This window comes from Ammospiza caudacuta, chromosome 22 (genome assembly GCF_027887145.1).
Source record: "Ammospiza caudacuta isolate bAmmCau1 chromosome 22, bAmmCau1.pri, whole genome shotgun sequence".
NCBI lineage: Eukaryota > Metazoa > Chordata > Aves > Passeriformes > Passerellidae > Ammospiza > Ammospiza caudacuta.
Window position 1 is genome coordinate 5,522,073 of NC_080614.1, and position 137,495 is coordinate 5,659,567.

The following is a 137,495-nucleotide window of genomic DNA, read 5'->3' on the forward strand; positions in this document are numbered from 1 at the left end:
AAATATTGCCCTCCAAATTCAATCCTGTAGCCCATTATTCATGAGGTCATTACTCTTTAATTTAATCACCAAATGTCAGCTGAATCCCATTTATTCTGCCAGCCCGCTGGAGATTTACCTATTTATTTTACATTTCAAATGAATTGCTCGTTATTTTGTCATTCTGGGATTCTATTCTGTAATTTATTTCGTGAGCCCTGACAAGTTGAAAATGAACCCTGGTTCTCCCTTGTCTTGCATATTAATTGTCAGGTCCGTGGCTCAAGTGTTTGCTTACAGGACCAAGGGACCTGACCCTATATCCAGGGAGGAAGGGGAGCCAGGATTTGTAACCCCATAGATGCTGCTGGTGATTTAGCTGTGAGAAAAAGGAAATGCTTTTTCTCTTTCCTCCCTACCACACTTCTTGGGCCAATGTCAAAGGACAAGTTATCCTGTGCAACTTGCCCCTGAAATACATCAGAGCAAATCAGAGGTGTGTGGGTGTGTGGCTGAAGTCCTTGGAGAAAACTGTAAAAATAAATGTTGGAGAGAAAACAAAATTTGGGGTTATTATAAATACCAGGACAAGTTGCCCTGTGCAACTCGCCCCTGAAATACATCACAGCAAATAAGAGATGTGTGGTGCCCCTTATGGTGTGTGGTTGAAGTCCTTAGAGAAAGCTGTAAAAATAAATGTTGGAGAGAAAACAAAATTTGGGGTTATTATAAATACCAATCCTCCTTTAATGAGGCTGGGGTGAAATGTTCCTCAGTGAGGGATAGTGCATACAGCAGCTATTTCTAGCTGCAGATTTTGTTCTTTGCTCTTGTTTTTGGCTGTTGGAGGTGCTGCAGAAGACAGAGCAGTGCTCTGTTCCAGCCTGGTCCTGTGGTGTCCCTTCTGGTCTGGTTTTCTCTAATAGATTCAGGAATCCTGTCCAGAACTGAGCTCACATATCAGCTCCTTGCAGACAAATTGTGCTTGTGTATTTGACATATATATCATGGTATATACCATGATTACTGTGTGCAATCTCAGCCCCATCCAGCCTCTCTCACTTCCCTTTTGCAGAATGCACAATGTTATGGAAAACTGATTTCTGTCAAGTTGTGCTTGTGTGTTTGACATATATATCATGGTATACACCAGGATTGCTGTGTACAATCTCAGCCCCATCCAGCCTCTTTCGCTTTCCTTTTGCAGAATGCACAATGTTATGGAAAACCGATTTTCTGTCAGGATTAGTTCCTTATCTGCCAACTGAGTGATCTGTGCTTTTTTCCAGTTGCCCTCTAAGCTGCTGGGACCTAAGGGCCCTGCAATTCACTCTTGTTATTATCCAGGTCTTCTGTGCTGGAGAGGAGACTTGTTAAGGAAATTCACACAAGGCCAGACACTGGCAAGCGCCAGAAAGAGCAAGAGGAGGAATTGGGAGAATATGAAGAGGCACTTCAATCTTCAGGCTCATTTCTTGGTGGGATATAAACTGAGAACCATCTCAGCTCGATTTGAGCAAATAGCTGAGAAAAAAAAGTAAAAATCTTCATTTTATGGTTTCCCCGTCGCTGACACAAATCCCAAGCACCTCATTGATTTTCTGCTTTGCCCAGCCTGAGATCAGTGACATTGCTCCTGTTTGCTGGGCTGAGTTTGTTGTGAGAGCTGTATGATGTAAAAACCTGGTTGATTCTTCTTCTGGGATCTTCTTGGGCACAGCATTTTCCCACCCTGCTCAGCCTGGGCAATCATGGACATGTTTTGGAAGTCAGCATTTACAGGACTGGGAAAAGCTTTCTTGCATCTGCCTCACTGTCTTGGTGAAGTAAGCCAGTAATTCTGTATTGTATCTGCTGAGAAATGTCTCAAAGAAGGCAGGAATGATGAATCTGAATCCATGTTCTCAGAAGGCTAATTTATCATTTTATGATACTATATTATATTAAAGAATACTATATTAAAATATACTACAGAATACAGAAAGAATACTTACAGAATGCTAAAAATATAATAATGAAAAACTCGTGACTCTTTCCAGAGTCCCAACACAGCTTGGCCCTGATTGGCCAAAGAGTGAAAACAACTCACAGCAGAATGCAATGGAACAATCACCTGTGGATAAACAATCTCCAAACACATTCCACATGTGAGCACAACACAGGAGAAGCAAATGAGCTAAGAATTGTTTTCCTTTTTCTCTGAGGCTTTTCAGCTTCCCAGGAGAAAATCCTGGGCGAAGGGATTTTTCAGAAAAGTGAAAGTTGCTAACAGTGGGTTGTTGCCAGCTCTTTCACAGGAACTCTTTCTTCTAAGCAGATGGAAAACCCATAACCCCCTCTGCTGGCAGTTATCTCCTACTGAAATATCATTTCAAGCAAATACAAAATTCATTCACATCATCAGTGCGAAATGAAAAGGCAAGGGGTTTCCTTGGTTTTCCCATTAATAATAAACCTGCCCTCCGAGACAGCCTTAAATAAATCTCCCTGTGTGAAGGGGGATCATTGCCTGCTCTGCATGATGAGCCATGCTGGCTCAGCACCATCCTGCCCTGTTGTTCCTGCTGCTGTAGGGTTGCTGCTACTCCCTCCTGTCACATTTGTATTTTCTGGAAAAATCCCTTCACCCAGGATTTTCCCCTGGGAAGCTGCGAAGCCTCAGAGAAAAAGGAAAACAATTCTTATCTCACTTGCTTCTCCTGTGTTGTGCTCATGTGGAATGTGTTTGGAGATTGTTTACCCACAGGTGATTGTTCCATTGCATTCTGCTGTGAGTTGTTTTCACTGTTTGGCCAATCAGGGCCAAGCTGTGTTGGGACTCTGGAAAGAGTCACAAGTTTTCATTATTATCTTTTTAGCATTCTGTAAGTATCCTTTCTGTATTCTTTAGTATAGTTGACTACACTATTCTTAATTATAATATAGTATCATAAAGTAATAAATTAGCCTTCTGAGAACATGGAGTCAGATTGATAATTCCTTCCTTCATTGGGGCACCCCACAAATACATTTCCCTCCCTGGGGCTGGCACTATTTCAGCCCTGCTGCTGACATTGGGAGTTTTGTGTGGCTGGGCCGGGCAGATGGTGCAGATGAGACTTCTGAAATAAATTTTTTTGTTGTTGTTGTTTCAATGAATAAAGTTCTGCTGATTTAACTCAGGGGTCTGAGGGCTGTGGGTCAGATTAATTTGTGCATTAGCTGAGGGATCTGACAGAGGAGCACCTGCATGGGACAAGCTGCAGGACAGTAAAACATTTCTCATCCATCTCCTCTGCACTGTGAAGAGTTTGGGATTGCAATGTAGGGTTCTTTTGAGAGAAACTTCTGTATCTTTGAGTTTATTTAAAATAACTTATTCCTGAGTATTATTTTTAGTATGCTGTGGCAGTGAGAAGAAAGCATCTTCCAAGTTTGTAAACAAGACACTGTGGAAACTGGATAATATCCTGAGCTGGCACTGCTTGGCTGTAAAACACTCTACTCTGACATGGCCAGGATTGTGAAGGAGGATGATGCATGTTTATAGCCCAGTTGTGTTGCTGACCTAGTAACTAAGAGGTTTGTTTAGTGGGGGATTTTTTGTTGTTGTTAAAGGATGGAATTGGTCCAGTTTGGGCTGTACAAAGCAGCTTTTTTAAGCTGGTCCTTCTGTGTGAGTTGAAAAAGTGTTGAAATTAAAAGAAGCCTTAATAAGGAGGAGATCTTGGAGACTTTATCCTAATTGTATGGATGCCTTCTGCATTAAAGCATTACCATAATGAAAATGTGTGTCAAAGGCTTTGCTGGAAAAGCCATTAAAACAGATTAGTGCTTCTATCTGCACTATAAAAAGGTCTTTTTAGCAGGTCTGCCCATAATTCCAGCTGTCACCAAATGAGAGACCCCTGAAGTGCCCTGTGAGCAGCTATTAAAACTGGACAAGACTCAGCCACACCATCTTGCTTTGATTTCAGTGCAAAAAGCGCTTTGACCTTTGGGCTGTCATTGCTGCGGAACATCTGCCTGGAGGAATTAATGAACCCCCATTAGATGAGGATAATTGTCCCCTCCCGGAGCCAGCTGGGGAGGAGGGTGAGGGCAGCACGGTGGGGTTGCTGTCACAAGGGGCTGTCCCTGGTCCCCTGACCTGTCCCCACCTCCCTGAATGCAAATGGGAGCTGGTCAGACAAAGGATGGTGTGACCCAGAGCCTGAGGGGGGAAAGATCCAGCAAAGCTGGGGAGAAGGAGCTTGCAGAAATCCAAATTTAGTCAGGGACACTGCTAAAGATGGAATGAAAAATTCTGGGGCAATAACAATCAGAACACAATATTTTCACTGGAACAACTTTGATGTGTATCCACATCCCCACCTCTAACAAATCTGTGTTTTGTAAAAATAAAATCCTTACTTGTGATGGTGTTCACTGGGGTCTGAGGATGAGGGAAGAGACGAGGATCTGACTCCGTGTTTCAGAAGGCTGATTTATTATTTTATGATATATATTACATTAAAACTATACTAAAAGAATAGAAGAAAGGATTTCATCAGAAGGCTAGCTAAGAATAGAATAGGAAAGAATGAATAACAAAGGTTTGTGGCTTGTACTCTCTGTCCGAGCCAGCTGACTGTGATTGGCCATTAATTACAAACAACCCCATGAGACCAATCACAGATGCACCTGTTGCATTCCACAGCAGCAGATAATCACTGTTTACATTTTGTTCCTGAGGCCTCTCAGCTTCTCAGGAGGAAAAATCCTAAGGAAAGGATTTTCCATAAAAGATATCTGCGACAGAACACGATCTTTTCACTGGAACAACTTTGATGTCTATCCACATCCTCACCTCTAACAAATTTGTGTTTTGTAAAAATAAAATCCTTACTCACCTCTGAGGCTTTGGCTTAGGTGAAGTTACATTTTCACAGGAAAAATATGGTGAAGAGGAATATTTTGCCTTGCTGACCATGGTTTCTCCCTCATCCCAAATGAAATAATGGGGATTTAAGGAGAGATGCACAGGGCTGAAGGAGTTGGGGAGTATCTGGGGGACTAGAGGTAGAATATATATATATATATATATATATGTGTGTGTGTGTGTGTGCGTGCATGTATATATATGTGTGTGTGTCTATGTATGGATATGTATATATATGTGTATTTTATATATATATATATATATATATATTAGCATCAATGCATTTGAGTTTCTGTCCTAGTAACAATGCAGACACACCAGTCCCCAGATCCTTGTTTTGATCATTTTGAGCTGGGAATATAAAAGGGATGCTCTTCCATATTCAAGAGATGCATCTGGAGAAGGAACAAAAGGGGAGAGAAAGTGCCAGATCCTTTAACTTTGAGAAACTTATTTTAAGGAGGCAGGGTGAAGGAAATTAACAATTTTTAAAATACAAGAAAGAGAGAGAGGGCAGGAAAATCATAATTTTAACCTGTAACTGCCCTCTGTGTTCCTTTCCTTTGCTGAAAGCCTCAGGTTGTGGGTCAGATAAAGGTATTTGGGATTATGTCTGTCTCTCCATCCTTTAACAGAGGTTTATGTCATCTGAAAAATACACATTGCAGTCCCAAGCAGATAGCCATGGCTTTTGATGGGTGAGGAGGGACAACTGTGCATCTGTGAACTTGTGATAATGGTGGCTGCTCTAGCAGTGACAGTACATTTTTCTTCAGTGGTTTGGTTGTACATATAACTTATAGTCCAGTTTTCTCCATCCAGATTTGTTGGGGAATTCTGGTTTTGTTTATCAGTTTTTTAATGACAGTGTAGGAGGGTGAGTAGCCACATGCAGCTGTGGAAGTGGCCACTTGGCAATTTCAGGGTTTGCAAGGGGTCAGGTTGTTTTAGCAGAGATGCAAATTACTGTTCCTGTGTTGAATCCTGAAGCAGGTGGAATCCTTCCTCGAGAGAAAATGCCAGGAAAAGTCACATCATGGCTTTACTGTTACTGCAGAGCACTGAGCAGTGGCTGCAAAGTGCTGCTGCATTTTATTTTCTCCCATTTACAGCCAGTTGACTGACCTGCACTGTCCAGGAACAGCCGTGGGATTAAAGCTTAATTAGCTGGTGGCAAGGGGGGCAGAGACAGGTGTCTCCTCCAAGCATGGCTGAAAGGCCCTTTTATGTGCCTTATGAATTATGTTAAAATCAATGCTTATGATCTGTTTGTGCTCCTTGGCACTGCCTGGCATTCTATACTTTTCTTTTGGTTCCAATACATTATATACTTTTCTTTGCTGAGCATCTTCATACAGTAGAACCAATCTATACCTTAACTATTCTCTATAGCCCCTCATAACTACTATAATTACCATATTCTTGTTACTATTCTCCAATCACTAGAAGTTAGTACATTACATCAAAAGTTATTTTAAGCTAGAAGTTGTTTTTCAGTTTTCTTGCAGTGGAAAATTCTGAGACCTTCTTTCCACTTGCAGCATTTGCTGACTTGTTTGCCTGTGCTCTCTTGGCAGAAAGATTTTTGAATGTAGAGTCTGATGAAGGAATAGAGATGGAAGAAAGTTTTGATAAAGAAGAAAAGAGTTGCTGAGCCAGTCTTACTGGATAACCAAGGAGGCAAAGGGTGTGTTAGTTAGAAGGGGTTTTTATGGCTTAGAGCAAAGGACAAACCCACCTCAAACAAGATTTTTTTACCAAGCAGAAAGATTCCACAGGCAAACAAGCCTGCCAATGTGGCAAGTAGGAAGGTGAGTTATTCCTTAAGCTCTTTTAACTTACTACTGTGCATTGTATGTAGTTAAATCACTTTTATTATCGCTTTTGAAAGAAGCCAAGCAACTCAAAGAACATCCTGCCATTAATCCTAAAGAATACCCAGAGGATTTTTCCATTCTGCACCTGAGCTTGGATTTACATGATGGATTCATTACACCTCATTGAGGGAAGGATGGTGCATTTTTAAGCACACTTATAAATATGTATTCATCTGATAGACTGGAGGAACTAATCTGGGTTTGAGAAGGTCCACAGTGATGAATTTACAAGCTCTTCCCTAATTGCCTCTAAGGGATGGGGTATGGATGGAAGAAAGGAGGAGCAGCTGGAGCTCCAGGGATTTTGTGCACATTAGTGATGCTTCAGAACTCAGCAGCTCAGTGGAAGCACCCAGTTTTCAGAGAGTGTGGAAAAAAACAGCCAAAGCACAGGAAAATGGGAATCAGGCTGATAACTTGGCACAGAGGCAATCCACACACACACAAGGGGTACGAATAATCTGAGTTTCCAAGGCTGTTCTCTTCCTTTCCTCAGCATCTCTGAGCAATGCCACCTTCTCTTAGAAAAGACAGGAACAAAACCACAGCCTGCTAAACAAGCCACACAATTAGCAGAAATTTGCTGTACTTCTGGGTCTTCTTGTCCTCATTTGTTTTTATTAGAGATTCTGCTGCTGGTAGGTGACAGCAGACTGACCATCATGTGAGAAAGAGCAGTTATACCTAAAAATACTCCAAATTTCTCCCACCATTACCCCCTTTTTGAAGGGGAGGAGATTTTGGCTCAGAGATCAGACTGATCCCTTTCCTCCTTGGAGCACATCCCTCTATCTTCCCTTTCCTCCTTGGAGCATGCACCTCTATCTTCATCACCTGAAAGCAGCAGAAGTTGGGGAAATCCTCTGGACAAGGGGCAGCTGCACCTCTGGTGCACTTCATGCTCCCTGCACAGACCCTCAGGATCATGCATTTAAAAATTTCATGCATTTAAAAGTTTCTGCAGAAACTACATCGCCCTTCCATTTGGTTTATTCTTTACATTTCTGCACCTCAGTCAAACCCAGATTTTATTCCCTTCCTGATTTCCCTGAGATGCTGGAGTTTCTAATTAACCAGAAAGGCTTTTTATTCCTTAAAACTCTCCAGTTATGAATAATTATACTAGCTCATAGATGAAAATTGTCTCTCTGCTTAAATTCTGTAATTCTTTGGGGGAACATGGGGGCAAAAAGGCAAGCATGAAGCAGTGGCCCTTAGGTCATTTGCAACTTATTAATTTCAAGCAGGGCTCTTAGCTAGCTTATTAACACTGACTACACTGCAGTGGAATTTAATGGCCAGGATATTAATTACCTTGCAGGCTGTCAAGTATAGAAAATGGTTTGTTTTTATTCTATGTTACAAAGCGGCTGCACCGATGGGGATCATTCAGCACTCTCAGGTCTGGGCTGTGCTGAACAAGTCTGGTTCTATCCAGGGTGACATGGGGATGCTCTGAGCCCTCAGCCTGGCAGCTCCACCCTTCACAAACGAAGCTGGAAAGGGCATAAACCACATTTGATATGTCTGTGACAAAGCCCTTTGCCCCTGGAATAGTTCCTCTTGAGAGGAACAGTGGATTTGTCTTTACAAACCAGCTGTGGGTCAGCTGGTAGATAAAACCAGCACGGGGAGAAAAAAGAAACCATGGGAAGGACTCCACTGATTGATGAATGGAAAAAGATATTTGCTTTTACAAATAAACTTTGGGTTTGCTGATAAATGAAAATAATTACATTGAAAGATGAAAGAAACAATGGTGTCGCCCTGATTTTTTAAGATTTTCTAAGCCTTCTGATGTTGACATTCTTGTAGTGAACTTTCTCACACACTTTCTGTAAATAACTCATTGTTTTGCATTCCTTTATGGAGGAGAAGAAAGTTGATGGACTGTTGGTTTGTCCAGTGTCATTGGAGAGGTGGCACTGTCACCCTCCAATGCACTGTCACTCTTAGAAAACTATAAATGTTAGAGTCAGAAAATGAACTTCCCTTTTTCTTCACCTTCAGAACAGCAGTGTGCACTTGTGTTCTTTCGTGTCCTATAGCAACACAATGGGGAAGAAAAACCCCTGAATTCCATAAAAATTAAAAATGAAAAGGGAGGGTTATACATTACAGGGAAATCTTTGGGATCAGGCATTTTGGGAAGTCCAAACCTCTCAAGTACCTCAGAAATGGGGAAAGAGAGAAGGGAAATGTGGCTGGGAAATTGGGATAAAAAGGGAGGCTGCATCCTCCAAAAATTGGAGAGACCCCAGGGGATGCCCCATGGCCTCTCCCTTTATTGGAATAAAGCCAAAGGACTCCTCTGTCTCCTTTTTGGACACAAACCTCTGGTGTTTGTGGGTTAATTTTCCTAACAAAACCAAACTCCATATTGCTGAACTTCAACAACTCTGCAATGCAGAACTTGCTGCACAGGGAAAAAGAGGTTTTGTTTTTATTATTATTTCCTACCTTTTTTTTCCCCTCTCTAACAAGAAATAACTCACTTTTCAGCTGTTGGAGAAGGGAGTAATTGATCTAGAGCTTTGCAGTTTGCCTTCCGGAATGGTTTTATTCTTGATGTAGGAATAAAATTCTGTTAGGTCAAATACACAGCAATAAATACAAGAAGCACATTAACTTTAATATATTGGATTATTCCACTTGCTGGTGACAGGGAAAAAAACAAGATTTAATTCCCCTGGCAATGCAGGCAAAGAAAATCACTTTCCCTGCCCATGTTTTTTCTGTTAAGCCATTTTTGTCTGTCAGTGCTGGCGCTGCAGGCTTTGGTGGGGTTTAATTTTACTTTTTTATTTTAACCTGGTGTGAAAGTAGGAAGTATTTTCTCCAAGTAGATTGTTCACAAATTCTCTCCATGTCTCTCATTCTAGCTGTTGCAGGCTCCTTCCCTAATGAGCTGTGTGGAGCTCTTAGCACTGTCAGAAAAAGGGGATTTTCAGTGTTTTACCTTCACTCTGCCATAGGAGTGGGGCAGTGTTGTTCTCCTTTTTCCAGGTGTGCTGGTGTTGGTTTCTCTTCCTACTTTGAAGCTTCTCAGCTAAAACCAGGATTTGTTTTTCCATGCCAATTATTTTTGTGAAATGCCACACCTGCTGCACCTTTCCTTGTGTCCCACACCCCATTGATGTCTTAGGGCTCCCATGCAGTGGTGAATGTACATTAATGACTCCCAAGTGATGCTCCTTGCAGTGCTGAAGCCTTTTCAATCCTCGTGCTGAGTCTTCCCTCGTTTTTCTGGGAGAGCAGTGATATTCAAAACTTTTCCCACAGTCCTTGCCTTTTCACGGATTTCTGGTTTATATTGGAAAAATGGCAGATGAGGAGAGGCAGGAGTTACTTCTCTGCTTGTCATCATGGCAGACAGGTGGAAGATGGTTCTGCTATGGAGCAGGCAAATAGCAGAAAGACTGCAGCAGGGATTTTGGGTGAGAGAGGAAACATTTCAGCATGGTGGAGGAGTGTGACAAAGGATTTGCAAGGGTAAAGCCTTTCTAGACAGAAAACTTTGAAAAAAGACTGGAAAAATCTGTGTCAGGAGAGATGTTCAGATGGAAAGGGATCTGAGTTAGACAGGAGGAGGGGACTTGGAGCAGGCAAGCTTGGGTTGTAGAGTTGGAAGTTTGTGTGCTGGTTCCAAAGCATCTCCTGTGTGCAAGTCAGCAGGAGAGGCTGGGGAAAAGCAAGGAGGGAATGTCTGTGGGAACCCAGAGCATCCCTCTGTCTGTCCAGGATGGCCAGGACCCCTGCCAGGGGGCTCAGAGACCCTGGCACAGAGCCCAGGATGCCTGTGGGTTTGATCATGACCCGTGGAGCAAATTACCAACCTTAGATGAAAATCTGCAAGCCACAACAGTTTAAGGAGAATATTAGTGCAGTTATCACAGGGTGCAAAAGTAGGTTTTAGGGTTTCTGGTATGGGGGTTCAGGAGGCAAGATGGAGGGATCTGGGCATGTCCAGCCTTTCTCCTTCTTCTTCTTGGCCTCTGTCTTCTGCTGTGATGGTGGCACTGACAGATTGGTTTAGAGTAGGAGCTCACTGTCTAACATAGGTGATAGGTACTGGGAATTAATTGTAAATATTGTATGTGTAGTTTTTAGTATAAACACATAACACCACCCTGGGGCAGGCAGAGTGCCTCAGTCTGTCCTGCTGGATGGACCTCAGCAGGGCAGGAGAAAGAATTTTATAGATAAGAAACGATAAACAACCTTGAGACCGAGAAATGAAGAGCTCTGACTCCTTCAAGTGCCAGGCTGGGAAAAGAGACCTTCCAGCTTTTCTTGGGGTCACTCTGAGCAGCTAGAGACCCCGACAAGTGTCTGTGTGGGTAACTGAGTCTTTGTGGTGTTTTCATCTGTCCAGGCAGAGTTACCAATAAACCAATCTCCTGCACCAGCACACAGACTCTGTCTGATTGTATTTGTCTGAGAGAAGAAAGACTCCACGATAATCCTGCTGACAATTAATTGGCTTTTGTTCAGCAAGAGTGAGCAAGATCTCATCTTAATCTGTTTCATTATTCCTCCTTGTATAGCACAGACAACACAAGATTAGGTTTAATTTTCAAGCAAAATGCAAAGTCATTACTCATATCTGGATCAGGATTTTATCTGCTTCATTTTGCAGTGCTTGGTGTGTCAATATTAACAAGAGGAGCTGCATTATGTGTGGTGAGGTAGAAATATCACTGCTTGACTTCAGGACCTTCTGCAAGGATTGCAAGGAGCAGAGCTCTGATACCATCCTTTCTCTACTCTCAGCTCTTCAAAAAAATCTTCATGCTCAGGGAAACCTGGAGATAGATAGATATAGATATAGATGTAGATGTATATATATTAAATAGATATAGATATAGATTACATAGGTATAGATATAGATATCGATATAGAGGTATAGATATAGATTATATACATATAGATAGATATAGATATATAGATAGATATAGATAAGATTATATACATATATAGATATAGATTGCATAGGTATAGATATAGATAGATTAGATAGATTAGATACATATAAATAGATTAGATAGATATAGATATAGATATACTTTTATAGATAGATATAGATGTTATAGATTATATAGATATAGATATAGATATAGATTTATAGATATATAGATATATAGATATATAGATATAGATATATAGATGTAGATGTAGATATATTTTATAGATACAGATATAGGTATAGATATAGGTATAGATATAGATTTATAGATAGATTTATAGATATAGATATAGGTGGATATGTATATAGATGTAGATTTATAGATATAGATATAGAGATAGATTTATAGATAGATATAGATATAGAGATAGATTTATAGATAGATATAGATAAAATTATATAGATATATAGATATGGATTGTATAGGTATAGATATAGATTTACAGATAGATATAGATTATATAGATATAGATATAGATATAGATATAGATATAGATATAGATATAGATATAGATATATAGATATAGATATAGAGATAGAGATAGAGATATATAGAGATATAGATAGATGTAGATGTAGATGTAGATGTAGATGTAGATATCCCACTGCATTTCAGTGCTTCTGAGCGTGGTACATCTGCAGTGTGCTCTGTGGGAGGAATGTCTCTGCCAAAGCTTTTTCCTCTCCCTCTCAGTGCCCAGCCAATGTCACCCTGTTCTTCTAAGCCTTCTGATATCTACATTTTTGTAATGGAGTTCTCACACACTTTTATGTAAATAATGATTGGTTTTGCATCCTTTTCTGGAGGAGGAGAAATTTGATGGACTGTTGGTTTGACCAGTGTCATTGGAGGGGTGGCAATTGTCACCATGATATTTTATGAAAAATCCCTTTGCCAGGATTTTTTCTCCTGGGAAGCTGGGAAGCTTCAGCTTCTCCCCGTTGTGCTACTTTGGAATGAGATTTGGAGAATTGTTTATCCTAACATGTGAATTGTTTTTACTTAATGACCAATCCCAGTCCAGCTGTGTCAGACTCTGAGTCAGTCACGAGTTTTTATTATTTATTCTTTTCTAGCCTTCTGTCTGAATCCTTTCTCTATAGTTTAGTATAGTTTTAATATAGAATAGAATAGAATAGAATAGAATAGAATAGAATAGAATAGAATAGAACAAAATAGAATAGAATAGAATAGAATAGAATAGAATAGAATAGAATAGAATAGAATAGAATAGAACAAAATAGAATAGAATAGAATAGAATAGAATAGAATAGAATAGAATAGAATAGAATAGAAATCAGCCTTCTGAGAATGTGGAGTCAAATTCTCATCTCCCACCTCGTCCTGGGCACCCCAACAACACACCAGGCAATTTCATCCTCCAATCCAAGGTCACTTTTGGAATTCTATGTATATCAAGGTCAAGAAATAAACTTCCCTTTTTTACCTTGGAGGTTCCAGCATGCGTGTTGTTCTATTTTGAGTCCTATTGCAACAAGCCCCTGCTCCTGCTGCAGTGAGATGTGTTTCCCCAGCATCCATCAGCCCAAAGAGAGCTCTTGTGGCTTTATTGCAGCCTCTCTGGGAGCACTGATTGCACTGTGCTTAATGGCTCTGCACAGATCCAGCTCCAGATGAGTTGCTCTGAGTGCCTGCAGGGGAGGTCAGCCAAGGGCATGGGTGATGGATCTGGGACTCCTGCCTGCCTGGGCAGGGCTGCAGAGCTCTGCATGCAGAGGGGATGGGAGAACCTGGGCATGGTGAGACACAGACAGCCCTGCAGCCCTGTTGTATTTGTGGGGTGCCCCAGTGAAAGGAGGAATGATGAATCTGACTCCATGCTCTCAGGAGGCTGATTTATTATTCTATGACACTATATTATATTAAAGAATACTATATTAAAGAATACTATATTAAAGAATACTATACTAAAGAATACAGAAAGGATACTTACAGAAGGCTAAAAGATAATAATGAAAACTCCTGACTCTTTCCAGAGTCCCAACACAGCTTGGCCCCGATTGGCCAATAAATCAAAATAATTCACAGCAGAATCCAATGGAACAATCATCTGTGGGTAAACAATATCCAAACACATTCCATATGAGCACAACACAGGAGAAGCAAATGAGATAAGAATTGTTTTCCTTTTCTCTGAGGCTTCTCAGCTTCCCAGGAGAAAAATCCTGGCAAAGGGATTTTTCAGAAAATATGACAGTGACAAGACTCTTGTGGACTGCATTAAGGTTAGAATATACTCTGCAAGGAAAGGCACATTACTAATTTGAGTGATACTTCAGTGCTCTAGGATAGTGTTGAGCAACTTGTGCTGTTTCCACTTGAATTTGAAAGGCCTTGGTTTATGTCCAGGCAGTTTTCACTGCTCAGATTACTCATTGCAGTTTAAAAGGCTGCCTGCATCCAATAGAGGTGTGTTGTGTCTGCTGCCCAAGAGGCAGCAATCCTTCCAAAATGTGTACAGATGTCCTGCATGGCAGGGATAAGCATTAGGGTCTGTGCAGCAAAGGCTGCACTGCAAACCAGGCCAGCAGGCACTGCAAGAGAATGAGAAGAAAACATTCACACTAAGCTGCAGCCAGAAAAAACAAGGTGCAGGGCTCAGGAGCAGACCCAAAGGCAGCATCCAGAGCAGTGTGATTAATTACATCTCTTGTGTGTGGCTCGGCATGGAGAGAGCCAGCAGTGGCTCCTGCTGCAGCCTGAGTGCCCTCTGCTGTCACCACCCAGGGACCCAGCTTGAGGAGTGATTTGCAGAAGATTTCACAACTTTTGTGAAATTTGTAAAGCCGGTGTGCTTATTACAGCGCCGGACGCATTTAAAGGATTGGTCCCCTTAAATGACATGAATACCTCTGGGAACTCCAGATCCTTTTTAATCTTCCTCCCTAATCCATATGCATGCAATTTCACAATAGGTTCATACATATTCATTCTACTGATTTCATGTTATATTTGCCGCTAGTTTTTTTTTTTTAATCAGAAAGAACTCCTGGGTCATCCTGCTCTGTCTCCTGCAGCCTCTCTGTGTCTGTTTCAAATTTCAAGGGGCTCTCCCTTGTCACTATAGGACACGAAATAACAAAATGCTGCTCTTTTCAAGGTAAAAAAGGACTCTTTAATTTCTGACTCCAACATTTATAGATTTCCAAAAGTGACAGTGGATTGGAGGGTGACAGTGCCACCTCTCCAATGGCACTGGACAAACCAACAGTCCATCAAATTTCTCCTCCTCCAGAAAAGAATGCAAAACAATAAGTTGTCTGTGAACCTTTGCTTCACACACTGCTGTGTGAGGAGCTCAGCTCTCCGAGCAATCCTTGTGCTCACCAGGGTCTGTGAGACTTCCCAGCTGAACTCACTGTAGCTGTTCTCTCTGCAATTCCAAAGTGTGTCCCCAGTGTGGCATTCACATTCTCTGAAAAATCCCTTCAACCCAGGATTTTTCTCCTGGGAAGCTGAGAAGCCTCAGAGAAAAGGAAAACAATTCTTATCTCATTTGCTTCTCCTGTGTTGTGCTCACGTGTGGAATGTGTTTGGAGATTGTTTACCCACAGGTGATTGTTTCATTGGATTCTGCTGGGAGTCGTTTTCACTCTTTGGCCAATCAGTGGGGACTTTGGAAAGAGTCACAAGTTTTCATTATTACCTTTTTAGCATTCTGTAAGTATCCTTTCTGTATTCTATAAAAGCTGCACTAAAGGCTAAGGGTGGGTAAAGCAGCACTGCATGGCAGTGTGTGCAGGGGTAAGGGAAGGGAAAGAATTACATTCTGAACAGATTTTGGTGCCTCCTGGGTCAGAACTGATGTTGAACTCACAGCAGGGCTAGTGACAAATGACCTGGGAGGTGTGCAGCAGGGCTGGGCTCTGCAGAAGCCTTCCTGTACCTTCAATGAATTCCCACTATGTTTGAAATGCACTTGTGCTTGCTGTTACACTGCCCACTAAATGCTTCCCATGGGTGCAGGGTGCTGGGAAACAGAGCACATTCCTCTTTCAGGGACACCATGGAATTACACACAATGACTCCTGCTTTAGGAGAGAACTGGCTGACATGCTCCACATAAACAGAAGATGGATACTTGAGCACAGGGGACAAATACCCAGACCAAAGAGGAAATCCACACAGAATTGAGTCACTTTATTGTGTTTGCCTGGACTCTGAGGTGTGTGTGGCACCCAGGAGCAGCTGTGCAGAAAGCCTGAGGATGCAGCATGCACAGGGTCCAGGTGGGAGCCTCTTCCTTTGCCTGCAGGCAGCAGCAGCCACTACTTGTGTAAAGGGCACTTAAATGGCAGCCCAGGGAGGGAAGGCAGACACATGGACACAAAAATATACTTTCTTTAGGCAACACCAGCTCTGTTAGGGGATGCTCTTCTGAGTGGAATAACTAGCAGTGTCACCCTGTTCTTCTAAGTTCTTCTAAGCCTTCTGACATTTACATTTTTGTAATGAACTTTCTCACACACTTTTCTGTAGATAATTATTGTTTTGCATTCTTTTCTGAAGGAGGAGAAATTTGATGCACTGTTGGTTTGCCCATTGTCATTAGAGAGGTGGCCCTGTCATCCTCCAATCCACTGTCACACTTTTGAAAATCTATAAATGTTGGAGTCAGAAATTAAACACCCTTCTTTTTACCCTGGAGATTCCAGTGTGCGCGTAGTTTTATTTTGTGTCTTATAGTGACCCTAGCAGGGACAGTCTTGGTTCAGGAAAGCTTAGGGGTCTGTTCAGGATGGGGCACACAGCCCTGAGGGTTGTCAAGAAGCTCAAGTGGGAGGCTGGAGTGCTGTCTTGTCAGCAAGCACAGGGCAGAGGCAGATGTGTTTTCTTGCAGACATGGCCAGCAGAGGTGAAACGAGGCCAAGAGCTGTCTCTGTCCTGCCAGCAGAGTCACACTAGATGACCAGGAAGGGCTAAATGAGTTTATTTTCATTTGTTTCTGGATCCTATTTCAAATTTTTTCTAACCCAGTACTCTAAATTGTTGTAATCTCTTTCTCTGTCCACCAGCAATTCCTCTCAGATGCCGTGTCTCTGAGGGAGCCAAATGAAGCCCCAGGGCTGGACATCAGACTTGTTTCTCTTCCCAACACTTCCCTTGATAAAAAGATGCTGGGAACAGTGTAAGAGAAAAGGATTCAACCTCTCTTGCTTTGCATTATCACTAAAAATTAAACTAACAGTATTGACAGCCAAGCTAGAGCCTCTCTGTGGTAAACAATGGTATCTTTTTATAAATGGAAGAAGCCAAGGTTCTCACTGCAGGTCATGGAAACAGCTGAGCACAGGGCTCTGGGTTTCCCTGGTATGTTTTGAGACACAGGGTATGTGGTTTTCTTTATTCTTTTCTTTCCACTCTAACTTCCAGAAAATATACTTAAGGAATCCCTTCAAGTTAAGGAGTGCCCAAGTCAGGGGAGCAGGTAGGAGAGATGACTCAGGCTGGGTGCTAGGCATTAGAGACTAACAGAGGAGCTCTGCAGGGTTTTTAGGTGATCTCCTGTCTGTCAGAGAACACCAGTGCAAGTGGTGAGGTGCATTCCCAAATTCATTCACATTATTGCACAGCCCTCTTGAGGTGGTGGCTCCTGGCACCTTGCACACACATTCCTGTGCAGGAAGGCCGAACGCTCTACAGCCAGCAGCAGCACCATGCAGAAACCATCCAAAGGCAGGGGGATGGATGCCCTGAGGGAGGTGAACTGCAGCATGCAGGTCCTGCTGAGCAGGGCTATGGCTCCAGGGTCACACTGCTGCCGGTGACGCGGGCGCCGTACCAGCCCTGCCAGAACAGCGTGTCCTGCCCGCCGTGCTCAAAGCGCACAAAGCGCACCCCGGGCCCGTAGCTGCAGAACGTGTGAGAGATCTGTGGGACAAGGGACAAAATGGTTGTTAGGAAGTGTCAGACCACCACAAACCGATCATTGTTCAGTGCACAGAGCCCTCAGCCCCACTGGGCACAGGCAGACCTGGGTAACAGTGGGGGTATTTACAGTGGGAGAAGCTTTGATCCCATTGTTCACTCCCAGTTGGACATTGTGTGTCCAGTTCTGGCCCCCCAGTTTAGGAAAGACATTGAGATGCTTGATCACATCCAGACTGGAGAGGTCTGGGAACACAAACCCTGTGAGGAACCACTGAGGGAGCTGGGGGTGCTCAGCCTGGAGAAAAGGAGACTCAGGGGTGACCTTGTCACTCTGCACAGCTCCTGAAAGGTGCCTGTGCTCAGCTGGGGTGGGCTCTGTCTCCAGACAAAGACAGAACCAGAGGACACAGCCTCAAGCTGCTTCAATGGAAATTTAGGTTGGATGTTAGGAAAAAGTTTTTCATGGAAATAGCAGTAAAGTTCTGGAATGGCTGCCTGGGGAGGTGGTCGAGTCCCCATCCCTGGGTGTGTTTAACAAAGCCTGGATGGGGCACTGGATGCCAAGGTTTAGTTGAGGAGTCAGGGAACACGTTGGACTCAATGATCTTGAAGGTCTCTTCCAGTCTGGTGATTCTGTGACATCTCCTGCACCTTACACCTGCTAGTGGTGACTCAGCAAGTTTCCTGTAAAGCAACCTCCCTTTTCCTTTTCCAATCACAGGGTCAGGCTCCAGAGAACACATGACAGAGCCTTCTCCTCCCCTTGGAAAATTCTGCTTTAAAATATTCCTGATTCATGTAGGTGGGGTGCCACCTGCTGAGCCCATACCTGTAACTCACCTCAGTCCAGCTGCCATCATTTCCCTCTGGGATGGTGACAGTGTCACTTTTGTACTCAGCCAGCACATCCTCATTCTCAGAGAGCAGCTTCACACACAGCTCATAGAGGCAGCCAGCATCACTACGTCCTGCATACCTGCAGGGAGAGCCCAAGGTGTTGGCATTACCTGTAAGAGCTCTGCAAAGGCTCCACCACGCTCACCAGGTCACTGCAGCCTTGCTTTGAGATGGAAATCTGCAATGGTTCTGAGCCCAGCCCACCACCTCCCCTCACTGACCACAGGAACCTGAGCTTGGGAGTTCATGTGCTCCAACAGTTTAAAGGCTGTGGGAGCTGCCTCTGAGCCCCTGTCCCACATCCAGTGTCCTGGGAGCTGAGGTTTTATGGCCAGATATATATATTTATTTCTATTATTTTTATATAATTTATATTATATATATATTTATAAAATTTTACATATATAATATAGTTATGTATTTATGTATATTTATATTTTAATATTTTATATCTATTTTACATATAGTTTTATGTATTCTAATATATTTTTATATATTTATATATAAAATGTATTTTTTATTTTTAAGTATTTTAATATACTTTAATCTATTTTTAATAATTTTTCTATTTATTGATTTATATATACCATATATATATTTATATAATTATATATATAATTTATATATATTTATATAATTTTACATATATATAATATAGTTATATATTTATGTGTATTTATATTTTTATATCTATTTTATATACAGTTTTATATCTATTTTATATATATATAAAATGTATTTTTTATATTTTAACTATTTTATATTTTTAAAATTTTTATATTTATAGATTTATATATTTATTCATTTATATAATTTTATATATATTTATATAATTTTACATATATATAATATAGTTATATATTTATGTGTATTTATGTTTTCATATCTATTTTATACATAGTTTTATATTTTTTATGTATAGTTTTATATATATTTTATGCCTTTATATATAAATTTTTTTTTTATATTTTTAAATATTTGTAATATTTTTTATCTCTTTTTTATATTTCTTATTTATAGATTTAGATGGATAGATGGATAGATAGTCTATGCCCTCCCTCTCTTCTTTATCTTTCTTAACCCTTTGCCTGTCCTCGGAGCCTTCCTCAATACTTACCAGTCTCTTACCATGATTTTAGGCTGGCTTGTATCCATCAGCTCTTCCCAGTAGCCCTCAGCCCTAAGGTCAATCACCTGAGCCTTTCGACACCACCTGAAACACAAAATGCCAATTGGGGTCACATTCCCTCCTGGGAAAACCAAAAATGCCCCCCTTCCTGAGGGAGAGAAGAAAGCAGCCTTACTCATAAGATGTGACAAAGTATTTATGGACTTCTTCACTAGGAAATTCTTTTCCAAAGTCCCCTGGGAGCTCTTCAATTTTCCAGCCGTCACCTCCGTTCTCTACCTCTCCCCAGTGCTCCAAGCCTTCTGCAAATGGCAGAAAAGAGACTTGGATGAGTCCTGTGGATGTGGGGAACCTGACCATCTCCCACTAGAACCTTCCTCTGGCTTGTGAAAGTTTGATATTAGACACAGCACTGATTTTATATGTAGACTATGGAGATGTTTGTTAAATAGAAGTTAGGCAAAAACATTTAGTTTGACTAATCACACCTAACTTTAACATGCCCAAAAAGTGGCTGTGTATGTGTGGGTCTGAGAAAGTACTCCAGGGAAAGAATTTAGGTATTCTGAATAGTGTCACAGCACACAAGGACTCTAGGGACAGATGCTGATTGCTTTGTTTCCAGGTTTTCTAAAGCACTAAGTGGTATTTTCTGAAGCAGTAAGACCTTAAACATCAGGGTTTTCAAAAGGGAAACCTGGATGCTGGAAAAGCTTGCAGAAGGCCACTTGTAAACAAAACAGGGAAGCTGTGTTGGTGCTGCTTTGGTCTGTGATGTGTGAAATTGTTGCTGCTTGGGTTGTGAGGCTTGGTTACTGCTGTTTATTGCCAAGCAGCTTATAGCTCTAGCAAGTTAAGGTCACAGATTGAGAATGATGGCACACGGGGTGTGTGCCCAGTCTCTAACCTGGGCTGAGGTGAGGAGGGAAAAAGCATGATTGGCCTGAGCTGCTCCAAGGAGAGAAGCCTGAAGGGCTTGGTGAGCTGAGGGCAGACTCACCCCTGAGCTGGGAAAGGCTTCATCTCTCCTGTCATGGCTTGGCAAGGAGCAATGGAGAAACAAATGCCACAGCCATTGCTGTGTTGGATGGTTTCTACAAAGGACATCTCTGTGTCTCAAACATGATTTAGATCCTTGCAGAGGTTAGATAAAGTGAATGTTATGTAAAAGCCCTTTGCAAAGGCTGATTGTCAAGGGGTTTTGTGCTCATTAAATGATTTGGCTGCACAGATTGAGTGACTTGACTCTTGGCAAGGAGAAAATTCTGCAACCTGACAGGAACTAAGATATATTTTCAAAGACTAGATAAACACAATTCTCAGTGACTGGTCATCTCTCTGACACCTTGAAGCTAGTTGTGATGTCTCTCAAGGGCTGATTATCAAGGGCCTTTGTTCTCATTAAATGATTTGGCTGCACAGATTGAGTGACTTGACTCTTGGCAAGGAGAAAATTCTGCAACCTGACAGCAACCAAGATCTATTTTCAAAGACTAGATAAACACAATTCTCAGTGACTGGTCACCTCTCTGACACCTTGGAGCTTGTGATGTCCCTTACCTTCACCACATGGGTTCTTGATGAGATTCCTCCTTTTCTTACTGAGGAAGTAGAAGCTTTGCCAGTTCTCCACATCTGACTCTGCTCTGGTGAGGCCTTCCTGCTGACACTTCAGGATCCACAGGGCAGCTCCATCCACCAGGTTCCTCCACTGGCAGCAGACCAGGCGGCACACCAGCACCAGCTCCACGGCGGGGAGGGAGGCCAGGATCCGGACCAGGACTGCCTCAGGGAGGGACTCCATCCCTGGGGCAGCTGGGCACAGCTGTCTGAGACAGGGTGGAAAGCAAGGGTGAGGGTTTCCCACCCTCAGCAATGCCAGACACTGATGCAGTGGAAAAAAAGGGGAAATTAATATGTTATCTGTCACAGACATATTTTATAAAAAATCCTTTTGTTAAGATCTTTTCTCCTGAGAAGCTTCAGAGGAAAAGAAAAACAACAATTATCTGCTGCTGTGGGATGCAACAGGTGCATCTCTGATTGGTCCATGCTGGTTGTTTCTAATTAATGGCCAATAACAGTCAGCTGGCTCAGACTCTCTGAGAGTCACGAGCTTTTGTTGTTCATTCTTTTCTATTTTTAGCTAGCCTTCTGATGAAATCCTTTCTTTTATTCTTTAGTATAGTTTTAGTATATCCTTTTCTTTTAATATAATATATATCATCAAATAATAAATCAGCCTTCTGAAATATGGAATGAAGATTCTCATTTCTTCCCTCATCCTAGGACCTTTGTGAACACCACCACAGTTATCTGAAGGCAGGATTTTTGATTCCTAGCCTCAAGGTCTCCTGTTCCTCATTACGTTAATAGCCTGAAGCAGATTACTATTTGTATATACTAAGTAAAAGCCCTGAATTAAATCTGCCCACAAAATGTATGTATTTGACCACTGAGTTTGTTCATTTTCCAGGCTGGACTCAGTCCTTCCAGAATCTCTGCTGCTACAAAAATCAGCTTCCTAGTAATGATTTCTTCTGCAGAGGAAGGCACTTGTTCTGCCTTTAAGAACATCCCTGATAACAAATGCTGCAAAGCAGTACTCAAATATCAGTGTTAAGCTTCTTGCCAGCCACCTTTGCAGTGGTTCATTCCATATCTGACATTCTTTTCCCTCAGAGTGCTGGCACTTAATCAGGAGCCTGTATAAAGTAAAGGTCTGAGCATAACTGAAAATAACTCAGCTGGTATTCTCTAATATTCTAATGTCTATGGCCTCATTATTGGAGGAATAAAGTCAGAAGTGTTTGCTCTAACTCCATGTGCTAATTCTGAACTCCAAGCAGCTCTCTGCTGCCCTGAGGCCCAGGTGCAGGTGCTGCAGGACTGTGGCAAGATGAGTGTGCAGATTCAGAGCCCATGGCATCTGTGAGGCATGCACTGTGACACTGCTTTGATGTCAGCTGAGTCCTGGTGCTGGGAAACGGCTGAGATTGCAGCAAACTGCATGGATGCTGCCAAACTCCTCAGGAATGACTCATTAAACCTGGGAGAGCACAAAGAACAGAGGTGAAATACCCTGGCATGCAGCTAAACAAAATACAGCAGTGCCGAACCTGGTAAGGAAGGGAAGAAACTGGAAGCCACTGCTGTAGCAGCATCCTACATCTAGACGTTCAGATGTGTCCTCTATCTGCACTGCACCCAGCAGGGGCAAACTGTAATTTAAAACTCCCGGACAGCATTAGTGATTTCTTATTCTCCCCACACTTCCAACCCTCAACCACAGTCCCGACGGCCAAAACGTAATTTTTTAGAAGCAGGCGGGAGGGATCATGCTGGTTTCATCTCGTACAGGAATTTCAGAAGCCCCTCCTGCTCCCTGCGTGCTGATAGAGCACTGTTAGCCAGGCTTCCTCCCGCACTCAGGAGAGAGACAGAGGTGCCTTTTCTTTCCTTTTTCCTTACCTTTCCTTTTCTTTTTCCTTTCCTTTTTCCTATCCTTTCCTTTTTTCTTTTTCCTTTCCTTTTTTATTTTCCTTTTCCACCCCAGCTAAGCACCCAAACCGGCAAGACTTTACATTACGGACACGCTCCGGGCAGCGCGCATCCCCTGATGGGTTCGGGGCACTCGCGTGTCCCTCCTCTTTCCCCAGCCCGGGAAACCCGCGGAGGCTCAGGGGGGACACCGAGCGCTCTTACCTGAGCCGCAGGGGCCGCTCCGAGCTGGGCTACACCGAGCACGGCTCACGGGGCTGGGGCGCCGGTCAGAGAGAACCGGGACTGGGCAGAGAGAATGGGACCGGTCAGAGAGAACCAGGACGCGGCCCCGCCCTGCTCTGCCCGGGTCTGGTCAGAGAGAACCGGGACCGGTTAGAGAGAACGGGGACCGGTTAGAGAGAACGGGGACTTCCCCCGCGGCCCCGCCCTGTTCCGCCCAAACGTGGTTCCGCCCCGCCCCAAGCCGGCGGCCCCGCCCCAAAGCGGCCCCGCCCTAAAGCAGCTCCGCCCTAAAGCAGCCCCGCCCCAAAGCAGCCCCGCCCCAAAGCAGCCCCGCCCTAAAGCAGCTCTGCCCTAAAGCAGCTCCGCCCTAAAGCAGCCCCGCCCCAAAGCAGCCCCGCCCCAAAGAAGCCCCGCCCTAAAGCAGCCCCGCCCCAAAGCAGCCCCGCCCCAAAGCGGCCCCGCCAAAGCAGCCCCGCCCTAAAGCAGCCCCGCCCTAAAGCAGCCCCGCCCTAAAGCAGCCCCGCCCTAAAGCAGCCCCGCCCAAACGCAGCTCTGCCCTAAAGCAGCTCGGCCCCAAAGCGGCCCCGCCCCAAAGCAGCTCTGCCCTAAAGCAGCTCTGCCCTAAAGCAGCTCCGCCCCAAAGCAGCTCTGCCCTAAAGCAGCCCCGCCAAAGCAGCCCCGCCCCAAAGCAGCTCCGCCCCAAAGCGGCCCCGCCCTAAAGCAGCTCTGCCCTAAAGCAGCTCCGCCCTAAAGCAGCCCCGCCCCAAAGCGGCCCCGCCCCAAAGCGGCCCCGCCCCAAAGCAGCCCCGCCCTAAAGCAGCTCCGCCCTAAAGCAGCCCCGCCCCAAAGCGGCCCCGCCCCAAAGCGGCTCCGCCCTAAAGCAGCCCCGCCCTAAAGCTGCTCCGCCCTAAAGCAGCCCCGCCCCAAAGCGGCTCCGCCCTAAAGCAGCTCCGCCCTAAAGCAGCCCCGCCCTAAAGCAGCTCTGCCCTAAAGCAGCCCCTCCCAAACGCGGCCCCGCCCCCTGGCCCCGCACATCCGCGTCCGGAGGCGCCGATGGGCGGAGCCAGGTGGGACCGAGCACCGGGGAGCGGGCCCGGGGGTGGCGGCGGGAGCGGGCCGGGGGCCGGGCGGGCTCTCCGCGGTGCTGTTACTCACGAGAGGAAACTGCCTTCCCCTCCGGCAGCTCGGCCCGTCGCGCCGCGGATCTGCCCTCGCCCTCCCGCGGGCCGCGGCCTGCCATGACCAGCATCGGGGACCTGCCCGAGGACGTGCTGGTGGAGCTGCTGTCGCTGCTGCCCGCCCGGGAGCTGCTCCGCACCTGCCGCCTGGTGTGCTCGCAGTGGCGCTACGTGGTGGACCTGAACACGCTGTGGAAGCGCAAGTGCCAGCGCGACGGGTTTTATCGTCAGAGCTACGACAGGATCATCTCGGACTGGAAGATCTTCTATATGCTCTGCCACATGAAGAAAAACTTACTCAAAAACCCTCGTGCTGAAGGTTGGTTTCGTTATTTATAATAAAGGACTGAGAGTTTCTGAGCAGTCTAAATGAGTCATGCCTCAACTTCTGCTTGTGCTGTGGGACTGTCCAGCTATTGGGTGTAGCTCTGCTAAGTCAGATTTATAGCTCAGCTCCTGCAGTAAAACTGCTGTAGATAGATACATAGATATGTATTTACCAATACTTTGTGGTTTTAGCCAGAAAAATCTGAAGTCATAAGACCCCAGTACAACAGGCAGTGACAATTAATTTGCACTGCAAGTACAATGTGGTAGTGAAACGATCAGGGATTGGGATTAAACATTTGGGCAGCTGGAGAACTTTTGTGAGCAGACTTGACTAATATAACTACAGTATTCCTACTTTATTGCTGCTGATGATTTTCTGATGAGGTCAGAAATCTGCTGCCTGCTGTCCTGGATGCTGACAGCCACAAAAAGGTAATGGCACCATAATGACAGGAGTCACTTACAGCTGTAGGAAAAATACAGTGAATTTGAAAACATCAAGTAGCTTTCAAGTATTCTCCTGTTGCTGATTCTAACAAAAGCTGAGATGCTGCTGTTAGCTGAAGTGAGGTCCTAACCCTCACCTTGGACACCTGTGTTTTTAGAGAACTTCCAGCACTGGACAATTGATGCCAATGAAGGAGATAAGTGGAAAATTGAGGATCTGCCTGGAGCTCATGGAAGTCATATGTCAGACCCCAGAGTACAAAAATACTTTGTCACTTCATATGGGTAAGAACTGGATTCCAGTAATGTGGAACTGGGAAACCTGCTTCCTCCCACCTGCCTGAAAAGGCACCATGGTTAGAAGGCTGGTGGCAGGTCCTGAACCTTAGATCACCTGTGGGAAAAGGAAAAAGCTTCATAAACCCTTTATACCAATTAATCTAAAGAGGTGGGTCCTGCTGAGAGATTTGATCACAGCAGGTGATAAATTTCTCTGCCTAGCAGGAACTTCCTGTAATTTTTATAGTTAGGATAATCCACATGGGATCCCTGCTTCTCCTCTCCCAAAGGTGGTAGAGAAAGATTGATTGAGAAACTCAGTCAACTGTACTTACATGACAAGGTCAAAGCTCTGTAAGCTTCAGGAGTGGTGGGTGTGTCACACAAACAACTTGTAATAAAAGCTGTCACCAGAGGAGGATCAACAGCTTTTACAAGCACTAGGCACTGGTTTCCTGTTACCAGTACATCAATACAGAGACTCCTCTTAATCCAGCTTGTAGGTAACTATTCTTTTTATCTTGGGGTGAAGCTAATTCAGTTAATTTTCTTGTCAGGTTATGGATAAAGCAGGGTTTAGCCAGGTCAGCTTTGTGGGCCTTCAGGATCTGGGTGGGTATTAAAGCTGTCGGGGAAAGGACAGCAAGAGAGAAGTGTTCTGTACAACTGGGAGTATTTCTATGTCTGTTTCAGGCCATGCTTCAAGTCTCAAATCATTACCCTGGATAAAGAAGGCTACTGGAATCAGCTGATGGATGAGATACGGCCTGAAATTACAGTCAAGGACTGGTGAGTGGAAGCCCTGAAAATTAGAATTTCTAGCATTGGTCTAGAGGTAAGCTAGGCTTCTGGAGCTTTTCATGCCATAAAATCAGTTCTTTATTCTTTGGGAGTTATTAAGTGAAGAAGAAGCTAAATCTAAATTTACTTAATGGACTACACAGTGGCAGTCCTGTGAAGGGTGGGATAGCTGTAACTTCCACAACTTCTCTATAGCTATGGGGATGACACTCCTTTACTCCTTTTCCTCTGCAGACAGGGATCCCCTTGGAGACTGCTTTTGACAAATAAAGGCCACTGAATGCTGTGTATACAGCCCTGCTCCTTGATTCCTCCTGCCCCTCCAGGTACGCTGCCAGGTTTGACTGCGGGTGCCGCTACGAGCTCACCGTGAGGCTGCTCTCCAAGGACTGGATCTGCCTGCAGGAATTCCATCCTGAGCCAGTGGTCATTGAGCAGTGGAGTGATGCCCAGTGGAGAGAGGTGAGCAGCAGCCAGGGTGGCTGGAGCTTTACTGCAGTCTTGTGACACTGGTGTGTTGCAAGTCTTACTTGGCCGAAAGTGCCAGTGGACTTTCTCTGCTCTTCAGCCTCCTCTGGTCTTGCTGTTGATGATGCTGAAGAAGCAGTGGTGTCCTGAATGAGACAGCTAATATTTTTAGGTGCCCAGCATTTTCTATAGAGTATCCTGTGGGCTTCTGTGTTGTTTTAATGCAGTCTTTTTATTGTTTCTTGGTTTTATGTAAGATTCTGTTGAAATAATTAAATAACAAGAGCAGATTTCAGGGCTTTTTTGATCAAAAAACTGCTATTTAAAAATAGCCAAGTATTGCAGACTTAACTTTTCTTAAACTGTTACAGGTGTTTACCTGGCTTGATTTGCTGTACATTCTGCATTAGATGTTACTTATAGATGCACTTAAAAATCAAGCTTAATGTTAGTGTTACAGTTTGACGCTGGCACAATGTCAGTGCTCTGAAATTAAGGTTTATCTTTTATAGATGGGATAGCTTAGTTAGCTTAGCACAGATAGGATTTTGGGGAGAAGACTGAGTGAGAAAAACTTCTTTCCTCCTCCTGCCACCCCCTCCTCCCCCAAAAAACTAGGGTTTCAATGAAAGCTATCTAGGCTCAAGAAGAGCTCACTCTAAGACTCGCACACTGTAGTTTTCTGAGCTTCTAGGTGAACGCTGATTTATTTAGGCAAATTAAGAGGAATTCTCTTTTCTGTGCAGATTTCCCACACCTTCCAGAATTACCCAGCAGGAGTTCGTCACATCTGGTTCCAGCACGGAGGCCAGGACACCCAGTACTGGGCAGGCTGGTATGGGGTGCGTGTGACAAACAGCAGCATCACCATTGGGCCCCCCAGCTCACTGTGAGGCACTCTGGAAGGGTTTGCTTTTACCTCAGGACTGGAACCAAGTGGCCTCAGGTGCACTGTCTGCCTGTTCTGTCTGGGTGTGTCCTAGCTTTGTCTTGCAGTTCATATTCACAGTAGAATTCAGCAGGGCCAGCCTTTTGGGAGGGTGTTCTGTCTTCATCTTCCATTCTCTTCTACCATGGATGCTACTCCAGTTACTGGTGCCCTTCCAGAGAAGAACTGGGACAATTAAATATGAGATCTATCTTTTCTAGTTAATACATTATTATGCTAACACACAGAGACTTAAAGACACTTTCATGTTTATGGAATATAGGAAAGATAAGGCTAAAATGCTTAATTTCAGATTATAAATGGTATCTACAAGGACTCTGCCACAGCTTGTCTTGTATGGTATTTTCTCTCCTGTTTCAGTGTTAAGATTTATGATCTGCATTAGACCTTTCATAGCATCAGGAAACTGTCACCCCTTGTCCCTAAGTGCTGTGTCACTGGTAGTGAATTCCTTACCCTTTCTCTAAGTGTGTATGATCAAAATGATCCAAAACAGTTGCTTGGTGTTTGAATAAACAGGTAGAGAAAGAGGAGGTAAGAAGTCCCTTCAGGCAGCTGCCTAACAACACAAGTGCCTTTTGATTGTGCTGGGCTTTTCCCACATCACCTTTGGTTTATACTGAGCAGTGTAACCCAATATAAAATGTTAAAGCAGTGCCCAGACTTATCTATAATGTTCCTACACTTGTTGCTTGGAGGAAGCAGGAGGTGCTGGACAGGCTAGCATACTAAATTCTCTGACAGACAAGCTCAGCTTGTTTCAACTGTGTCTCCCACCCTTATATACCCAGAGCTGATGTAAAGAACATGTTCCATCTCCTCTGACAGGTGTAGCATTATAAGTGCTTTCCTTGCTTATTCTCAGGTGGAGTAGGATACTTGGCAGGTGTCCTTGCTGGACAGACAAATTCCACATTGCTAATGCCACCTCTGAGTGAGAGGGGAGAGACCAAGGTTGTACAGCCTTTCATAGGAACTGACAGAGTCCACATACAGGCCAGAAAAGAAAATAAAAATACTTCTTTGCTGAAGAAGGGAGACTGGTTTTGACAGAACTCAGCCCAGTTCAACTGGGGTAAAACTTGTTATTTATTGAAGACTGCTTGGGATGGTCACAGTGAACAGACACTACATAAGGCCTCACTCCCCCTTAGCACAAGTGTTGCTCTCGTGGACTGTGTGACAGCTCCTAGCTGTCTGTCACTGCCTGTGTGCAATGGAGCTGCCCTTTCCAGGTGAGAACTGGACTGGTAATAAAGCACTGACTCCCCAGGGATGCACTGTATCAACACCTGTGCTCTCACACAAGTCAGGATGGGAGCAGGCTCTGGCTCCCCATTCCAAGTCAGTTCTTTATACAGTGGTAAGAGCACTTGAAATAAAGAGGCAGCAGCTGCTCTACATTCACCCAGAAGGCCAGCTGAAGAGATGGTTATCAAGATACAGTTTGTGACAGATCTTACTCCACTGGAAGATCAGATGAAGCTTGAAGGCAAGGAAGATTTGAAATCAGGTGCCTTTGTGAGCTCGCTCTTCTACGTAGAGCTGCATCTGGAAAGAGAAATAAGGAACAGTCCTGTTGGTACACAGGTAGGTGAATGGGGAAAAAAAAGTCTGCAACAGGCTGAATAGTAAGTGCTCATACCTTCCCCCATAACCAAGTTTCCTATTTTACTATGAGGAGTCTTGCCCTGCTTTGATTACTGGCACAGACATCTGCAAGACTAAGCTACAGCTCAGCAGTATGTTTTAAAGTTGTTACACCACAGAAAACTGCAGAGCTGATGTCAGAGCACTCACAGTTCAGAACCACAGCAGGTTCAGCACCTCTTGGTCAGCATGCCCTGCTCACCTTTAAGATGTCAGATGTCATGGTTTTCAGGGGAATGAGCCGGGGGTCGTGCATGTGCACGTCCTGCTCGTCAGCGAGGATCCAGGGGAAATCCTGGGGGCAGGAACACAAGGAGGTGTCACTGGCAGAACCCAGCAGTGCTGGAAGGGGAGCTCCTCCTCAGCACTTAAGTTGAAAGAGGGACAAGAGTGGCTGAGGGAAGGAACAGGTAATTCAAACCTTCCCCAACAACAAAACTTAACATTTACACACTTGTCCCTGATGCTCAGCATAATTGTCTTCAGTTACAGCATCAAACTGTGAGGTGAACCCACTGCATTTACTGCAAAGGTGACATCTCACTTCTTTAAAAGATACACTCTCTGCTGTCCTGAGCTACCATGCCCACTTCATTGCACCATGATTTGACTGCAACTCCAGAATGCTTAGGGCATGGGTTTCCATCCTGCCCTGCAAGTCTAAAGGTGGGTCTACTACACCACAAGTTTCCATTACTAAGCAGTGCAGAACAGACTTTCATTTTGAAACAATTTTATACTTTGCTAGCTTTATTTGTTGTGCCTTAGGACAGCTAAAATAACTTGACTCAGGAAAAAAGTTTCCCTGTGTCTAAGCAAAGATTCTTTGAAAATAATCTTCCTTTAGAAAGTGTAAGATACCGTGTATTTGTGCCCCCAAACCTACTCATTACTTTAACCTTAGTCTTTCTTGCTCTTTATACAAAAGTGGATGGTGGGTGAGGGCTGCTTTTCCGCTTGATTTAATTAAAGCACTTATTCTACATGCCTGAGTATTTCTAAGTGTCTGAGCAAGCAGGGGACAGTGAGCATTGTTACAATCTATTTCAAGACTTGAAGCTGTATTGTTACAATCTATTTCAATTGAAGTTGTCTGCAGTGGTGGCTGTGTGTGGAAAATGTGTTGTCAGCTCACCAGCATTTACAATTTCACCTCATTTCAAGTACAGTTATGATGTGCCTCATGTGACACCAACCTACATGTTCAAAATATCTCTCAGCCTTAACCTTAAAGATGCCAAAAACTCTGCAGTGCCAAGTCTTTGCTGTGCAGCTTCTCACACACAATCAGGTGCCCAAGGATATCACTCACCTTTATCACCTGGATCTTTTCCATGTTGCGTGTGGCCGCCTCCCGTGTGTGAACCAGAACTGTGAAAGTGCAACCTAAAGGAAGTGTCAGGTTCCAGCTCAGGGCACAGCTCCCAGAGGATCAGCCAAGCCAAGCAATGCCAGGCATGAGGCTGTCTGCATCCAGGTGACATTTACCTGGGGGGTTGTTGTCCAGCACAGCATCACACACGCTGATTTTCAGGATGAAGGCACGCAGTAACTGCTCCACGTGGGACAGCAGGGACTCAGAACTGTGGAGGAGACAGAACTTGTTACTGGCATGCAGCAAAGGCCTGAAGTTGCTCCCAGAATGTCTCCCAGGGCTGGGTGTTGGATGCCAGGGGCAAACAGGAGTGGAAAGCTCACCTAATGGAAAGAAGAGGGGGCTGGGTGATCTCAAAGACAAATCTCTCCACGGGGTGGTGCTCTTTATCCAGAATTACAACCACGACTTTCTCCACATCGTTCTGCAAGAACCAAGACAGAAAAATCCCTCAATACGAGCTGTCTGCTGCCCACAGTGTGCTTTACATTCTTTGATGCAGTGGAGTACACTCAGTTGTTTGGGCTCAGCACAAGCCCTTATCCAAAACCTGACTTCAGATTATTCTTAGCAATCAGGAAAAAAAAAATGCTTTTGCCAAGCCATTTCTTGCTGGGTGTTAAGCTGCCAGCTTGTGGCTAAGGCTGAGGGAGATGAAGTGTGCTAAATTGTATGTTCCTCTAGGTCCTGTTTTGGAACAAAGGAGGAAATGCACAGCCTGATTGACAGTGATGGAGTTAAGACCATTGTCCAAACAGAGCAGCTTTGTACAACCCCAATTTAGAACAGACCTAATTCTATTTTCTGCATGTGCATTAAAATCTTCTGTAAGAGCAAGGCATACAAAACCTGCCAGCAGCCTCCTGGAATGTTTCATTGGTCACACTCTTCTCTCACAAAACCTGGAGTCCAGGCCTACCTTTGCTTCCTGATTCTCAGCAAAGCATTCAAACTGTTCTGCCACAACAGGTGCTTCAACTCAGATGGATTGTAAAGCAGAATGCTGGGTAATATAACTGGAAATATACAGACATGTGTCCTTGTGTGCTATATGAGACAAGGCAGGGTCTTGTCAGGAAAGTTATGATGTTTTTAGTTTTGTTAGGAGCTTTTATCAGCTAGTATATTGTGTACGGTAAATTTGTAAACAAATGTTGCAGTTAAGATAATATTTATGTTCTCTCACTTTCTATTAAATCCACTTGCAGTACTTTTGCCCAGGTCCCCAGTCTGAGCTCACCTTCTCCAGCAGAGGCTTCACACAGTGCAGCGTGTCCTGGATGTACTGGTTCAGCTCAGGGTGGCAGGACATCTGCAGCAAACACAGGAAGAGTCAGAGCTGTGTTGGACATGAGCCAGGACAATGCTAAAATGTAAGATTTAAACAGAAGCACCAGTGTGTACAAGGAACTCAAGTCATGCTCCAAATAGTGCTGGAAAATGCTGAGTTGCCCATTCAAAGCAGCAATTCTTTCAGGGAAGGGTTAACCAGCTGGGGCAGATCACTGCACCCATGCAGTTGTTGTGTATCTGGAATGGATACCCAGAACAGCTTGTTGGGAATAGCATATTCCAACCAGCCCTAATTCCTAGTGAACATCATCCTGTTACCTCACTGCACAGAGCTGGGGCAGCCTTCACTACTGTTATCTACGACCTGCTTGTCCCATGAGCACTTTTTATATCCTCTCTTATGACAGAAACTAAGCTCTCCTCAAAAATAAATCCATTAAACAATCACTTTGCAAAGTGTAAGTTTTTTGTGCTGAGTGTTGATTGATCCTTGCTATTTTGCTTGTCCACGTGGCTGTCAGCTTCCAGGAAAATCTCCTACCTGGACAGGTACATTGTATTTTTTCCTCTTCTGAAAGATCCCAATAGGGTAAACTTCTCTGACATACAAGATGAGGTGAACAGCCACTTCCAGGAATTCTGAAAGAACATCTGCAACAACTGAAAAACAGAAGTAAAGGATGCTGGAATAGGGTGTGGGAAAGTAGAGCAATACCAGAGACTCAGGGGACCTTTTTTACAGGTTATTTTTTTCTGCATAAATTTCATATGCCTCCTCTCAGCTGCAGAAAATTTAGGGACAGAGCAATCCTACAACACTCTCCCAAGCTCAGTACCCAAGAGGAGCCTCACAAGGACACCAGGTGCAGCTTGGTACAACACATTACCTTGCCCAAAGTTAAGGTCCTGCCGTGTGAGAGTGGTCATCTTCCCCAGACCCTGGAAATAAGCACAAAAGGAATGGTTATCCTCTGGCTCCTGTATTGTTCATCTAGTCAGATCATGGAGCTAAACCCTATAAACCCAGCACATCCTCAGGGATTACCAGCAGTGCACAAACCAGTGCTCCCAGCTCAGGATGAGAAATTATCCATAATTTAATTCCTGGGGTTTTCAGTCTCCCTTTCTGGCACACAGGAAAGTTCAGACAAATACTTTTTAGTAACACAAGAAACATTGTTCTTTTAAAGCTTCATAGTACTTGCCTTTTGTAAGCCCTATCTCTTACTGTAACACAAGTACTTCTTGGGGTTTTGGGTTTATTCTAACACCACCACCAACCATTTCTTGTCCAAGCTTGGGGCTACATCTTCCACTGACACACCATCAACAACTTCTGAGTTTCTCTCTCCAGTTCCAAGGAACCCAAACCCTGCAGAGCTGCATAATTAAGTCAACTTTGTGACACAGGATTATGGAATTCCTCAGGATAAGGATCATGGAGTTCAACTCCCTGCTCCTCACAGGACCACCAAAAACTAAACTAGGTGATTTAGAGCATCATCCAGCTGCTCCTTGAACTCTCACAGGCTTGGGCTGTGACTGCATCCCTTGGGCTGGGATTCTGAAATTTGTGAGCAACAAAGGGCAGCACATTATTGTGACAAACTGACAATCAAACAGCAGATGCTGAAGTTCAGCCTCCCAACAGCTTTCCCTGCATAGGAGCTGACTCCATGCCTTACATAATTTATGTCACATTGTGTACATAATTATCTATTAGAAACTTTATTTTGTTTAATTATTTTGTCTCTTCAAGCCAACAAATTGTAACCACTAACAGCAGCACCATTCATGAACTGCAGAGATCTTTAAATGCCTCTGGAGCACTCTGGCTCCACCAGTAACTCAAGTGTTCTACAAAGACTTTTGACAAAGCACAGATGTTCCAATAAGCTCTACAGACATTCATTTTCAAGCTGTTTCAGCTGCAATAAAATGTTTTCAGACCTACAAAGAATTGGTTCAACTTGCACAAAATAGGGAGCTACTTTCAGCCCCAGTTTTTAAAACAGAGTTATACCCCTATATACAAGGACTTGCTGGAATATTAGTGATCTGCTACACTAAATACAATTAAGATAGTTAAGAATCTCTCTGGCACCCCAGCCACAGTGGCTCTCAAATTAGTGCAAAAGATCTACAGAGTATCATAAACAATCTGTGTTTTTAGAGGTTCAGCCACAGGACACTTAAATCTTTCAGAGAAAGAGAATTTATTGCTCCCTTATCAGAAGAAACGAACTTCTTCCTGCCTCATTCAGCCCTGAAGATGCTGTCAGGATTCAAAGGAAGAAGCTGACACTGCCCAGACAGAATCCTGTGTTTGAATGGAATTTCTGCATCATGGATGAGGTGTATGAATATGCAACAGGCTGTTGCTTTTAAGGGTTAATCCTCTGTTAACGTGGTTCCTTTTTTGGGCTTATTTTGCCCAGAAAAAGGTACCTGGACTGTCCATAACACTTTGTTCCTATTATCTCATATCATCCTAAATCCTAATTGTCCAACTTTTTACTACTCTATTTATATTACTATTTTTATACCCATTTTATTACTATTAAACTTTTAAAATTTTAAAAACAAGTGATTGGCGGTTTTCAAACCCTGCCAGCGGCAGGGCCACCCTCCATATCCCAGGCTGGTACCAACTCCATCCAACCTTGGACATTCCGGGGATGGGGAATATCATGTAAGTATAACCCAGCGCCCTCCCCGTGCCTATCACGGGAGCTCCGCACCAGCCCAGAGCAGCGCGCACAGGCCGACCCAGCAGCCCGGACGCTCCCGGGCCCGGGCTCCGGTCACTATCGCTGCCGAGCCCGGGCTCCCCTCACCCGAGCTCCCGTTACCGCCGAGCCCGAGCTCCCCTCACCCGGGCTCCCGTCACCGCCGCTCCCTCACCCACTCCGGTGTCTCAACCGCGCTAGCAGAAAGGAGGGCGGACGGAGACAGCGCCCCGGTCTCACCCACCGCACGGCACCGCCTTTCCTCAGCCTGGGAACCGAGCCTGGCAACCGCCCGTCCGCCGCTGCTCCCTCCTGAAACGGGGCTCCTCGCGCGGCTCCACTGCCGCCCAGCACCCCGCCTCAGCACGGCCACCTTCCCCCGCGTGTCCCCGTGTCCGCCCGGTGCTGCTCTCCGCCCCGCTGTCCCCCTCCCGCTGTTCCCGCTCCGTACCGGGCCCGCCGCCCCTCACGGCGCCCAGCGCGGGAAGCGGCGGCGGCAGCGCCTGCGGATGACGCCATGGCGGGGGCGGCAGCAGCGCCCCCCGGCGGGCGGGAGGAGCGGGCGCGGGCCGGTCCCGCTGCCCCGCGGGGTCCCGGCACCGCCACAGCTCCCCGGGCACGGCGGGGCCGGGGCTCGGTGCAGGGAGCAAGGCACGCTCAGCCACCAGCGGCTCTCCCTCCCCGGGACCTTAACGCGGGGAAAGCCCGCGGGAGAGCGCAGCCCGCCGCACCGCGCAGGTGAGCGGGGCTCACCGGCTCCCCGCCTCCCCGGGCTGCCACGCCTTTGTCTCCGGTCTTTGTCTGTCCCGTCCGTGCCCGGGGCAGGGAGCGCTGCTGCCACCAGCGCCCTGCGCTGTCGCACCCACCTCCTCCGTAGCACTCTGCCCCGGCATGGCCCGCACTCCTCCTGTGCCCCCCGCACGCCCAGAGCCCCTCCGCCCCTCGCAGCCCCACCTCCTCCCGCACCGTGCACCCCAGTCCCCCGGGATTCTCCATGTCCCCGATTCCTCTCCACATTCCCCCACTGCCTTCCCCCTGTCTCCTCCTCCTCTTCCTCCTCCTCCTCTCCTTTCGGGTTTGAACACCCCCTGCCCCCCGCAGACCTGCCTCCCCTCCGCCGCTCGCACAGCTCTGCCCTGCCCTGCCCTGCCCTGCCCGCCAGGCTCTCCGGACCGGCACCTCCGGACAGGTAAGCAGCGCTGCCCGCGCCGGTGGATGCTCCGCCGAGCTGAATCCCCTCCGCTATCTCAGGGGCTGGGGAGGAGTGGGGAGCACCTTCCCACTTTCCGTGCGCCCCGGAGCAGACAAAGACACGGGGGCTGGCGGGGATGCCCGGTCCTGCCTCCGCCGGGATGCGCGGAGCTCCGGTTACGGCGGCATCGCTCCGCTCGGACAGCGCCGGGGCCGGGGCGCGGTGCCTTCGGCCGGACCTATTGTCACCCGTGCTGGGGAGCGCGCTCCGGACTTTGCGGGTTTTACCACACGGGTCGGCTCCGTGCCCGGTGCCTCGCAGGGATGGGTGCGCGGTTCGGGCTCTGGGACACGCGTCCCACCGCCCCGCTGTGGGTCACTCCTGCCAGATTCCTCCCCACATCACTCTGGGAGGCAAAGTCTCCTCGGACAGAGGCACCGTCCCTCTTTCAGGGCTTGAGCCCCTCGCACACACCCCAAAGGAACGTCCCGGCTCCGAGCCAGCGATGCCGAGGGGAGATCCAAGCTTTTCCCACCGAGTCATTGTGTTTACAGAGCCCCCGCGTACCCGCGGCTTGCTGTCTGTTCTTCCTCTGTTGAGAAAAGTGAGGTCTCGTTTCTAAATTAAATCAACTTGGCATCAGTTAATGGCTTATTGCAACTAGTAATTAATCACGCAGAATTTAAGTGGCGCTTATCCAATTCGCACCTGAAGTTTTCTGTCAGCTGGAGGGTTTAGTGGAAGTGGTTTTGTATTGCCGTGTCCTCTCCCTTGAGGAAGGAGGCATTAATTCTATATACATGGTTCAAAGTGAGAATGTCATGCAAGGAGGGATGTTGAAAGGACAGGGATGTGTCTCTCTCTGTTTTGCCAGTCGAGACACTTCCCTGTCTCCCTCCCAGCAAAGATCAGGGCAAATCTGCCCCATTCTTCCCTCTAACACCAGCGAGTACTTTCCAGCTGGGTGAGCAGTGACCTCTCCTATTGATTGTGTCCCATTTGTCGCCTGGCATTGGGCACAAAACCGAACAGTCTTCTCTGCCATGCTGACAGCAAACAACCCTATCTTGGGTGTGAATCTGAGGCTCACTGCTGTTTTAGTCTCTTTATTGGGTAGAGCAGGCTGTGTTTGATGGCAGGTCGCCTGTGATGCTGTGATGAAGTCCCAGAGGGAAGCAGAGCAGAGGGTTCTGCATATTCATTCACGGGCCCCCCTTGCCCTTCAAGGCAGTGGCTTGCTGGGCTGACCAGTCCCTGGCAGATGTTGTGCTGGGAAGCTCTCAGGGCAGCAGACAGAGTGGCTCAGCTGTGCCTAGGGGCATGTATTGACTCGAAGGGGTCCAGTGTCAGCCAAAACCGGGGTGCTGGAGCTCAGCAGGGATTCAGGCAGCTCACAAGCCTGGGCTGCAGCACAGGGAGCTCCCTGGGCTGTGCTGTGAGAACAGATGAGTTCTGTGCTCACCAGGATAGCAGAGCACAGGCTGTCAGTGGAGATGATGGGTGAGGGGAGTCCCAGCTCCAGCCCTGCAACTAATGGTGAGTGAATCAAGTTTCAAGTGGTCACTGGATACAGGGAGAGGCTTTGTGAAGGCACAGGGGTAGCTACAGCTACTTCTTAATGCCTTGCAAGCCTGAACCCTTATTTATTTATCTATTTCCCTTACTAATACATGAACCCTACAAAGACAATGAATTCTGGGCTTTGTTGTAACATGTGTTTGTTTATAGCAATTTAGGAAAGGCAGCTCCTTACAATCCTTATGTCCTGTCTCTCCTGCCACTAATGCAATTGGTATGTTACTGAATTTGGCCCTTTCTATTCTGGAGTGCCAAAGTGAGAGAAAACAGCACAGGTAAAGGAACCAGGTGTTTCAAAGGGCAAAGTGGAGGGGGTGCTCAGGTAGCCTGAATATCTGCAGAGAGGAAATGTCTTGCATCACAGTCAGGAGGGACAAAGAAACTTTGGGGTCCAGTAAGTATGAAAGGCAAGATAGGGAGGAATGGTGATGATGGAAGCAAGAAACCTAAAAAGCAGGGCAGCTCTGAAAAGGAACACAAAAGGACTGAAGATCTGTGAGCAGGGAGCTGTTCTGTCATCCCAAGGATGTCTGGGACAACTGCAAAAACAATTCTTTACAAATTCTTTACAATTCTTGTGTGCAGGAGATGTTGGAAAGAATAAAAATCTTAGTACTTTTGTCCTGGAAATGAAAAGAGAAGGGCAAATATTACCTGCCTGCTTTGGGAGACCCCACAAAGCTGGGATTGAGCTTTTAGAAATGGGAAAGTCTCTTGGCAGATTGTCTGTGAACCTTCCCAGCGTTTGCCTCCAGAAACAGAAAAACAGATGGAAAGAGACCCAGCAGGGAAGTCAAATCTCATTTATCTGCACAATGCCATCCTCATGGCTCCAGCCAGCTCTCTGCATGTCAGCCACCACAGAGCCCACCCCATCCATTCTGCTCCAGGCCTTCTCAAGCCCATCCATCACCCCATGGCTCCTCATTTGCAGGGAGCCTGGCACACAGAGCTGGGTTTATTGTCTGCCATCCCTGCCACACAGGCACACACACACAACACCCATGCAGATGCCCACACATTTTGTGTGTTGCTGCAGATTGGGGTTGTCTGGAGTCCAGGAAATCTTTACACATGTCTGCCAAAGTCTGAGCTTATCAGAGCCAAAAACAAATCTAGCCCAGCACACGTGCTTGGGTCCAGCTTGGTTCAGCCCTTGAGCATAATAAATGCATCAAAGATCTTGACAGTCTCTCAGTTCAAGGGTTTTGTTGCCCTTGGGTGTGACATGAAGAAATGTGCAAAGTTAAGGCTAGGACTGTCAGATGTCATGTTTTAAGCGAGACACGTGAATGGATGTAGATGATCTAATGTTCCTGTTTTGTCAAATCCAAACCGAATACACCAGGAACGTTTTCAGAGTCTATTTCAGAGCCAAGGTGACACAACTGTATTTATAGCAGAAAAACATGAGAGAATTTCCATGTACCTGCTCAATCCTTGCAGGATTATGAGCAGAGAGCAGAAAAACAGCAATTATATTAGTGAGTCCAGAGAAGACTTCCCACAGGGAAAATTATCCAAGATGCAACCCCCCACCCCCCCTCAATTTCACTTAGGGGGCTGTAAACATCCACTGATGTCTTAACCCAAAATGGATCAGAAATTGTGGCTGGAAAACAGCACTGTAACTCACTGCCCAGCCCTGAGTCCACACTCTGGGCAGCTCTTTGCTGTACTTGTGTTCATGTGAGAGGCAGATTTGCTGTCTCAGGTGCTTTGTAATCTCGAGGATCTAAAAGGCAGTGCAGGAAGAGGGGTGGAGCAATAAAGATGTAGGTCTGGTGTTGTGAAGAACCACAGGGGCAGCTTAACGTGGCAAATACTCCATCTATTTCCCTTACTAATATATGAACCCTAAGAAGACAATGAATTCTGGGCTTGTTGAAATTGTGTGTTTGTTTATAGCAATTTAGAAAAGGCAGCTCCTTACAAGGCCAGACTTCTTTCTGCCTGGTGTGTGTCTCAGGCAGAATTTCATCCTTTGCAGGCTGCATCAGCAGGGTGAGAACCTTGCTGTCATCAATGAGCCCAGGGCTAGCATGGAATTTTTTTGTGGACTGTGGTCCTGCTAGAAAAGAGGGTGAAGTTTATTTTGGTGTTCAACTTGTATGGCATTCACATTCTCTGAAAAAATCCCTTCACCCAGGGTTTTTCTCCTGGGAAGTTAAGAAGCCTCAGAGAAAAGGAAAACAATTCTTATCTCATTTGCTTCTCCTGTGTTTTGCTCCTTTGGAATGTGTTTGGAGATTGTTTACCCACAGGTGATTGTTTCATTGCATTCTGCTGTGAGTTATTTTCACTCTTTGGCCAATCAGGGCCAAGCTGTGTTGGGGCTCTGGAAAGAGTCCCAAGTTTTCATTATTATCTTTTTAGCCTTCTGTAAGTATCCATTCTGTATTCTTTAGTATAGTATAGTATAGTATAGTATAGTATAGTATAGTATAGTATAGTATAGTATAGTATAGTATAGTATACTAAAGGATGTATATACTATATTCTTCAATATAATAGAGTATCATAAAACAATAAATTAGCCTTCTGAGAACATAGAGCCAAATTCATCATTGCTGCCTTCATCTGAACATTCCCAGCAAATACAAAAAACCTGAGCACTGAGAACTAGGGATGCTGTTGTGTTATCTAGCTGTCTTTTGTAAGTGTGAATTCTACAGGGTAAGAAAAATGAAGGAGGTATGAAGAGTTTTCTGGAATTAAAGGTAGATCAGGACATGGAAACAAGTGGTTAGGAGAAGGCTGGGACTGCTTTGCCTCTAGCACAGCAGTGTTGTATTATCCCAAAACTTGTCCGTGCACAGGTTTGGTGTAGCAAACAGCTCAGATTTCCCTGACAACAGCATAGAACAGGTTGTCAGCTAATGCAGGTACATTATTAATGCAAGATTCCCAGTGACAGTACCACAGTGACATTAACCTGCCAGTGCAGAGATGAGGCAATCTGTGTTCCTACCTGCATTTTCACCCTGGCTTGTGCCAACAAGACAGCTGGGCTGCTTAAATAAACACCCCCTGTGCTTTGAAGCAGACCTTCTGTTTAAGTGCCCTGCAGCATTTAGCTGCCTCCCAGCTCCCACTGAAAATCAGAATGTGTCTGTCAGATTCCCCATCAAAGGGACACGTCTGTGAGAGTGAGATTGGAGACACCCTTGCGTTCTCTTTGCACTTGTTCTCTCCTCTTGGTATTTTGCCTACAGATGAAAAGGTAAGATGCTCTTTATAGCTCTTTGAGTTGTTCTGAGTGATGTCTTAATCCAGCTGGTTCTTAAAGAGAAAATCCTAGGAAAAAAAGCAAAGACCGCATGGTCTGGGGAAAAAAAGCAAATGGCCCCATGCAGAGCTGTGTGTTGATATTTGTTCTAGCAGTTTGGAAGAAGATCTTAAAATTTTTAAAATAGATTTAGCTGTCAGTCTGGTTTTCCTTTGTTCTAGGTAGCTGCCAATAAAATAGCATTTCTAGTGTTATGCCTTTGCAAGTGTGCTTCCCAGTGCCTCCTAAATCAGTCCTCAAGGAACAGTTTATTGTCTTTTATGGCCAGTAGAAATACCTGCTTTTTGAAAACTGCATGAAAAGAAGGCCCCTGTGCTGCCTGCCTCTCTGCAGAACTGAAAACACATTCCCAGGCTATGAACAGCAGCAGAGAGGAATCCTGGAAAGGCAGGATTGGCTGGGGAGTGCATGAGCAGGGTTTATTCAATTAACAGGATGAAGGCATCCCTCTCTTAACTCCAGGATGCTGCTGTGATGGCAAAGTTTTCACTGACTCAAAATTCTCCATATCTGTCTCTCAGGCTGAAAGAAAAGGGGAAAGGAAGAGCCCAAGCTCCTCCTAGTGTATCTTTTGTCAGGTCCACAAAAACTGGAGTCAGAATTGGCCTGAAAGAAAAAAAAATTACCTGGTGCCCTTCACAGGTTGCAGTGGCTGGTGTCATGGTTTGACACTGGCCAAACTCCAGGCACACACAAAAGTTGTTTGTTCACCCTCTTATGCTATTAGTTGGGCAGAAGAGAGGGGAAAAAAATTAACAAATTTAATTGAGATTGAGATAAGGGCTGGCAGGAAAATACTCTAAAGGCAAAACAGGTTCAAATTTAAGGTATAAGTTAAATTTATTATTAACAGAGTCAGGGGAGGATAATGAGAAGTAAAAGAAACCTTTAAAACACCTTTTCCCCTCCCCAGCCCTTCCCTCTTTTCCCCAACAGCACAGGCAGACAGGGCAGGGGGGTTTTGGTCAGTTTATCACTCAAGGTCTTGTTCTGTTCACTCAGGGAGAGGAATCTCCTCTGCTCTGCCTTGGGTTCCCTCCTGCAGGCAAGAACCACCCCAGAACTGCTGTGGTGTGGGTCACTCATCCACAGGGTGCACTCCTCAAAGGACAGGCTGCTCTAGCTTGGGAGCAGGGCCCCAAACTCTCTGTCTCTATCTCTATCTCTATCTCTATCTCTGTCTCTGTCTCTATCTCTATCTCTATCTCTATCTCTATCTCTGGAAGCAGGGGCCCTCTCTCTGTTTGGGTCTCCTGCTGGATCCCAGCTTTCTCTGCCATCCCCCCTCTCCACCATGAGCACTTTTCCCAGGGCTGTGAGTGGATCTCTGCGTGCCCCATGGATTTCATGCATCACAAGGACACAGTTTGTTTTACCAGGCTCATCACCACAGCTTGCAGAGGAATCTCTGCTCCGAATGCCTGGAGCACCTGTTGGGAAAATTAATCCACAAACACCAGAGGTTTATGTCCAAAAAGGAGGCAGAGGAGTCCCTTTCTGGCTTTATTCCAATAAAGGGAGAGGCCATGGGGCATCCCCTGGGGTCTCTCCAATTTTTGGAGCACCCAGCCTCCTTTTCATCCCAATTTCCCAGCCACATTTCCCTTCTCTCTTTCCCCATTTCTGAGGTACTTGAGAGGTTCAGACTTCCCAAAATGCCTGATTCCAAAGATTTCCCTCTAATGTACAACCCTCCCTTTTAATTTTTAATTTTTATGGAATTCAGGGGTTCTTCTTCCCCATTGCTTCTTTCATCTTTCCATGTCTAATTTCATTTATCAGCAAATTGAAATTTTATTTGTAAAAGCAAATATCTTTTTCTATTCATCAATCAGTGGAATCCTTCCCATTTCTTTTACCTCCCAGTGCCAGTTTTATCTACCAGCAGCCCCACAGCTGGTTTGCAAAGACAATTCCATTATTCCTCTCCCACCTCCTTCCCTTCCCTTTGGCTCTGTTGGACATGGCGATGCTTCTAGCAGCTTCTTACCCCTGTGGCCCCCTCTCTGCTACCAAAAACCAGGCTGTGCCAAATCAACAGGCTGGCCAAGCAGCAAATCACCTGGAGGAGGGAGTATGAGCCCCTGTGATTAAGCAGCAAAGTGGTTCTTCTGGTGAACAGATGGAAAACAGGTGCAGCATGAAGACTGAGATGGGGTTGAGTGGAAAGCTGTGGCTGTAACTCTGTCAGAGTTCCTCAAACATTAGCACTGGCCTGGTTTTGTGGCAGCCAGAATCCCAGGGAACTCTGGTTTTAAGCATGTCTTCATGCTGTCTAGAGAGAGAGGGACAGTCTGGAAAAGCTGCACTAGAAATGCTGCAAATTCCTTCCCCCATTTTGTGGAAAAGGACAGGGGAGAATGACTGAATAACTTAATTAGAGAATGCTCTGACTTGCACAGAGCACGAAGCCACAACGTCCCAAAGCCATGTCTTGTGACACAAACAAAAGGATGAAAGAAGACCCTCAAAGACATGGCAGTGAAGCAGAATGAATGAGAACAGTCTGCAGCCACTGTGCTGGTGGACTCAGTGAAACTTGGTCTCGATGTTCTTGGGACTCAAATTCCCCTTCCAGTGACAGCCTTGCCTGGTGACCTGTGCAGGACCAAGGAAGGAGAGTGGGACAAGCTCAGGAAACCTCAGCCTGCCTTTGCCCTTTGGTGCTTTAGACCAGCATCCCCTGCTCTGCTGACAGCCTTTTTATTTCCCTGCCATGCCATGGGGTATCAGCACAAAATCTCCAGTGTTTTTTTCTTTCTTTGACCAATTTCCACCACCCTGAAGCTGCGTGCAAGCACGTGTGGAAGTCTCTTGTCTTGAGCTGCTCAGGGCTGTTAGTGGTCCTGCGTGGCCACCATCTGCCTCCAGTTCTGTTCATTTTGACATCTCCATTGCAAGAAAACCAGCTGTGAGGAGGGGCCGGTGCCCCCAGCCCAGGATGCCAGCCTGGCAGCTGGTATTGTGCCAGGCTTCCGAGCTGTGGGCAGCAGCCAGCCCCCCCAGCCCCTCAGATGGTGGCTGTGAATAGCAGGGTAGGGGGGCTGGTGGGGAATCAAAGGCAAGTGTCCTGCTGATTGATGACCTCATTTGCACATGAAACTGGGACCTCTCAGCCCTGCAGGCCCTGCACATGTGTCTCAGCTGCTCTAACCAGGGACAAGAGGAGATAAGCAAAGAGGGAATAACTTGCTTCCACCTCAGGACACCATAATGGTTTTTATCTAAGTGTCACCATAATGGTTTTTATCTAAGTGTCCTAGGACTGAATCTTGATGGTCTTTACAGTTCCTAAGTGTTGGTTGCTTTTTTTTACCCCCCTTTTTTTAATTGCAGGTGAGCCAGAGCACCCACGATTATGGAGACTTCTTCCACCTTCTCTTCTTTCCTTTTCCTGTGCGTGCTGCTTCTTTCAGACATCAGCCTTGCAATCTCCCTGAACCCTGGCACAAAGCTCAAAAATGCCCCAGGGAGCAACCACCACCTCCAAAACCAAGAGATGTGGCTGCAGCAGCCCAGAACTGGGCGCCACCACAGGCAAGGCTTGGCCAAGAAGGAGAAGATGCCTTCAAGAGGGCAGCTGGCTGGGGAAGAGAGCCTCAGGATGGGCAGTGGAGCTTCAGCTGTGGAAGAGCTGGGGGCAGAGGGACAGCCAGCAGCCCTGAAGCAGAATAAGGATGTTTTCCTGGGGTTCGAATCGTATCCTGAGAGGGAAAACCAGTCGCCAGGCTCTGAGAAAGGAAAGAAGCAGAACCGAGAGCATCGTCGGCACAGCCGCAGGGACAGGCTCAAACATCACCGAGGTATTGGAGCCCCAAGGGGAGCTGGTGGCACTGGGAATGAGCATCTCCAAGAGGAGGCAGCTGTGGGGGAGCCACATGTGTGTGTGCAGGGTGTGGAGTGTGTGTGTTTGCCTGCTCTGGGGGGAAATGTGCCAAACAAAAGAGGCGCAAGAAAAAAGGGGAACTGCAGAAGCAGAATTTAGTGCTGGCTGCAATTTTGTGAAAATGACCTAGTTTTTCTAACATGGGGAGCTCTGAGAGACCCTAAGACTTGAGGGACTGTTTTAGGGTGGTCTGTTTTGTTTTTATTTTCCTTTTTAGCAAGTGGTCCAAATTAGGAACAAATATGTCTGAGCCATGCTCAATCTCTCCATTGACTTCAAAACAATAATGAGAATTAGAAAAAACACAACCCCCTTATTTTGTTTTGAAGAGCAGTTTCTTCTCACCAGAGCTTGTACCCTTCTATGTTTATGCTGAACAACAACAACAACAACAAAAATTCAGATTTTGCATATGTGAAATTGCAGTGATAACTTTAAAATGTTGCTTGATTTTGACTGGGACTGCTTTCCTTTGCAGGTCAGGTTGTGGGTGGGTGTTTCTGTGGTAAACCTTGAGTTCTGTTAAAACGAGGCAATTTGTGTCAATCTACACTGTGTGACAAGCTGGGTGTCACGTCCTTGGGTTCCATCCTTCACTCCTCCCTGCCTCAGTAAGAAGAGCTCTATTGTTTTTTTCAGAGGGCTGACTAAACAGCTTGTGTTAGCAATATGAAAGAACATGCAACAAAACTGGTTTGAAGCAATATTTGCAGACTACAAACAGGGCTTATTTCTTGAGGTTAACTTAAGGTCTGTATTTAAATTAATACTTATGAAGAAGATGGACATATCTGTGAAGGTAATTTCAAGGTAGGTAAGTCCTGGCTTGAGCTACATTGAAATAACTCACTACTAAAATCAAATAAGAATGTATTCACAGGTATTTGCAATAGCTTAATCCATTGGTTTAAAAATGGTTAAACAGGTACATTTTGTACTTCTGAGACCACAAAAAAACATGTTTTTCTTCTTAAACAAGAGACATCTTGAGGGAGGTGTGATTTTGTATGTCTTAAGCTTGTAAAAATCAAGCTGCATATACTCTGGAGCTGATTTATCACTGTAATAGCTTATTACTCTGTTATACTGTGGTTAAAATAGCAGCTCAGGATCATGGAAGAGTGGTTGGCAACTGGATGAAACATGAATTCTTTTGATTCAAATTTGTCACTCAGAGAAAAGGGATGAGAAAGGTAATGCCACTGTACCTGTTGCCCTCTGCAGGGAAGACTGCTGGTGCTGGGCCAAGCTCCCTGTACAAGAAACCCAAAAGCTCTGAAGAACAGTTTCAAAATCTTCAGGCAGAGGAAGCTCCAAGTCTGACTCCCAGCCCACTGCTCACTGCTGCACTGGACACAGCTGTTTCCACAGAGGAGCCTCCTGTTCTTCCAGCCACCTCGCCACGGTCACAGGTAAGGAGACAGCTGGGAGCTGTTCTGTACCTCCAAGCCTTGCCTCTCCCTCAGCTATCCAGATCCACTGAGTTTCAAGGACCACAGAGACAGTAGAAGCACTTGACTGAAGTGCCAGCACGTCCCAGTGCATGTTGCTCACCTTTTGTTGTCACACAGAAGCAGTGGAAACTTCCCTCTTGCCCTCAGCCTCAACGAGGGAAAGGATTTTGCTTTTGAAAATGAGATGCCAGGAATCCCCAGTGGATAAGACAGGAGTGGAGGAGGGGAGAGGCAATAAAGACTTTTTAATGTAAAAGCACCATGAAAATTTGCAAAGACTTCAGTGTCTCTACAGAAGTGCAATCCATTGTCTATCTGGTTTATTTTTTTGTGGTTTGCAGGCTCGCCTCAGGCAAGATGGGGATGTGATGCCCACCTTGGATATGGCACTCTTTGACTGGACTGATTATGAGGATCTCAAACCAGAAATGTGGCCATCTGCTAAAAAGAAAGGTGCTAAACCTCCCTTCCTCTTTCCCAAAAGTCATCCTGTAAGGCTTGTCTATGGTTGTATTCATAGATGTGCTGAAGAACAGGAGATCACAGAGGTGGGGGAAGAGAGAAGCAGCATAATGCTGATTGAGTTTTGTGTTTAGTTTCAGAATGCTTCTCATTTTGGATATTTGGAGGGCAGAATAAAAATTATAAATGGGGAGAGGAATAGACTATGAAGGTTTAGAGTTCAAACTCTAAATTTGAGGCTGTTTTTACCCTGGAAAAATATCTTCTCCAAAATGAAAACACTAGCGCAAAATTTTCTATCAGAATCTTTTTTTTTTTACACAGAAAAACGCCGCAGTAAGAGCCCCAACAGTGGAAATGAAACCACAACAGCTGAAGGAGAGCCATGTGATCACCACCTTGACTGCCCCCCAGGTCAGCATCAGCCTGGCAGAGCCATTTCTCCAAACGTGGGGTGTTTGAAATCCAGCTCAGGTTTTCAGACATGCATTCCATTCACTCTACTAGTGATAGGAAGTGGTGTGCAAGGGAAGAGCAGAGGCTCTCTAGGTGTGTGGTGGGGACCAGATAATGTCTGTACAATGTCATGGGTGTTTATTTGTAAAATAAGGCTGTCATGGGTGTCAGTAGCCCTGCAGGTAAGGGCACACCTGAGCTGTGCTGACCCCTGCTCCTGTGTTGCAGGCTCTTGCTGTGACCTACGTGAACACCTCTGCAAGCCACACAATCGAGGCCTTAACAACAAGTGCTATGATGACTGTATGTGCACTGAAGGTGAGTGCAGCTCTTTGCTCCCTGTCTTGCTTTAAAAGACAGCTGTCTGCCAGGGAAGGCAGGAACCTCCCTTGGAATGGAAAATGTGAACCCCTTCCCTCCAAATTATTATAGCTTTGAAATTACAGGGCTTTCTGGCAAAGATATGAGGAAAGGAATAACAGTTCTTTAATATCTATCTATCTATCTATCTATCTATCTATCTATCTATCTATCTATCTATCTATCTTTTTATCTTTATATCTATAGCTGTAGCAGGCACAGGGCCTGCAAGGCCTCCATGGAGTTCAGCAGCCTAAGACAGAAAATGCCAAGTCATGATGACTGGACCTAAGCCCCTTTTTCCACCTTTAGACCCTTGCTTATCTCTCTTAAGACTATAAGTTACTTTCCTTTTGACCCTTACTGTTGGACAATTTCTAAAACTCTTGTACTCTATATAAAGAGCTACTTTTGCCCAGCTTGGGAGAAGAGCTGTTCCTGAGACTTTCACAGAGGCTGCAAATAAATCCATCCCCATGGAACTTCACACAGACTTCTCCTCTGTCTCCTTGTGTCTGCCTAAGGCACTTAGCAAGCTAAAGAGCTGAAATCACAGAATGAGCTGATAATCACAGAGCTGAGCTTGCTAAGGTAGCCTGGAGCTGGGAATTGCCTGGGAGCCCAGGGAAGCTGTGCTGAACAAGGCTGTGGTGGTGTTCACAGGGGTCCCAGGACGAGGGAAGAGATGAGGATCTGACTCCATGTTTCAGAAGGTTGATTTATTATTTTATGATATACATTATATTAAAGGAAAATTATATATTAAAATTATACTAAAAGAATAGAGAAAGGATTCATCAGAAGGCTAGAAAGGGATAGAAAGGAATGATAAAATCTTGTGATTGACCAGAGAGCCCAAGACAGCTGGACTGTGATTGACCATTAATTAAAAACAACTACATGAGACCAATCAAAGATGCACCTGTTGCATTCCACAGCAGCAGATAATTATTGTTTACATTTCATTTCTGAGGCCTCTCAGCTTCTCAGGAGAAAAGATCCTAACAAAAGGATTTTTCATAAAACCTGTCTGTGACACAAGGCTGCACTATGTGGAGCAGCAATGGCCAGCTGGGGATACCCTTGTGCCTAACATGACTTCCACAAGTTAATTTCAACTGAGCTTGTAGCAATTTAGTAGATTTAGTAGAGTCTGGGACAGACTCAAGCTTCTGTTTCTCAAAACTATTTCTGAAGCATCCACATCAGCCTTTACCAGGCAGGTGCATTATGAAAGTGTTAAAAGGCACTCCCTCTTCTAGTCTGAACATGTTCAGGATCAGCTCCAGGCACTGAGTCTTGCCTGCCAGAAAAACTGTTTGCCAAGCTTTGTGACCTGCATTAGGTACCTAGTGATTTGACCAGGCTGTTTGCCTACTTTTCACCCAGTTCAATGGGCAGCTTTCCTGGAGTTGCAATGTTAAATGATAGTCTTCACCCTGGGTGTGTTGTGTAACACCACAAGGTCCCAATCAGAGATGACCTTCTGATAGATTAGCCTAGAAACAGAACTGTGTTTCTGCAATCCTTAATGAAGCTGCCCCAGGCCCTGCTTTGTCCTTAAGCTAGTTATCAGTTGATAGGAAATATGCATCCTGTGTAGCATAAAAAAGATCCCCAGAGAGTGGAGATCCAGGTAAGACAGACAAGAGGCTTAGATAAGAGTAGAGCTCTGATCTTGCATGCTCCCCTTTTAGGAGGCCAGTTTGCCCTGGGGTGATTGTTAATGAGGGGCACAAACCCAGCTTTTTAAGGAAGCTGGTCTCAATGTAGCCCAGGGACATAATTCCCAAGGACTGCTGTGTGACATCATCTGGATCTCCAGTGTACAACCAAGGAAAGTTTTGAGCTGTCTCATTACAAAAGCTAGAAATCCTCTGCTGCCTGCCCTAGAAGTGAAAAGAGCTGCAGTTTCTAGAATGATCAAATCAGCTCCTGGCAAGCCCAGTGACAAGATCCTGCACTACTGAAAAGCAGGGTTTTCATGAGAATTATTTCCCCAAAGGCTATCCACCCTGTTTGGCCCAACTAGTTACACATTCTGGTGTAACACAGTCAGACAAGAAACAGCATAAAATCAACCTCTTGGAGGCAGAAACCAAATAGTTACCACGACCAGAGGCTCACATTACCTTCCACTGCCATGGGAGAATATGTACTCATGGTTTTTACAAATAAATTCCTTTTTTCCCCTTCATACTCACCCATGCTATATTAGCTAGCTTCCTTCAGACCGTGCACATTGAGCATCTAAAACAGAGAAATTAAAGGAGATGAGCAGTGGGTTTTGGATCAGACCTCCCAGTAATAACACTTCAAAGCCTCTTCCCTTCTCTCTTGAAGCTTCAGAGAAATAAATAGCAAGGGGAGGTCCCTAGTCATTGCTGCTGCACATTAAGTCTGTAGTAATTTCCCAGTGGAGAGATTACTTAGACAGTAATGGGAAGTAATAGGAGGAAACCAAGCAGGGCTTCCATAAAATCACTGGAAACAATTGGAATAATTCATTGGCATTTCAAGAATCCAGGGAAACCTGACTGAACAATGAATCCCAAACCAGAACAGTGAGCCAAACAGAATGGCAGTGCCCAGAGAGCAATAGGCCTTGAATGTGAGGCATTTCTCTCCCACCCTATTTGACACAGCACCAGGACTGTCCCCAGTGCAGCAGTATCTGAGGCAGAGAAATAGTTGGTGTTACTGCTGTAGTGAGCCCTGGTCCCTCCTCACTTCTGCACATTGTGAAAAATGCCAATCACTTGGTTTTAGAATTTTAAAAGTGCAATAGTAATGAAATGGTTATAAAAATAGCAATATAATTAGAGTAATAAAAATTTGAACAATTGGGATTATGACAATACGAGACAATAAAAACAAAGAGTTACAGACAGTCTGGGTACCTCTTTCTGGGCAAAATAAGCCCAAAAAAGGACCCACACTAACAGAGGATTAACCCTTAAAAGCAACAGCCTGTTGCATATTTATACAGCTCATACATGATGCATAAATTCCATCAAACACAGGATTCTGTCTGGGCAGTGTCAGCTTCTTCCTCTGAATCCTGACGGGGTCTTCAGGGCTGAGCAAGGCAGGAAGAAGTTTGTTCTGATAAGGGAGCAATAAATTCTTTCTCTGAAAGATTTAGGTGTCCTGTGGCTGCTGTCTTGGTGGGAGTATCTCACCCCTGTCTTTAAAAAAAGTATCTTACATAGCATAGTTTCTATTTTAACATTTTGTTATAACCCAAAACTATATTTAACACACTACTTAAGAAAATTAACACAGCATAACTTTCTAACACAACACATATAACATTCACTTTAATATTTGCAAAAAGCCAGTGATAAATTACACATTTTTGACAACGTCTTTTCCATAGGGCTGCGCTGTTACGCCAAATTCCACCGGAACCGGAGAGTGACCCGGAGGAAGGGGCGCTGTGTGGAGCCCGACTCAGCCAACGGAGAGCAGGGATCTTTCATTAATGTTTAGGAGGGTGGGACTCCTGCCTGCATGGTCAGGAGCTGGGCTCAAACTCTTTATACCTAGCAGTGGGAATTAGAGGGAAAAGCTGAGCAAATGAGGGAAGCTGCAGGCTCTGAACGTGCCAGGTCCCAGCTAGACTGAAATTGGTGTTCATTATAAATACAGTGGCATCAGCCTTTTCCACAGCAGGACTGCACTCCCTGTCCCTCCCTTCAGCACATTCCTGCCACTGAATTGAGTCCCCCCCCTCCTAGTTAGTGAGCAATGATCATTACTCCCATTCTGATGGTCCTGGCAGGGAAAGGTTCTGCAGTTTCATCTTCTCTCAAGACAGGCAAGATGTGGAAGATCCTTCAGGGCCAAGGAGATATGAGCTTAAGCTTTACCCCTTAATTATTGCTTGGGAATAAAGGTAGACAGATCCTCCTTAAGGACTGGAAGTTCCTAGAGGAGAGGAAATTTGTAGCATCCAGGTGGAATCAAAGATGGGAGATTGATCAGCTGCCTGCCCAGGTGAGAGAGGGCCCTCTGGCAGACCTCTTGCTCTCTCCTTTTTTCACTGCTCCAGACATATTCCTTAGCTGTTCCACACTACCACTGCATCCTGGGACCAGTCATCTTTGGGACCATCCAATCCCGCTCCATCCCTCCCTTCTTGCTTTCAGAGAACCACCTGGTTTCTGCAAGGATGTGGCAACACATCCCAGCCTGTAGCTCTCACTCATTTTTCTATCCTGCCAGGTCTGTTATTTTTAATTACTATTTTTAGGAGCTTTCTGGGGAAGTGATAGTTTTCCTAGTGAGCCAAAAATAATTTTTTTGGTAACAAGAGATAGGGACAGGCTGTTCCATTGTAGTAAAACCTGTGACATGTTGCATGTGTGTTTCTGTGATATGTAAATAAAGATATGATGGATATCCTTTGTGCAACTCTTCTGCTTTTTGACTGCACCCAAGGATGTGGAGGAGGCAGAAAAGCCTATAGGGAAGTTGGTCAGCAGGTAACACTGATGACTTGAGGTAATCACACAGAACAATTGTGCCACTGGTAGAAAAATTTCTCCGCCCAAGGTTGCCTGTACTCTCACTCAAATTGGAGATAATTGTTTCTACCTAGTGTAGCCAGCCAGATGTTTTAAACTTCTTTATATTAATACCTAATTGCTGGCTTCAGTGGAGCAATAAAGGCTTTGTGTGTTAATTTGGAGTAGTGGTAGCTGGTAAAATGTTCTTTTTTACTGCTAACATCCCAATACCCTGACTTCTGCAGGGAGGCAGCTATGGAGCTTTTTATATCCCAGAGCCTGGAGATGGATAGCACTTTCTTTAGGAACAGAAATATTAATTGTGGTGCTGTGGGCAGAATCCTCTTTACACAGCTTCCCTAAACCCCCTATGTTCCATTTAGTTATTCAAAACTCCAATTTGCAATCTTGTTTATGCTACAGTGCCACTTTGCATTGTGTATTCACTCAAAGACTGTGAGAGTTACACTTTACATCTATAATTTGAGTGCCCACTCATAGCCACGGAGAAACGCTGTGAATGTCACAATGTCACTTCTGACCTGTGCACACCTGCTAAAGGAGGAATTTGTATGGGAGCACTTAGGCAAAACCTACCACAGAGCTGGATGCAGCTGTTTCAATTTCTGTTTACAGCATGACAGTCTCAGCACAAAAGAAATAAAGAAAGGTGATTTGCCTTCAGCTCGATGCCACAGCAGCAAGAATTCAGTTTATTAACCCAGGGAGAGCAATGCAGCCCCTCCTTCAGCCCAGATGTGAATAGTGGGTGGTGCTGCCTGAGCCATTGTCAGTGGAAGCATAAAGGGAAAAAAGGCTCCTAATTGATCACATTCAATTGCAGAGCTCTCAGCCTCTGGTCTGTGTGACACTGATGAGAACCACATGCACAGGCACTATCAAAACCAGGTTTGATATCACACTGCTTTTTAGTGTGGGAGCCAAGGTCTGGGGGGAACAGTGCAGCTGAAAGCAAGAAGGAAATTTTGCAGGGGTCTTTATCTTTGGTGATGAGGTATTCCTTGCCTCTTACACTGCAAATGGGATCCTTGTAGGATCATGGACAGTGTTTTAGGCAAGACTGTTGCATATCATGAAATACAAGCAAGTCTGAATTTTGTCAGAGCTTTTAGACTCTAAAAGGAGACTTAATCCTTCAGCCCTTGCTTTTTCAGCCTTCAGTCTGCTATTAACTCTGAATATAAAGAAAACATTATTCTTAATTGGTGGGATTAGTTAAGGTCAGTGAAAATTCAGTTAACTATTATCAGTCAAGTTTACTGATACAATTTACAGATTACTGGATTGATTGCTCACATTGGGTTTTCAGAAGAAGAGCCTGTGACCAAGTGTCATTGCTGCTGAGTCAAGCTGTGGTGTGGCAGAGGTGGAGCAGGGAGGGTGAGCAGTGGTACAGCACATGCTGCACAGCCACAGCAGTGTGAAAAGAATCAGCATGAAATATGGGTCAGCCAGATCAACTCCTGACCTCACAATTGCAGTGCAAAGGAAAGCTGTTGAGTAAATAATGTGCAAAGGTGTGGAATGCAAGAGCAGCCTGTGATATAAAACCCCAGGGCAGCATTTGCCCAAGCCCAATCCACTTGTGAGCTCAGCAAAGCTCTTAGTGCCACTCTGTGCTGTCTCACAGGCATGACAGCAGCTGCAGAGCATCACCATCATGGGTTATTTTTAGCAGCTTTCCCCTTTCTCCCCAGTATCTCATAGTCACAGTGCTGTCAGTAACAGTTTTGCCTTTGGGGGCATTAGGTCTGAACAAGAGAGAGACACAAATGTCAAGCAAGGCTTGATTTAGATGTTCTTCTCAACTGATTGTTTAAGAAACTCAAATTAAGAATTCACACAAGCTCAGCTTCTCTGCTGCCCCCAGAGAATTTAAGTCAGAGCTCTTGCAAGATTGTCTATTGTCTTGAAAGGACTTTGGACCAGCCCCAAACCAGCCAGAGCAGGACTCTGTGCAATAATTTCTAAAGTTAATCACAGAGCATGCATGCAAGAAAGGTGAGTGACACAGTCCCACCTAAAGTCCTGTTCTACAGCTACTGCTGTTAGTGGCCTCTGAGAGTCCAAAGGTTATGCATCACCTTAAACTGCTCTCCAAGGCTGAGAATCATTAAACATGGAAAAGAGAGAACAGCATGCTGATTTGACATAATCATTTCAGCCGCCTGCTCTACAATGCTGTTGAATCTCAGGGATGTTGCTGGTAGTTGCCAAAATTATGACTGCAAGACAGGCAAGGAGTGGAAGCACAAATTAAAACACTTGGGAATCGTTCTGTCTCAGGTCTGTAATAGTCTGCATTCATTTTTGCTTGGAGGTGTTTTATTGAAACTCTTTCTCTTCCCTCCCTCCCCCAGTAATTACCTTGTTGTAAATCCACAGTGTGTGAAAGTGCTTCAATTTGAAACCCATGCTGCACCAAATTGTTCACATCCATGCCAGTCATTCTCTGCTACATGAAGCCTGGAAAAAACATTGCTTTCATATTTTTTATCAAAAGAACCCGAGGGCTGTTGTTTTCTTGGAATGTTCTGAGTGAGCATATGCACTCCATAAAACCACTTCTGGTGTGTCAGTTCATTTTCTGGAGTGCCAGTGAACCTTGAAGAGTGGTCTGTTAATGATATCTCAAAGCTTTAGTTAGATTTTAGAAAATCAGAGGAGCAGCTCATTGCTGCTGAGATGGGAAGGATTTCCAAGTGCATTTGTCAGGACACCACATTAATGTGACCCTCTCCACTCCCCAGATCACCTTGTCAGTGAAATTGCAGTGAAATTGCAGAAGGAGGCTTTCCATCAGCATTACAAAGTGCCTTCAGTTTCCCCTCCAATCCAGATAATGATTCTGTTTGCTGATTTCCCACTGGGATTTAAAAGGGAGTTTGTAGAGCCAGGCAACTTCTATATGCCCTTCCTCACTGCTTATTCAGAAAGGCTCTGTGGCTGATATATATAAATTTGTGCTGAGGTGGTGCCTTCACTGCTCTCAGCTCCATAGCCAGGGGCAAAACTCAGAGACACTGGTGTCAGCTGCAGCCTTCAGTTGTCTTCAGACTGAACCCCTAGAGAGGGGAAGGAGGGCAGAACTATGAGGGGGGAGCTTGTGTGCACCTCCAAGGACCAGCAGGAGCAATTGTATTAACCCTGTGGAATTACCCCTATGGAATTGCTATCATAGGGTACAGTGTCCTGAAAATGCCAAGGAAAGCATTTGTGCCTTATTAGCCTCACTTTTATGCTATCAGGAGGGGATCCAGGCTTTTACTCAGTCTGCACAAGGCAAACCAATAGATTTTTTAAAACACCAGATTTTGCATAAAGCAGCTAATTGCTGGGTATTGGTTGCAGTGAGCTGAACTCACTTGAAGCAGTCTTCTAGTCACAAAAATCTCTGTATCCAGTCTCCTGGGTAACCTGCTTCTCCCTGCAGGCCTTCTTTAACTTGCTGCTTATCTTCCTCACCATGTTGTGTTGCTTTATCAAACCTGGGGAAGGGAAGAGACACAGTGGGTTACACAGAGAGGCAATTTACAAGGTACACCAGCACAAAGTAGAAATAAAAAACAAGCAACCCCCAGATCAGACAGGTGTGAGAGACATATAAATGCATAATGTCAGTCATAGCTTTCATTGTTTCATATCCATGAGATAATTCCTAAGTCCCTTGAGCCCATGACAAGCAAGCCCAGGATATAATAAGCAGGGATGAATTAGCTGCCTGATACATTGATGAACAAAATGAAATAAAGTGCTTTTATTGTACAAGGGGAAATGCTTTGCATTAAACAGAGGATACATCAATTCAAATTATGGCTCATGCTGCATAAATGATAATGAGACTGTCTCAGGCTGCGTGAGAATGCTGAAGGGACCAGAGACACCCACATTGTCACTATAGGACACAAAATAAAATGACATGGACAAACAAGGTAAAAAAGAGAGAAGTTTAATTTCTGACTCCAACATTTATAGATTTCCAAAAGTGACAGTGGGTTGGAGGGTGACAGTGTCACCTCTCCAATGACACTGGACAAACCAACAGCCCATCAAATTTCTCCTCCTCCAGAAAAGAATGCAAAACAATTAGTTATTTACATGAAGTGCGTGAGAAAGTTCATTACAATAATATAAACATCAGAAGGCTTAGAAAATCTTAAAATAAACAGGGTGACACCCACATGATGCTGCATCCTAACAGTGCTTATCATTCACCTGGGATAATGGGATTTATCTTGATAACAAACAGCTCTCCTTTGATAGATTCCTGTCTTGGCAGAAGGGCATCCTAGTGCACTTCACACACAGCTCTGAGCCAGCAATATGGCTGTTCAGTCTCTCTGTCTTTCCCCCCATCCCAAGTGTCCTATATCTGTGTTATTTACATTGAAATCCAGTCATTCCTTGACTGTGGTATTATGTGGGTCCCCAGGATGAAGGAGGAATTGAGAATCTGACTCCATGTTCTTAGAAGACTAATTTATTATTTTATGATCTTATATTAAAGAATACTATACTAAAACTATACTAAAAATAAAGAAAGGATATTTACAGAAGGCTACAAAGAATGATAATGAAAACTCTGCTTCCAGAGTCCTGACACAGCTGGACCATGATTGGTCATTAAGTTCAAACAATTCACATGAAACTAATGGAACAACCACCTGTTGGATAAACAATCTCCAAACACATTCCAAAGCAGCAAAACACAGGAGAAGCAATCGGATAATTATTATTTTCATTTTTCTCTGAGGCTTCTCAGCTTCCCAGCAGAAGAATCTTGGGCAAAGGGATTTTTCAGAAAATATGACAGTGACACTTGACATTACTGGAACCACAAGCATTGATCTCATTTGATACCACGACTTCTGTAGATAAAGACAGAACTTCCCTGCAAGACACAATAATGGAGGTGAAGGCACAGCTCATGTGTCATGTGGCAATAGATGAGTTATATTTCAATCTTTCATTTGAAAGTGACATATTCAGAGATTCCTGAGGGAACTTCACAGCCTTTTTGGGTTTTTTTACTGTTGTTCTGAGCTATGCAGCCAGTCAGTTTTATTTTGATGCTTCCTAGCATTTTCTAGGTAATTTCATTTTGGCATTTAATGCTTTGCCTTGGGAAATCTTGAAGTGTGCTGCTGTAAGCAGTCAATAGCACTCAGGGCACGGTCAAGGACAGGCTGGATTGCACTACATTTGTGGCTTGTTTGAGAATGTCTGACAGCAAGTTCAGCACTGCACAATTCTCACTGCTTGAACTGGAAATGAGGCTGAGGGGTGACTCATGCATTTCCACATCCAACTTCTGCAATGAACCTCTGACCCAGCTACTTTCTTAGAGGCCCCATCTTTTCTCTAAGAGGGAATAATGACAAGAAAGGAACTAACCTTGTAAGACATTGCAGCCTTACACTGCAGACAGCACGCATTAGGCAAGGATGGGAGGGTTTGAGAAATGTCATCCTGACCTCTGGGTTCTGCTGTTTCATTTGCTAGACCTGCAGAGAAGGCTGCTGGTATGAACTGGACAGGAAATGGTTATAGCTGAACTGTGTGGGGTTGAATTGGTCACTTATCAACTTCCCTAGCTCTGAAATGGAAACAGGTCTCTTTCGGAATAAGAAATGAAGAACTTGTTATTTGTACCAGGTTTTTAGGCAAAGGGTTCAGTCATCTTGTTCTAGGGAAAAATCCAGGGCCAAAGGAAGCAACTAAGTACCTGCCAGCCATGTTAGCTACCTGGTTCAACCCCTGAGACTGACCTTAACTGGACTTAGCTGTTGAGTGACATAGCTGAGCACAGTTAGCACCTTAAAATAACCTTTTTATTGGTGTCTATCAACAGTTTCTTTGTCACTCCTTACACTTTGGCCACACCACTGACATATGCACAAAAATTCTCTTCCTGCAGAAAGCTGTTAAGTCCTTTGCACACATTAGCTTACCCAGACACTGATTACAATCAAAGTATAATGTCCAACCTTGTCTCACTGCATTGCATGTGCAAACAGATGGAAGAGTTTGGCTGGGTTTTTGGAGCCAACAAACTGATCTGTGCACACTTTGGCTGGGTGTTTGCAGCCAAGAAACTGATATATGCATATTTTTAACTTAATGGTGGCTTTTGAAACAAAATCACAGGATTGTTAGGGTTGGAAGGGGCCTCTGGAGATCATCTAGTCCAGGTCCCTGCCACTGGGTCATCTGGAGCAGGTGACACAGGAACGTGTCCAGCTGTGTTTCAGTTGTGTTTGGAATGTCTCCAGAGAGACTCCATGCCCTTCTAGGGCAGCCTGTCCCAGTGCTCGGCCACCCTCAACGTAAAGAAGTTCTTTCTCATGTTTAGCTGGAACTTCTGGTGTTTTAGTTTATGCCCACCATCCTGTGACTGGGTACCACAGAGAAGAGTCTGGCACTATCCTCATGGCACCCACCTTCGAGGCATTAATGAGATTAGAAGCTGTGAGGTTCACATCAGTCAGGCAGAGCAGCTGGGCTGCCTCCTCTGCTGGAGCACCTCTAACCAGCTGCAACTCAGCGAACCCCAGCAAGGGTCCCCTGTGTAGCCACATTTCTCTTCACAGAGAAAAGCAAGGCACAATTCTTCCCAAGAAAATTTCTGGGTTCCACATTCTCTGAACCTCAGAGAAAGGAAAAACAATTCTTATCATTTGCTGTGCCTGTGCTTGTGCCAAAGTAGAACGCAATATGGAGCTTGTTTACCCAAAGTGCCGGTGTTCTGTTTCCTTGGCCTGTCAGGGGGTGTGTGTGTCGGGACTGTCGGCTGACAGTCACGAGATTGAGTGCAGTGGAGTGCTTGGCAGATTCAGTTTAGATGTAATGTAATACAGTATAAAATAATATAGTATAATAAAGTAATTAATTAGCCTTCTGATAAGATGGAGTCAGATGCATCATTCTCCCCTCATGGGGGGTTCCATACAAATTCCATACCCCGGTGCGCCCCGGAGCCGCCGCGCACCGCCCGCCGTGTCCGGGCCGGGGCCGGGCGGGGCCGGGGGCGGTGTCCCGGCTCCTCCCGCCCTTCTCCGTCCCCGAGCCCGGCCCTGCCGGCGGTCCCGGGGCTGCTGCCATGGAGCTACCGGCCGTCAGCCTCAAGGTAGGGGCTTCCCCTGCCCCGGGGCTCGGGAGCGGGGCCGGGGGAGCGGGAGGGCGGCTGGGGGCGGCTGCGGCGGGCTGAGCCCCCCGGGCGCTCGATCGGATCGGCCCTCCCTGTACCCTGCTCCTCTCGCATGTTCTCCGGCCGAGTGCCTGCTCCAGATCCTGGCTGAGGCCCTGCTGGAGCTGTAGAGCCCTCCGAAGGGGAAAAACCTCTGAGGAGGAAAACCAGAGCCCTCTGAGGAGGAAAACCGGAGCCCTCTGAGGGGGAAAAACCGGAGCCCTCCGAGGAGGAAAACCAGAGCCCTGCGAGGGGGAAAACGGAGCCCTCTGAGGAGGAAAACCAGAGCCCTCTGAGGGGGAAAACCGGAGCCCTCTGAGGGGGAAAACCGGAGCCCTCTGAGGGGGAAGAACTGAAGTTTCTGCTTTTTTTTATCACGTGGGCAAAGGCTGCAGAAGTTCTGAAGGCCATGAATCTGAGTCAGGGGGAGGTTTAGGTTGGCTGTCAGGAAAATGTTTTCTCCACAGGGTGATCAGACAGCATCGAGCCTGTCTGAGTTCAAGGAGCATTTAGACAATGCTGTCAAGCAGAAGCTGGAATTCTTGGGGTGTCCTGTGCAGGGCCTGGAGTTGGTAACCCTGATGGGTCCCTTCCAACTCAGTGTATTCTATGATTCTTGATTAAACCTACCAGGTGATGACTCCAAAGTTTGCCCCTACTTCAGGGATATTGCTGAAGTCATTAACTAGTGTCCATGGAGGTTTCTGGATCAGCTGACTAGAGCTAAGCCAAGATAAACACTGCACAAGATCCTGAGGAGACAAAGCTTTTGCTTGTCAGGCAAAGTGTCTTAGAAAAATAAGCCCACTTACTTGAGGCTTATCATCTCATACATAACTGCAATTGCTTCTCTGCTGGGTAGGGCAGGCTCCACCTCTGGGCACTTTGGAAATTTCGGTGAATATCTGATAGCCACAGAAAGGAAATATAAGAGACCTAAACAGTAACATAGCATTTTTCACTTTTGGAAGAAGCACTTCTTGCTTCTGGCCAGTGGATGTTAAAATCACACTGTTAGCTTTTGATGTTGTTTGATTCAGATGTCTTCTGTGCTACCAGACATGTGACATTTTCCTCTATTTTTTTTTGTCTTTCACATTTTCAGAGCCCTGAGATTTCTAGGTGTTTGTGTCCTTTCCCAGCTTCACTACTTTGTGATTTTATTTAATACAGCTTGGTTTGGATGCTTTCTTTGGTTAAAGGTTTCCCTAGTGACTGAAAGCATCACAGATCACATCAGGGCTTTTTTTGCTGATTTGTTAAGCTGTGAGCAGTGGCCTTGGACCAGGCTACCTATGGGTTGGATGGGAGAATAGTATTATCTCAGCTTTATTATTAATTCAGCTTTGTACAGGACAGCTTTCATGTGGCTGTATTAAAGAAAAGATTGGTGTTCATATAATGATGAATACCCCTCTTACTAGTTCACCAAGAAAAGCAACTTCCCTCATTAGAGGCAAGTAAGCAAATGGATTTTTCAAGGCCCAGCTTGTGGATGGATTATATTACATTCTGGAAACTAGCTGATACTTTGCTCTGACAAGTTTGGACTGCTGTGTGATTCCCAGGGCACTAGGAAGATTAAAAGATCTTGCTTTGTTTTTTAGCTTGATTTGATTATTTTTTCCCATGCTAAAACAACAGTGAAAACTAAAGACATTTAATTTAAAAGTTTGCCAACACGAAATACGTGTTCTGCCATGGGAAATGGAGATAGGTGAGCTGAAAACCACAGACTTTTCAATGAATGAGTCACAAAGACTACAAAACTAAAATGTTGCCTTTCTTCCTTGTTTCAGACAACCATTCCCCAATCTCTTGCTAGATAAGTGTGAGCTTGTCCTGGGCAAACTGTTTTCAGCATTAAGAAATTCCTTGTTGTCAAGTCTGCCACTTCTGCTCTGAGCTGCAAAGACAGGAATTGGGAGTTAATAGTTGTACCTACACTTTATTCTGTTCCTGAGTTAGGGCCTGACTCCCTGTAAAATACCACAAAAGTGGGGAAGATTCTTACTCAGAAGGGGCCTGGAAATATCACACACTGCTACTATTCATTGGCATGATCTGCTTACTGGTTCTGTGAGACTGTAAAGATGAGCCTTGTGATAGAAGTGGTTCCAAGAAAGCTGCATGACTGAGCTGTGTTTGTGCCAGAATGTAGCAGTACCTTAGCCTTGGGGTAGCTCTGAGCTCCTTGCAGAGCTGTAAAATTAAGGTGGCAGGCTTTGCCCTGCAGTGGGTGGGGAATGCTCATTGAACAGGTTCTATGGCTCAGTTCTAACAGCCATGCCTGGCAAAACACGGGGGAAGCAGCACAGCCATGCTTTGCCATGACAGCTTGACACCAGTGATTATTGAAATAATCATGCAGAGCCTCGAAATGCAATGTTTGACTTTGATCAAGCCTGGACAATGCCCTACCATTCATGTGCCTGGAAACATACATTTTGTGCTTAGGCATTTTTAAATGCTCAGTCACAGAAGCAAGGAATAATAGAGATGTCTGCAAGGCATGTGATTAAACCTCCTACTCAAAGCAAGGCAAACTGCAAAGTTAGATCAAATAGCTCAAGTCAAAAATCAGCTGAGTTTTAAAATAAGAACAGAGCCATGTCAGCCCCATTGGACAGCCTGTCCCACTGCTTAAGCACTCTCATTATTATCACTCTGTTGTAATAATGAGGAGCATCCTCACAGGTGGCCACTCAGATACTTATTTTGGTTTTGTGTGTTCTCTGGTGAATGTCACTCACAGAGTAGGTGAGCTCACTGGAAAATAGAAATTTAGATACAACAAGAAAATAATTGTAATTTAGAACTGTTTCATATTTAACTTGGTCAAAATGCAATCTTGTGCTGAAGCATGTTTAAAGGAGTTCCTGTTCCAAAGAGTTTCCCATCTAATGAGACCCTGGCAGACCTAGGCTCTTTTTATGCTTGGCAATTAGTTCCATCTCATGCTGGGATTTGCAGAGGAGGTGGGAATTCTCCTGAGTTCTCCCCAGTTTCCAATGGGGTGCTTTTAATTACACAGCCATCCCTTTTCCCAGAAGAGATGGAGACAAAGGACCCACCTTTCTTATTTTCTGCTCTCACCACTAGTTCATCAATAACTTTGGAGTTATTTTCTCAAAAGAAGAAATGTATGTCTGTCTTAGCTACAGACTTAAGTCCTTGGATAGATGGAAACATTTTAAATTCTTCTGCTGTTTTATCAGGAGACTGCCTGCAAATTAACTAATCTCAAATAGTAATTTGTAGTTTTTCATTAACACTATATTTTCTATGTTAAAGCATACCAACACCACCAGCCAATTCCATACTGTGCTGAAGAACTGTCAGGTAAATTGGACTAATAACTAAAAAGGGAATATCTTGGTTTTATTTCAGCAGTCATTCACAGCATCAGCCCTTTATGCTGATGATTAAACATACTTCATAATTTAGTAACTGCAGTATTGATCTAGACAGCTTTTAAAAAAACCCACCCTGCCTAATCATGTTAACTGGTGAGCTTTGAGGGGTCTTGAGGGTATGTAACATGCAATTAAATACTACCTAATTAAGAATTTTCCTGATGTTGTGATAGTCTCTTGAGTAAATGCTATTTGCATGTCTCCATTCTCATACCCAGGAATATCTTGTATTTTACTGATTAGCAGTTTTTCCAGTGTGTCTGTGGTACAATTTGGGAGAAGGGGAAGCACAAGGGGTGCTGAAGCATTTTGTAAGCTTTCATGAACAAGTAAAGAAATTAATCAGTAAAAATCTGTCTAAGCAGTGTTGGAAGTTACAGCAAAGTCTGTGAGTGCTCAGCAGCTGTGATGGGGCAGTGCAGTGAAGGAAGAGCAGGAAATCATTTGCATTGTGGTGTCCTGGCAGAGCAGTGTGAGCCCAGCAGCTGGGCCACCCCTGTGCTGTCCTGACTGTGCTGCACTTATGTCACAGCTTCACAGCTTCACTCTCTTCTCCAGCAACTAGTTTTGTTTTCAGTTAGAGCACAGAGAGATGTTAGATCTTAAATTTTTGTTGTTTTGCAATGCTCCTATCTGCATACAGCTTTCCTATGTCCACTGAGTAACTTAGGCTTTTGTTGTGTACTCATTTCCCAATTTTCTTTTTTTTTCCTTTGGTGGCGGGGAGTGTGCTTGAGAGGGGTTTTGGTAATGTGGGTTTGGTTTTTTTAATACCAAGGGCAGCAGAAATGCCAATTTGAAGCCTTTCTCTCAGCTAAGAAAAAATGAAAGTGCACCTGTATCCCATGGATCCTCTGATATGTCCAGGCTTCAGCCTCTCTTTGGTGAGGCTGTTAATAGAGCCTGTCTTCCAAATTCCTGCTTTCACAAATGTTTAGAGAGCAAATATGAGTGATCTCCCTTTGCTGGAGTGACCAGCAGGCTGTAGATGGAGAAAAAGCCTGAAGTGATATATTTTTGTTCCTATTTTTTCTCTGAATAAACATGTAGGGTATGTTTCCTTGGTTACAAAAATGGCAAGTGGTGGTGAAGAGAATCCTTGTAGCACTTATTACAGTATGAGCCCTTTTTTCTTGGATTTGTTCCATTACATACAAGGACCAGGATCATTAAGGACACCTGCAAAGTACAGAATTTGTGACAGCATTACCTTACTGCTGCTCAGGGCACTGTTGGCAGTGGGACCTTGTGGCTTCAGTGGGAGAGAAAAGCTGTGTGCTCTGGCAGGATCAGGTTCCCAGAGTGCTGGAAGAAGCCTTCAGGTCTGTTTATACTGCAGTGAGATTGAACAGACTGGAAGGAGGTAAAAGAAGGATTTGCTGAGGACTGGAGGGAAATTCTTGGAGCTGCAGGCATGGCTGTCTATGGGTCTTTTGGTGATGGGATGCCAGACTGGTCATGTATAAACTGTGCTAGCACAGTGTTAATCAGATTGCCTGGCTTTCTGTGCAAACCCTTCTGGAGTTCCAAAATTAATAACCCATTTGGAAAAGGCTAAGTGGTCCCTGAATCAGATGTTGACAGAGATGACAAGAAGAGTGAATGACTGCACTGTAGCACCACAGGACATACTCAGCAACAGATGTGCAGAAAAATAGCTTTGTCTTCACTGTCCCAATTGCTTCACCATCTTTCTGCACTGGTTCATGGGTCCAAGCCACTCTTGCACCCATCCCTTGGGAACAAGATGGTGCCATTTCATGTTGACCCTCCCAGATTTCTCCCAACATGCTAACCTGTCTTCCTGTTTGTTGTTCTTTTTTCATAGGCTATCATTCTGGTACATTGGCTGCTCACAGTGTGGTGAGTGATTAGTGTCTGGCCTGGGGGAGAAGAGGGTATTCCTTCCAACCAGGAATGGCATATTCCCTGGGAATCATCAATCCCTGTTTGCAAGAAAATCCTAAATCTGAGTGAGGTGTTTGTATGGGAACAGGGAAGAATCCAAACTGTTGCAGGCTTATTGTGAATGTGAGCTGGATTTTTTTGTCTCATTTGGCAGGGGATGCATGAATTACATGTTGCCTGTCTCCTATGCCTGGGGAAATTTCAGTGTCCTTGCAGTGGGGATCTGGGCCATTGTGCAGCGAGATTCCCTTGATGCCATAACGATGGTGAGTGTAAAAGTGCTGCTGGAAGAGGGTGGAGGGCAGAGTCCTTGAGCTGGTGATGATTTTCAGCTGTTCCCAATACAGAAGCTCCCTGTTTGGGTGGGTTTGTTTTTTTTTTTTTTTTAAGAGTTCATAAATCTATGAACTCTGTAAACCATGATGAGAAGCATTCACTGTCAATTATTTTTCTTTTCAGAGATGAGACATACTTGATTCTTCCTTTTTTTTTCATAACCTGCTGTTGTGACTTGTAATGCTAGATGAGGACTCACAGTGTTTAATATGCTTCAGTTGGAGGGGCTCTGTAAAACCCTTTTCTGAGCATTGAATAGATTGGCATACAAAAATAAACAATTCTAGAGAGAAGATATTGTATCATGATATATAAGATATATATATAATCATATATCTCATGATTATATAACAATATCAATTCTAGAGAGAAGATATTGTATCATAATATATTATGAGAAGATATCTGAGAGGAGAAGGCATGAAATACAAGATCATTCACCTAGGAGTATGTGTCTGCCTGGGGCAGTACCAAGAGTGCTGTGTGACACTGGGGTGAAGGATGATTGTGCAACACAGATCTTGCAGGAAGCAGATACTGGCTGTTACTGTCGGTGGTTAAACCCTTGCTCTGTTCGTGTCCCATTCTCTGTCCTTGTTTCCAGTTCTTGACTGGCCTGCTGCTCACAGTCCTCACAGACATCATTCACATCTCTATCTTCTACCCTTCCCACGACTACCTCAGTGATGCCAAGCGGTTCAGTGTGGGCATGGCCATCTTCAGCCTCCTCCTCAAACCCCTGTCCTGCTACCTGGTGTATCGGATGTATCGGGAGCGTGGAGGAGAGTACACCTTGAACATAGGTAGGAGCTTCTTCTGCTTCCATGTCAGTGTGGGCCCCCTCCTCAGGGCTGCCTGGCCCTCTCAGCCTGAGCTCTGTGCAACTGGATTCTGCCCTCACTCCAGGCAGACAGTGCTTGCTCTGTCTTGCTCATGTTTGTCATCCCATTTTGTCCTTCTGGTGTGTCTTTGGACTTAAATTTATGTTCTTCCTCTCTCCCCTTGCCGAACTGAAGATTTTGACATTTTGCCCACAATGGTGTTGAGAGTCTTTTCCTCTCTTCCTCCTCCTGCATTTGTGTGTTTGTTGGAAACTCTTGGGTGTCCTTTCTTTGTCAACCCTTTTTTTTTCCTTCTGGGGGAAAGCAGAGGTAGTGTTTCTTCTGGCTGGATTATGAACAAGAGGGAAATAAAGCTGGATTTCTAACTCCATGTGGGCCTCACATGTCCTATTTACCTTGATTGCTTTGGACTTTGTTCCTCACATGGAAAATGGCACTAATGTGCACACATTTACCTGATGTGGGTTAGCTTGGAGACATTTAATTTTTCCCCTGGTTGTATTTGAAAATGATAATGTGGAAGATTTGTCAGAGAGGATGGGCTGTGGTTAAATGTCTGAGTCTTGGTCAGCTTTGCCAAGCATTCCTGGTAGTAATTCATGCCTGGGCAGCTGCCAGGGATTGATTGTTTGCCAGGGATTGTTGTTTGAATTCATGCTGGCAAAACCTGCAGCCTGTCACAGTTCTGTTTGTCATCCTGAGAAGTTTGTGCCAGACAAAAGGTGGTGTACCTGCATTACAGTGTCTGGAAGCTTTGGTGGTAGCAAAGATCACACCCCTGTGAAAAGAGGGGGAAACCTGCAGGGGAGGAGAAGCCATGGAAAGAAACCATGAGTGATATTTGCACTTCTCTGCTAGTGGAGTGTGGATGTCATCTCTGCCAGCTACCTGTGAAAATGTAGATGGATATGTCTTATGTCTCCTGGGTCAGGAGGCATGTGAGTCACCTGCAGTGCCTTTTTTGTGTCAGTTTTTATTAGCTGCTCACTGTGCTTGTCATAGGGATTCAATATGTGTATACAAAGTATTGGAATCGTTGAGGAGTTCATCTCTGCTTGGGATTTGGCAGCACTTTTCAACCACACTATGCCAAACTGAGTCTCCTCTCAGGCACAGGTGGGAATTAAGACACTTTGTAGTTTCATATCCTCTCCTGAACTGTCTTTCTTACAAGATTTTCAGTACTGTGTGTTGCTTTGTGGTGAATGTGCTTAACAAATTTCCTCTTATTTTCCTGCTATCTGGCATTTTCTTTTGAACCCACCAGTGTTGAAATTTTCCTAGCCTTTTCTGTCTTGTTTTCCTTCTACATTAAGTCCCTTTTTGTTGCCTGGGAGCATCCTTGCTGCTTAGAACAAACCTCTCATAGTCCGGTGGCTGTCTGTGATTCAGGTTGCCTTCTCCCCATGGCAAATGCCCATAGATTAAGATCTGTCCATGGATATTCTCTGCCTCCTCTTTCCCTGCTCATCCCCTGGACAGTAACATGAATTTTGCACAGGTAAATTGTTCATGGTGGAGTTAGAAGCACTGTTGGACTCAAATTTGAGGTAATTTGACCACAATTGAGCATAGCTGCATTGTTGGGAAGAGTGGTTCAGGGATGTAGCATTCCTTTAAATCTGTGCTGTCAGCTAGCCACAGCTCCAGCAGCTTCTGGCTCTATTCATTTTTCCCTGAGGTCTCATACACTTAATCTTGCTGAAATGCACTGTTACAGGAACCTGTTGTGCTGCTGTGGGGTGTTGTGGGTTTTGCTTTCCACACATCCATGTGGCTGCTAAGAGAGCTGTTCTCAAGGAAAGAACAGGCATGTTGGAAGGATGACTTTTCTTACCTCCTGTTCAGTGAGGATCACAGACCACAGGTGCTGGGGGAGCTGGTAAAATGTGTGCTCCTGAGCTGTTTGTTTCTCCTAGAGCATTCAGTTCTTGTGCTTTTGCCTTTGTGCCAAGCTTGTTCTCTTCCATCTCTTTCAGGTGTCAGCAGTGCAGGCCGGGACAGCAGCAGCTACGAGCCCATTGATCAGCCAGAGGCTCCTCCACAGTGGCCTTCCTCAAGCAAGGCAGCCCAGCCACCCTACTGAGCACCCTGCAGCCAGCACTGACACTGCCCTTGCCCAGCCAGGCCTTCCTCTTCCCACTGAGCAGCACCTGCTACTGGGAAAATAAGACAAGAGCTGGTATTTCTTTTGCCTGCCTAAAGGTTGGGTGGTGCAGTAAGTCCAGAAGATCTTGGAGGTGTCATGTTAAGCACTGTGTAATCCCAATACTCTCTTCCCTCCCCCTAAATCCTCTGTACATGTGATGGATGCACCTCCTACAGTCTTCCACTGTGCTTCCTCTTCTTTATAAGAGAACCACTCAAAGCACTCCTGGACAAGCAATCTTTAAAAGGCTCATGGACTGCCCTAAAGCAACACAGTTTAGCCTGATTTTATGCAATTTATTTCCAGGAAACACCTGGGAGTTCCCAAGAGCTGTTTTTGATGGCATTATTTAACTTCTTGTGCTCCCAGGATCTGGTATTGGGTTTTATTAACTGATGCTTTTATGCAAGTTGAATGTCCTTCAGGATACTTAAAGTGACTGTTGAATGTAGATTACAGATCCTTTGTGCCTTGAATTGTCCTTTTGCCTTCAGCTGATTGTCTTAACAGAAGTTGAAATGTTACATTTTTCTAAGAAAACTATAAAATGAACACAGTTTTCCTGTGTTAGAAAAAGTTACACTGGTCACTTATGTCTCATTTGAAAATGTAGCTTTTCCTGAGGGCTTGGGACTGTAGCCAGGCAATCTGGGAGGGTCATTATAGGGGAAGGTCTACAGGGCTCTGATGGCTTTTAGCCTAAGCTTTACTCTAAGAAGTAAAAAATTCTGCATATAATTTTGTGGGTGGGAAGATGAGCAAGTAAAATGATTGAGGAAAGATGGACTTACACTGTAGATGATCTGTCCTGCTGTGGCTTTCAGGTAAGATTCTAAAAAAAGAAAACCAAACAAACAAAACCCCAGAAGCACTCAAACAACCACATTTCAACAGGATTCATTTACAGAAGAAAATTAGTATGTTTGTCAGAATTCTAGTGTTAGGAAGATAGGTATTTTTCTGAAGAAGTTCATTGTCAAATTTTATATCTGTTATATTACAACTGCATTTCTCCTGACAAGACCTTCTCCTTTGTTGATGCTTCAGTAAACGAGACCCCTGCTGACTTTGCTGTAAGCTCCAGAAACGTGCCATTTTGTATTTTTAAAACCAAGCAGTTTTCACCCAATTTCCTTCACTTCAAACATAAGCAGATGCTTCTGCTCCTCTGCTGCACAAGCACTACATTGATCTCTTGGTGTACCTGAACCAAGCACATGATAAATGCCATAAAAGTGTTGTACATTCTTTTTTCAGACTTTACATATAATAGGGGACAAGACTAGGAATTGGTCTGTTCTTGTGATTAGATGGCAAAGAAGGAAAGAGTAGGCAGAAATTGTTGCGGCTTGTGGAGTTCCAGAGCCTTTATGTGAATGGGTTTTTTCATCTCTTTAGAACTGTACAATGACAGCACAGAGCCCTGAATAAGACATTTAAATGCTTTTTTTACCTAGATCCATGGACCAAAGGCAAAATCACTGCTTTTAATACTGTGAGGTTTGGGTGTTGGCACAATCAGTTATATCTAGGGAGGCCTTCCCAGATGTTATACATTGGAAATTCCCATCTAGCTGACCTGCCATGCGTTTTTCTGTGGGAAATTTGGTACATTTGGGAGCTCCAAGAAGCAGAGCAAGGCACGAGTAACACTGATCTTACAGTGCCTCGAGGATACCTATTTTGGGCAGTAAATCAGAGGTGATGATAAAAACAGACCCCTCTCCTGGCTGAGGAGGAAGAGAGTGTTTGTATCTGGTTCAGGAGGGCGTGAGGGGATTCACGGGGCTGCTGTGCCAGAGCATGGCCTTGCTGCCTCTCAGGGGGTCTCAGTGAGATCTCCTCACCCACACAGCTGCGATGCTCCATTCACCTGGTTTCGCTTTGTTGTTTTAAACCCTCAGGTCCTGCTGTGCCCGGCATTTTGGCGGTGAGCAGGCAGCTCCCATCATTAAGCCTAGCCCGCCCAGGGCAGGTGCCTCCCTCAGCGCTGGCGGGTTCGGGTGGGGAAGGAGGGAGAAGAGGAAGCCATGGCGGTGTCCTGAGGCACTGCCCGGGACAGGCACGGCTCCCGCAGGTGCTTCCCTCAGCGCTGGCGGGTTCGGGGTCCGCTGTCCTGAAGCCCTGCCCGGGACAGGCACGGCTCCCGCCCGGCATGAGCCCCCCTCTCCCCGGCCGGGCCCCGGCTTTAATTAGCCATGGCCCAGAGCGGCTTTCCCCGGCCATCTGTAGCCCCGGTGACCGACCTAATCGGGGGGATAAGCTGCTTATGGAGCCGCAGCTGGAGCGGGCGCTGAGGGGGCCGAGGGTGGCTGTGGCCGCGAAGGAGGTGCCGGCTCAGACGCTCAGTGGGGTCGGTCCCCGGGGCCCAGCAGTGCTGCCGGTGCCTCTCGGAGTGGGTAAGTGGAGCCTCGGCTGTGGGTGAGGAATTTCTCACTCCCATTACTGCCTCTTGGGTGCTTGGATGGCAGCGCTGCGGAGGGAGGACTACCCGTGTGTGTGCTTGTTTGTTGCGGTGTGATGTCATGGTTTGCTTCAGATACCCCGGGTTTCTCCCTGAAGATTCTTTCCCTAGGTGTATCCATCACCTCTCCTTCCCCCTCCCTTGCCCCCTGTCAATCCTGTCATTCCAGAAGGGAATCGAGTGATTGGCAGAATTCAAAAGATGCCCTCTACCCCTAGAGAGACATTAAGCTATCCAGGTGTCCTTTGTCCCTTCAGACCTCCTCCATGTACCTGGTTGGTGGCTCCCTACCCTTCCCTGCCCCTCTCCCCAGGGTTAAAAGGAACAGCAACCACGGGCTCAGGGAGTTCTGTTGGAGCTGGTGCTGCATTCAGAGGCCTGTGGGCCAGAATAAAGCTCTGGATCCAAACCCTCCATCAGAACCGACTCCTTTCCTTCACCATCGCCTCAAAGCTTCTCCACCAGAGGTAAACCTGAGGAGCAGACCCTGTCATGGGGAAAAGCTCCATCCCGCAGCCATTGGAGCTCCTTGCATGCCTGGAATTGCCTCCAAGCACCCAGCTGCAGCACCCAGCTGGCGAAAGGTGTCTCTGGGGTGAAACACCACACATCCAGCAGCCAAAGGTGTCTCTGGGGTGAAACACCACACATCCAGCAGCCAAAGGTGTCTCTGGGGTGAAACACCACAGTTGCCGCTTTTTGGTTCAGACAAGCTCAGGCACATCCCATCTGGCTGTGTTGGTAATATTCCAATACTTGTTGGTCTCACAGGCATCATGTGGCAGCAGCGATGTTTGGTTTGGTTTGTAATGCTGAGAAGTGTTTGGAAAAAACCTGCTTTCTAAGGCAGCTAAAGTGTGAGCTCAGAGTAATCACGGGCCCTTACTTGGAATATGAAATGGATCAGTCTTGATCTGCAGGGATTGGGAATAAGCGCTGTGTGTGCAGTGCAAATATGTTTATTAAGGGTCTGGCATTGTTACTGTATTGCTGAAATGGTATTTGCTTAAAAGAGCTTGATTTACTTTTCATTAACTGTGCTATTTATTTTGTTTTGCCTATAACAACAGAAATAACTTGACCATCTTTATTTTTTGCTTAATTGAATTTGTTTTAGGTTTTAATGTGTTAGTGTGTATATAGTAAGCCTGCATTAAATGTTTTAGTTGGAATCATAAAAACTAACATAAAATCCATTGGTCATGGATTTTGCAGTTCATAAAATGTGCAGTTTGCCTTGAGTATCTTTTGGCCTCAGAAGAAGTTTTAAAAAAGATCTTGATAAGATCTTGTTGTGACTGAGATTAACCCTACTGCTTTAAAGTTGTTATGTTAAAGATCTGAGTAGCAATATCAGAAGGCAGACAAATGTGATTTTGAAAGGATACTATTTCTTCCAGATCTCAATGACACCTGAAATTAGGAATGAGTGAGGTGAAGGACACCACCTGAAATAACCATGGTGATGTGGTGAGAACCTGGTGCCTAGCACAAAAAATTGAAATGAAGAGCTAAAAAAAATCACAAGTTATCAAGAAAATAGATTATTATCAAGAAAATAGATTATGTCCAGATTCTTGAGCATAAGGTAGTCCAGAGCCAGGTTTTGGGTGTTCACAGAGCAAAATAACACTGAAAAACGTGGTGGATTTATGTCCTTTTGCAATTTAAATCCTTTGTAACACCTTTTTGTGATACACTGCTTGTTGATTGGATATTTCTGGGATGCACTGAGTGCTTCTGTGGAACACCAGTGCATTTTGTGGTTATACTTCATGCAGTGATAGGCACCCCAAGGAAGGCAGCTGTGCTTTGTCTGTTCACTCTGTAGTTGCCAACTTCAACTGGTCTGGAGGAAATAATGAGATCTTTCCGTGGTGGCACCCTCGGTGATGGATGAAAGGCAGTAACAGCAGTTCCCAGCGATAATTGCAGCACTGCCTGACTGTCTCCTGCTGCTTTAGAAACTGTGTTTGCTCCCCAGATTGTGGTGATTACTGAAGGAGTTTGCATGTGAGAGGGAAAAATGAGCTGTTACAAACAGGGGCAACTGAGCCTCCAATGTTCCTTCAGAAGAGAATGAGATAAACACAGCTTAGAAACAGTGCAATTTGGCAGGAGGCTTTCTGGGATTAGAGTGTGTTTGAAAAAGACAATGGGCATTGATTTCGTTGCTGTCTCTTCTGAGATTGACTAGGGGGCTTTAAGATGATAGAGATGTGTGTGTCTTTACAGAATACCATTTTCATTTTTAAAAAGAGAGGTGGAAAAGAATGGTGGTTAGAATGACAGTGATTGACAACTTGCTTTTAAAATCTGAGGGAATGGAACCACAGTCCTCTCAAATTGCACTTGCCTGTTAGCAGCAACTTAAGAATCCATTTTCAGCATGAATGTTATATGTATAACCATCAGACTTAGTGGCTAGACTGCACAGTAGGTCTCCCAGCTATGCTGTAAATCTTCCAGATTAGGGGACAGTGTGGATTTTATGAATATGTAAAACATGGTTTCATCCTTTAGTGCAGGCAAAAAGAAATAAGTCTGTGTAGCCTTGAGCTTGGGGTAATTCAGCCTTGCTAGCAACAGACTCCTTCTGGTGTATAATGCTGGAAGTCTTTGTTTTCCAGGTTTTTTGTGGAGAACTGAATCTGTCCTTTTCATTCATTCGTGCTCTGCCAGATACGATTGTCTGCTGAAAAACAGGAAGAGAGCAGTGTCCATAACACTTTGAGGACTGAGGCTGGTGGATCAGAGACAAGAAATTCACAAGGAAAGTACCCAAAGGCTTTGGCAAACTAGGCAAGATGACATAGGAAATACTCACAGTCCTTTGCTTATATTTCTTCTTGTTTTTCTTCAGAGCACAGAAACATTGAGAAGAACGTGAATTTCAGTCTGTATTTGGGCACTAGAGGTCGAGTAGACATTTCTCATCCCTGGCCTGAGTCAGATGGGAGGAGATGCCGGTCTGAAGACAGACTAATCTCTCCTGCCCTTCTCAGCCCTTCCTGGACACTGCCAGCCAGTTCTGCAGCTCCTGCTTGCTGCAGCAGCATAATCTGTGCTCCAGGCTGCAGCAGCACAGCTCTAAGTGTGTAGTTCATAGTCCTCATCTTGCTTTGTCAGTCCTCCCTGCTTTGCATCTCCCCCAGAGGCACTTTCACCTTGAGCCTTGTGTTTTGGGAGGGAGAAGGAGTGAGAGTTTTGACTTTTCAGGAAGCCAAGGCAGCTGGTAGCTGCTCCATACCCACTGTTCACCATCACTATTCAGAAAGAAGGAACAAGAATTGTGACTCTCTGGTGGAAAGCCAACAGCATCAGCCTTCTGCTGCTTCCTGTATGAATCCTGTGAGCCCTTTAGTGGCCAATGCACATTTGTCATCTCATGCTGCAGATTCCCCTCTTAGGCATGAATTAGTGGTGGGTCCTTCTTTATGGAGCTCAGGTGAAAGTGTGAACACTTGTCACAGTTCAGCCCTGACCCTGGGGAATCTTGATGTATCTAATCTGGAGTCTTTTCAGTCTCTTTTGGAATCCTCACAGATTCCTGCTAGCTTGTGCTGTTCAGTCCAGAGGCTGGAGCAAGAAAGTGCTTTGATGGGGATTCGGGGTTCCCTCCCTCTGGAGTCTGAGTCTTCTCCAGTCCTTGGCCATTCCTGCTTTGCTCCTGATGATTTAGGTCCCAGTATCCTGACCATGGGAGAGCAGCTAGCTGCAGTAAGAACCAGTGCTGCTCAGGCAAGATTGAAATGGAGTGTCCCATTTGCTAAAGACTGGAGCCTTAGTGCAGTGAGAAGAGACTTCAGTGCTGCTGAGCCTCTCTCTGGCTCTTACAGATACAGATACATTGGCTCTAACACATGGAGAACCAAAATTTCAGGTGGTATTCAACCACAAACCCTTGCTTCTGGAGGGGGCTCTGGCAGGCTAGTGGGTACAGAAGCAGATTCCTCCTTCAATTGCTCCCCTTTGTTCAGATGCCAGTCCCTGGTAAAGCCATCTCTGGAGACTGGTAGTCTTTATGCTCACAGAAAAAGTCATTCTCTTGGAAAGGTTGTTAAAGGAGAACAGACATCCTATGGGGGGTCTCCATGTGCTGAGTCTTGGAAGAAAAACCTTTCAGCCAGTCTGGATCCAGAGGGTCTGCAGGTGTTACTGGAGACAGATTTGGGGGGAGCTCAGAGGAATGTTTGTGTAGCCACGTGTGGGACTCCTACAGAAGTGTGTGTGAGCATCACTTCTCATTCTGGAGATAAAGAGTTTAGACCAGGCCAGCAGCTTAGTGCTAAATCTGTAGAAGTCAACAACTCTGATGTTAAGTGCAGCAAAGAGTCAGAAGAGGTGTCTCACTCCAGATCACCAGCAGGCAGAAGAACAGCTGCAGTGGGCAGCAGCCAGTCCAATCCTTTGGGAACACCAGCTGAAGAAGGCTTTAATGAACATTCTGATGTAGATTGTGTGAACATGAGCAGAGAAGGAAGGAGAAACAAATACTCCTGCCAAAGCAGCCGGTGGAATTTGGAAGCTGATGGGCCTCTTGAGCAGCCTGAAGAATGTTCTGTAGAAAGGAATGCCAAAGAACCATGGTGCTGTGAAGAAGGGAGCCAGACACAGAGAACTGTGCCCAGAGAGGTGAGGGTGTGGTCACTGTGAAGCATCTCTGTCCACAGGTATTACTTGTGCTTGTTTCTGCCGCTTGCTAGAGGTGCAGAGTTGAGGTACAAGTGATGGGGATGCTTGTCCTATCATTTTTTTCTTGTCACTGAATAGCCACAATCTCATCTCTTACAGTCCTTCTTCATCCCAACATATGCATCTTTCCATCTCACATGTTTCTTCTTAAAGACCAGCTTGTCAACCTGGTTCTTTTGGGAATGTAAACACCTGTTTATATTCCCTGATCTGCATGCTGAAGGAAAGCATTAAACTGGATTTTACTCTGTGCATTGTTGCAGGGCCCTGAGATTTCAGGCTTTTTGTACCTTTTTATGTCTGAAGTACATAAGAATATTCACAGAGCAATGGTGTGGGAGCAGTGTCCAAGGCATCCCACATAATACATGATCTTGAGGCAGTCCTGCTCTGGTCTCCATCCAAAATGATGTGTGCCACAAAGACAGATTCTTCAATAGAGTGGAGCAGTGTGAATAATTGTGAATTACTGTCTCTTGTCTGTTTGCAGATCTCAGAGAGCAGCTTCTGGTCATTGAAGGTGAATGAGCAAAGGTAAAAGGACTCTGTGTTTAAGTGTGAGTGTGCTGGTAGTTAACTGAGGAGCACTTCTGGAAACTGGCTAAGGAGCCATGTCCCTAGGAACATTTGGGATTGGGACTTAGCCTACATTAATCTACTGTGGTTGGCTGAGGGGCTGCATCCACTTCTTTTCAAAGGGTTGTCATTTAGAATGCAGCATGACCTGAAATATAATTTCTGTATCTTTTCAATGCTGTCTTCTAAATTCAGCCTTAGTTGTTGCTTGAAATGAGGAAGTGTTGGTATCATCAGTGCTACTTTTCAATGCAGCAAATTCTGATGTGCTCCCCACACAATTAGAGAAGATCAAGAGCTAGACTTATCCATGAGATGGAATTCAAATTTGTGGATAAGACATGAATGAGGTTGCTACCTGTTTAGCAACAGTGATTCCTTAATTTGGTGTGAGATTGCATGTTTTCCATTCTTTAGAGAGAATTATTTGAAATAACCTCTTTACAACTCGATGGCTGAACTCTGATTGCCACCTCCTGGCTGGTTTGACTTTCCTTTCTGTGTAACAGGAACTCACCTCTGTTTTTCATTTTTAAGTTTCTGGCACTTGTGTGACAAACAAATCCTAGCAAGGTGTTTCCAAGCCTGGAGGAGATACATCCTTTGGAAGAGGGCAGCCACACAGCTCCACAGACACCAGCTGCTTCAGAAGGGCTTTGGTGCTCTGCAGGGGATTGTGCACCAAAGGAGGATACAATTGGAGGTGGCCCAGCAGAGACATGCTTCAGCTGTGCTAGCTGCCAGCTTCCAGAGGGTGAGCACTGCCTGGGGATGGTGGTGCCATGAACTTTTTGCTGTGCAGTCAGAGAAGGCACAGATCCTGTTTGGATAGGGAGGAGGAAGGGGTACCCTGTGTGAAATTCTGTGATGGAGACCCCGGGACCAATACTCTGTCTGCAGTTTGTTCTGATCATGTGGTTTCTTCTTCAGTGGAAGGAAGCTATGGCAAAACAGAGCCAGAAGAAAGCTCTGCAGCCTGAGCCTTACTCCTACACCCAAAGTCCATCAGCAGGGATTTTTGGAGTAGGAAGATTGGCCACTATGACAACCCCAGCTCAGCATCAGCTTCCAGCAGGATACTCAAAGGAAATGGAGCAGGCTCATAGGTAAGCAGAGAGTATTCTCTTTCTGTTTTCTTGGACAAAGGAAGGGTTACAAACACAGGGCAAATTTTTCTCAAATGATGGCAGACTTGTTTCCGTGTCCTTGGATGTATTGCTGTGGATAAACTGCAAGAATCAGCAGTTTAATGTTAAAAACTAAACAGTCCTATTTCAGAGCTTCTGTGTACCGGTGTTTGCAGTCTGAGTGTCTGACAGAAATACTCCTGTACTAATTCTTTGCTTCAGCTATCCCCTGCATATGTGATACAGGAGTAAATGAGGTTGGAGTGAGGCAATGCTACAGTCTCTAGCAGTAGTTTGGCAGAAGAGGTGTCAAAAGAAAAGCCTTTTGTTGAGGCTTCTAATTCTGAAGGCAAAAGAACAAGTTGAGACAAAAAGAGAGAGGATAGCCCTGGATTCTGTTCTGTCAGTGCCTCTTTGGACAGCTGGATGTTAAGGATGTTTGTGGCTCTTTCAGGATGGAGGGAGAGCTGTGGACACAGCTTCGTCGCAGGCAGAGAGGAGATGAGTTCTGCTGGGGAGTTGAAGCAATCAGAGACATGAGGAGGCTGGCTGGTAAGCACACATTCCACAGCCTTGGACAGCTTGGAGGTGTTCACTGTTTCACCAGTTCTTGTGCTTTGTGTCTGGTTGTTGCTTTGAGCTCTTTCAGAATGTGATTCTGCAAGTATGTTGTATTTGTGGGGTTTAGATGATGGAAGGAACGATGAATCTGACTCCATGTTCTCAGAAGGCTAATTTATTATTTTATGATACTATATTATATAAAAGAATACTATACTAAACTATACTAAAGAATACAGAAAGGATAGAGACAGAAGGTTAAAAGAATGAAAACTCGTGACTCCTTCCAGAGTCCTGACACAGCTTGGCTATGATTTGCCATTAAGTCAAAACAATTTACAGCAGAAACCAATGAAAAAATCACCTGTTGGATAAACAATCTCCAAACCCATTCCAAAGCAGCAAAACACAGGAGAAGCAAATCAGATAATTATTGTTTTCCTTTTTCTCTGAGACTTCCCAGCTTCCCAGGAGCAAAATCCTGGGCAAGGGGATTTTTCAGAAAATATAACAGTGGCACAAGTAGCTGGGACCAGTATGTGTGATGGTGGAGGATGGCCACTCACCATGCCATACAAATTTTGCCCCATTCCTTGTATGAATTCAGCTGCAGCATGTGTTGCTCCAGCAATGTGAGCTGCCTTCCTTAAGTGTCCTTCCTCTGGCAGCTTGGATTTAAGCCAGGGAGTGTTTGCTGTGTGACACGAAGTTGTTTGAAGTTCTTCTGCTGTTTCTCTTCCTGTCAATCTCTTCCTGCCCTGTGACACAGCAGCTTTCAGACTGTGGCGCCTGCAGAAGGAGCTGCTGAGCAAAGAGGAAGCCAGGCTTTTGGAAGCCCGTGCTCTGCTGGAGAAGAAGAAGCTACAAAACATTTTCTGGATGTGGCATTCCCAAAGCTTGGAAATGAAAAAGATTCTAACACTGACAACTCAAATCCAAAGAAATTTGGTCTCCTGGTGAGTTGGTGAGATCTGGTTTTCATGTGAAAAATCTGTTGTTTGTGAAAGTCCATGGAATAACAGAGCCAACCCAACAGTAATATTTGTTCCATCTTAAAGTCATCTATCCTTTTGTTTCAGGAGTTAATAAAGATGAAAGTAGGGGTAGAAACATAAAAAGAAACTGCTGTGGCCAGAGATGTTAGACTTGCCTCCCGTGCACTGCCAAAACATTTTTGTCCTGACTTTTGATGTTCTGAAGGACCAAACCAAAGGGCAGCCACTGTGCTGCTGTGCTCTAAGCATGACAGTGGCTATTTACTGAAATAAACAAAAAAAAAGCTCAGGGGTCAGCTTGTGTCTGTCTTTCCTGAACTAAACCTAGTCTCAAGAAGACACATAATCTTGTTTAAGTGTTTTTCAGCATTTGCCTTTGGCATTCTCAGGTGCTTCAGTACATGGAAGGAGACTGCTGAGCAGAAGGCACTTGACAGGTGCAACCTGGCCCATCTCAGAGCAGTATCACTGAGGAAGCACTTCCAGCAGTGGGTTGGGATGCTGCAGGTCAGAGGAGGTGATAAGCAGGCAGTGCTGAACCTCTTCCTCCTGCAGTGGAGGCAACATTATGGTGAGCAGCTTGGGGGCTGTGCAGAATCCAAACTTTAGAGGTGTTTAAGCTCCTTCCTCCTCTTGTACACTGAAAACAGCCTGAAAACTCCGGGGCTCAGATGATACAGGGTGTGAGCAAACCAGGGTGGGCAGAGGAGTGGTTCTGGGTGTGTCAGTGAAGCTACCAGGGAGGTTTGTTGCTCTGCATCATAAACCAAACATAAACTCTTAAACCTTGCTGAAAAGAAGCAATTTGAGGGTTGGGCTGGGCTGAGTTGGAATGCCTTGAGACAATCTCTTGTTCCTTTATGTAACTGGTTAAGGAGCAGTTGTGAGCTCAGCAACTGACAAGAATGTGACAAAGAGGCATGAATGTCAGATATGGACGGGAGAGAAACAGTTTCTGGAGAAAACAGTCTATTCTTTTGATGACTTCTGCCAAAAACTGAAGCTGCAGAGAGTATATCTGCTGTGGAAAACAAGGCTGTGTGAGCATCACAAGGCTGAGTGAGTGCAGAACCACCAGTCCCTGGAGCCCTGCCCACAGTAGTGTCCACTTGATTTTCTGAACCTTTTGCCAGAGCCCCTTTTACCCTGTCTATTGTCCATCATGTCTGTGCTAGTCACCCCCTCTGGTGTTCTTCTTTCACTTCACTGTCTCAGTATCTTCTGTCTCAGTTCTTTCTCTCAGGCTTTGGAGCAGTGTAAACTCAGAAAAGCTCTGAAATTATGGCACCAAAAGTATCTCATGCTGAAGACAATTGAACAAAATTCTAAGCACTTGCACAGAGCTGTCTATGAGGAACCTCTTGCCATGCTGTTTTCTGAGGACCTCTCAACATCATCTGGCTTTGACAGCAGTGCACCAGCTACTCTGACCTCTCAAAGCTCATTGGAAAAGGTGAGAAGGTCTTGGTACACCTAAACTGCTCTGAGGTATTAAATTGCTGGGATGTTTCAGGGGAAATTTCTGCTTCAACATGATATTGTCATCAGCAAACTGTGCTTAAAATTTAGTGCTGAATCTGTGGGGTCTTCAAGCTGAAATGAAATCTAAAGGTAAAGTCAATGCTCTCTGTGCCTTTTCTGGTTCATCAATTAGAGATGTGGGAAGCTGAGCTAGTGAGTTTCCCTTGTACAGTTGTTTCTGTTTGTGGCTGCAGTGTGGAAGGGATGAGATATAAAGAGCTTCCTCACTGGGACAGTGCACATGCTCATTTCCCCTTTTCTCAATATAGAAATACATGTATTTCTGGATTCAGTATGGAAATTATTAGTATAGAAATAACTTTCCCACCACTTACATGTTTGCTCTCCAGAGTGTCATGGCTAGCCTAGAATTCCTTTGGATGCATTTTGGATTTGCCTGAATCCTTGATAAGAAAAGGAATAAATGGCATGGTCAGAGCTGTTAGCTGGGTTCTTCCACTGTGAGGACACTCACCTCACAGCATGTTCCTCCCTTCATACCTGCAGGAATGCAGTCTAAGTGACAGCAGCCAGCATGGCTTCTCCTCCCCTGTGGCTGCTGAGGATGTCACACCTGTGTCATGTCACAGTTCTTTCCTTCAATTCCACCAGTGCACAGAGCTGCCAGCTGAGCTGTGCCTGCAGAGCTCCTTCCCTGCATCTGGGTGAGTTGGAGACTGGTTTTTTGGGATGCTGGTAGGAGTAACCCTTGTTTGAACAGGCTGAATTCCTTCCTTCTGGATAATCCCTCATGTCATGTCACACCATCCTTCCAGGGGATCTTCTTTTTTTCCTTCCTCACCCAACACTTTTGTCTTGCAGAAGAAATTGGTTTGTGGGAAATCAGTTCCAGTCTTCAGTGCTGCAGAGTCCAGATAATAATTCCCAGCCTCTCACCAGTTACTCTGAATGGGAAGAGGTAAGGCTAGAAAGTGTGTAAAATGTAAATATACGAGTGTTTTTGCATATTCAAATTTAGCAAAGAACCTTTGGGTTTCAATATCAGCATATGGAAGGTCTCACTGCTATTTTGTTCTCTCTCAAACAGAAGATTTGGGAGATTGAGGCTTTTCTCAGGGTAACTCTTCCCTCCCAGCTGAGTGGAAGTAGGGCAGGTGTCATGGAGTTAGAAAGGATGTGTTAGACCCTCATGTCTGGCTGTTCATGTGGGGCATGTCAGGGGTTTAAAAAGGATGTGTTAGACCCTCATGTCTGGCTGCTCATGTGGGGCATGTCAGGGGTTTAAAAAGGATGTGTTAGACCCTCATGTCTGGCTGCTCATGTGGGGCATGTCAGGGGTTTAAAAAGGATGTGTTAGACCCTCGTGTCTGGCTGTTCATGTGGGGTGGATGGGTGAGGGATGGAGCTGGGGAATCACACAAGTGACAGTGGCAGGGAGACACAGCTGAGCTGTGTGGAGTAACTGATATAACGGCAGTTCAAGGCCCTTTTTTGCCTTTCTGGATTACAGGATTACACCTCTGACAACTCAGTGAGGCAGCAAGCAGAGCAGCACTGCCTGAAGAGGTGCTTCATGGTCTGGTCAGCTCAAACTCAACACCATGTCAAGGCCCAGCAGCACTGCAGGCGTGTTCAGCTGTCTCGGTAGGGATCATGCTTTCCAGAAGTTTCCTAAAGCTCTCTGTTTTGAAAGCTTTACACTTGCTTTAATTTTAAAAAAAGGAAAAAATTCTTCTTCTAGCTATTTTATTTTGTCTTCAGTGGGAATTTTGCAGTCCATTATTTTGGGGTTTTTCCAGCTTCAAAATGACTATGTAGGAACACAGTAATTTCTGGTTTGATGGAATGCCTCACAAATTAGAGGAAGCCCAGCTCTGCTGATAACAAGTCCTGGTAACTTCCTATCCACTGAACTGGCCTTGCTCTCTACTGATTCCAAAGCTGAGGAGCACAACAGGCTTGGCACAGCCAGGGCAGAAACAGTTTGTCCTGTCCATCATTTCCCCTGATGTTTAATGGTGAAAGGATATTTACAGGTCAGATGTGTTTCCAAAACTCCCTCGTGTGTATGTTTGTTGTTAAATTTTCCATTACAAAGGTGTGTATCTCTGTGAGATGTTCCTACAATCAGTGCAGCAACCTTTGTCCTTCTCAGAGCCTTTCTCAGCTGGCACCACTGGGTCATGGAAAATAAGAACCAAGAAGCAGCAGCAGCCCTAAAACATGGAGTTTATTGTGTCCAGATGGCTTTCAGCCTGTGGAGAAGGAGACTGGCCCAGAAAGTGGAAGCTGACCGGAGATTCAGGTGTCATTCTCACCAGATGACTGCTGATGCTCTGTGGCATTGGCACTCCTGCTGGCAAAGTGAGTGACCCCATCCCACTGCCTCACTTGACTCTAGAGAAGAGAGCAGCTCTGGGAATAGTTGGGATGGAGAAAGTCACACTTTTGGCTGGAATTCTGTGCCCTGCTCCTCTGGAAAAGCACATACCAGGAGTTAGTAGGTGCATTGTCACTGCATTCTGTCAGTAGGACGTGACCTACTGTTCTGTTGTGCTTTATATTAAGGAAGATGCTCCTTTGACACTCCTACCTGCACAAAAGGGTGTTCAAGCAGTGTATTTTAGCAGCTGGGGAGTTAAATGGGCTTCCATGCAGCATTCCAAGTTTGAACATGTCTCCTCAGACCAAGCAGTCAGGTTGGGAACAGGGTGTATCTTAACAATCCTGATCCCTCAAGGAATTCCATATGCTCTAAGTACTTGCCCTGTGCCAGGGAAGAAAAACTCCCAATTTTTAATGGAAAACTGCCTTGCAGATAAGAGTGGAAGTAATCTATGCTCTCTTGCAGGGAAAATTTGAAAGAAGGTCTGACTGCCTTGCAGACAAAAAACTACAAGGTGAATTGAAAAGTCTCTTTAGCTGCTAAAGAGAGGACAGGAAATCTTAGCGAGTTTGGTCCCATTTGGTGTTTGCAGGAGATGTATTTTTGCTCTTATTTCTCTGGAGAAGCAGTCCCTGGGCTAACTCAGGAAGGTGTGCTCTCTCACAGGGAAGCGTGCTCTGAGAGAACTGCAGCAGCAATGGGCCTGGCACAGCTGCCAGGAGAAGAAGAGGCTGGTCCTGCACGCATGGAATTACCAAACAAGGAAGCAGAAATATGCTGTTTTGTTCTGGGAACGTTTCCTCCTGCACAGGTTTGTTTCTTGCTCTTTGAGAACATTTCCAAGGGAAGCTCTGCATGAAGAGCAATTTATGTAGTGGTATCCACTTATGTAGTAGTATCCAATTTATGTAGTATTATCCTGCCTTTGAAAGTGTGGATAGCTCATGTATAAATGGAGCTTCTGTAGCAGCACTTCTCTGAGGATGTCTCTATTAAGGGGTCTCTTACCTAAAGCCTCACAGCCCACCTCATTTTTCCCATTCAAAAATTATTTTCCTTCCAGAACTTGTATTCAGTCTTAGTTATGCAGGGTGGTATTTGTGCACTAAGCAAGGGAGAGATGCAAACAAATTTGTGCAGTTTAAACTTTGAAAGCCTTATTTGCACCTCAGTATTTGCTGAAAGGAATAGTGGGCAGAGAGCGTGCAGAGATCTGATGTTTACAAAGTTAGTCTTAGGATTCTGACACAGTGGGTTGATTTTATTTTAATGTGAAAAATTGAGATTGATTTGTTCCTGCAGCAAAGCAGTGTAAAGCTTATGGAGGGAGAACCATGATATTCAACTCATCTTGGTGTTATTACAATATAGGTGAAGCTGTACTCTATCTTTGAGTCTTATGTTATGTTGACAGATCCCAAAACCACAAGAATTTAAATTTTTTTCTCTCTTAACTGTGTTCAGTGGTCTTCTTATTTGAAACAGTTTTGTTTGTAGTTTATGTTGTATGAGGCCAGAGCCTGCCTGAAGTGCTGAGAAGTGTCCAGCTGTAGTAAACCAGGAAATAATTCAGGAGGATAAGAATGAATAAGATTATTTATGCCAAGGGTTCATTTTAAGGTATGAGAAGTGCAAGTTTGGCCCTATAAGTTTTTCTTTTGAATTGCAGGTTCAGACTGAGAGGACACAAAGATCTGCAGAGGAAAGGGCAACTGAAATCCCACTAAAACTTTGGTGGCTGTGATGTTTAGACCCTGCACTTACCCCTCCTAATTGCATTTTCCTCTGCAAATCTATCTGTGTGGCTCCCTCATGGGAATTGTTTTTAGGATAAGCCCTTAATGTTGCTCCTTCCTGTTGAGTGTGTCTCCACCATTAATCTTTTCCTTCTGAGTCTCCTTTGATGAGAGTGCTTCTAATTTCTCACTTGGATGAGCTCTCTCTTTTGAGGGGGCATTTTTTGTGCTGGGATAACCTGGAACAGCTTCTCTTGATCTTCCAGAAAGCCTTCCAGGCACAGAATATTCACCCCTCTGCCCTATGGTGCAATGGGGTGATTTTATAATTAAGGTCCAAATGGAACAAGGAACCAAAAAGATAAACCAGAATTAAAAGCAGATTGCATTCTCTGCTTGCAGAGGAAGACTGGCCTCCTGTGCATCAGCCTGTGAGATACAGAGAGATTTTTGTGGGTGCAGATTTACAGTGCTGATTATAGTAACTCCTGAAGTTGTTGATTTTTTGGAATAAAATTGTCTTTGCAAAGATTCTAGTTGTACATCCCACGTGCACAGGGCTTTAGTTTGTGACAGCCAAGAAACAAAATTTGAATCTTGACAGCAAGTGGCTGTCATAAATGCTGCAAGCAGGCTTCAGGAATCTGCTGGGTTCCATGCTGAAGGAAATTTTAACAGTTTTACTCTCATCCTATAATGGAAAAATGAAAAAGCCTTCATCCATCACCATCTTTCTGGTCAGCTGGTAACACAGAGATAGACTGAAGACTGGCTAATTAATTTTTATTTTTTTTAGTGTGTGTGGGGGACCAAGTATGTGCACTGGCAAGGCAGCCTTGGAAAGGAATTTGTTTTGTAGGCAAAGAAAAAGCACAGTATAAGTTTGGATTCAGTTTGCAGAGGCCTTTGAATAGGAGGAAATGCTAAAATGGCCAGAGGGAAGCAGAGTCTCTTGAGTAGGTGACAGGCAACAGTGCTGGGAACTTGAAGTAAAATGAGGGCAGGTTTTCAGCAGGAAGATATTTGAAGAGTGTGAACTTGCAGCTCCCAGAGATGAGGCACTGGAAAAGCACATAGCATAGAGGTCAATGCATAAATCTTGATTACAGCAGTAACAGGAACAGGCTTTTTTCTTGTTGAATGCTCTTTGGCTTGCTTTGGCCATGTATGTGGGATACTGCAGGGCAGGTGACAGGGTGAAATTTGGTCTGAGATGGAATTGTTACTTTAGGCATCTGCTTCCTTTCTGTGCTTGGAACTGTTTTTCAGGTGCCTTGTCACTTGGGCCCAGGCCACTGCATGTCACCTAAGGCAGCGTGAAGCCCTCTCTTATTTTAAAAGAGTCAGAGAGCACCAACTGCTGGTTGGGAGCTTTATTAAGTGGAGGGACAAACTCTGGAGAGCTGAACAGGTGCCAGGAGGGAGAAAGCACAAGTGGCAGGAGCTCTCTCCAGGTAAAGCCTGTCACCGCTGGCGAGTGGCTGCGAGAGGACAGCGAGCCCTGCGCCTGGGATCTGTGACCACTGTCAAACAAGTAAGAGAAGATAAAGCTCCCTAAGTATGGGAAGATAAAGGTCCCTAAGAGACAGCTATTATTAACTCAGTGAGTCATGAGGCACTGAGGTAGCGTGACAAGGCTTGCATAAAAACCTGGTTTGATTTGTGGTGACTGCTTAGTCCCTGCTGTGAGATTCTTCACTGACTGTGCACACAACTTCATCACCATAATCTGGCACTGATTGCAGCAACCATATGGAGCACAGCAATAAGGAAAGGGGATATTTTGACCAGAGAGATGAGAGCACTCCTTCCTCTCTGCTCAAAGATAAGATGGGATAATCACTGTCCCTGCAGAGCAGAGTGAGTTGCCAGAGATACAGCTTTTTTCAAAAGACTCACAGCTAGCAAACTACAAAGAAGTCCATTGATTTGGAAGGGCTGAGTCAGTCCTGCTGGGATCTCATCTGTGCAGTTTCCAGCCTGGGGTCTAGCACATTAAGGCGCCTGCAGAGCTGTGAGCCTGTCTCTGGGCTGTGTGAGTGCTGTGTGCATTGTGTTTACTCTTGGCTGCAGCTGTGTTATTTCTCTTTGCAGGCCTGCAACTACTGGACCAGAGCAGCTGCCTTTTCCCAGTGCTTACGGCAGCGCAGCACCCTCATAGGTGTCAGGAAAAGCAGAAAGATGGCTCTCTCTTGGCCCACCAGTAAGATTCTCCCTCCTCTCTTCCTTTCACAGACCCATGTGGGGAGTGTGAGGGAAAGGGGATTGGTGTTTACCAGCTTAATGACTGGGATTCTGTGACCATGTTCACAGGGGTCCGAGGATGAGGGAAGAGATGAGGATCTCACTCCATGTTTCAGAAGGCTTGATTTATTATTTTATTACATATATTATATTAAAACTATACTAAAAGAATAGAAGAAAGGATTTCATCAGAAGGCTAGATAAGAATAGGAGAAGAAAGAATGATAACAAAGGCTTGTGGCTCAGACTCTCTGTCCGAGCCAGCTGTGATTGGCCATTAATTAGAAACAACCCCATCAGACCAATCACAGATGCACCTGCTGCATTCCACAGCAGCAGATAATCAATGTTTATATTTTGTGCCTGAGGCTTCTCAGCTTCTCAGGAGAAAAAATCCTAAGGAAGGATTTTTCAGAAAATATCATGGCTACAGGATTCCTCTGTGGAGCAGGAGCTCATAGCAATCAAACTCAGTTGATTTCTTCTGTGTTCAGGAGTTGAAGGACTAAGGGCTCATGGCAGCTCTGATGTCTCCCTCTCCAAGGTTAGCCCCTGTGTGATTCCTCTTTTGTTTCCTAGAAAGCAGAAGAGGCAGAGAACAAGATTCAGCACCAACTGGACATTTTCCCAGTGCCATTCAGCGCTGGCTGGTGATCTACAGGAGCCAAAACAGGGCTGAGAGGTTGCTGGAGAGACCTGATGTGGTAGGACCCTCTCATGCTCATGCAAGGATCCAGGAGAACACAGCAGGGGTGGACTTGGAAGAGTGGGCTAAGAAGTGGCTTGGGTAAGTGGAGTGCAGGGCTCTGGGCTTCCTCTTGCTGATACTGAGACAAACTTTAAGGAATTAGGGATTTTAGAGGAGATGAGGTTTTAGTTAGAGATAATCAAAATAAATGGGTAGGCCTTGATGAAGTTGAGAGTTAGTAGTTAACTAATAATTGATTGCTTGTCAACATAATGTTTGGTTAGCTGGGTTTATAATGAAGAATATAGAAACTGATAAATAGCTTTTAGGGACATCAGACAATTGTGGCCTCCTCTGCTCTGAAACCAATTGAAGATGGGAATGGGAGTTCTACCAAGGTTTCATTTGTCATATTTGCATTGAAAAGGTAGAAAGGTCAGAACGAAGGAAGACTTCATTTACTTCCTCATTTTGGGACCCCTCCCCATGAAAGGGACCACCGACCCATTTCAAGGAACAAACTATGCATGGTTAATAGTGTTTGAACTAATTACCATACGAAGCAGGGAATGAGATGTACCAAAGTTATGAATATGCATTTGTATTTTGAGTGTTCAATACTTGTATAGATAAAAGGACTCTGTAATCACCTGTAAATTGAGATGTGTATTTGGGAGCTATCCCACAATAAACACACACTTTCTAACTTTAAACTGTTAGAGAGTCTTTGTCACAGTTGGATATCGGTACTAGATCAATATCCATATTTTTAATAAATCAATACCGTCAGGGAAGGGCTCCCCAGTATGGCTGGTAAAGCTGATTTGCTTCTTTTGCCTGCAGGAGGAGATACCTGAAGAAGTGGCATCACACAGTGGTACTGCACCGGTGCCAGCACGACAGGAAACTGCTCTGCCTGGCAAGGGGGTGGCACCAGTGGAGGGAAGCCAGCAGGGTGGTGATGCTGGCTCAGGTGCTGGTGAGTGTCTGGTGCCACTGGGGTGGCAGTGATGGGTGTTACTGGGCAAGCCTGCTCTGCCTGTAGCCTCCCATACATCCTGGGAGATGAGACCTGGGGGTTTAACAAATACCAGTAGGCAACAAAAATCCTGGTTTACTGCTGTGGCTGGTTTTTCCATTGTTCTTTTTGGAATGTCAGCTTGACAGACTGGCATATCCACAGATTTAGTTGTGCTTTGCCCTTACAGATGGGAAGCTGAAACAGGACTTGTCTAGATTGAATGTAGACTGCGCAAAACTTCACAGCAGTTATTATGATCTTTGTCCTCATCTGTGCTCCTGATACATCCCACTGGTGCCCACAGTTTATGAAGAGCTGTCATTTGGCATTTCCCCTTCTGTTCATAGCCATGTTCTGCCAGGTTCCTGGGCATTAGCTGTGTGAGCTGTGCTCTGGCCTGCCCAGGTAACAGGATGGTGCCTGTGTAGTGTGAGCAAATCCATAGTCACACTAACTGGGGCACAATGGTGCATTGTCCTCTCCCCAGGGTTACTGGAACTTACCCACATTGTGCTGGAGAGAGCAGCTCAGCAAGAGTTCTGTTATTAGTCCTCTCTGTTTGTTACCAGTGCAAAGTCTTTTAAGAGGGACTCAGGAAAGCAGCTGGAGCAAGGTGGGACTGGAGGGAAGTGAGGTCATTTGCCTGCCAGAGCCCAGTTAATCTGTGTGCTGCCTCTTTTCCTGGCAGCACCAGCAGCAGCTGATGGAAAAGGCCTGGAGGGTGTGGAGACAAAGATACTTGCAAAGCTGTGTGGTGCAGAATCTTCTGGAGCAGGAAGCCAGGAGCCTCCTGTCTCAGGTAAGCATTTATGCCTTCTTCAATTCAGTGGACCTCAGTGATACAAAAAGCAACCCAAAGGGACAACTGGTGTTCCTTCCCTGTGTCTCTCTCCCTGCACAATGCACTTGCTTGGGGAGAAGTTGAATACATCAGGGAATTGGACTAGCCAGTAAAAAAGCTTCCAGCTTTACATGGGTTCATCTATGGGTGTTTTTCAAAGCTTTGTGTCAGGAGTCAATTTCCCTGACATGTGCCCCCCTCCCTGCTGTTATTAGTGGTGTTAATCCCCTAATCCCCTGCCTCTTGAGACCCCACTCAGGGAGGAAAGAGGCTCCACATTGGTGCAGGAGGACTGTGCTGACTTGCACCCAGGGGCAAGCAAATCACTATGAATTTATGAATTTGAGCGAGCAGGCAAAGCCTTAGAACTCATATCCAGTTGCTCCTCTGCCTGCATCCCAAAGATTCATGCAGGATTAGGGCCTCCTTTAAGGAGACAGGAGCAGGTACTGAAATTAGAGGGCATTGGTCTTTCTTCTGTCACATTGATTTGTACTCTGCACGCCCCATATTGGCTCCAGGAGAGACAGGGAAGGGTTTTGAGTGAAGGGTAAGGCAGCTGGCAGAGCCATTGCTAGGAAAGCTGTGTTTCGGGGTTTCTGTAAGAATGGCTGCAGCCCCTCAAGGGTGACCCGAGTGTTTGATTTGTACACTTTGCTCTTTCAGGCCTTTGGGAGGTGGTGGCAGCTCACAGCATTCCAGTGTAAGGACAAAGGATCCCGCTGAATGCAGGGGCCTGCCTGCAGCTGCTGCTCCATTCAGGACACGTGGAGGATCCAGCTCCTGTCACAACAAAGAGGTGGTCCTGTGCTGCCAAAAAAGAACTCTCTGCTCTTACAATAAAAGCAGTGCTGCCAGCCAGAAGGATGACAGCCAAAGAACAACCAGGATTGTACCTAGTGAAAGGTCCTCTTTAAAGGACTTGTATCTTACCTCCTTAGCAACACAAACAGAGAAGTTACTTACAGTTGTGAGGTTGCATTCTCTTCTTCTCAGGACCATGCTGTTGCTGGAGTTCTGATTAAGGAGCAAAAAAACCTTCTAGGCTTTCCTTTTACTCAGTGTTTTTTCCCTGTTCAGGAGCTTGGTGTCAAGGGGGGAATATGCAAATACAGCCTTAGAGACGAGCAGGAGTTTGTGAGTGCTGAATCCTTTTGATTTCAAAGTCTGGCTTGGGTAGGTGCAAACACAGCTCTTTATTTTTAGATTTGGCTTTCCCCCTGGAGGTGGGGGGCAGATTTCCACATGGCTCCCACCTCCTCCCCCTGTCTAGGTCCATCAGCTCTTCATTAAGCCTTTCAGTGGGTGGCCAACCTCCTGACTGCTTCCTGCTGCTTCATTTCTGTGCTGAATGGGCAAGGTATGAAGAAACCTGCTGGGAACAGCTGAGCACCAAAAGCTTTGCCGAGGCCAGACAGGCGTGTCTGATCCCCAGCCTTCCCATTACTTGCCTCTATGATTGATGCCTTGTAATTACCCTGGATATATGAGCCTGCTCTCAGACAGCTGTAACAAGAGGGTCTGAACAATCTGGAAAAGGCTTTTCTTCCTTGCTTGTTTGAAAGAGATGCTCACAGCATGGCAGGGATCTTGAAATCCCACTGGGAACTGCTCCAAGGTAGTTTTCCTAGCCCGTGGCAGCTTTGCAGGATTGTTAAGTACACAAAGCAGCCGCAGTAGCTTCCCCAACCCCTTATTCCAACGCCTTGGGGCCTGAGGCTGTTAAGAGGCATTAGGTCAGGAAAGATAAGCTTAGCTCAGGAAAGATAAACTATCTTTTCCTGAAAAGAATACCTGAGTTTGCAGGATTGAGCTCAATAGTGTAGCTGGTTACTTTTGGTAAATTCGAGGATTTACACTTTCTCCACTCTCCCATGGAACTTGGGCCATACCAAGGACATGCACTGAAAGTGAAGGCAGAACTGCCCCAGAAACAATTGATTTTCTTAAAGCTTTCCCTTTTGCCAGGTGATTAATTAGCAAACAACATGAGTCTCTGCTATAGAACATGGCCTAATAAAAGATACATTTGTATGCATGTATTTTATTGTATGTAATCTAGGAAATAGTATGATTCCTACTTAGTCTTATCCAAATGGAAATTCCCATAGTCCTATTAAAAAGAAAACAGGAAATACAATACAAAGAGAAAAGTTAGGAAGAAAATTGAACCTTCTTCTGGAGTGAGTGCAAAAGTGCCTGATGATCAACTGTGAAATATATTTTAAGAGTGCAATATTAAAGCAATTTGACCTTCTTTTCCAGGCTTTTAACTGTTGATATAATCCCCTTGCACAGGTACAGCTGACAGGAGTGTTTCTGTTCCCCTGCCAGCATTTCTGGCACAGGAAAGTTACCAGAGGGGAAAGTTACCAGAATCTGGTGTTCTTCAGTTACTGTAATTAGCTTAACCATGATTAGCAGCTCTTCATCCTGCAGACCCCAGCCTTTGGGCTTAGTCTGGAGCCTCGGCTCAGAGGTTCAGGCAGTTCTGGCTAGTGTTTAGTGAGAATGGCTCAGGCAGCCTTTGTGTGGGAACAGAGGAGCACAAAGTGTGGGTAGATGAGAGCACCACCCTGCTCACGGTGTGGGAGTGTGTTCATTGTCACACAGGAGCTGCTGCATTCCCCGAAGTCAGTGGATGGAAGGAGGAAGTAAGAGATTAGGAGAAGAATTTTCACTGCTGAGTTGGAGAGTTCAACAGCTCAAAGGTATCCTCCACGACCTGCCAGAGGCAGTTTTCTAGTGGGAAGTCATTGTCCACCAGGTTGACCAAGTAATAATTGTCATGGATGTACTGGATGATCATGCGGGAGGGAGATTCCTCTTCATAGAGCTTGGCCCACTGCTCGATCCACAGTGCAAAGGCCTCATCCTGCCACAGGAACAACAAACGTGGGCAGCTGTGAGACATCTTCATGTTACTTAATTTAGGTACACATCACTGGCCAGACTGTGGCTTGTTTCTTCACAGTAAAAATGCTCAGAGCTGAGCAAGGAGCTTTTGCTTTCCAGTCAGGAGCAAGTGCTCAGAGCTGAGACACACTGCAGTACAATGGATGGCTCAGTGCTGCCCCTGTATGTGCAAGAGGGGAGGAAGAGCCACTGGCCACTTTCTTTTCCAGTTTGGTAACTGCTGATAGAATCCCCTTGCATAGGCACAGCTGACAGGAGAGTTTCTGTTCCCCTGCCAGCATTTCTGGCACAGGAAAATTACCAGAGGGGAAAATTATCAGAATTTACAGTACAGTAACAGTAGCAGCTCTCAGTCCCCGTTTATTGGGTGCTTTGTATCTGGCAGCAGCTCTTGCTGGAGCTGAGGGAGCAGGAGGAGCAAGACCTCAGCAAGCCAATATAGCAACAGCCCTCAACTGGAGGGAGGAGTGCCAGAAACTAAAACTAAATCAGACACTGAATTTCCAGGGCATCACAGCAATGTATGCAACAGAAGGCAGGACTCACCTTCCAGGAGAGGAAGCTCACAGGATCCACTACAGTGGGCTGGATGATCTCCCTGCCTGGGAAGATGCCCCAGGTGACAGCATTGGGTTGCAGATCTGGAGCATTGGTGATATTCTCACCCTGACAAAGGAAGGAAAACCTTTCTGAAGCAACTGCTGGAGAAGGGACTGAGTTAGTTGGAAAAAGTGTATTTACCCTCTCCTTGTTTAGGGACCAGCTGCTGCACACCACAGCTGAAGTGCTTTACTTTCCCTTCCCTTCACCAGCCTCATGTCTGAGTATTTGGTATTTGTGTCTCACCCAGGGTGGTGAAAGGAAAGTGTCCTGTGAACAGTGGCCTTACCTTGACATTGACAATATGGTAGTTCACTCTCAACTCGTACTTCCTCAGCACTTTGAGCAGTGCCCTGACAATTTCACTGGAGGTGAAGAACTCTAGGTATGCCTGCAGGGAGGGATGGAGAAAGGGGAAGAGAATCAGAACCTTAAATCACAACAGAACTGGACACACACAGGTAAACAATGACATTTGTAGAGTCTGGGGATGTATGTTCATCCCCAGAAACACATACTGATTTACTCTTGCTTGAGCCTCTACAGTAAGTGAGCTAGGGGAAAAATAACTGGGGAGAGCAGAGGGAACAGCCCAGAACAGTGCACTGAAGAAAGCTACATGCTGCCTGTTTTGCATCCAGGTAAGTCCAGGAGCAGGAACAAACTCCAGTGTTACCACAACTGCTGCATGAGGAAGCTTGGAAGAAGCCTGAGCTTAATCTTCATTTTCCAGCAGTGTCTGGCTAAGGCAGCCCAGCCTGGTGAGAGCAGAACTCTGGGATCTCAGCTGGCCTCTCCCAAGCACCACCACTCCCTGTCCTCATCTTTTGTTCCCAATTCTCCCTGTGTGCTTATATAACCAAAGTCTGTGCTTGGCTGCTCCCAACAACTGCATCCCCTCCCCCCATTTCCTGGCAATTGCGGGAGATGATGGATTTCCCTCACCTCAGGGGAATTTCTTCCTTTGAAAACATAAATGCATTTGCCATCTGCTGGTCTCTGGTTTTACTGGTTTGCATCCCTTTTGAACAAGGATGCTTTGTCTTCCAGTTGGAGCTACTTGCCTGGCATTTACCTTGATGGGATATTCCTGTCACAGCCCTTCTAGGGCCTGAAATGCCTGACAGGGGGAGGCAGGCATGACTGCAGGCCAGGGAAGGAACATGACCAGTCTAAACAGCACAGTGCATGGGCTGGGGGCAACTCTGGAGACCTCTGACATACAGAAGGACAGAGGAAATTTTTAAATATCTATTTATCACCATAAGATGCTGGGTGGTAGAGATACTACCTCATTGATTCCCATTGTGTGAAAAATCTGGGTGCTTTGTGCATCACTGCATCAGATGCAGGGGGCAGGCACATATGTATATATATAAAATGTCACAGCCTGCTCTAGAAATAAGTTACCAATCATTACTTGCTAAGAATAAAACCATGAAACTCTACAGATGTTCAATAGATGTTTTGAAGTGGGGGGAAATAGCCATAGAAATGGCATTATGGCTTTTAAGACACCAAAGGAGTTTGCCTTATCTCACCAAGAATGCAATAAGGTGCAGAAAGATTATGTGGATGTAAGGATGGGAGCTCCCAGCCTAACAGAGACCAAAGCAGTGAAACTCTTTTGCCTAGCCCAGAGAAATACAGTACCTTTTGGAAAACATAACCTCCACTGGGCCCCCAGCCCACAATGGGGTCTGTGGATGGTTTGCCATTGATGTTTGGCTGGGAGTTGATGGTCAGGATTCCTCGTCTGTTGACCTTCTCCAGCTGGTCCTTCAGGAGGTTGGTTTCAGTAGCAAGAGGGTCGTCATTCCAAGGCATACACGTGACCTGCCACGAGGAGAAAGGATGGTTCACTATGGATGTAACAACCCTTGGATTTCCCTCTGGGTGTTGAGGTAACTCAGCAGTGCCTTAACAGTCTCAAACACGGCTGCTTCAGGAGAGAACTCCCAGGTTTGGTTCAAGGTTAGGATATGCACAACTCTAAGAATGCTGAACTCAATCAATACTGGTCCTGTATACTCTTTTATGCTGAGCTTTAGCTCTGGCTGCTGGACCCCCTTCAACCACTGCACCAGGAAATCCTTTTGGATAGAGAAGTGCTAATTCTTTAGAAAAACAATGTGGCACCAAGAACAAGAGGAAATATGCATTATTGTTTGTGGCCCACTGACCATCCCTTCCTGGCCTCTCACCTTGTACCCATTCTTGTTGGGTTCTCCAGTGATGTAACATGTGAACACCTCAAAGACACTTTCCTCACTAGTCAGTTCTTCTCCCCACATCTTCAGAAGCTCCTCACGGGGAGACTTGCTCTTCAGATAGAAGAGGTAATAGTCCTTCAGTTCCCCAAAAGCTGGAGAGGAGGAGTTACCCCTGGAAGGGAAGAGAACCTGAAGTTACCGAGGAAAATGAGCTGGTTTGGTGATGCAGGAAGAGAGCCAAGCAGCAAGAGAAGTACACAACAAAACCCATCTTGACACAAAAAGTCCCAAAATCTTGGTGCTATTCATCTCACCTCACTCAAATCCAAGCAACAGGGGACCACTTGGTAAAGCTACCCTCAGGTGTGCCCAGGACATCAGGGGCTTTCCTACCACAGCTCTGCCTTACTGCACCTTGTGGAAACCCAGGGCACTGGGAATATTTCTGTGTCTGCTCTGGGGTGACTGACTCTGACCCTCATTTGTGGAGAAAGTTTCCTAAACTCCAGACTGGACTACAATCCACTAGGGTGTGAAATAGATTATAGAGAGTAGTGTAGGTCTATCACTTGGTGAGAAATTGAGGTTTTGGGATTTTTAGTGTGTTGTGGGTGGCAGCAAGATGGAGGGCACAGGGTGTTGTCCTGGGTTTCTTCTCCATGCTTCTTCTTCTTCCTTCTCCATGGGTTTGGGTGGCATTTTGTAATTGGCAGAAAAGTCCCCATTGCAGCTCTTTGGGATCAGTTATTGGGTGAAAAGGGAAAATAATCCAGGTGTCAGCTCTTAATTGGACAGTTTAGTCTGAAAAGCCCTTGTACCAAGAGATCGTTGGCCATTTTGTGCCTTCTAATGAAAAGCTGCAGAACTCACAGCAGTGAGACTGTTTTACTGATAAGAAATAATAAACACCTGAGTGTGAACATGAACTGCTGTCTCAGTGCCTTCAGTCCAGACCCAGAGAAACCCACAACTGGGACCTCCAGAGCAGGTGCCAGCTTACCATCGGCCATTGGGGAAGTCATCCCACTCCTGGGTTCTGTAGATGTAGCTCTTTGGCCTGGAGGCCCAGAAGATTGGCCTGACATCCTCCACTCTCCTCTTGGGGTGAGCACTGACTGCCCAGGGCAGAGGCCGCCTGCAGGGGATGAGCAGATGTTAACACAGCTCCTCTGCTGACTATATGAAAAATATATACTAAAACTATACTAAAGAAAGAGAAAGGAGACATCAGAAGCTTCAACAAGAATAATAATAAAAACCCATGACAGACTCAGAGTCCAGCACAGCTGGCTGTGATTGGCCGTTAATTAGAAACAATTCACATGGAACCAATCAAAGATGCACCTGCTGGTAAGCAACCTCCAAACAATCAGATAATTACTGTTTACATTTCTTTCCTAAGGCTTCTCAGAAGAAAAATCCTGGTGAAGGGATTTTGTACCTTCAGTAGACGGGAGGGATGGACAGACGGACAGACAAGTGGAACTAACAGAATCCAAGGCATTCTGCTCACCTGGGGTCCTCATTCCATATGCCCAGGCGCTTCAGCACCTCGGTGGTGGCCACCTCACGGTTGAGGGTGTAGAAGTGGAGCCCGTGCACCATCCCACTGTCCAGCAGCTCCCGGCACATGGACACTGCCAGCTCCACCCCGTAGTTCCTGATGGCTGCATCGTTGTCCTTGATGGGCTCAATCACATCCTTGATTTCCTGGGGCACTTCCAGCTTGGAGAGCTTCACCAGCTGGCGCAGGGAGTGGTAGCCCTGGATGAGAACGCAGATTATCATTTTTCCAAGAGCCTTTTTTGCCATCCCACTAACAGAGGTACTTCATCTCGATTTTTGTGGCAGGAGATTTAGAACTGGGGCTTCTGGAATCAACTCCCAGGCCTCATCTCTAGGATGGTAACACAGTCACTTTAGGTATTTGTCCCCACACTCTTGCCTGAGCCCAGATACTCAGGACTTGCAGGCCATTATCCTTTACATCTCTTTTTGCCATATGGGCACAACAAACCTTTTCAGCTTGTTATTAGCAGCCCAAGAGTTTAATTTGGCCTACCACCAACACATTTATTACATTCAGCAGTCTCTCTTCCCTAAAATTTTGTGGAGGATATTTACAGACCTCTCTCAGGCCCAAACCTACAAATACCTAACATCCTAAATCCTTATTCCCTCCCTAAATCCAAATTACTGGATTTCACCTGTATAGGGAAGATGCCAGGAATAATGGGGCAGGTAATGCCAATGGCTTGACAATCCTTCATGAACTTGAGAAAGGTTTCTGGTCGGAAGAAAAGCTGTGTAATGATGAAATCTGCTCCTGCATAGACTTTCTCCTTCAGGTGCCTCAGGTCTGCCTCATAGCTCTCTGCTTCAGGATGACCCTTGGGGTAGCCTTTGGAGAGAAGGGAGAAAAAAAAAAGAAAAATGGTGGTCAGGACAACATGCAGAAATTAGGAAGTATCCAATCTGATTGTACTGTCACAGCTCAGGTCCAGGGAGGGACTGCTGAGCTGATTTCCCTGTCTCAGACCCTGCACAGTCTGCAATAGAAAGCATTTACCTGCCACACAGATGTCGAAGTAATCATCAAATTCATTGCGAATGTGCTTAACCAGATCAACAGCGTAGTTGAAACCATCCACTTCTTCCTCCCATTCCTCACCAGCAGGATCTGAAAAGAGAACAAATCCACAGGTCTGTTTGCTGAACTCAGATCTGGTAGTTCTGTAAAAATCTGGTACCAAAAGGAAGACAGGTGAACTCCCAAATCTGCAGTTTTACCTATGGACTGGTTTTGTCTGCCCTCGAGCTGGAGGCACTGCTAACAAAGGGCTCAGGTAAAACAGTCTCAGCATTTAATTCCTGCAGAAGGAGCCCCCAAATATTTTTTTGGTTTTACTCTGGAATTGGACACAGCAGCACAACCTCTGCACTAACATCCCAGGACAGAAGGATTCACCTCCACGCAGGGCCATGATGTTCTTCAGCCCGAGCCTCTTGGCCTTCTGCAGGTGCCCTGTGATGTCATCCTTGCTCTGGTTGCAGCAGGTCATGTGCAGGATGGTCTCCAGGCCACAGTAGTTCACTGCAGTGTAAGCAATAATCATGGAAGAGGTCTCCTTGTCAGATCCTGGGTCCCCTGCAGGGTGCCACGTCACATCAATGAAGAGGGGACCACCTGCTCCCATGTGGTCAAACCTGTGGGGTTTAAAGCTGAGTTAGCCTACAGCAGACAGCCAAATCCCCTCCCTGTGCCTTGAGTATCCTGCTCACTAGAATGCCAGCAGCAGGCAGAGAGAGCTTGGATGATAGCAACAGGATAGACCACTAAAGTGTTGCACCAAGAGTTTAGCAAGTGGCTGATGTAAATAAGGAAAGCCATCCTTACAATTTCATAGAAGAGGCAATGGAGGTGCTCTCTGTACAACAGACTCTCTCCCTGCATGCTCTGATAGACTGACACAGCTTCTGACAGACAGCAATGCAAGTCCCTTTCCTTTTGAGACAGAAGACTATGCTGCAGCCCCCTCTGTTGCCAGCTTGAACTGTAGAGGCCACAGGGCTTCCCCAACTTGTCTCTCGCCTGCTCCAAGGTGCAACAGGCCCTTCTGTTCAACATATGGCAATTATAAAAAGAATTATGAAATACTCTTTTCTCCACCAGGTACGTCCATGGTGGCTCCTGGGGCTCCAGAATAACTCCTAGCTCTGCTGTGACCTATCAGCTTTCATTTAGCACACAGATGTGGATACCTGTGTCAGAGGCTAAAACTGTAACACAGAGGCACAAACCATGGTGGCTGGATGAATATTGAAAGGAAATGGGAATGTGTTTCAGAGATTTTGGAACTCTGTCCATCAAGACAGAGTTTCAAAATCTCTGAAACAGATTTCTGCTTTTACTAGGTCCTTTTCTGCCCCAGCATTGTGCTTCAGACCCAGAACGTGACATTGGGCTTACTCCATCTTCCCAGGGCATGGGAGTGGGGAAACAACCTGGCCCCTCAGCAATCCCACCGTGACACTTAACTCTTCAGGGCCTCCAAGGAAGACACGTTACTTGGTGTCCATTACCCTCCTCAGCAGGAAAGCACAGCCCCACTACCTGCTTCGTCACCTGGAAGGGGAGACAGAGCATGGAGCAGAGCCTGCCTCTGTTAGTCAGCTACTTCCCTGCCCTCCACCACAGGCACCTCCCCTCTCGTACCCTGCAGCACTCGCCTGGAGATGAGATTGACGGCAGCATTGGCCGTGCGTGGAGGGAAGAACTCGAGGGAGAACCACTTGTCGCCCGCGTCCTGCCGGCGGCGCATCTTGTCCCGCAGCCGCTCGTGCCGCTCGGCGTCCAGCACGGGCGTGGAGCAGCGCGAGCTGTCCTTGGAGCTCTCGCTGCCGCTGGAGCTGCCGCCATCCGACCTGGAGCTGGAGCTGCCGCTGCAGCTCTGCTGGGTCTCATTAACCATGGTGGGAGCTCTGCAGAAGGGAGCACAAAGAGGATGGTCGGTACGTGGGTGTCTGCACTGCTGGGGTGAGCAGCAGGAGACTGAAGAAGCCGAGACCCAACATCCACCACCTTTCACTGTAAGCCGTAGTGGGAAATCTGGTGAAAACACAGGAAAAAGCATGTTTAGATAGTGCTGATAGTGATTGTAGCCTTGGGCTGGGCATGCATAGGAATGTGCTCCCTGTTGAAGGAGTGACAAAACTCTCCTTTGTCCCCTTAAAGAGGAAATAAGCCCAGAAGTTTCTCTCCTCAATCAGAAAAGACACCTCATAGACCTGGGGGACTTCACCTCAAACTTAAGGATAGCCAGCTGGACAGGAGCCAAAAAGTTCCACCTGAGCAATTTACTAGAAAAAGAAGAGAAAGAAACAAATGGCTTTTGTGAGGTGTTTTACCAGGAGCAAGAACCTCTTGCACCTGTCTCAAGTTTTTCTCTGTCAAGAGTTTGTTACTTTGCCTTTTATTAAACCTTTATGTTTCCAACACTACCACAGAAGCCATCCTGCTGATTTTATGCCTTCTAAGGCAGCTGAGCTATCTTGGGTGTGAAACAGATCTCCAAGAGCTTATGAGACCTGCCTTGAGGAGACCCCTATTTCAGGCATGCCGGCAGATATTTTTTATTGTCTACTGCAGCTGCTTCTTGGACTGTTTCCATCCTGTTTGTGCCCAAAAGGCAGCACTGCTTTACATGTAGGTAGGAAAGTCAGTGCTAATGGGGCAGGTACTCAAGACTGCACAAACTATTGCTGTGTCAGAAACAAAGCACAGAATCCCTTCTGAACAGGCCATCCCCACAAACTGTCCTTTGCTTTCTTTGCTGGTTTCACACCTGCATTTCCAAGCATTAGCCTTCTCCACAGACAACTGTCCCCTATGCCAGTCCCACTGCCCACACTCAACTCTTCACCAGACACGCTGTTCCCTTTGTCAACAATTGTGGCTGCTTGGAAACAAGGCCAGCAGGGACCATCCTCATCTCCCTGTCTTGCAACAAGATCAGCTGTGCTTGCCTGGTGTTACAGAAAGCAAAACAGCACTGCAAGTCAGTGGTACAAGTAGGTTTAGGATCCCCAACTCCACTTAGCTCTGCAAAATGTCCCATCCTGTGCCTTTAAAATGAGGTAGGGATTACAGTTATGGAAGAGCTACCACAATATTTGGATCTGTGTTATTTGCTTTAGTACCTGCCAAAACTTAAAATTCTCACTGGGAAGCAGCATGTTGTCCAAGTATGACACAACTTTGGAGAGTGTTTTGGGGGAAGCAGTTGCGTGAACCATCACACTCTCAGTCCTTATCATCAGGTCTGTGGGTTTAGTTCAGCCAAGAAGACTTTGAACTCATCTTCTACTGTTTACACCGGAGCTGCCAATCAAGCAAAACCCTTTGAGAGAAAGTCTGCTTTTATCACCTGAGGAACCTGTCCAGCTGGCAGCAGATGTGAGAAAGAAGCGCAGGCTTTCTGTTCCAAGCTCTCTTGTGTACCAACACAGCAGCTGCAGTAAAAATCAACACCACAGACCTACTGACAAGTGAAGCAAACCCAACTGGGTGCACAGTCACAGCCCTGACGAGGCTCAGAGGACTCTGAGCATGCATTAATCTGGGAGAATTATCCCCAAGCACACATTAGTGATCGAGCTAGCAGCTCACAATCACATGCTGTCAGCTCCCAACATCGCATTTCCAGCAAGCATGGCACAGCCCTGCAGGCAAATCAAAGGAGCTTTGTTTTCCGATTTGAGATTTTAACACCCATCACATGGAAAAAGGGTTCAGGTCTCTATAAAATGAGATTGGCTGTTGAGCAAAGCTCCTTATCTTACTAGCAATAACAAATCATGAAGACATGACAAAGGCTCACTTAGATTGTCTACAGGCAACAGCTTCCTTACCATGATACGCATCACAGATTTGCTGGCAGATACTTCTAGTTATTGCTAAGAGAAAAAAAATAAGCCTAAACAACAAGAACAGCAGCAAAGCAAGATAATTTTTAACACCTGTCAACACCCCTGCTCCTGTCTTTGTCACACTGCAGAGCTCAAAGATCCGTGGCTCAGCACACTTCTGATGCTCACCACGGATGCACCTACTGTGTTTTTATGATGTTGGTATTCCAACTCCTTCCAGCCCTGAGCTGAAACCAACACACAGAGCATGGAATCTGTGTTCCAACTCCTTCCAGCCCTGAGCTGACACTGACACACAGAGTGTGCAGTCTGCATTCCCCTAAGCTCAGTTTTACCCTCCAGACTGAACTCGGCTGCAGCAGATGCATTTTTCTCGCAGGTGCACGGCGCTGCTCCAGGGCCACGGCATCAGGCTGAGGCCAGGCGGGCACCCGGGGCTGCATCCACCGCCCGAACAGCTGAGGGGCCACGGGACAGCCAAGGCGGAAAGGCCGGAGGGAGCCCGGCAGCCGGGGAAAGAGGCGAGGAGCAGCACATGCGATCCCGAGTGCTGGGGAAGGGGCCGGAGCCAGGCAGGTCACTGCAGCCCGATCGCCCCTTCACCTCAGCTCACCCCGCCAGCAGCACGGCCCGGCCGGAGCAGCCAGCAGTTAGATGGGCAGTGGGGCAGCGATGGAACCCCCGCTCCCGGGCCCCGCTCACCTGCGGCCGCTGTCGGGCGATGCCCGCGCCGCTCGCCCGCCGCACTTTAAAGGCGGCCGCGGCCGGGCGCGTCACGCGTGGGCCCGCGGCTGCCCTCACCCGACATGGCGCCGCGGGCCGGGGCGGGGCTGAGGGCCGGACGGGGCCTGGGGGTGCGGCCAGAGCGGCCCGACGGGGCGGGAGCGGCGGGGCTGAGGGAGGGAACGCTGTCGGCAAGGGACGGGGCGCGGCCGTGCGCAGGCGAGGCCGATCGGGGCTGAGGGGAGCGGCCATGCTGAGCGGGCGGGGCCGGCGCGCCGGGTGACGCGCGGGGCGGGCGGGGCGCGGTCGGCGGCGGAAGATGGCGCGGTGCGGGTGCGGGGCCGGGCTGTGCTGCTGCTGCTGCGGCGAGCGGGAGAGCCGCACCCCCGAGGAGCTGGTACGGCCGCCGTCCCGCCCTGCCCTGCCCCAGCTGCTCCCCGATTCCCCCCCCGGACCCGTGCGTGCTGGCGGAGCCCCATCACCCCCGGTCTCGGCCCGGCCCCGCCCGGCTTGGGCAGCGCCTGGGGGTGGGCGGGCAGGCGGGGAGCGGTGCTGGAGTGCGGGCCCCACGCCTCAGGGCCCGGTGTCGCCAGCTCAGGGTGCTGCTCCTGGCCCAGTCTCTGATCCGATTCTCGTCCCGGTGCCACAGCCCATTCCCGCCCGTTCTGCTGCCGGGCCTGGTGCTTCCCCGCCTGTGCCGGCGCCCCGCGCTGTCCGCTTCCCTACCCGACCCCGCATTCTTTGTCTGGGCCTCGCGTCCCAGCGCCTGGAGCCGCTGCCCCTCGCAGCCCTAACGGGGAGTCGTCCTGGCAGCGCTCTCTCTGTCTCTGGCACTGCAGAGTGCTCTCTGCAAAATTGTTGCCCTGTGCTCCCCTGTACCCCGTTGCTGTGAATGAAACGGGATGTGGGTTAGAACTTTACTCCCGGGAGCTCCTGTATAGAAATAATGTGTGTTTGGCTGAGGGACAAGCTGTAAGGTAAGACCCTTTAGCGTTACCACAATGTAATTGGTGGTTTGGTAATCCACACTCTCAATTTATAAGCAGCAATGGTATAGGGATTCTGCAGTTTGGCTTTGCTACCAGTGTTCATGAACAGCTGTGGATGCATTCGTTCCCTTCATGATTTTCATTTCCTGCATTTGTTTTGCAGACGATCCTAGGAGAAACTCGTGAAGAGGAGGATGAGATCCTTCCACGCAAAGACTATGAGGTGGGGAATTTACTAATCTGATATTAATGTGATAAGAGCTGCAGACAGGTTTTGATCTGTTTGAGTTTGTAATGGGGTAGATGCTCAGTATGGATCATTTGGTTGCATTGGCATCAGCAGAAATACTGAGAATTGCTGTGCTTGCAAAGATCTGTTCCTCATCTTTGTATGTTTCTGGGATAAAGCTCTGTGAGTAGGTTGAATATTTGCTCTCAAGTCAGACTCTTGCTGAGAAAATTCATTTTCAGAGCCTGGTGCATTTTCCCACTTCTTCAGTGTGAGATTTATAGGCTCTGGTGGCCTTGTTTTCTGGTGACTATAGAAAGTATCTGTAGATACATAGTCACAGTTGCCTTTCTGCTGTCTGTGTTGTCATGCTGGCTCACAGCAGATCTTCCCATACATCAGATTCTGCTGCTTACAGGAGGCTTTTGCTTTTTGCATCACTGTCTGGTGGCCCTGAAGTATTTAGAACAGCTGCTGTCAGTATGGGTGTCACCAGCCCAGCCTGTTACAGCTTGGCCTGAAAAGGTGAAGATGTGGATAGAACTAGTGGAGCTTTGTGAATGTGAGTGTGAAACTTCTTGCTGTGATAAACTGAAGAATTTATATGGTTCATCTGCACAGGAGTTCCTAGCTAGTGTTCTTGTTCCAGTGAGAGGGTGAATATAAAGATCCAGTGTTATCCCCTGCACTGTCAAAGTGGAGACACATAAAGAAGTCAAAAATTGTACAATGTGACTTCTCCAATATAAAGATGTATAAATCAGTTGTACTTCTGTTTGTTTCACTGTCTCTCTCAGCTTGAGCAGTGAAATTGTTCTTTCTCTTTGTGATTTTCAGGGTCTGACTGATCTAAATATTTAAATTGTTTCCAGGAGTATTTTCTCCTCCTGTTATTTGCAGAATCTACTGTGGGGGTAGCAATGACTTCTGTAGTATTTAATAAGGTCTTCTAGACGTAATTTTTTTTCACAACCTGTTGCAGCTGATTCTCCTGAATTGACCTTTTTGCATTTCAGAGCTTGGATTATGATCGCTGTATCAATGACCCGTACTTGGAAATTTTGGAAAGCATGGACAACAAGGTAGGACCTTGTTCTTTTATAAGCTAAAACTGTGGAAATTGTCCAGAGCAACTGTGGATTGGAAGTGTTCAAAAGCTTTTTGTATGTGGCATTGACCAGCCTGGAAGGAGAAGGTGTGCCTGTCCATGGCAGGGGGGTGGAATGAGATGAGCTTTAAAGTCCCTTCCAACCCAGATCAGCAGGAAATTTGATGGGTTTTTTCCTTATTTATGACTGAAATTCTACATGTTCTCCTGGTTTCTCTATTGCAGAAAAAAAAAAAAAAAAAAAGGAGATTATAGCTCCCAGCATCTCTTGTGATCCTCAGTTTTAAAGTGAGCAAGATGTTGAGTCTTTCAGTTCCTTATTTTCAATTTGCTGTTGTCACAACACAATCTTCTGTTCGTTTATCCCTCTGGCTGTTGAGCTGTGGAGCCTAAACCCACCTTCCAGAAAATCCCTGTTTCTGTGTTGCTTTTATTTTACTTTTTTTTTTTTTTAATCCTCTTTCCAAACAGAAAGCCCAGAGGTATGAAGCAGTGAAGTGGGTGCTGGTTTTTGCTATTGGAGTCTGTACAGGACTGGTAAGTATCATGCTGTTTGGGAAATGAGGAAAATTCAGGAGACTAAGCAGGAATCATTTAGAAGCCAATGGCTAAGGAGTAAAATTAAGAGGAACCATTCTCTTTCATGGTGACTAGAATTTAGTAGATGGAATTGTCTTCTGGGAACTATAGCATGTTGTTATTGGCTGTTTTTCAGGAAGCCTTTTTTTTCTTTCACAACTTGCTGGGTTTTCTTTGTAAAGTAGTCTGGCAAATCCTTTAATTCTGCATGCAGGAAAACTTTTCCAAAGCAAACAACTTAGTAAAAAAGGATGACAGTTAATGGCTGAAATGTGAAAATCAGCTCAGCTGACTGTATACCTCAATTAAATACCAGTTTTCTTCTGTAGCCTTAAGTATGTTGAGGGTGTTAAAAATGGTGCCAGATTAGTACTTTAATGGGAAATAATCAGGTGCAGAAGTGAATCTCTTCAGGAATAATGCTAGGATGGCTCTGTCCCAGTGAGAGAGAGGGAAGAAATCTGAGTTTTCAAAGCTGCTTTACTCTAAATTATGCCTTTGTCTTCTTCATTTTCTCTTCTCCCCTGTGTACATATTTCTGGTAGGACTAACTAGAGGGTGGTCTTAATTTGTATGTAGAAATTACTGATGGAGATTCTGTCTTCTTTTTCCCAGGTGGGCCTCTTTGTAGATTTCTTCGTGAGACTCTTTACCCAGCTCAAGTTTCAGGTGGTACAAAGCTGTATCTTTTGCCTTGGACCTTGCTAGACTCAAGTGACCTTTTCCTTTCTGTTCCCATGTTTTGCTCAGAACAGCTGAACTTTCACAATTTTGCCATTGGGCATGTTGTTCATAATTAGGCAAGTTTTCAACTTGCTTATGTAATTCAGCCCTTGAAACCAAGAAGCGTTTCCAGTGTCGGGTACATAAGCAGAGACTGAAAGAATGAGTGGTTTCCCTTCTTCCTAATTCAGTGCTGAGCTTTGAAAACGAAGCCTGGCTTCCTGACAGGATTAGGCTGGATTAGGAAGCGCAGGCTTGGTTTTTGAGGCCAGTGGGAGGCTCAGGTATTACCAAGTGGTTGTGTGTTGGTGTGGGGAATGTTGTTTTCCTTGACCATCCCTGCAGCGGTGGAGGAGTGCACTGAGAAAGGCTGCCTTGCCCTGTCCTTGTTGGAGCTGCTGGGGTTCAACCTGACCTTTGTTTTCCTTGCCAGTCTTCTGGTCCTGATCCAAGTAAGCCTTTGGTCCATTGCTGCTCCTTACACAACCTTCCTTTCCTCTCACACATGTCCTTGATATGAAATATCCTTGCTAGAAACATTTTCTGCCCCAAAGCATCAAATTACCTTCACAGTTCTATTTCATTTAGCTAAGCAGGGTCTCTTAGTCCCTTGCTCGCAGATAAAAGTTGGCCAGGTACGAAATCAGTGCACCATAGTGCCAGTGTTTCTTTTCTGCAGCCTGTAGCAGCTGGGTCAGGAATTCCTGAAATTAAGTGCTACCTCAATGGAGTGAAGGTTCCCGGGGTTGTGCGCCTGCGGACCGTGCTGTGCAAAGCTACAGGAGTGCTCTTCAGCGTGGCAGGAGGTAAGGAGGGCTCTGCTGTGCTGTGCTTGTTGGGTGAAGGAGTCACTGAAGGGGAAAAAAATGTTTTCTCTGCTTCTATAGGGCACAGAAGGCCCTGCCTTTCCAGTAAAATCATTCTGGTGATTTGGAGCAGAGTCATGAGCCCTGAGTGCATTTAGAGAGTAGAGAATAAACAGAAAGATCAGGACTATCAGGGGAAACAGGTGATTTTCTGAGTGGGCTAATGACATGTGACTCTTTGGGGCAGAATCCAAGAAAAGAGACCTGAGAATGTTCCAGGAGCAGCCTGAGGGCAGAAGAGCAGAAAAACCTGGAGAGTTCAGAGTCCTTGTACAGTTGTTTTTCAGTTATTTCACCCACTTAGAGTGCAGAATTTGTGCAAGTCTTTGCATTTGGGGTTGTTGAGTGAGCAGGAGGTCAGCACCTCCCTGTGAGGAGCTCCAGGCTTGGCACAGAGAGATGTGCCATGGCATGGGAGTGCTGAGCTGATCTCTTCTGACTTTGTCAGCAAGGGAGGGTGGCAGTGGGGAAAGTGCATTCCCTCAATAAACTCTGTTTTTCCAGGTCTTTTTGTCGGGAAGGAGGGGCCCATGATTCACAGTGGTGCTGTTGTGGGTGCAGGCTTGCCACAGGTTAGTGCTGGCCTGAGCCACGCTCCTGGTTACGCCACTGTTTTGTAAGAGTAAGTTCCCATCTCCTGTGTTTCTAAATCTTTACTTTGTTTGTAGTTCCAGAGCATCTCTTTGAGGAAGATCCAATTTAACTTTCCCTATTTCTGCAGTGACAGGTACTGTACCCAGGATGTGGAGGAGGGGACAGGAGGATGAGTGAGCTGACTTCCTTGGGAGAAGGGTGGTGGGCTGGGGTGAACCACTCAGTTGTTTTATCAGTTTCTTTCTAGAGTCCTGCAGTTTCATTCTGCAGCAAGACAACACCAGGGTGTCACTCTTCCAAGCTGCTCTGGTCTTCCTGTTCATAGATGTTCTCTTGTGCTGCTCAGCAGATCTCTACCCATCTCAAACCTTTAATGTGGGTGGTTGAAGGCTCATCCCTTATGATTAGCATATACTACAGAGAAGGCTACTTCTCTGAATGTGAACAAATTCTTGCCCTTTTGTTTCTGTAATTGTTTCAAGTGATGCTGGAGTCCATGGTTTGGGATGGTTCCTCACATACTGGGCAGTTGTGTAGTAGCAGAATTCTGCTCTGTGTTTGTGCTCTACAGAAAGAGCACAATGCTGCAGCTTAATGAGCAAATGGTGGTGTCTGCCATGGCCAGCTTTTGTCCCAACTCTCATCCTGAATCTCTGGGATATTCCATAAATGGGGATGATCCCTTACTTTGCAGAACCTAAGCATCTCCAGAGCTCTAATTTGCTAAACTGAGGTTGTTTTTCTCTTCATTTCAGGGATAAAAGGGATTTTGTATCTGCTGGAGCAGCTGCAGGGGTTGCAGCTGCCTTTGGAGCACCAATTGGAGGCACTCTTTTTAGTTTGGAGGAAGGTTCCTCCTTCTGGAACCAGGGACTTACATGGAAAGTGGTGAGTGGTGATTGTGACTCTTTCTGTGTGCCTTGAGAAGAGGGCTCCCCTTGGTAGGGCTTATCCATGAGGACATTCTGATTATCCTGCCTCTTCCTGAACTGTCTTGGCAGGAGGAAGGTTGCCTGATCTATCATTAGTCCAGAACTACTACAGATCAAGGGCAGAGATGAGCCTGGTGTTATCTGGAACTGTGGGACAGCTCTAGGCAGCAGCTTTAGTGTACCTGGCAGAGTGGGCTTTTGTGCCTGGGCTCTCTGCAGTCTGATCCCTCCACAGTCAGTTCCTTTGCCCAAGTAGAGGTCTCAAGGAAGAGCTGACTGTACCAATCTTAATTTTGGGAACCTTTGCTTCCCCCTTCCCCTTTTTTTTTTTTTTTTGTTCCACAGCTTTTCTGTTCCATGGCTGCCACTTTCACCTTGAATTTTTTCCGCTCTGGGATTCAGTTTGGAAGCTGGGGGTCTTTCCAGCTCCCTGGGCTGCTGAACTTTGGGGAGTTTAAGGTAAGATTTACTCTTATTTCCCCACTCTCCAGTCTCTTCTTAGCCCTGTGCTTCTGTCTGTTAGTTTGGAGGTTTTTTTTTGACACATGCTTGTATTTCAAGGCCCTTTATGTTTAGCTGCAATACATTGATAATTGTCACCCTTTGATTTTAGCTGCTCAAAGTCTCTAGGTGTGGAGACAGAAATGTTGGTGGGAAATTCCAGCAACTACTGTAATCCTTTTTTTGTACACTTTTCTGCACAGTGCTCTGAGTCTGATAAGAAATGCCACCTCTGGACAGCTGTGGACCTGGGCTTCTTCATTCTGATGGGGATTGTGGGAGGCCTTCTTGGAGCCACCTTTAACTGCCTGAACAAGAGGCTTGCCAAGTACCGCATGCGCAATGTGCACCCCAAGCCAAAGCTGGTCAGGTATGTGTGCCCTCTCCAGTTTGTGCAGGCATCTGCTCCCAGAGCAAAAGCATCAGTCTAGAAGACCCTTTGAGTAGGATTGGAGCAAATCTCAGCCTGGTTGTTTTAAAAATCACTAAATGAATCCTCCATAGAACTTAGAAGTGAACACCAGAAAGCAAATGTTACAGTCCCTGTAATTTTTGATGACTTTGGTGGTACAGAGAGAATTGCAATCCTTCTTATAAGGGCAGTGGAGGAAGCTCTTTGTCATAAAGGCTGAACAAACCAGAGCTTTGTCTCCATGCAGGATTTTTTTGTGTCCTTGTCAAAATTGATGTGGATGAAATAGCTGATCTCACTCTTTAAAATCATATTGATTAATTAAATTCACAATATGTGTGTTGTTTAGAGAGGGAACTTCTGTGTTATTCTGAAAGTAGCTGTTGGTTTGCTCTGGACAGCTCCTCAACACAAAGCCCAGGTTTAAAGAGGAAAACAAGTGTATTTCAGCAGTTAGAAAAGAGATTGAGAGACTGTGCATCATCCTGCCCAGTCCTATCTATGCTTTTACCCTGTAAGGATGTACAGAACATTGTTTCCATATGAACAGCCTCATTACTGAACCCTGGGGCTTTTCATGTGTGACTGCTGTGTTCTCTGGGCTTCTTTTTGGGGCAACCAGTTAAAAAGGGGAGCTAAGGCAATCCCTGGGAACCAAGTCAAAATTCAACTTGATTTGCAGTGTCCCTTGTTCTGATGCTAAGCTGTGGTGATTGTTGCTTCTTGCAGCTTTATCAAATCATCTGCAGAACTGGGACTAGGTTACAGTGCTGAGTGTGGCTTCAGTGCATGGTCTCTGTTGTGTCTTTCAGAGTCTTGGAGAGCTTGCTTGTGTCATTGACCACCACTGTCATGGTCTTTGTGGCCTCCATGGTTCTGGGGGAATGCCGGCAGATATCTTCCAGCAGGCACGGTGGCAATGACAGCCTGAGCCTGCAGGTGAGGGGTTCTTATGTGAATATTATATTCCCTGTCATGTTGTTCACCCTGCAGAGAAGCACAGACATGCAGTGAGCTTTTGACAGCATGCAGTACATAATAGAGCTGCAGTGAGAGCCCATGGAGGGTTGCAGGAGCTGTGGGTAATAATGAAACCTACACTGTGCTTTTGTACAAACAACTCAGGCTCTGAGTCAAGGAGCACATTGATGTTGTAGGCCCCATTTCTGCTATTGATGTTTGGTTTGAACTTCCCAAAGCATGGCTAACAGTAACAGAAGTGTTATTTCCATTCTCCCCAAAGGCTAATGCAGGAGACAGTGAATTTTAACTCTTTGTGTCTTTTGTGTTCTGCATTAGGATATATCAGAGGATGTCAATTCAAGCATCAAAACTTTTTTTTGCCCAAATGAAACCTACAATGACATGGCCACCCTCTTCTTCAACCCTCAGGAGTCAGCTATCCTGCAGCTCTTCCACCAGGATGGTAAGTAGTTACAAGACTGCCTCATCCCACACTTAAGCTTCAGAGCTTCATCTTAGCTGGAGCAGCACCACAAGGCTATCAGCATCTTCAGGCCTTCATGGCTCTGGAGGACTGCTAGTAAAACTGGTGAAAGTCTCTTTGATGGGAAGAAAAACCTGTTTTTCCTCTCTTTTCACTTACTCATTGTCTGCACGTGTGTTTGGACTGGGAGACTCAGTAGCTGTTGTGAGATGAGCCTGCTGTGAGCTGAGGGGTGGATGGTGCAAGGCTCTGTCTTGGACAGACATGTGCCCCTTTCTTTAGTCATGATTCTTCTTGTGTTGCAGGTACTTTCAGCCCAGTCACCCTATCCCTGTTCTTCCTTCTCTATTTCTTACTCTCCTGCTGGACATATGGGATCTCTGTGCCCAGTGGTCTGTTTGTACCATCACTGCTTTGTGGGGCTGCCTTCGGACGCCTGGTCGCCAACCTCCTCAAAAGGTGCATCAAGTGTGCGTGTGAGGGACATGCTGCAGGTGCACCATGAGCTCTCAGGCAGGTCTTTCTAATCTGAGGGCTCTGTGCTTTGCTCTAGTTACATTGGTCTGGATCACATCTACTCAGGAACCTTTGCACTGATTGGGGCAGCAGCATTCCTGGGAGGAGTGGTGCGCATGACCATCAGCCTGACTGTCATCCTCATTGAGTCCACCAATGAGATCACCTATGGGCTCCCCATAATGATCACCCTCATGGTGAGTGCAGGACCAGCAGTTCTGGCTTTTTGCAGAATGCTTGGCTGTGAATCTTTGTTACTTTCAGGGCTGTCATAAGTTGCACTTGGAACAGCGACTCAGTAGACCTCGTGTTTGCTATGCAGGTAGCCAAGTGGACAGGAGACTTTTTCAACAAAGGCATCTATGACATCCATGTGAACTTGAGAGGAGTGCCTCTTCTGGAGTGGGAAACCGGGATGGAAATGGATAAGTAAGGCTGCTCCTCTTGGCCAGGCTGTGGGTTAAGAGTTTGTGGTGGGGATTCTTGCTCAGAAATGCGTTAATGCAGGGGGCTGATGTTTCATCTTCAACCAATTTGGTTGCTCTGAGGAGCTGCTGTGAAAGGAGTTGTGCACCAGGCCTGCAGCAGGAAAGAGATGCTGAAGCCCTTTCTGAGGGGATGGATGGATGGATGGATGGATGGATGGATGGATGGATGGATGGATGGATGGATGGATGGATGGATGGATGGATGGATGGATGGATGGAAGGAAGGAAGGAAGGAAATCTGCAGGGTGGGTTTGGGAAGTTCAGCAAATGCTTTGTGAAAACATTCCATTGGACTTCTTGTGGAACGTCATCCTCTTCCCACCTGTTGTGTCTTCCCAGTAGTGTTTAGAAACTTTATTTGTAAGTTAGAACATTCTACCTTTCCTTTCATTGATACAATGTTATGTTATAAAAAGAATAATTAAAAAATCAGGTGTACCATCACTGCCGATACCACATTGAAGGTGAGCACACAGGTAAAAGGAGCCAGCAGAGTTTAACTGCAGCAGACTCCTTCAGGACCTTGTTTAAGGACTGGTTTGTTCATCACCAGCCTTCTGTCACTGATGTGATTCATGCAGCAGTCTTGGATTTCTGTTTCTTCAGGCTACAAGCCAGTGACATCATGGAGCCCAACCTGACATACGTGTACCCCCACACCCGGATCCAGTCCCTTGTCAGCATCCTGCGCACCACTGTCCACCATGCCTTCCCTGTGGTGACAGAGAACAGGGGCAATGAGAGGGAGTTCATGAAGGGAAATCAGCTGATCAGTAACAACATCAAATTCAAGGTAAAAGCTTGCTTGTTTGATAGATTGAAGAGTAGAGAGCTTTGTTTTGCATTCAGAATGGCCTTGCTTTAGCTATTTAAGGTTTGGGGCAGAATTTGGGTCAGAGATAAGCACCTACTGCAATAGGAAATTTTTAAGAGCTCCATTTCATTCTATTGTCTGGGTTATGGTAGAGACAAAAGAGTGGTCTGCATTCCTAGAGGCAAAAGTTAAGAGGAAGAAGTAATCTGTGTAGCACAGACATGGAAACATTTGAATTTGTTACCAAATTGCGCAGTCCTGTTGGCTATTCTTGTAAGTCCTGCAGCAGCAGTGAATGAACATGTTATGTAGTGGCACAAAGCAATGATTAGTAGTTCATAGTCACTCTTGGATAACTGTTGGCTTGCTTAGTGAGTGTCTGAAAACTGTTTGTTGTATGCAGAAATCCAGCATCCTCACCCGGGCTGGAGAGCAGCGCAAGCGGAGCCAGTCCATGAAGTCGTACCCTTCGAGTGAGCTGCGTAACATGTGCGACGAGCACATAGCAACAGAGGAGCCTCCTGAAAAAGAGGATCTGCTGCAACAGATGCTGGAGAGAAGGTGAGGTCCTGGTAGGCACAAATGTACAGAAGTATGGTTTTTCCATATGTTGAGGTGTGTTGTAAAGAATGTTTCATATGTCAGTGGAAACAGTATCCGTGTTTTAGAGGTGATTTGTCAGGTCTCAGGAACCAGTACTATGTCTCACACCTGTGACCAAGTCCCAAGCAAGTGGGTTATGTCCAGCTTCTTAAATTTACTTCAAACACTTACACAGACATATTTGCTTGAGGATAAAGTATCTGGGAAGATTTCTGTAGAAATCAATGTCCTCTTATCTGCAAAAATGTGATAGCTCTGGAGAGCTCCCTTATCCCAGCTAATTACCTGGTGCCGTGATACTGATCCCACCTTTCTGGTAACTGGGCTGAGTCACCAGGCTTATGTTGCTGTTACTCCCAAGTAGAAGCCCAGTCTAGTGAATAATTTTCTACATGAGAGATTGTGACTTTCATGAATGGCATCCTGACCCAAATATTTTGCCAGATGCTTCAGCTTTTATTAGAATCTGAGTAATTTGGAACTGAAAATTGCTTTAATAGCAAGTCATGTGAAATTGAGTTAGGAGACTGTCCCACATAATGGCTCTTGACCTCTCTCCCCTCTATTTTTTTTTTCTGAAGTGTTGCTTGTCCCTAACAAGAGTCCCTGAAATATTCAGGGGAAGGTTGCAAAGAGCTGAAACAGCTGCTCTTTAGGGAGCTGGGCTATGTGAACCTTGTAACACATGGTGTTAAATCCATCACAGATACACTCCTTACCCCAATCTGTACCCTGACCAGTCTCCCAGTGAGGAGTGGACCATGGAGGAACGCTTCAGACCCCTGACCTTCCATGGCTTGATCCTGCGCTCACAGCTGGTCACCCTCCTTGACAGGGGGGTTTGCTACTCTGAGAGCCAGTCGGTGAGTCCTCCTCTTCAGAAATGGCAGCAGACACATCCCTGCCTTCTCAGGAGGTTGGGAACAATCTTCATGGGCTGCCAAAAAGAATATATCTACTTTTACACTTTAAGGAATGCATGTGTGTTTTTAAAGTTGCAGACGGGTAATGTGAATTCTCCCTTGCAGCTCTTAAAGGAAGTTGAAAATATCCCCAGGGAAAGGATAGCCACTGTTAAAAAAAAATTCATCCAACAGACCTGTTTGTTGCATAAAGCTGTGGAGAATATATGATATGAATATAAGGCATAAAGATATGCAGAACTGGAGAACAGAGGGCAGATATTAAATGCAAATAGAGCATCCAGCAGTATATACTTCGTGTTTCACTGCTGTGTGTTGAGGTCCTAGCAGAAAAATGTCAGCTGTGTCACTGAGATCAGGCCCAGCTCCCACAAGACTGGTTTCCTGCTGTCCTCCAGTGTCAGGTATAGATTTGTCAGAGGTTGGGTAGCTGTTCTCTCTCAGCTGAAGGCCTGCATAGGTTTGGGTAACAGCACCTCTGCAGAATGTGGGTGTGGGAGGAGAAGGAGATCTGGGGGAGCAATTAGGAGGCATGGTTTGCTGTGCTTGCAGCCCCTGTGTAATCTGGAATGGTGACAGCTGGGCTCAGTGGGGTTTATTTTGATTGCAGAGTGCAAGTCAGCCTCGTCTGTCCCACGCAGAGATGTTGGAGGATTATCCCCACTACCCAGATATCCATGATCTGGACCTCACGTTGCTGAACCCTCGTATGATAGTGGTAAGATAAGCACTGCAGTGTGACAATCCCTCCTCAGATATATTTACAACTGTCCAAAGCCTTTAAAAAACATTGAGGGCATGTTTTAATATATTCTTTGGTGCAGTGACTAACATCCTGTGCTCCTCAAGCACTCAGCCTTCTCTGCATGTGGAAACCCCCTGCTATGAGGTACCAGCATCCATTGGTGCCTGTCCAGTTTAATTTCTCAACAAACCAAATGTCATATTTGTGCAGAAATAGAAGATGACCACAGTCAAATACTCTGTCCAGGCATCAGTGCCATGGAGGATTTGTAGGAGCTGCATGTTAGTGATTCCCAGAGACATTGAAAATGCCTCTTGTAAATAACATGATTGCTTTTCTTTCTTAGGATGTCACCCCATACATGAACCCATCACCCTTTACTGTCTCTCCAAATACTCATGTGTCACAAGTCTTCAACCTGTTCAGGACAATGGGACTCAGGCATTTACCAGTTGTGAATGCAGTTGGAGAGGTGAGTCCTTGGCTTGGCCTAGCTGAGCAAGGAACCCACAGTGTTTGTGTAATATTTTCCATCTCTGGGACAATAAAGATCTCTTTTAACATCAAACAGAAATGCTTTAAAGAGATCAGAATAGGATTTTTTTTAGGGCCCTGAATGCTTGATTACTGTGATTTTGTTGGCATCTTTTCTGTCCTAACCTGTTTCTCCTTTACCTGCAAGGAGCAGGACGTGAATCTCCTGTCTCAGGTGTGCAGCCTGTAGAAGCTGTCCCATTTTTCTGTCTGTTGAAAGGCCCTGAGCTCATCAGAGGCCACTAATTTGCCTTTCACAGCTTTATTTAAGAGCAAAAATTCCTTTTATGTTGGTGCAAGAGGTTTTTCTGTAGGAAGGGAGTTGTATTCTGTTTCTGCTCACAGGAGCAGCAAAGCAAAGGAGTGCTCAAATTGTGTGTGCTTGACTCACTGTCCCTTTGCCATCTACAGTGCTCAGAAACAGTCAGTAGATGTCAGCAACCTCCTATAACCACTGTGAGAAGCTGTTTCCCCTAAGCTGACCTGGTCTGTGTGAGGCAGCACTGCTTTTTGTGCCTCAAGGTTCCCACAGTTACTCTGCAGGGCCTGTGAGTTGCAAAGGAGATGTTAACTTATTCCATTTTAGTACAAGAGCAGCCTAGTTCTAAACTCTTTCCATGTGTAAAATCAGATGTTTCACCAGCTGAAATGTGTGTTTTGACTTTATCCACAGCAGGCTGGGAGAGGGTCCCTCTTGTCACCTGCCAGTGTGCCTTAGCTAGTCTTGACCAATTCTCTGTTTTGGTCTTTAGAGCTTCCTTGAATGTACCTGACAGGAGCTATCTGAAGTCATGCCATGTGGAATACCAGAAATGTCTTGAATGAAGCCCTGAAAGACAGCTTTGTTATTTCCAATTGCAGTTTTTACTTCCCAGAGGATTTTACATCCTTATGCTCTCTGACATGGAAAGGATTTCCCTTCTTAGGCACAGGGTCCTACTGGTGCCAGACACCACAGCAGTGGTCAAGATGTTTGAGTGTTGTTTTTTGGTTGTAAGTTGTTTGTTTGGGTACAGTTAAATCAGCATTCTTGCCTGAAGAGTAAGTGCTGGTAGAGGGAGGAATGTGATTTCTGTGAATTTCAACTTGAATCTGCTCTAACTCAGCTTTGGTCAAGAACTGCTCTCAGGTTTCCTCTTTTTGGGGTGTTGAAAAGAATGACCACTTGTGAAAAATGCCAATCATTTGTTGTTAAAATTTTTGAAGTTTAATAGTAATAAAATGGTTATAAAAAATAGTAATACAATTAGAATAATAATAATTTGGACAAATTGAATTAGGACAATATGAGACAATAAATACAAAGAGTTATGGATGTCCAGGTACCTTTTTCTGGGCAGCATGAGCCTGAAAAAGGACCCACATTAACAGAGGATTAACCATTAAAAGCAACAGCCTGTTGCATATTCATACACCTCATCCATGATGCATAAATTCCACTCAAACACAGGATTCTGTCTGGGCAGTGTCAGCTTCTTCCTCTGAATCCTGACAGTGCCTTTGAGGCAGGAAGAAGTTCGTTTCTCCTGATAATGGGGCAACAAATTCTCTTTCTCTGAAAGATTCAGGTGTCCTGTGGCTGCTGTCTCACTGCGAGTCCTTTCTTTAAAAAAAGTATCCTACATAGCATAGTTCCTATTTTGACATTTTTTATAACCTAAAATTATATTTAACACACTACTTAAGAGAATTAATACAGCGTAACTTTCTAACACAACACATATAATATTCATTTGAATATTTGTAAAAAGCCAATCATAAAATACATGCATTTTTCACACACTTTATTATGGATGTCTTTCAGTGGCACATCTCTGACGCAAACTTGTATCTTTTCTTCTTCTTTCCTTCCTGTTCAAGGTGGTTGGGATAATCACTCGGCACAACCTGACCCACGAATTCCTGCAGGCCAGACTGAGGCAGCACTATCAGACCATTTGATGCCCCTGCCCTTCTGTCAGTGTGGTTCCTCCCTCTCCAAGCTGGCACACATGCTCGCATCCTGCTTGGACCACACAAGGCCCAAGACCTCCCGTTTGGCTTCTCACGTGCATATCAAGCCTGGGGTACTGGAAAACATTTTGCTAGCCAGAGAATTAGAGGAGCTGCCTGAGCCCAGAGCTGTTGATTGGCCTCAGGCACTTGGTTTGACAACTCTTGATCCAGGTGTTTTCTTCCCCTGTCCCCCAGTTATCTCCTTCTGTCAGATGTTGTCCTGACACCACTGTGTGTTCTGACATTTTGTTTTGGGGTTTTCTGAAGAGCTGGAAAAAAGAACCATTTCCCTCCACTGTGTCCTGAGCAAAGAACTGCAGTGTCTTTCCCTTCCTCCTGTGTGACTCCCTTTTCTTCTTCCTCCCTTGTTCCTGCAACTGTTGCCTTATTTGTGTGAGAAGGGAGTTACTGTCACCACTGAGAGGAGATACTGAAGTTTGCAGATATCAGCTGCTCTAGAGGATGGTTTCTTGCAAAAGCAATTTTAAAAAATCCAGCGTTTTGGAAATGCACCTGTCTTTGCAAGTGTTCCCCTTTGCCCATATTTTTTCACTCTGGTTTCATTTGTTCTTTATTTCTCTCCTTCTCTCATGGGGAAATGTTTCTGCTGTGATGTTTTTGACAGCAGATGACTTTTGAGAGCAGCTCAGCAGATTTGAAGTTCAAAATGGTTACACTAGGTTTATAAATATTTAATACATTTGTGAACATCTCAGAGAAAGGAGATCTCTTCCCTGTTAGCTGTTGCTGTTATCTCCCTGTAAGAGACTCTTCTAAGATGCTTGGTGGCACTCCACTTTGACATTTCTTGGGGTTTGTAGGCACTTTGTCCCTGCACTGCTCAAACAGTGAGAGCCTGGGGCACCTTTCCAGCTGGAGTCAGAGACCAGGGAACTCTACATCCTGAGAGCATGGAGAAGTGTTGCTTTGTGGAAGTGTTGCTTTGTGGAAGTGTTGCTTTGTGGAAGGAAATAGAGCTGATGGTCTCTGGGCTTGCTTGAATTATCTGTGTGTCATGAGAGGAGCTGCTGTAGTTCCAGGCTGCCATAAGGAGGGATGGTGGTGACTAAGGCAGGATCTCCTGCAGGTGTTAAGTGGGGCTGTCTGTGCTCTATAAATGCTTGGGATAATGTTTGCAACAATCTGTAGGGGTGAAATCAGCCCTCAGGAGCCAGTTGCAGCCAGTTGAGTGCTTTAGCAGGTACCATCCTGGCCAGCACCTGTATTGTTCCAGCAGGCACCTGCCCTGCTGAGTTCTGTGTGCAGATAACCCTCAGTGGGAAGCCAGTGCTGTGCCTCAGGGACTGCAGAGCTGATTGGCTTGATAAAGCACAGAGCATTCTCTCAGCCAAGATACATGGGGAATGTATTCCAGAAAAGCTTCTACACAGCCCCTGAGCTCTGCAGTTAACCCTTTGTCTGCCATAAGGAGCTGCCTGGGTGGGAACTGGGACAGAAGGCAGACTTTGTTGATTTTCTGTATTTCCTTGGAGCATAGGAGTGGGCATCAGGTTCTACCCTTGATTTGTGAGTTCTTTCCCTGTAAGTGGAGTGAGGATGTTTGTTCTGTCTGGATAGGATCTGCAGGTGTTGTCTGAAATGCCTGTGTTCCCTGAGCTCTGCTCCTACACTGAGCTGTCCCTGCAAACTTCCAGCACCCATTTGCACTCCCTGAAGCTGGGCTGTAGGTTTGAAATATGCTTTTGTTAGGCTACCTGATTTCATTCAAAGGATCTGGGTAATTAGGAATCACAGGAATCTTGGTTTTGTGGGATTTCAGATCACTTAGGTGGGATTGGCAATCCTGTACTGTTAGAACACCTGTCAAGAATGTCCTGTCTCCCCATGACAAATGTTGAGTGTGTGTGGAAGGGAAGGTTCCTTCTCTTCCTGCACATGAAGGCTCCTTGGGTTATTTGCCTTGAGCTGGTCCTGTTTTATTTCTGTGCACAAATGGCAGGGTGTTTTGCTGCAGGATGAATTTGTCATTGCTGCTGAGGCAAGAGTTGGGCAATCCAGACAAATCAGGCTGGAGAATCTTACCACGGTTTTTCTGGGCGCCAGATGCTTCCCCATGACAAGGCACTTTGCCTTCAACCTGTTGGCAGCACTGTCTGCTCTGCCTGGGCATCTTATTCAAATGTTTCAGCTGAAAAACACCCTTTCATTCTTTCAGTAAAGACATTTTCAGTGAGGATGGTGGGTGACCCCTGTCAGCTGCTTTAAAGGGAAATTTCAGTGTGCAATACAGTACAATTACTGTTCTGTAGCCTGCAGAAAAGGAATGACAAGTTCACCTGACATTTGGAGATGCAGTATTTCCCTTCTGATGAGGACTGATGCCAAGGGGTTTGTGTTGAATCAGTCTTCTCACACTTCAGTTACTTAAATCCTTTCTTACAACACACTCACTGCTTCTACCCTGGCTCTAGTTGCTAAGTGATTTACTGAGGAACTTATTCTAACATAGGTGCCAGGAACATTTTAACAGAGCAACACTAAGGGAAAAATAACCCAGAACTGGGTTAGTTCTGATGGCAAGGTTAGGGGGTTAGTCTGGGGCCTTCCTCCTTGCCTTGTGGTTTCCTGTGCAGTGTTAATTATGCAGTTTTGAATTATTAATTACTGTGAACCATTCCAATGGTATCAACTTACCTTTCCATTTGGTTTTTGTTTTGCACTGTTTTTTTGTTATGAAATTATGTAAGCTAATTCCATGGTGTGTGTATATAAATTGTATTTTTTTTATAATTTGTATGAATATATTTTTATTTGAACAATGGCACTTGGGAAGTATTCATGTAGCTGTAACATGTCTGAGAGTAAAATGTTTGTGTGTCTCCTTCAGCACTTTCAAAGCCTTTTGATGTTTCTAGTATTGTTTTATTTTTGCCCTTTATGATAATAAAAGCAGTAGAACATGGCAGCATCCAAGAGCATGATTTGAGGTAGTTGAGTTGTTGGTATTTATGAGCTGTCTGGATTTAGCAGTTTGTACAGAAGGTGCTCTTAAGAGAGGAATGGCTGTGATCCATCATCTTGTGACCACTGCAGTTCCACATTCTCACCTCAGCTCTTTCAAAGGAGGGAATTTGATAAGGATAAATTGTGCCCATTGTGCTGCTTTTCTTACCTGAGAACTCACCTTCCTCCCAGTAAGTTAATGAAGGAGGTTTAAACTACAGTGTGTCACCTCTTGTTTTACACTTGGCTTCTCCAGGGTATGAAGGATCTTAAAATATTCAAGATGAAATTATTTAGTTTATGCTTATCTTTCCTGCTTTGTCCTGCTGTCTGCCTTACAGAAAAGAATTAGTGACAATTTTTGAGCTTTCATTTAATTTTGGTTTACAGGCCAAAAATGTAAGTAGAGTCTTTGAGCTCTGTAGAAATATCTGACCCAAACCTCACTTCCTTTCCATGTTTCTTTGCATCAGGGGCTGAGTTGTACAGAATTCATGCAGTACATAATACACAGATGTTGCACAGATGCTCACAGTAGCTCTCTGAGGCACTTTAATACAGAGTTGTCCAGCAGCTTGTCTGGCTCTGCCCCCTGGCTGTGTAATGCCAGGGAAAGCCTGAGATGGGCAAAACCCTCTCTTTGGAAGGAATGGCAGAAAATCTGATTTGAGGAGCTAAAGAAGTGCCACAGTGGATTTAACTAAGCAAGGAATGGGAAGGATGCCCTAGCAGGGGTGGGAAGGAGTCATCAGAGAGAGACTGGGGGAACTCTGCTTCAGCTCTGTGCTGCCTTGAATTGTAAGTGCAGCAACACAGGAGGGAGTGGGAGAGGTTTATGGACTCATTGAATCCAACCATGCATCATTGTCCCTGTAATGACACACTGGGGCTCTAGCAGAAATAAAATTAGTGGTGTTCAGTGAGGTTATTATTATTTATTTTTAATTTTTGCTTTGCTAGCAGGATACAAGCTGCCTCTTCAGTGTGTGTGCATTCCCAGTTGTGAGTCATGCCCTGGGAGGAGCAGAGGATGGCTGCCTGGAGCCTTGGCTGTTGCAGGGCTGTGAGAAGAGAGTGAAGCTGCTCTTGTTGTCCAGGGTGCTGAAGGGATTTTCAGCAGCAGTGGGACACACTCAGTCTGCTCTGCATCCACTGTTCAAATGCAGTGTCTGAAAGGGCTCACTGGGAGCTGGGATGAGACATCAGTGAGTTCCACTGCTGTCTTGGATGTTGAGATAATGTCACTGTCATATTTTCGGAAAAATCCCTTCACCAGGATTTCTCCTCCTGGGAAGCTGAGAAACCTCAGAAAAGAATGAAAATAATTATCAGATTGCTTCTCCCTGTTTTGCTGCTTTGGAATGTTGTGTAGATATTGTTTTACCAACTGATCAATGTTTGGTTTGTTTCATGTGTATTGGTTTTATTTAATGACCAATCACCATCAATTCTGTCAGACTCTGAGGAGTCAGTTGAGAATTTTTCATTATCATTCTTGTTAAACCTTCTGTCTGTATCCTTCTCTTTCTTTAGTATAGTTTTAGTATAGGATTCTTTTAATATAATATCATAAAATAATAAACCAGCCTTCTGAATAAAGTCAGATTGTCATCTCTCACCTCGTCCTGGAAACCCTCACAAACTCAACAAGATAACAGTTTAAAATAGGATGTCCCTTTCTCCAGGCTGTTTCAATTGCTGTATGGGCTGTGTATGGTTTAACACACATCTTACTGATATTTCAAGCATTTTAAAGCAGACTGGAACCCATATATACCAATTTCAGTAGAAAACAATACTGTGTTGGAAACTCATGACTAACAGCTAAGACATGACCACCTTGAGACCTTTGACTCCCCCAGCAGCTCTTTGATGCCTATACTAGAGAACATCTCTCTGTGATGACTGGATTAACACACCAGATTTATTATTCTTTTCTTGTATTCCAATTCCCAGCATGGCAGGCCTGACTCTAGTTGCCTTCCCATCATAAACTTCACCTCCTCCTGAGAGGGATGGTGCTGGTTTTCTGAGAGAGCAGTCAGGTGATGGTAATAGAGGGGGAAAGTCTTACAAATCTTCCTTCCTTCCCCCATAGAAGTGTGGGACACACTTATCAAGCAGATATCAACCAGCAAAGGCCCTTGGGGGCCAAGATTCAGGAGAAGTAAATCAAGCAAGCTGGTTGTGGCCAGATTGGGCTGTGAACTGGCCCAGCTCCACGTCTCCCTGCAGCACTGGAGGGTGGGTGTGTGCCCTGTCCTTCACTTGTGATTTCCTGGAGGAACCAAGCAGTGCTGACAGCTCCTCTGTCGCAGACATCTTTTCATTAAAAGTCCTTTCCTTAGGATTTTTTGCTTCTGAGAAGCTGAGAGGTCTCAAAAACAAAATGTAAACATTGATTATCTGCTGCTGTGGAATGCAACAGGTGCATCTGTGATTGGTCTCATGTGGATGTTTGGAATTAATGACCAGTCACAGCTGGCTCTCTCTCTGTCCAAGCCACAAACCTTTGTTGATTCATTCTTTTCTGTTCTTAGCTTAGCCAGCCTTCTGAGATGAACATTTTCTTCTACTCTTTTAGTATAGTTTTAATGTAATATATATCATAAAATAATAATTTAAGCCTTCTGAAATATGGAGTCAGATCCTCATCTCTTCCCTCATCCTCAGACCCCTGTGACCACTGTCACACTCCTCTTGGCATTCTTCCCTGCCAGCTTGGATTTCAGTGGGAGCATTTTGTTTTGTGGGAAGCTGCATAGGGATAGTGCAGTGTCTGAGGGGCAGAGAAAGCATCAAATCTAATTTGCAAATATACTCAGTGCCAAGCAGAGCCCTATTCCAAACAAGGCTCATGCCTTGCAGAGTGCATGGAGCACACTAATGGAAATTCTGTGTTTCAGAGTCCAAAGGAAAGCAAGCTGGATTATGCATGGCCAATAATGGGTGCTGCCAAATGCTGTTCAGAAGTTAGAATGGAGTCTGGCAGGGCAGGAGGTGACAAATGTCATCAGAGCTGTGTGAAGGGTGTCAGCCTGGTCCTTCTCTGGTCCCACTGGGATATTTCATTTACATCATAGCTGTTCACAAGATTGTTCCTTGCTCTCTCTGATCACTCACAGCACCAGTGGCAGCTTTTTTCCATCCTTGGGGGTGATGTTTTTGCCTGTAGAGCTGATCAGTGTTGAGTTTGTCCCATTCAGCTTTTCCCAGGGCTTACTCCTGAGTGCAGCACTATTCTGCCCTGGTTGCAGAATTTCTCTGAGGGTGCTTTACAGCTCAGTAATAGCAGTAAAAATCCAGTCAGAGATGCTTTTTTCCTCGATTGCTTTCCCTCCATTAGGTTCTCCCAGACTGCAGGGTCTATTAACTCACTGTCTGCAAGCTCATACAGACTTGTTCCACCAGGAACTGGCTTGCTGCTAATACTGGACCCACCTGGCTTTAGGTCAGGAAGCATTGCCTCTTCTTGCCATTTTTAGCACATTCCACTGAACTAATCAGTGTTTTGTGCCTTGAGGGACTGACAGGGAGGGACAATTTACAGTGTCTGTGCAAGCTGTGCTTGACTGGGTAAAATTCAGCTCCAGCTGTTGTTAGAGTACACGAATTGTTCCTTTCAGCTGCACAGGGGAAGTCAGGCTGTTGCCCATTAGCTGGTGTGGAGGGATCCACCTGCATGTTCCCATTGTGCTGCAGGGGGTGTGTTTGGAAAACTTTTAAAAAGACAAAGCCCCTTTATCCCCCCCAAAGGGTGACTTCACACCCCCATGATCTGTGAAATTGAGTAAATGCAAAGTCACTGTATCTTTCACTGCAGAGATGCTGCTGGGAATCTCAGCCTGAGAATTTATTCTTGTCAGAGAAACCTGTGTGGACACTATTGCACAAAGCATTTTATCTGTAGCTGGTGCTGCTGGAAGGAGAGGATTTGTATCACACTCTGGTTTCCTGTTGGAGTGTTCCAAAATTAGTGCCTCAGATTGGACCTCTGCCCTTCATCCCCAGGAAAGAATCACAAGGCCCAGCGTGGAGAGGAGCACACAGATCCCTCTTGGAGGCCATGTCAGCACTGCAGGGAGTGACTGGAGGGTGGCTTGTCTCAAATGTGATGTGTGACATGAGCCCTGTCAGTGTTGCAGCGGCTTTAGCTGTGACTGGCCTTGTGCAAGGAGGGGTGTGTGCTTGAATTTTCCCTTTCCCTGGAGCTGTGGCTCCTGAGAGCTGTTGTCAGCAGCTCTGGAACACCTGCAGTCCAATTCCTTATCCTCACCAGGCACTGTTCCTGTCACCTTTGCATAAGCAAAGTCAGAATTGGGTTGTTCCAGCTGAGCCTGTCCTGGTGCTGCCTTCCCAAGCCCTGAACAAGCTTCTCAGGGTACTCAGGTCCATGGGAATGCACTGAGGTTCTGGGAATGACACTCATGAGGTGCTCAAAATAACACAGTTCCTAGCAGAACAGGCAGGACACAGGACAGTTGTGTTAGCTGGGCTTGGTGCCCCTGCTGGGGCTCACATGGGGATCCAAGCTCTTTGTTCCTTGGGATGTGGGACTGAATGTGTGTTTTTGGCAATATTTCCTTCTTTGGTGGGGTGATAAAGTAGTTTTGGGTCAAATTCAGCTCCTAGGTGTGAAATCTAGCAAGGTTAAATAAACCTTAATCAGACTTCCAGTGTTCCCATTAGCCATGTTAGAACACCTTTGCAAGGAGCCACTCCCAGAAAGTGATAAATGATTTTTGCATGCAAGCTGCTGTATAGTTCAGTGATCCCACCTACCCTCTCATGATAATATTCAAACCTTTGAGGATCCTTCAAGAAATTCTGGGAATCAGCATCTCAGCCCCGTGCAGAGTGAGACAAGACACAGTTCATGATGTATCTTTGTGTTGATGCTCGTAACCTTTATTGGGTCACTGCTAGAAAGCATATACAATGAATTCCCTTTCCTCCCTCTGGTTATCTTGAAACTTGTGGAGTGTTGTGGTTTTATTTATTTCTTTTCATGTATTTCTTTTCTTTATTTGTTTTCTTTTCTTTTGCTTACTCGAGGCATTTGTGGCAGTTCCCATGACTGAATAATTTAAACCAGCAAAAGGACTCTCTTATCACTGAAACCCTGTCTATAGGAGGACTCATGATGATCTTTCAATTTTAAGCAAGTTTTTTTTTTTTTTTCCTGCTAACCTGTTAGCATTTCTTACTGCAGAGGAAAAGCCTCTAGTCAAAAACTCATTTTCATTTTTACCAAGTTTTCTCTGTCTCATGTAAGTAAGATCCAGGCTTGTGGGTACCAGAATATCAATAAAACTTAAGATTTTGACTTTAGGCAAATACAAGAAAATTTAATGCAACAGACAGGAGAGAGGTCCAGCACAGATGTCTAACGTGTTAGTTTTATTTAAAGATGGTCTGGCAGTGCTAACGTAAGAAATGTTCTTTAAAAAACATCAAATAAATAAATAAATAAATAAATAAAAATAGGAATAACTTTCTGTTGAGGAGCTTGGAAAGCATCTGGCTTTCATCTTGGGAGGAAGGGGTACTGTAAAGCATTCTTCAGAGCAGGTTCTAGGGAGGCTGATCCTAATTCCTCCGGTAGCCTGCAAACCAAACATGAAATAGATGTCATTAGAATCTGCTCTTGTCTTGGTATGTGTCGCTATTGTCAGCAATGCTTTTGAAAAACCAATGCTAGCTTAAATACTAGGCTCAAATTAGTTTCAGAATGGAATTGTTTTAAAGATTTAAATGAGAAGCTGCTCCCTCCCATGGCACGGACACGGTCGGTGCTGTTCAGTGAAATGGCTCAGCCAGGACTCACCATTGCAGCCCATCCCACTGAGGGAGCCGATCCTGTCAATCCTCCTCCCAAAACAGCCAGAATCCCTCATCATCCTGGGCATCTGCAGCCCCCTCAGTCTCTTGAGGAGGGGCTCCCTGTAGGACAGGGGGGTGTTGGGTGCCAGCCTGGGTTCAGCCTTCTGGTTGTCGCCGTCATCGGTGAGTTCCGGCAGGATCTCCTCCTGGGCTTTGGGTTCCTGCGGGTCAGGATTGGACTCCAGGGCTTCCATCATGGCAAACTTGTCCTCCAGTCTTTCCAGCAGGGCCTGTAAGAACAGGATTAAATTGATGAAATTCCTTGTTTTGTTGTCATTTGAAAACTCTTGCAGTCATTCTGTTCTGTGTTCATCCATGGTCCCATAGCCCACCCTAGGGACACTGACAGGTTGGATCCCAGCCTTGCTGGTGTTGTTGGGTTCTGTCCTCTGCATTATTTCCCTGTTCACACTAATTCCATCTAAGGGAAGGCATAGCTTCACCTTGTGGACTGAGTGAAGCTGCTTGCCATCATGTGTATCTTACTGGCAAGTTTAGAACACGTGTTGGCAGAGAAGAAAATGCAAGATGTGGGTTGGACAGGGTCTGCTCAGCCCACCAGTGGTACACAGCCTTTACCACACAGCCCACTCCCATGTTACTGCTTTGTCCTGGCTGTTTCAATGGATATCATTTGGAGAAGCTCTAGGTGTTTTCCTGCCCCAGGGAATGCAGGATTGCTGCTCCTGAAAGTGACTGAAAATACCTGTGTGTTAAATTCATACAGCCTGCTGTGTGACTGCTTCCTGGGCACCATTCTTTGTAATTTGTAAAGCTTTGTGTAACTACCTCCTCAAAGGCAGCTCAACCAATTAGAGGTCACTAATTGCCCAGCTCTAGAATAAGAATATAGAGGAATGAGCCTTATGGCTTGCCTGACAGTGAGTGCATTTGGAAGCCACTCTTCCTGGCTGCTGAAAACAGCCCAGATGCAGCTTTACCTCAAATTTTCCTTATCAGCTCAGGGAGTTTGTTCTTAGGGCCTGAGAACAGCTTTGGGAAGCTGGTTACTGGTACCAGCCAGCCCAAGGAAAGGTTTGAGCTTTCAGATCCCATCAGAGTCTCAAGCTTGTACTATGCTGTAACAATGCATTTTCTCTATCATTTATTAAAATTCTTAGTGGTAATTTTATAGCTCTGGAAGCTTTTGTGGATGAGCCACACTAAATGATTGTGTTAATTCCTCTAGTAATATTTCTAAAAGTTTGTCTTTGGGTGCTCTACTCTACCTCCTCGTCTCTCATCCATACACAAGCAGATCTCTCAAATTCACAAAGCTAGAGCCATATGGCTGCCCTGTGGAGCAGGGGTAAACATAAAGACAGGACCCCAGCTCAGAGTTTTCTATTTGTTCTTACAGAGCTACTCTGATGATTTTTTCCTTCCCTGCGACTTTGTTCCCTGGAAGATGTATCTTTAAAAGAAAAAGAACTGAAACACCAAACCAGACATCCTACAATCACAATTTTGGTTCCCACTACTGCCCAGGAGCTGGGGTGAACCCAACAGGAGGATATTTCCCTACAGAGCTTCTCTGAACCCCTCTGAAAAGCTTTGTCCCCAGCATGAGATGTCTGATGTGGTTATTGCCACCCAACCACGCAAAAGGAAGGCAAATCACCCCCTCACACCCTGCCAAGCCCCCCAAAAGTTTACCCTTGCAAAATGAGAGTCCTCACCTCCATGCTGGCCAGTTCTTTGGCAGGGCTGAGACTGTAGATGGGGTTGGCTCTGCAGGGCTGGAGCTGGATGAGCAGCAGCAAGAGGAAGCCATAGAAAAATGAGCCTTTAGTGTCCATGGCGCTGAGCTCGTTGGGAGGTGGGAAGTTCAAGCTGTTTCTTCTGAGATGTCCCTTCAAGTCTCTTTCTTCCTCGTGGTGTTGTGTCCCTTCTGAAGCTCGTCTTTTATACTCTTTGGGTGATCCCTGCTTCCTAGGTTATCAGTGGGTTTATCTTGGGCACATTCCAGTCCCACTGCAGGCATGCAGCTCTGTCAAGGGAAGATTCCCTTTATTAGCTGTCATTAGGCAGCAGCTGCTGTTGCTGAGGAATGTATGTCACAAGTCAGTGATTTCATGTCACTCCCCCTCCTCTTGATACCAGGAGCTGTGATTACATAGTCCAGTTGGAAATTCTTAGCAATTCTCTTTCAAGAGACCCCTGTGGTCAGATTTACAGAGAAGGGAAACAATCCCAAAACTTTGCTCATTTAGAAGATTTCCATAAGGAAAATGCCTTTTACAGGGGAAAGAACAGGCTTTCAGATCAGTGTTTGGTGAAGAGTCAAGAATGAAGATAAATTGTCTTTCAGGACACCTAAAGCATTGTGCACACTGCTTATATGGAATATGCGCGGCCACCGCCTACAGAAAGTGTGCTGAAAATCCCAGATTCGGGCCACTTTTCCCATTGCTCCCGAGGTGATATCACCACAGAAACTCTGTGTTTGTGTGGTACCAACAAGAGCAGCCCCTGGACCTGCACCTCAGTGCAGAACAGGCAGCGGGGAGAGCGAGCACCTCCAGCCCTGCGCGACAACCGGCTCCGGCACCGCTGACAAACACTAGAGTGTGTTAACAGCCAAAAGATTAAATAATGGGATTTCTGTAAGCACTCATGGTAAGGCTGGACCTGCATCAATAAAACATAAAGAACAGGAAGCCAGTTTCAGCAATAATCTTATTTTACCGTCATACAAGAAAGAAACTTGTTCAATGAGAACTTAGCTGGTTTTATTCAGAATCTGTCCCGAAGAAAGAATGGATGAATCTGTGTATATGTGAGTTTTGTGAGACGTTAAAACAAAATCTTAAATATAATATATTAAAAACTAATAGTATTTATTTGTTTAAGTGCTGGATGTCTTAAAATTAGCTAGAAACTGCCTGTTCTTAGATGAGAAGTTACAGAAGTACAGAAATGCTTCAAATTTCTCTTCCATTTTTGTGTTTGTACATATAGTATAACTAAAAATTAATCTTTTTACAGAAATGCAAGAGATTTCTAAATCATGAAGCAATAGCTTTTTTTTTCATTTTCCTAATGTTTCTTGTCATTTTAAATGGAAACAACAACAAATATAGGAGTAAGTTGAATGTCAGTCTAGTAATAATTTGTTGACTTTTCATATGAACATATATCTTGAAAGAAAATCCTGAGTACGCTTTCAAAATAATAACAGAATGAAAAACTATTGCCCATGTCTTATATGTCTTAATATGGTGTTTATGTACAAACATGTGCACATACTGCTCACATGATCAGCTACCAAAATTATACCAGAAAGGACATTCTCAAGGTTGTGAAGTCATGCTCAAATGCTACTTCTTCCTAATATAGCCCGAAGTCAGCCCAACTCTGTGTATGTTCTGATGAAGCCCTTTATTAAAAGAGTTCTCTCTGTTTTTCCTCAATGCTTTATTGTTTTCAGAACATAAAGGCAACACTATTTTTTTTGTATTATTGTATTTTTTGTATTATTAATTTTGTGTTATTACACCTTCTTGTTTTGTGTTTTTAAAAAAGAATGAAGATCCTGATAGCTTATTTTTTATAATTAACATTCTATACTGCAGTGTCTGTACAATTCATTAATTAGTTACAAATATTCTCTTCCTGCTGCTCTTTTGTGTATGTTTGTTTGTGCCAAGGTGTTTGTTACACTTTGTTTTGTAAACTGCAAAAGTGGGAGAAGATAAACCAGAATTATTTGTTCATTTTGAGTGTCCAATTTAAGATAATTAAAATCGGTTATTGTTGTATTTCTTGTTTCTTTCCTTTCACACCCCCCCACACACACTAAGTATTCTCTAGTGCTCTCTGTACAAAAATATTTTGTAGCTTGCTCTGAGATTTCCTTTGTGTCTGGCTTTTTTTAAAATTTGTTTTGTTTTGTTTTATTTTTGTTTTGTACTGCAGCTCCTGGGGCACAAACCCAGCAGCAAGAAATTAAGGAACACAACATTAATCTCAGATGTGAAATATTTTGCTCTGAGTGATCTGTCCCTGTGAAACAATCTAATTGTCTACAATTTTAGTGATTAAGTCAGACCCCAAGATAGTATTTTCTTTACTGGTTCATTCTTTTTCATCTTCTGTGTTCCATGGCAGATAAATAAGATGCAGCAGCCTTGACAACACTTTTCTAAGAAAAACGAAGCTTCTAAGGAAAAATTTGTGCTCTATTCCATGTACAATGTAGTGAAGTGCAGACATGGGATGAAATGGCTGCCTGTCACAGTAGCAGTTGTATTTTCACAGCCAAATTCTGCCCTCAATTATCCACCTTGCAGTTCTGCCAAAGCAAACGGAGTGTGAAATGTCAGAACTCAGCTCATCGTTGTTAAGCTATAAAAGTCACTTGTTTATCTCAGTCTTATCACCCTGGTAAAATAATATGGACTTTAGGCTTTATAGCCTAGCAGTAAAGTCAAGATCTGGCATTGCCCATGCTCAGCTGTCTCAGGTTTTGGTTGTTAATTCTCTGCCCTGAGATGTGCAGGGTGTCTCTGTTTCTGTCTCTGTTTCAGCCTGCACAACTGAAGAACGAGTCTGGACTCTTCACTTTTCTGTCTTGAGGTTGTTTATAAATTCTTATGTATAAAATTCTCTTTCTGCTCAGCAGGGCAGCCACAGGCACTCTTTGTGTTGTCCTTTTATACTACAAACTACATATAACATATTTACACTTAATTCCCAATACCCATCACCTGTGTTAGACAGTGCACTTCTACTCTAAACCAATCCCAAAGTGCCAACATCACTGCAGAAAATGGAGAGCAAGAAGAAGAAAGAAGATGGACTAGACACCCCCTGATTCCTCCATCTTGTCCCCATAACCCCCATGCCAAAAATCCTAAAATCTACATTTTCACCCTGTGAATATTTTATTATTATACTATTCAAACCTGTGTGACTTTCAGGTCCTCATACAAAGCTGGTAACTCGCTCCAGGGGTCAAAATCAAATCCCCAGGTGTTCTGGGCTGTGTGCCAGGGTCTCTGAGCCCCCCTATGGGTCCTCAGCAACTCTGGACACCCAGAGGGATGCACTGAGCTCTGACACAGCTGGGCATTTCCCCAGTAAAATGTCTGCCTTAACAGGGCAGCAGGTTCTTCTGAAAAGCTTTCTGTGACTGGTTTTGGGGAACCTGGCACATTTCCCCTGCTCCCCGGGGTGTGGGATGGGAGCTGTGGTGCCAGGAGGCTCCGTCAGAGCAGCTCTGGTTGTTCAGATCAGAGAGGTGCTGCTGGCAGCCTGTGTGTGGGCCCTGTGATGAAGAGATGGGCACAGCTCAGCTGAGGTGGCATTGCCCCTTCCCCAGCCAGGTGATTCTGTGTCCTTGTTTTTCAGCCCTGTGAGGGTAAGGACCATAACCCTGGGGGTTGGCACCGTGTGGGTTCCATGTGCTGATGGACAGACCTGCCCCAAGGGCTGCCCTGACCTGCGGCACATCCTGACACTGTGTCCTTTCTCCTGCTGCCACTCTGGGCTGGGCACTGTGGACAGAGCCTCCTGTTCTGAGGGACAGCCTGGATTTGGATTCCTTTCATCTCCCAGTGACAAAACCTTTGACAAAACTGTGCCACACTGTGACGGTGTTAGCACGGGTTTTTGGATGAGGGAAGAGATGAGGATCTGACTCCTTGTTTCAGAAGGCTTGATTTATTATTTTATGATATATATTACATTAAAACTATACTAAAAGAACAGAAGACAGGATTTCATCAGAAGGCTGGCTAAGAATAGAAAAAGAAAGAATGATAACAAAAGCTTGTGACTTGGACTCTCTGTCCGAGCCGGCTGACTGTGATTGGCCATTAATTAGAAAGAACCACATGAGACCAATCCCAGATGCACCTGTTGCATTCCACAGCAGCAGATAATCATTGTTTACATTTTGTTCCTGAGGCCTCCCGGCTTCTCAGGAGGAAAAATCCTAAGGAAATGATTTTTCATAAAAGATGTCTGTGACACCACACCGCACCCCAGGCTCTCTTTCCCTGCATGATGGTTAGATTGAGAAGGAAATTAATCGATGAGGCCATCAGGGAAGAATCAAAACAGAAATGTAAAAATGTCTGGAGTGGCCATGCCGTGCTTCAATTAAGTGGTGCTTCACTTTTTCCAAGGGGGGGAGTTAAATTTTCACCCCAAACACGGGTCGTGTCACATTATCTCTGCGCTGGACCCTGCAGGCTCAGTGCTCAGGGAGCCCCGGGCGGGCTGGGGCAGCCCAGCGGGGCCATTGGCGTCTGTCCCCGGTGCTGAAGCCCTCGCAGCCCTTTCCCTGCACCTGCAGCTGCCACCCGGTGTGTTTTTAAAGCGATTTTTAAAGCCCAAGTGGAATAAATACGACTGGCCCTCTGATAATAAGCTAGCCAGAAGTGAGGCTTGGATGGGAACCAAATCTCAATTGCTGCCTTACAATCACTTCAAATCAGATACACCAAAAGCACACATGTTTGAGAAAGATATCCGAATGTTTCTTTCCATGTAGGAGTACTTTTATTGGAGGCTTTTGTCCTCAGCAACTTGTGTTACCCTGGTCTGTAAATTCATGCGCTGCTTCTTAGCAAAGATGGAAATGGCACAGCTCCTGAGGAGCTTCCCTCATCTGACTGGCATCCTCACTTCAAAGCTTGGCTTGGATTATTTAAATGCTAATAGAACCCAGCAAATTACCTAAAGTACAAACACACCTGGCTTCGGTCTTGGGGATCTAATTACAGAGGCTTTTATGTGAGATAAATTGCTCTTGCTTTGAGAAAAGTGCCTTTTTAAAGTGTTCCCACAAAATGCCAGGTGATGGGGTGGCACATCACCAGCCTGACCTCTGTAATTGCAACTCTTATCCGTCTCTTATTCATCTTCTGTAGGATTCTGTTCACAGGTGCTCACAGCTCAGACTTCAACCTGCTCTGACCTCTGTTATTTTTCTGCAAATAAACTTCAGTAGTGCTTGCCTTCCACTGGGTTTTCAGTGAAATTTCAACATCAAGAAGCCTTTATGTCTGTGACAACATCCCTGCTCTAGAGTTACTGGGAGCCAGGAACAAGCCTTAGACTCAGGATTATTAGAAAGGAGGCTGCAAACTTCCCATGAGCTCCAGGTATCAAAATAAATGATTTTAAGCCATGTATAGACTGGCTATTGATATGGAATTATGCTGGAAGATGAAAGAGTAACACAGTTTTCATTCTGGACTTTAATTGTTTTTTTGATTGGTAGAAATCTTAATTTTCTTGTGATTTTTCTCTTGGGAATGGCAATTCAGAGTATAATAAATTCATTATGAACTAATCCATCATTTACTCAGGGCTGTGTGTGCATATGGCAGCAAATACCTGTTCAGTGCATTTTCACAGTTGCTGTTGCTTTGTTAATAAAGTTAAATTAAACAGATTAACTAGCAAACAGCATAAGACCTAACCAAAAATGTTAAACAGAGAAGCCTTCAGGATATGTTTTTCAATTTTCTTCTCAGTGGTTTGAAATACCTGGATTCCTATGGAAGAGTGGGGTGCCTTTGAATTTCCTTCAAAGAAGGGTAGGATTGTTTTGGGGTTGGTTTTTTGTTTGTTTGGGGGCTTTTTTTTCTTTTTTTTTTTTAATAGAACTTCTTTTTTTTTAAATAAATGGATTTTTTTTGTTACTTTTTTTAGAAACAAATAAAAATTAAAACAAATACTAAGAAAAATTTGTTTTCCTCCACCAGTGGCAGATGTAAATGCAGAGTCACTGCTTTCTAGTGATGTCTGCTAAGAGAGCTGCCCTTTGTTCAAATTGTGGGTCAGAGATTTGGGGCTTTGGTTTCTGTTTACCAGACAAAAACCCTCTGAAATGCTCCAGAATTCAGTGTCTAACTGCAAACTAGGGCTCTGTTTCAGGAATCAAATATGAACAAATCACACAGCAAACCTCGAGGCAAATTCATTATGGAAAACAGTTTATTACCTGTGACATAACGAGACTTGTTTATTAATACATTCAGTAAACAAAGAGTACGAATGTAGTTTTCTGCAATTAATTTTCAGATAGATGTTGACAAATAAATACTCTGGTACAGACAGGCAGTACAGCAAAGGTGCATTTTGTTGGACAAGTATATCAGGGGAGAAGTGGGTTTGTTTGCTCAGTACAGAGTAGATCTGTAGCAGGCAAAAAGGGTGTTTGAAACCCCAAAGTCAGTCCTGTCGATAAAGAAGATCAATAAGAAACAGAAAGAGAATTGTACAGGATTTCACACATGGAAATTACACTGTTTTCTTGCTGTTCTAGGGGCAGATTTAGCTGCCCCTAGAACAACAGAAACAATTGTCCCTGGGGAGCAGAGAGGGAAAACCTCTCTGATTTTCTAAGAGAAGATGAAATGCTTACAGCTGACTCAGAGGAAGGAGGGAAAGTAAATAAAACAGAGGAGTGGCATTCACAGGTTTTAAATCTACATCTGATGACAGCGAATTCTGAGGAAGGTAAAATAATAAACTGTGATAGGAGGGGGAAACTTAACTTTAAGGCATCATTTCCTTGAAGCTGAATTAACTCTGCTCTTTTGCATATTCCTGCAAGCTACACATGAACACACACACCAGCAGCCTCTGCCTCTCTCTTACCACAGCAGAGTCAGCATCCTAATCCACTCAGCGACCCAATTCTGTCTAGTCTGACACCAAAACAGCCCCTGTGTGGTTTGGGGAGCCCCTTTTTCCTTCTGCCCTGGTATCTACGAGGTGAGCTCAGGAGGTGGCTGAGGAATCTCTGGATGGCAGCAGCATCACCCATGGAAACGTCCCTGGTGCTTTGCATCCACTGCAGTTCCGTGTCTGGCTGATCAAGGACATCTCCTGCCATCAGCTCGTCCTGCTCGTGCTCCCACTCTTCTGACACCAGGGGATGCTCCAGGTCCTCATCCAGCAATTTGGACTCACTCTGGAAAAAGGGAAGGGTAGAAGGTGGGAAAAGATGAGAAGGAGGGGTTCGGGAAACTCTCATTATTTCCATGTAAGCCATACCCAGTGCTAAGTCTGAGGATGTATTAGCTGCCAGACTGCCAGTTAAGTGTTTCCTAGAACTGGGAATATATCTTAGAAATTATTTTAGATGTTTCTTTGCACACTTTATGATGCCTTTTTCAAATTTTTCGTAATTTATAGGGATAAATTATAAAAAATTATGAAAAATTCGAAAAAGGCATCATAAACTGTGCAAAGAAATGTCTAAGACAATTCTTCAGAACCAATTTCAGCATGCCTCTTGCCATTGCGTTAAGGCATCCTTAATGAATAAGGAAAAGGAAAAAATAAGGGAAGTAAGGAAATAATAAGGAACAAGGAAAAAGAATAAGGAATAAGGAAAAAGAAAAAAATAGCGAATAAGGAAAAAGAAAAAAAATAGTTGATATCTAAGAGAATTAATACAGTGGCAGGAGACATGCTGAAATTGGTTCTGAAGGATTATCTTAAACATTTCTTAGCACACTGAGAGGTCACTTCATATATGGCAATGCCAGCTCCCTAGTGCAGTAACTGAAATGTTTTGGAGCTCCTGCACAAACAAATTCACAAAGATACACACACACAATTTCTCTTTTTCTTGTATTCTGCACCTGGCAATCACGGGCAGGGGCTGCATTGCTGCACAGCTGAGCTGAGGAGGAGATCCTGCATTCATAATCCTTAATTCCTTTTTCAGCTAAAAGCAGGGGTTTCAGGGGGTGCATGCAGGTGATTGCTGCAGGGCTTTAGATCACAGCCCTCCCAGAATAATTTCTTTACTCCAAAAGCTTCTTGCTGCACTCACAGGATGATCCTAAATGTACAATCCCCTCACTGAATCCACAGGAAAAAAAAACCCAAACATTTTCCTTTCAATCACCTCATGTGATCAGAAATTTAAATCCAGTCGTCAATGACTTTAATTTCCTCTGTTTAATCACTTTGTATCTGCCCATCTCAGCATTCCTGCTGTCATGTTATCTCTTTAGGATGGGTTTGGAAGAAACAGAGCTCATCTGGCATGTCCAATTCCTAAAGAAGCATCAGCTTCTTTCAGCTCTGTTGAGCAGTCACTTACCTGTGAGCTGGAAATGGATCTGGCCCCTGCCTGGTTTTGACTGACAATGAGCAGCAGAAGGAATCCAGGGCAAAAAAGGAGTTTCAGGTTCATGTTTGGCGCCTGATTCCTCTTCCCTTAAGTCCCTCCAGGTCAGTGTTGCTCTGTGTCTCCAGCTATCAGCATTTATATCTTCCTCCAACCCCTCCCAAATCTACCTTTTGAGTTCCTGCTGGTGCAAGGATTGGTTTGAGGTTTTGATCTGGTTTCATCCACCCAGGAGGAGGAGGAGGAAGACGAGGAGGAGGGAGGAAACAATTCTCTTTTCTGGTGGTGAATTAAAGGAGCATTTTCCACTCAGGCGATGCAGCATCAATCTGGAGTTTTGGTGCCACTGATGAACATGAGTGAGCACAGCTCAGGGTTCCTTGGGCTCACTGCTCACCCTTTCCTTTTCATGCAAAGAAAAATACCTGTGAGAGAGCTGTGAAGTGGGAAAGGAAGTGAATGGTGTCCCCAACACATCCCCCAGCTCCTTTGTCACTGTGAGCTCCATAGAGGGATGGGCTGAGAAAACATGCTCAGAACTGAGAGTTATTACATAATAATGCTATAATAACATAATAATGTAGATTATTATTATTATTATTATTATTATTATTATTATTATTATTATTATTACTTATTAATATTAATATAATATTAATATTACTTAAGAGATGAAAGAGTGATTTGGAGAAGAAGGGGAAAACTAAGTATTACAAATTCAAGTTGCAGTGGTTATTGGCCTGAATGGCAGCGAGTGTGGCCAAAACCTGACATGCACAGAAAACTTCTACAAGGCTTGAGCTGAGGAAGAAATTCCTCTTTCCCTGGATCCAGCTTAAAATAGTTCCTTTGTGTGATCTTTGTCTATTGTGCACAATTTGTATTAAATCACAATCAGTCTGAAAGGAAGAACAGGCTTGAAATTTGGCTTCACTGAAAAACTGAGATGCAATAACACTTCTTGCCCTTTCATGGCATTTTTGCACACATGTGATGCACAGAGTTAAAGGCCATCAAGCTGGACCTACATGGAGGAAATGGAAATTAAAGACCATCTGGTATTTTTCATCTGATATTTGAGTTACTGAAAGCTTGCAAGCCAGTTTTCTGTATCAGCTTGTTGGTCCTGGAAGCTTGGAAAAAATAATTCTGTGATGTGGCAGCAGGTTTAATGTTTTCAATGCTTTTTTCTTGTGCAGATCAGTTTGAGGTATCATTTTAAATGGGTGTTGTAGGGAGACAGCTTAGAAACATCCCTCTGTGAAGGAAAAGGAAGTTTCATGTTATTATATTGTTGAGGTTTTTTTGTGGTTGATGCTGGTGAAAACCACATTTGATATGAATCTTCTTGCCCTTTCATGTAATTAGTAAATGAAATCATCATCCCAGAGGTTTGAGGTGTGTGCTTCTCAATGTAACAACACATTTAGGAAAGATCAGGGCAGTTTCAGGTTCATCTTTTCTCCAGGATTGTTTCATTGCTTTGATTGGCTTCTCACAGGTCTGCAGAAATTGATAACAAACCTTCTTGAGAAGACCTTGAGATCTCTGAGGGTGTTCTGGGGTTCTGCTGAATGTCTCTCTGGTTATTGTTGGACATTGATGCACTAGTACAGTCCTCATCTATGACTGTATTTTCTAGAAGTCTGTGGTGCAATCTTGTGCTAAAGCAGAGCCAGCTTAGATGAAATTTCTCAATGCCTTGTCAAGGTGAATTTGAAAACCTTCAAGAAACAACGATTTACTAGAATCCCCTTGGAATTTTTCCCATTGCCATTTGTGTCATTGCCTCTCACCCTAATGCCTTGCAGCTGGATGCTGCCCATAACCACAAGTGAAGGATGTTCCAATTCCCCCAACAATGGCATTCCATGGGATTGTATTTCAGATGAGCATCAAACTCAGTGTCTGAATATTCACAGAGATTTATCATTGCAGC

At 45.2% G+C, this 137,495-nt stretch overlaps 10 protein-coding genes across 15 annotated transcripts; 5 read left to right on the forward strand and 5 right to left on the reverse strand.

Moving 5' to 3' along the window:
• Positions 1 to 16,072: 16,072 nt before the first annotated feature.
• LOC131567110 (F-box only protein 2-like) lies at positions 16,073 to 23,489 on the reverse strand. 3 transcript variants are annotated; one of them, XM_058818589.1, is made up of 6 exons: positions 23,347 to 23,489; positions 21,202 to 21,526; positions 19,817 to 19,943; positions 19,630 to 19,725; positions 18,456 to 18,591; positions 16,073 to 17,615 (listed from the first exon to the last, which is right to left on the reverse strand). In XM_058818589.1, exons 2-6 carry the CDS (start codon positions 21,443 to 21,445, stop codon positions 17,481 to 17,483), a joined length of 738 nt encoding a protein of 245 aa, XP_058674572.1. In that variant the 5' UTR covers positions 21,446 to 21,526; positions 23,347 to 23,489; the 3' UTR covers positions 16,073 to 17,480. The 3 variants fall into 3 exon arrangements, with proteins under 3 accessions (XP_058674572.1, XP_058674574.1, XP_058674573.1); XM_058818591.1 differs by having other exon boundaries at positions 18,445 to 18,591; XM_058818590.1 differs by having other exon boundaries at positions 21,202 to 21,470; positions 23,347 to 23,369.
• Positions 23,490 to 24,420: 931 nt separating this feature from the next.
• On the forward strand, positions 24,421 to 32,552 carry LOC131567109 (F-box only protein 44-like). The gene is made up of 6 exons (XM_058818587.1): positions 24,421 to 24,434; positions 24,551 to 24,864; positions 25,481 to 25,607; positions 26,295 to 26,390; positions 26,729 to 26,864; positions 27,617 to 32,552. Exons 1-6 carry the CDS (start codon positions 24,421 to 24,423, stop codon positions 27,761 to 27,763), a joined length of 834 nt encoding a protein of 277 aa, XP_058674570.1. The 3' UTR covers positions 27,764 to 32,552.
• Positions 28,847 to 35,470, reverse strand: MAD2L2 (mitotic arrest deficient 2 like 2). Of its 3 annotated transcripts, none has more exons than XM_058818594.1 (9): positions 35,042 to 35,088; positions 33,025 to 33,076; positions 32,679 to 32,797; positions 32,085 to 32,156; positions 31,168 to 31,268; positions 30,958 to 31,052; positions 30,782 to 30,855; positions 29,672 to 29,764; positions 28,847 to 29,370 (listed from the first exon to the last, which is right to left on the reverse strand). In XM_058818594.1, exons 2-9 carry the CDS (start codon positions 33,062 to 33,064, stop codon positions 29,329 to 29,331), a joined length of 636 nt encoding a protein of 211 aa, XP_058674577.1. In that variant the 5' UTR covers positions 33,065 to 33,076; positions 35,042 to 35,088; the 3' UTR covers positions 28,847 to 29,328. The 3 variants fall into 3 exon arrangements, with proteins under 3 accessions (XP_058674577.1, XP_058674576.1, XP_058674575.1); XM_058818593.1 differs by having other exon boundaries at positions 35,013 to 35,076; XM_058818592.1 differs by lacking the exon at positions 35,042 to 35,088 and adding an exon at positions 35,318 to 35,470 and having other exon boundaries at positions 28,848 to 29,370.
• An 8,811-nt stretch (positions 35,471 to 44,281) lies between these two features.
• Positions 44,282 to 51,883, forward strand: DRAXIN (dorsal inhibitory axon guidance protein). Its single transcript, XM_058818881.1, has 6 exons — positions 44,282 to 44,728; positions 46,036 to 46,223; positions 46,607 to 46,718; positions 47,052 to 47,141; positions 47,412 to 47,501; positions 50,923 to 51,883. The coding sequence occupies exons 1-6, from the start codon at positions 44,284 to 44,286 to the stop codon at positions 51,033 to 51,035; spliced, it is 1,038 nt and encodes a 345-aa protein (XP_058674864.1). The 5' UTR covers positions 44,282 to 44,283; the 3' UTR covers positions 51,036 to 51,883.
• A 7,209-nt stretch (positions 51,884 to 59,092) lies between these two features.
• On the forward strand, positions 59,093 to 68,488 carry AGTRAP (angiotensin II receptor associated protein). Its single transcript, XM_058818802.1, has 5 exons — positions 59,093 to 59,201; positions 64,506 to 64,540; positions 64,740 to 64,851; positions 65,526 to 65,724; positions 67,743 to 68,488. The coding sequence occupies exons 1-5, from the start codon at positions 59,175 to 59,177 to the stop codon at positions 67,847 to 67,849; spliced, it is 480 nt and encodes a 159-aa protein (XP_058674785.1). The 5' UTR covers positions 59,093 to 59,174; the 3' UTR covers positions 67,850 to 68,488.
• Positions 68,489 to 70,067: 1,579 nt separating this feature from the next.
• On the forward strand, positions 70,068 to 89,454 carry C22H1orf167 (chromosome 22 C1orf167 homolog). Its single transcript, XM_058818546.1, has 14 exons — positions 70,068 to 70,307; positions 75,562 to 75,605; positions 78,720 to 78,890; positions 80,442 to 80,516; positions 80,674 to 80,770; positions 81,323 to 81,456; positions 81,968 to 82,176; positions 82,865 to 83,009; positions 85,204 to 85,468; positions 86,029 to 86,137; positions 86,758 to 86,965; positions 87,710 to 87,845; positions 88,576 to 88,686; positions 89,395 to 89,454. Exons 1-14 carry the CDS (start codon positions 70,068 to 70,070, stop codon positions 89,452 to 89,454), a joined length of 2,004 nt encoding a protein of 667 aa, XP_058674529.1.
• Positions 89,455 to 90,752: 1,298 nt separating this feature from the next.
• MTHFR (methylenetetrahydrofolate reductase) lies at positions 90,753 to 101,639 on the reverse strand. 2 transcript variants are annotated; one of them, XM_058818922.1, is made up of 12 exons: positions 101,589 to 101,639; positions 98,688 to 98,939; positions 97,426 to 97,664; positions 97,027 to 97,137; positions 96,665 to 96,858; positions 95,971 to 96,221; positions 95,458 to 95,592; positions 94,449 to 94,629; positions 93,898 to 94,080; positions 92,534 to 92,635; positions 92,191 to 92,310; positions 90,753 to 91,603 (listed from the first exon to the last, which is right to left on the reverse strand). In XM_058818922.1, the coding sequence occupies exons 2-12, from the start codon at positions 98,927 to 98,929 to the stop codon at positions 91,406 to 91,408; spliced, it is 1,956 nt and encodes a 651-aa protein (XP_058674905.1). In that variant the 5' UTR covers positions 98,930 to 98,939; positions 101,589 to 101,639; the 3' UTR covers positions 90,753 to 91,405. The 2 variants fall into 2 exon arrangements, with proteins under 2 accessions (XP_058674905.1, XP_058674906.1); XM_058818923.1 differs by lacking the exon at positions 101,589 to 101,639 and adding an exon at positions 98,497 to 98,583 and having other exon boundaries at positions 98,674 to 98,747.
• A 271-nt stretch (positions 101,640 to 101,910) lies between these two features.
• On the forward strand, positions 101,911 to 119,528 carry CLCN6 (chloride voltage-gated channel 6). The gene is made up of 23 exons (XM_058818921.1): positions 101,911 to 102,006; positions 102,762 to 102,821; positions 103,844 to 103,909; positions 104,407 to 104,472; positions 105,130 to 105,196; positions 105,583 to 105,689; positions 105,917 to 106,043; positions 106,608 to 106,675; positions 106,772 to 106,830; positions 107,453 to 107,585; positions 107,975 to 108,088; positions 108,334 to 108,500; positions 109,355 to 109,481; positions 109,842 to 109,968; positions 110,295 to 110,448; positions 110,543 to 110,702; positions 110,828 to 110,934; positions 111,600 to 111,786; positions 112,211 to 112,368; positions 113,117 to 113,273; positions 113,944 to 114,051; positions 114,425 to 114,550; positions 116,473 to 119,528. The coding sequence occupies exons 1-23, from the start codon at positions 101,929 to 101,931 to the stop codon at positions 116,551 to 116,553; spliced, it is 2,604 nt and encodes an 867-aa protein (XP_058674904.1). The 5' UTR covers positions 101,911 to 101,928; the 3' UTR covers positions 116,554 to 119,528.
• A 5,032-nt stretch (positions 119,529 to 124,560) lies between these two features.
• LOC131567267 (natriuretic peptides A) lies at positions 124,561 to 127,364 on the reverse strand. The gene is made up of 3 exons (XM_058818832.1): positions 127,134 to 127,364; positions 125,399 to 125,684; positions 124,561 to 125,177 (listed from the first exon to the last, which is right to left on the reverse strand). The coding sequence occupies exons 1-3, from the start codon at positions 127,251 to 127,253 to the stop codon at positions 125,161 to 125,163; spliced, it is 423 nt and encodes a 140-aa protein (XP_058674815.1). The 5' UTR covers positions 127,254 to 127,364; the 3' UTR covers positions 124,561 to 125,160.
• Positions 127,365 to 134,080: 6,716 nt separating this feature from the next.
• On the reverse strand, positions 134,081 to 135,622 carry LOC131567338 (C-type natriuretic peptide prohormone-like). The gene is made up of 2 exons (XM_058818914.1): positions 135,530 to 135,622; positions 134,081 to 134,386 (listed from the first exon to the last, which is right to left on the reverse strand). The coding sequence occupies exons 1-2, from the start codon at positions 135,620 to 135,622 to the stop codon at positions 134,081 to 134,083; spliced, it is 399 nt and encodes a 132-aa protein (XP_058674897.1).
• Between the last annotated feature and the right edge of the window lie 1,873 nt (positions 135,623 to 137,495).

Bases quoted from the DNA above. Each gene is read 5' to 3' on its own strand.
- LOC131567110 (XM_058818589.1), bottom strand. From the start codon at position 21,445: ATGGAGTCCCTCCCTGAGGCAGTCCTGGTCCGGATCCTGGCCTCCCTC. The intron at 19,726-19,816 runs GTAAGGCTGCTT...TTTGTGTTTCAG, and splicing joins TACTTTGTCACATCTTATGA to GTGGTGTCGAAAGGCTCAGG. The intron at 18,592-19,629 runs GTAAGTATTGAG...CTCTCCCTGCAG, and splicing joins AAAATCATGGTAAGAGACTG to GTATGCAGGACGTAGTGATG.
- LOC131567109 (XM_058818587.1), top strand. The intron at 24,865-25,480 runs GTTGGTTTCGTT...CTGTGTTTTTAG, and splicing joins CAAAAACCCTCGTGCTGAAG to AGAACTTCCAGCACTGGACA. The intron at 25,608-26,294 runs GTAAGAACTGGA...TGTCTGTTTCAG, and splicing joins TACTTTGTCACTTCATATGG to GCCATGCTTCAAGTCTCAAA.
- MAD2L2 (XM_058818594.1), bottom strand. From the start codon at position 33,064: ATGACCACTCTCACACGGCAGGACCTTAACTTTGGGCAAG. The intron at 31,269-32,084 runs GTGAGCTCAGAC...TGGTTCTTGCAG, and splicing joins TGAAGCCTCTGCTGGAGAAG to AACGATGTGGAGAAAGTCGT. The intron at 29,371-29,671 runs GTGAGCAGGGCA...TTCTCTTTCCAG, and splicing joins TGACATCTGACATCTTAAAG to ATGCAGCTCTACGTAGAAGA.
- DRAXIN (XM_058818881.1), top strand. From the start codon at position 44,284: ATGGAGACTTCTTCCACCTTCTCTTCTTTCCTTTTCCTGTGCGTGCTG. The intron at 47,142-47,411 runs GTCAGCATCAGC...CCTGTGTTGCAG, and splicing joins CCACCTTGACTGCCCCCCAG to GCTCTTGCTGTGACCTACGT. The intron at 47,502-50,922 runs GTGAGTGCAGCT...TCTTTTCCATAG, and splicing joins TGACTGTATGTGCACTGAAG to GGCTGCGCTGTTACGCCAAA.
- AGTRAP (XM_058818802.1), top strand. From the start codon at position 59,175: ATGGAGCTACCGGCCGTCAGCCTCAAG. The intron at 59,202-64,505 runs GTAGGGGCTTCC...CTTTTTTCATAG, and splicing joins TACCGGCCGTCAGCCTCAAG to GCTATCATTCTGGTACATTG. The intron at 64,852-65,525 runs GTGAGTGTAAAA...CCTTGTTTCCAG, and splicing joins CCCTTGATGCCATAACGATG to TTCTTGACTGGCCTGCTGCT.
- C22H1orf167 (XM_058818546.1), top strand. From the start codon at position 70,068: ATGAGCCCCCCTCTCCCCGGCCGGGCCCCGGCTTTAATTAGCCATGGC. The intron at 78,891-80,441 runs GCAACATTATGG...GTCATGTCACAG, and splicing joins CTCTTCCTCCTGCAGTGGAG to TTCTTTCCTTCAATTCCACC. The intron at 86,138-86,757 runs GTAAGATTCTCC...TTTGTTTCCTAG, and splicing joins GGCTCTCTCTTGGCCCACCA to AAAGCAGAAGAGGCAGAGAA.
- MTHFR (XM_058818922.1), bottom strand. From the start codon at position 98,929: ATGGTTAATGAGACCCAGCAGAGCTGCAGCGGCAGCTCCAGCTCCAGG. The intron at 92,636-93,897 runs GTACTGTATTTC...CCCTCCCTGCAG, and splicing joins GAGGTTATGTTTTCCAAAAG to GCATACCTAGAGTTCTTCAC. The intron at 92,311-92,533 runs GTAAGGCCACTG...TTCCTTTGTCAG, and splicing joins ACCATATTGTCAATGTCAAG to GGTGAGAATATCACCAATGC.
- CLCN6 (XM_058818921.1), top strand. From the start codon at position 101,929: ATGGCGCGGTGCGGGTGCGGGGCCGGGCTGTGCTGCTGCTGCTGCGGC. The intron at 103,910-104,406 runs GTAGGACCTTGT...CTTTCCAAACAG, and splicing joins TGGAAAGCATGGACAACAAG to AAAGCCCAGAGGTATGAAGC. The intron at 107,586-107,974 runs GTGAGTGGTGAT...TTTGTTCCACAG, and splicing joins AGGGACTTACATGGAAAGTG to CTTTTCTGTTCCATGGCTGC.
- LOC131567267 (XM_058818832.1), bottom strand. From the start codon at position 127,253: ATGGACACTAAAGGCTCATTTTTCTATGGCTTCCTCTTGCTGCTGCTC. The intron at 125,685-127,133 runs GTGAGGACTCTC...CTGTTCTTACAG, and splicing joins AAGAACTGGCCAGCATGGAG to GCCCTGCTGGAAAGACTGGA.
- LOC131567338 (XM_058818914.1), bottom strand. From the start codon at position 135,622: ATGAACCTGAAACTCCTTTTTTGCCCTGGATTCCTTCTGCTGCTCATT. The intron at 134,387-135,529 runs GTAAGTGACTGC...CCCTTTTTCCAG, and splicing joins GATCCATTTCCAGCTCACAG to AGTGAGTCCAAATTGCTGGA.